Source organism: Lathyrus oleraceus, chromosome 5 (genome assembly GCF_024323335.1).
Source record: "Lathyrus oleraceus cultivar Zhongwan6 chromosome 5, CAAS_Psat_ZW6_1.0, whole genome shotgun sequence".
Taxonomy (NCBI): domain Eukaryota; kingdom Viridiplantae; phylum Streptophyta; class Magnoliopsida; order Fabales; family Fabaceae; genus Lathyrus; species Lathyrus oleraceus.
Genome location: NC_066583.1, coordinates 396,866,150 through 396,996,399, shown reverse-complemented (window position 1 = coordinate 396,996,399; position 130,250 = coordinate 396,866,150). Strand labels below are relative to the sequence as shown.

The 130,250-nt window shown below is 26.3% G+C and overlaps 23 protein-coding genes across 23 annotated transcripts; 2 read left to right on the top strand and 21 right to left on the bottom strand.

Moving 5' to 3' along the window:
- Nucleotides 1-7,686: 7,686 nt before the first annotated feature.
- On the bottom strand, nt 7,687-8,279 carry LOC127081002 (non-specific lipid-transfer protein-like). The gene is made up of 2 exons (XM_051021287.1): nt 7,924-8,279; nt 7,687-7,696 (listed from the first exon to the last, which is right to left on the bottom strand). The coding sequence occupies exons 1-2, from the start codon at nt 8,277-8,279 to the stop codon at nt 7,687-7,689; spliced, it is 366 nt and encodes a 121-aa protein (XP_050877244.1).
- Nucleotides 8,280-11,789: 3,510 nt separating this feature from the next.
- LOC127081001 (non-specific lipid-transfer protein 1-like) lies at nt 11,790-12,382 on the bottom strand. The gene is made up of 2 exons (XM_051021286.1): nt 12,027-12,382; nt 11,790-11,799 (listed from the first exon to the last, which is right to left on the bottom strand). The coding sequence occupies exons 1-2, from the start codon at nt 12,380-12,382 to the stop codon at nt 11,790-11,792; spliced, it is 366 nt and encodes a 121-aa protein (XP_050877243.1).
- Nucleotides 12,383-15,883: 3,501 nt separating this feature from the next.
- LOC127080999 (non-specific lipid-transfer protein 1-like) lies at nt 15,884-16,476 on the bottom strand. Its single transcript, XM_051021285.1, has 2 exons — nt 16,121-16,476; nt 15,884-15,893 (listed from the first exon to the last, which is right to left on the bottom strand). Exons 1-2 carry the CDS (start codon nt 16,474-16,476, stop codon nt 15,884-15,886), a joined length of 366 nt encoding a protein of 121 aa, XP_050877242.1.
- A 3,509-nt stretch (nt 16,477-19,985) lies between these two features.
- On the bottom strand, nt 19,986-20,578 carry LOC127080998 (non-specific lipid-transfer protein 1-like). The gene is made up of 2 exons (XM_051021284.1): nt 20,223-20,578; nt 19,986-19,995 (listed from the first exon to the last, which is right to left on the bottom strand). Exons 1-2 carry the CDS (start codon nt 20,576-20,578, stop codon nt 19,986-19,988), a joined length of 366 nt encoding a protein of 121 aa, XP_050877241.1.
- Nucleotides 20,579-24,092: 3,514 nt separating this feature from the next.
- LOC127080997 (non-specific lipid-transfer protein 1-like) lies at nt 24,093-24,685 on the bottom strand. The gene is made up of 2 exons (XM_051021283.1): nt 24,330-24,685; nt 24,093-24,102 (listed from the first exon to the last, which is right to left on the bottom strand). Exons 1-2 carry the CDS (start codon nt 24,683-24,685, stop codon nt 24,093-24,095), a joined length of 366 nt encoding a protein of 121 aa, XP_050877240.1.
- Nucleotides 24,686-32,267: 7,582 nt separating this feature from the next.
- Nucleotides 32,268-32,860, bottom strand: LOC127080996 (non-specific lipid-transfer protein 1-like). Its single transcript, XM_051021282.1, has 2 exons — nt 32,505-32,860; nt 32,268-32,277 (listed from the first exon to the last, which is right to left on the bottom strand). The coding sequence occupies exons 1-2, from the start codon at nt 32,858-32,860 to the stop codon at nt 32,268-32,270; spliced, it is 366 nt and encodes a 121-aa protein (XP_050877239.1).
- A 3,515-nt stretch (nt 32,861-36,375) lies between these two features.
- Nucleotides 36,376-36,968, bottom strand: LOC127080995 (non-specific lipid-transfer protein 1-like). Its single transcript, XM_051021281.1, has 2 exons — nt 36,613-36,968; nt 36,376-36,385 (listed from the first exon to the last, which is right to left on the bottom strand). The coding sequence occupies exons 1-2, from the start codon at nt 36,966-36,968 to the stop codon at nt 36,376-36,378; spliced, it is 366 nt and encodes a 121-aa protein (XP_050877238.1).
- A 3,514-nt stretch (nt 36,969-40,482) lies between these two features.
- On the bottom strand, nt 40,483-41,075 carry LOC127080994 (non-specific lipid-transfer protein 1-like). The gene is made up of 2 exons (XM_051021280.1): nt 40,720-41,075; nt 40,483-40,492 (listed from the first exon to the last, which is right to left on the bottom strand). The coding sequence occupies exons 1-2, from the start codon at nt 41,073-41,075 to the stop codon at nt 40,483-40,485; spliced, it is 366 nt and encodes a 121-aa protein (XP_050877237.1).
- A 3,515-nt stretch (nt 41,076-44,590) lies between these two features.
- On the bottom strand, nt 44,591-45,183 carry LOC127080993 (non-specific lipid-transfer protein 1-like). The gene is made up of 2 exons (XM_051021279.1): nt 44,828-45,183; nt 44,591-44,600 (listed from the first exon to the last, which is right to left on the bottom strand). Exons 1-2 carry the CDS (start codon nt 45,181-45,183, stop codon nt 44,591-44,593), a joined length of 366 nt encoding a protein of 121 aa, XP_050877236.1.
- A 3,514-nt stretch (nt 45,184-48,697) lies between these two features.
- On the bottom strand, nt 48,698-49,290 carry LOC127080992 (non-specific lipid-transfer protein 1-like). Its single transcript, XM_051021277.1, has 2 exons — nt 48,935-49,290; nt 48,698-48,707 (listed from the first exon to the last, which is right to left on the bottom strand). The coding sequence occupies exons 1-2, from the start codon at nt 49,288-49,290 to the stop codon at nt 48,698-48,700; spliced, it is 366 nt and encodes a 121-aa protein (XP_050877234.1).
- Nucleotides 49,291-58,870: 9,580 nt separating this feature from the next.
- LOC127080991 (non-specific lipid-transfer protein 1-like) lies at nt 58,871-59,463 on the bottom strand. The gene is made up of 2 exons (XM_051021276.1): nt 59,108-59,463; nt 58,871-58,880 (listed from the first exon to the last, which is right to left on the bottom strand). The coding sequence occupies exons 1-2, from the start codon at nt 59,461-59,463 to the stop codon at nt 58,871-58,873; spliced, it is 366 nt and encodes a 121-aa protein (XP_050877233.1).
- A 3,514-nt stretch (nt 59,464-62,977) lies between these two features.
- On the bottom strand, nt 62,978-63,570 carry LOC127080990 (non-specific lipid-transfer protein 1-like). Its single transcript, XM_051021275.1, has 2 exons — nt 63,215-63,570; nt 62,978-62,987 (listed from the first exon to the last, which is right to left on the bottom strand). Exons 1-2 carry the CDS (start codon nt 63,568-63,570, stop codon nt 62,978-62,980), a joined length of 366 nt encoding a protein of 121 aa, XP_050877232.1.
- A 3,526-nt stretch (nt 63,571-67,096) lies between these two features.
- On the bottom strand, nt 67,097-67,689 carry LOC127080989 (non-specific lipid-transfer protein 1-like). The gene is made up of 2 exons (XM_051021274.1): nt 67,334-67,689; nt 67,097-67,106 (listed from the first exon to the last, which is right to left on the bottom strand). Exons 1-2 carry the CDS (start codon nt 67,687-67,689, stop codon nt 67,097-67,099), a joined length of 366 nt encoding a protein of 121 aa, XP_050877231.1.
- A 3,450-nt stretch (nt 67,690-71,139) lies between these two features.
- Nucleotides 71,140-71,732, bottom strand: LOC127080988 (non-specific lipid-transfer protein 1-like). The gene is made up of 2 exons (XM_051021273.1): nt 71,377-71,732; nt 71,140-71,149 (listed from the first exon to the last, which is right to left on the bottom strand). Exons 1-2 carry the CDS (start codon nt 71,730-71,732, stop codon nt 71,140-71,142), a joined length of 366 nt encoding a protein of 121 aa, XP_050877230.1.
- Nucleotides 71,733-75,182: 3,450 nt separating this feature from the next.
- LOC127080987 (non-specific lipid-transfer protein 1-like) lies at nt 75,183-75,775 on the bottom strand. Its single transcript, XM_051021272.1, has 2 exons — nt 75,420-75,775; nt 75,183-75,192 (listed from the first exon to the last, which is right to left on the bottom strand). The coding sequence occupies exons 1-2, from the start codon at nt 75,773-75,775 to the stop codon at nt 75,183-75,185; spliced, it is 366 nt and encodes a 121-aa protein (XP_050877229.1).
- A 2,654-nt stretch (nt 75,776-78,429) lies between these two features.
- LOC127080986 (non-specific lipid-transfer protein 1-like) lies at nt 78,430-78,789 on the bottom strand. Its single transcript, XM_051021271.1, has one exon. The coding sequence runs from the start codon at nt 78,787-78,789 to the stop codon at nt 78,430-78,432; it is 360 nt and encodes a 119-aa protein (XP_050877228.1).
- Nucleotides 78,790-82,317: 3,528 nt separating this feature from the next.
- On the bottom strand, nt 82,318-82,910 carry LOC127080985 (non-specific lipid-transfer protein 1-like). The gene is made up of 2 exons (XM_051021269.1): nt 82,555-82,910; nt 82,318-82,327 (listed from the first exon to the last, which is right to left on the bottom strand). The coding sequence occupies exons 1-2, from the start codon at nt 82,908-82,910 to the stop codon at nt 82,318-82,320; spliced, it is 366 nt and encodes a 121-aa protein (XP_050877226.1).
- A 3,450-nt stretch (nt 82,911-86,360) lies between these two features.
- Nucleotides 86,361-86,953, bottom strand: LOC127080984 (non-specific lipid-transfer protein 1-like). Its single transcript, XM_051021268.1, has 2 exons — nt 86,598-86,953; nt 86,361-86,370 (listed from the first exon to the last, which is right to left on the bottom strand). Exons 1-2 carry the CDS (start codon nt 86,951-86,953, stop codon nt 86,361-86,363), a joined length of 366 nt encoding a protein of 121 aa, XP_050877225.1.
- Nucleotides 86,954-90,402: 3,449 nt separating this feature from the next.
- On the bottom strand, nt 90,403-90,944 carry LOC127080983 (non-specific lipid-transfer protein 1-like). The gene is made up of 2 exons (XM_051021267.1): nt 90,640-90,944; nt 90,403-90,412 (listed from the first exon to the last, which is right to left on the bottom strand). Exons 1-2 carry the CDS (start codon nt 90,942-90,944, stop codon nt 90,403-90,405), a joined length of 315 nt encoding a protein of 104 aa, XP_050877224.1.
- Nucleotides 90,945-106,732: 15,788 nt separating this feature from the next.
- Nucleotides 106,733-109,869, top strand: LOC127080981 (uncharacterized). The gene is made up of 2 exons (XM_051021266.1): nt 106,733-108,990; nt 109,071-109,869. Exons 1-2 carry the CDS (start codon nt 106,733-106,735, stop codon nt 109,867-109,869), a joined length of 3,057 nt encoding a protein of 1,018 aa, XP_050877223.1.
- A 1,401-nt stretch (nt 109,870-111,270) lies between these two features.
- On the top strand, nt 111,271-112,081 carry LOC127080980 (uncharacterized). The gene is made up of 2 exons (XM_051021265.1): nt 111,271-111,455; nt 111,623-112,081. Exons 1-2 carry the CDS (start codon nt 111,321-111,323, stop codon nt 112,079-112,081), a joined length of 594 nt encoding a protein of 197 aa, XP_050877222.1. The 5' UTR covers nt 111,271-111,320.
- A 719-nt stretch (nt 112,082-112,800) lies between these two features.
- Nucleotides 112,801-113,393, bottom strand: LOC127080979 (non-specific lipid-transfer protein-like). The gene is made up of 2 exons (XM_051021264.1): nt 113,038-113,393; nt 112,801-112,810 (listed from the first exon to the last, which is right to left on the bottom strand). The coding sequence occupies exons 1-2, from the start codon at nt 113,391-113,393 to the stop codon at nt 112,801-112,803; spliced, it is 366 nt and encodes a 121-aa protein (XP_050877221.1).
- Nucleotides 113,394-116,911: 3,518 nt separating this feature from the next.
- On the bottom strand, nt 116,912-117,504 carry LOC127080978 (non-specific lipid-transfer protein). Its single transcript, XM_051021263.1, has 2 exons — nt 117,149-117,504; nt 116,912-116,921 (listed from the first exon to the last, which is right to left on the bottom strand). Exons 1-2 carry the CDS (start codon nt 117,502-117,504, stop codon nt 116,912-116,914), a joined length of 366 nt encoding a protein of 121 aa, XP_050877220.1.
- Between the last annotated feature and the right edge of the window lie 12,746 nt (nt 117,505-130,250).

Sequence of the window (130,250 nt, the reverse complement as noted above, 5' to 3'; positions counted from 1 at the left end):
AATTGGAAATTTAAAGGTAAATACTTTTATTATTTCAACTTAAACCCATTCTGTTTAATATATATGAATTTATTTAATTATGTATTTTTTTTTTAAGAAATAGCTAAGAGTGAATTATTCATTCAAGAATTTGGAGCAAACAGATTCAAAGTCTTCATCCAGGTATATTCAAAATGTGAAATTTAATTGTTTTTTTAATATTTTCAGATTAGTTAAATGTTTGAGTTTGGACGGATATGTGTTGTGATTATTATGTATTGAAAACCGAATTTGTTTGGACTGGATTTTGTTTTTGTGCACATTATGTATTAAAATAGATTTGTTTAGAAATTTAATGTATTATATATTTAGAATTTGTTTAGAATTGTTATAACAAATATAACCCTAAGTATATTAAACAGAATTGTTTAGAATTTTGTTTAGAAATATAATATATAATAGTTTAAAAAAACAGAATATTTATGTATTATATATTTAATGTATTATACAAAAAAAACAGAATAATTTTATGTATTAAATTTTTATAGTTAGAAATAGATTTTATATAAAATATAATATTATACCATACTATCCTCTCTATTAATACATATTTATAAAATCATTTTTAATTATTTCTAGAGAAATTATAATTTCAAAAGAAAATCATGTAAAGCTTGGAAAATATTAAAAACTTTGATATTTACTTGTTTAGAACTATTTAATGCTTTATATATGTGCACATTATATTTTTTAGAAATATAAATTAATTTTTTTTAAACAAAAATATTAAACAGAATAATATTTATAAAAAAAAACGAAATATTTTGTTTATTAGAAAAAATAATATGAATCATGTCTAAAAATAGAAGTTTATTATTTAGATAATATGGTTAGTTTAAAAAAAAATAATAGATTAGGTTTTGAGTAAAAATGATAAGGTGTATATTATTATTAGATAACTAAATAAATAGAAGTGTATTATTAATATTATGTTTAAAATAATGTATTAAAAAACAAAACATTAATTTCTAATATTTTTATATTAAAAATATGTTTATAAAAAAAATTAGTATGAATAATATGTATGTCTAAAAATGTTTTTTTTAAATAACACATATTAGGGTATATGTTTTATAAATATATTGTTAGTAAACAATAAAGTATATAATAGTTATTATTTTTTATAATTATTAATAGTATAATATATTTTTTTAAATGTACGTAATAATTAGTTGGATGTACGATTAGAACGATTTTTAAATTGGACGATAGAGGAATATCACTTTTGAAATTAAATAGTAACGATTTTGTAAATGTGCAGTATGGAATATTTTCATTACTATCGTAGTTGGATGTACGATAGAACGTATCAGGAAGACGTGGACTTAAACCGAACTTTGAGGAGGAGTTAAAGGGTTTATCACATGGCTTTCGCTCAAGAATGTTGTCTAAGCGAAGGAGGAGTAAGATGTCCTTGTCTAAAATGTGAATGTAGACCTATAATTAGTGACCGGAGGAAGTAGAACGTCATTTGAAGAGAAGGGTTTCATTAAAAATACTGGGTTTGGACTATAATGGAGAACAGTTGCCGAGTAATGTACAAAGGACTAGACTACACATGCTTCTAGCAGTCGATCACATATGGAACAACGGGAAGAATTTAGTTTGATCAGTGACATGCTTGGCGATGCTTTTGGGTTAACGTGACCTATGATGAACCTCAAGACTTCGATCAGGGAGTTGCCGAATGAGGAAGCTCAAAAATTTTATCAATGTTGCAAGAAATGAATACGCCGTTGTTGAAGGGTCGTCAGACTCAAAATTATCGATGTGTGTGAGATTATGGGCCGCCAAGCCAATTGGAATGTTCCTGACCAGTGTTTGGAATTCTTTGCAAAATGATGTTGGACGCAACTCCTACGAAGACAACCTTCCCACAAGTTTTTATGATGCAAAGGGTTGGTGTCGAATTGGGTTTAGAGGTAAGAAAGATTGACTGTTGCACTAATGGTTGCATGTGTTTTACGATAATGAGTTTGGTACTAATGATGGATCGTTGGAGGAATGTAAGTTTTGTAAGAGTCTGAGATACAAAGTTCGCAGTAAAGCCATTAACCGTAAGCAAAAACATGTGGCAGTGAAGTCCATGTTTATCTGCCGATCATACCAAGGTTAAAAAGAATGTTGCTTCAATGCATAGTGCAAGTCAAATGACATGGCATCATACAAAAAACAAAACAAGTTCGGGCACAATGCGACATCCATCTGATGGTGCGGCATGGAAGCACTTCGATATGATACATCCTGATTTTGCAGCAGAACCTAGAAATGTCAGACTTGGACTATGCTCTGATGGTTTTACTCCATATGTCCAAGCGTCTGGAAGTGGATATTCTTGTTGGCCAGTTATTGTTACCCCTTACAACCTCCCTCCTGAGATGTGCATGACAAAACCATACATGTTTTTGACTTGCCTCATTCCAGGTCCAAAGAGTCCAAAAGCTGGAATAGATGTGTATTTACAACCTTTAATTGATGATTTGAAGAGGTTATGGATTGGAGAATGGACTTATGATATATCTTGCAAACAAAACTTTACTATGCGAGCAGCCTTGATGTGGACTATAAACGACTTTCCCGCATATGGCATGTTGTCCGGTTGGGGGACACATGGAAAATGGGATGCCGCATTGCATGGAACACTCTCATGCGTTCACGTTGGAAAAAGGGGGGAAAAGTTCGTGGTTTGACTGTCACCGCAGATTCCTACCGAAGATCATGTCTTTCGAATAAATAAGAATGACTTCAAAAAAGGCATAAGAGTAACAGACTTGCCTCCCCCTCGTTTCTCACCCGGTGAAGTATGGAACCGAGTTAGTGAACTGCCAAAATTCACAGATTATGGTAAAGCTTGCAGAATTGAAGGATATGGGGATACACATAACTGGACAAAAGAAGTATTTTTGGGATCTCCGTATTGGAAAGATAATTTGTTGCGACATAATCTTGATGTTATGCATATTGAGAAGAATTTTTTTGATAACGTGTTTAACACAGTGATGGATGTTCAAGGTAAAACAAAGGATAATGAGAAGGCTAGAAAGGACATGGAGATTTTGTGTAATCGAAAGGAGTTGGAGTTGAAGTTAAACCGAATGGGAAGTTACTAAAACCCAAGGCTAATTACAGTCTAACTTCCGAAGAAGCTAAAGCGATTTGTCGATGGTTAAACGAATTGAGAATGCCTGATGGTTATGCGTCAAATTTAGCAAGGTGTGCTGACTCTAGCACCGGAAAGTTGCATGGAATGAAAAGCCATGATTGCCATGTTTTCATGGAACGATTGCTTCCAATTGCGTTCTCTTCACTACCTAAACTGTGCTTAATCCACTCACTGAAATTAGTCAATTTTTTAGAGATATCTGTGCATCAAAATTAAGAGTGGATGACATCGTTAAGTTGGACAAAAATATTCCAGTTATTCTCTGTAAGTTGGAACAAGTGTTTCCGCCTGGTTTTTTGACTCTATGGAACATCTACCTGTGCATCTTGCATATGAAGCTTATCTTGGAGGCCCTGTTCAATATAGGTGGATGTATCCGTTTGAAAGATTCATGGGTGATCGAAGAGATCCGTGAAAAATAAAGCTAAAGTTGAAGGATCTATATGTGCACATTATTTGCATCGGGAAACATCACATTTTTGCAGTCATTATTTCAATCACTTGATGTTAACTCCAAGAATCATAAGGAATGAATTTAACATTAATGAAAAAAGTAAATTTACCTTATCAGTCTTCGGTATTCCCGGTCGTCCATCTGGTAAGAAGAATGTACATTGGCTGACTCAAAAAGAATTGCTAGCAGCACATGTTCATGTCTTGATTAACTGCGTTGAAGTTAAACCATATCTTGAGTAAGTATACCCACCTATTTAACTTTATTGTTTAAATATGTCAAACTTTTTACTCAAACTTATATTGATATTCTTTGTAGGGCATTCAATACCTCCTACTTTCAAAGCACCGGTGAACATCCGAATACTAGTGACACACATGCTTATTTTCCAGCATGGTCAAAGAGCAGTTGTCATGCGCTGTTGCACCTACTCAAGAAATAATCCATTGAGAAACTTGTCTAGAGGCCCTGTTCAAAGTGCAAATGAATGGCACACTTACTTTGTGAACGGATATAAATTTCACACTAAAACATGGACAGAAGGGAAAAAAAAACCATAAACAGTGGTGTGTTCGTGAAAGGAGTTACAGATGGTGGTGAAGACGACTTCTATGGCACAATAACACATATTACGAGTTGGTATACAATTACTTGGACTGCGAAAATAAAGTTGTCTTGTTCTATTGTGATTGGTATGATATATCTGCTAGAGGCACAAAAATAGATAAGAAATATAACACAGTTGAGATTCGTATGGATCGAAGGTACAAAGAGTATGACCCTTTTATAATGTCACATATTGTTAGGCAAGTTTATTATGTTCCTTATCCTTCAACTCAGCCACGTAAACGAGGATGGTGTGTTGTAATCAAAACAAAACCATTGGGTCATATCGAAGCCGATGATGTAGTAGTCGAAGATGTCGCTTACCAAGATGATGAAACTTCTCAAGTTAATGATGTGATTGAAGTTGAACAAATTACAAGTTTGTGTGATACAGTGGTTGAGGGCCATCAAGTTGATGCATCCACATTGTTGACAGAAAATGATGTGGATGAAGAATGTGAAGAGTTTGTATCCGAGGATAGTATCAGAACAGATGAAGACTTTGAATAGATAGTATGATGTATTGTTACTTAATGTACTGTGTAATGTTACTTAATGTAGGATGTATTACATGTGTTTATTGATTGTAGATAAAATGCCGCCCCGAACCGATAAGGGTAAGGGTCAGCAGCGCCCGAGGATAAGGGTATGTGAGGCTCCTCAGTCGGCCGTATGTCCTCCCCACAGAGTCAGGTAGAGCCCATGTCTACGACCTCTCAACATTTTATGCCACTGTAGTCATCTATGGGGTATCCTCCCCCACAGACTCAGGTAGATCCCATGACCATGGTTCACAGCCTTTTTCTCTCGCTACTATCATCCCATGGTTATCCTATGGGCCAACTTGGGACCCATCCTTTATTAGCCCATCTGGGAACCCATCATTTATTAGCCCATCTGGGAACCCATCCTTTATTAGCCCATCTGGGACTTCATCATACCATCAGACTGGGGGATCTAGTTTTCCTCATCCCTCACAGGTACCCCCACCCTTCATGCAGTCTGGGATCTTTCCAGATCCCACACAGGTACCTCTGTCGTCCCAGCATCCCACAAACACACCATCATCATCCACGCTTTCGAGGTCCCACACCCCACCTACCACACACATGCCCTCATCATCCACGCATCATGGGGGATCTCGCACCCCAACACCCACCACGTGCCACAGATATACCCGTGCCTGAGGAGCAGGAGGAGCAGGATGACCAGGAGCAGCAGGATGACCATGTTTTAGAGCAACCAACTGCAAATCCCACAGAGTATGAGATGATTGATGGCAGATATTTTATTGAGCCATGTGGAAAATCGTAAGTATCTAATTTATAAATTTTATTTAGTATACATGTTCCATGTTTCCATGTTTATAATTAACACTTATTCAAATTGTTGTTTAGTTCTCTCCGAGTAGGCCAGCTGCACAGTGTGTAAAACATGTGATTCAACAAATGTATAAAAAAGCTTGGAAGTCATTCAAAGAACTTTCCAAGGATGAGAAAAGATGAATGGTTTGATAAATTTAAGGTAAAATAAATTTTATGTTGTTATTTTAATTAGTTATTTATTGTAATATATTATCTAACACTTATCTAACAATTTTTTTGAATGTCATACAACATTGTAGGAAAAGTGTACGTGGAATGTAATGGATGAATATATGATTAGAAAAAATTATCGGGGAAGAACATCTGTCCGACTTTCTGACATGCTTAGGCGTGTCAGACTTGATTGGGAAGAACGAACATATTCGTCCCAACTGGATAGGCAAGGAAGTATTTGACGAACTTCTGCCTATGGGCTACCGATAATTTTAAAGCTAAATCTCAAAAAGCAAAGACATGAGAGCATCCGAAAGGGGGGGTTGCCTTAATGCTACAGGAAGTATAAGCATTGGAGAACATGCAAAAAGGATGGTAAAAATTATAACTACGGTTTAAAATTATATTTTGATTTATTATGTGTTTAATTAAATTTATTTATATTAATCAGACTAAGGCACAAGGAAGACCCCCCCGACTTAATGAGTTGTTTGTGAAGACCCGTACAAAAAATCGGGGGATTTGGTTGATGATCGGTCGAGAAGAACTATAGTAAGTTGTTTCTATTTTATTTTTTTTTGTTAAAATTCTATCAATTTTGTGGCGTGAATTTCACGTGGTAATAATGTTTGTGGCATGAATTTCATGTGGCAACAATATATGTGGGATTCTTTTCATGTCACAACTGTATCTATATTTTTATTTGTTGTATGTGTAGGAGGAGTATCAAAGATTGCTCACACAATTTCTAGTTGAAAATCCTCAATATACACCTGTTGGTTCTAATCCGCTTGATCCACGCGTGGATATGTATATTTGGAGCTTAGTCACTGGAGGGAAAGGACGTAATGGGTGTTTTTTGGTGTTGTCCTTTGGCTGGCAACTACAGAACCGGAGATAGAAACTTTATTTGATAGAGTTGCAAGTGGGGAAGGAACGTCCGTCCAACACAATTGACACCTGAAATGATGGGAAACGGTGAGGCAACTGGCTCTAACAGAGGCTAGACGAGAGACGGCGGAGCGTGAGGCGGCGTTAAAGGGCCGAATTAGAGGAAATGAAAAAAAGACAACACGATATGGAGGAGCAAATGAGACAATTTATGCAGTCCATGAGTAGAAATCAAAATCAAAGAACAAGTGAAGACGATGAAGATGACGACGAATTTGATGTGTATATTATTTAGTTTTAAATATTAATTTTTGTATAAATAATTACTTTGCTATTTTTATAATACATTTTCATATGTGTAATTTTAATTTAAAAATATTTCACTTAATTATTAATTATTCTATATTTTATTATTTATTAATTATTTATCTTTTATTAATAATATAATTTATAATAACAATATATTTTATCTTTTATTTAATTTTGTTTTTAAGTGTGAAGTGTAAATCACGTGGGTAATTTGCCACGTGATTTTCATGTGGCAACATACCATCCATTTCAAATGTTGTGACGTGATATTCATGTGGCAAAGTTGTGTCATGAATATCACGTGGCAAAGTTTAAGCGCAGAAGGAAGTTAATTCACAATGTTGCGACGTGATTTGCCTTTGGCAAATTAGCGAGTGTTTATCACGTCACAAAAAGTTGCCACACGCGTTCCAGCGACGGAATCAACACGTCGCTATTTTTGACTAGTGAAGTGATTTTCACCTTTGCCACGTGATAATCATGTGCAGGGGGGAGTTTTTCTTGTAGTGATAGCCAAAAAGAAGAAGAGAATAACTAAATCAAAATAATTTTTAAAAAATACATTACGAGAGTGACAACTTCAACTTAAGTAAAAAGAGAAAATACATATACTAATGGAATTAAGAATTTCTTAATACAATTATTTTATATATCTTTGCGATAAACACCGTCCCCGTGAAATAGATTTATTGAACCCTGCACAAAAAACAAATAATGGTGATAAAATTATTTAAATATTCAATCAATTAATACTATGCATAGTTGATTTCATGGAGGAGACGTATGTTTTAGGCGATAAGGACGTAAACATTTTCATTTATTTTAATTTAAAAAATAAAAATATTTACCTCAAACATTAAACTCTTATAAAAAATATGCATCTCATATTTTTATATCAAGTATTATGAAGAAATATTACTTACGTGTTGCAATCAATGCTAGGATCAAAAGGAACCGACAGAGTAATGTTACAAAGTTGTGGTAGTTGTTTTGATTTGTCAAGTTTAACTCCAAATCTCGATGCTGCGGGTTTGAGACAATTGCAAACATCCCTTCGAATCGGGGTGGTGTTGGCCTTTTGATTTAAACTATTTGCTCCATCACAACAGTTTTTAGGTGGTGTAGCACTACCAGTTCCTTGCAAAAAGGGAAGACATGGCAACAAGGACAAAAGAGCCTCGGGGCATGTAATGTCGTCAATTTGACGTGCTTCAAATTTTGATACCATCATTCCTAGAACCACCACAACCATGAAAAGAGAAACATATTTCTTCTCCATCATCATAATTTTAATATGTGTATGCTTATAATTTTATGTAGAATGTGTTAATGATTTATCTCCGCAGTATGCCTTAATTTATAGGCATGGTACTATATCATTGTATTGTAATTTGTTAGGGGCTTCTTTGTTTCTATGTTGGTTTATTAAAGTAACGATTAATTAGTAATTTATTATTTCATTTATCTTTTTATTTGTATAATAGGAATAATTATGAACTTTTATATGCAATAATCACTAAATGTACAAAATTAGTATAATTTTAAGATATTTAATTCTAACTATTAAATATTTTAATAATATATTTGATTCACAAATCTTGTCAAAGTTTTATTTTTATACTCTCCCTTGTGTTGCACATGATCGGAACTCTAATTTAAAATTATTAGATCAGTGAAAATTAATAGACAATTCTGAAAAGGTTTATAAGAATTCAAACAAGAAAAGTAACAAAATAATTTAAAGCAATTAAAACTCAATAGGATTAAAATTATAAATTATTGCATCTTTATAATTTAAAATAAGAGATAAGAAAATTTATAACAATAATAGTCAAACTATTAACCATTTTACTATTATACCAAATGTTATTTTACTTTTTGATTAATGAGTACCAAATTATAGCTCTTATCAATAAGCAAGTACATCTTTAAATATTTAATCAAAACTAAGTACTTCAAAAGTAGATTTCTATTTTTTAACAGTGAAAGAAACAAAAATGGTTATAATTAATCTTTTGATATAAACCTTAATGGAGAGTAAAATAATGATCATAATTTATTTTATTTATGGGTATTTAATTTTTATTTTTGTTGAAAAAGCTTACTGCTTTAACCTAGAGATACTCATTTAAATTTCTTCATATTGGATTTCATATGACCATTAATTTTATCTTAATTAATAAATTTTCTACCTTTTGTCGATTTTATAAGAGTATGTAAATTTATTTTCGATCTTACTCATTGAAAAAAATGTTTATATCCAAGATTCAACATATGATTTACATGACCGTGGTTTACTTTCGTTGTTTTATTCAAATTATCTAGTCGATATTTCTTTATAGTAAATTTAATCGAGCTTGCATTGTAATGTATTTTCAATTTTATTTTTTCTTAAGTCTTATTTTTGTTTTATAATAAAATTATAATATACAGTTTGTTAAAAATAATGTAAAAGGTTTGAAAACTAATCGTTTTTAAATGGAAATTAAATTATTGATTGATATTGTAACCATTTCCTATTTAAGATCTTTAACTGATTAATGATTAGTTTGTAAAGGATAGGTTTTACAAAAATATATTATATGATTCAAAAATTTATTACTTTTTGTAGGAATATTATTTGTATGAAAAATTAAGAAATTTAAAATAAATACAAAATCAATATCATGAAATGATAATAAAAATGAAAATAGAAAAATATATTAAAGTTTCAATAAATTCATCATGCAAAAATAGGTTATCTACCTTTTAAAAAAATCAATTTAACACTCATATGAAATTATTTGAATTAAAATAATGAATCACGATTTAAAAAAATAAAATATATAGATGGTTGAAACATATTTATTTAATAATTTATTTGATAATTTTTTGTATAAAAGAACAAGTTATTATCTTTTTTCAGTAAAATATTTAAAATTAGAAAATTTATTATAAATTAACATAAAAAATATATTTAAAGTAATGTAACAAACATATTTATGATTAATATTATTTTATCTTGTTTTATTTTAAGCACTGTTTAGAATTCATGTGATAATCAAGACACACATTGTTCGTATTTCATGACCAACAACCCAAATCTTTTAAATAAAATTAAAATTAAAACGCTCTAATTAGTTTCATATATGTGTATATACTACTTTTTAATACTAAGTGTTTTAAATGGTATAAGAATACATGCAATAACATTGTAGAAATATTTTTTTCATAATCTTCTCGTTAAGTCGTGTGAAACTATTGAAGTGGTTATATTTATAATATTTAACTCTTGATAACATCTACACCATTGTTGTTTAGAGGTATAAACTTAATCTCATTAAAAAAAATCATGTTGTATTATAAAATAATTTATGATTTTTTTAATCATAAACAAGGTAGTCGGGAGGGAAATCGGGTGAGAATGATATTGTGGAAAATATTTATATTTGATATATCACAAAAAAGTCAAAACAACATGACTAAAATGATGGAGGGATAAGTTAAATAAGACTCACTTAGACTTGAGATCAGTAACAAAATGTTGGTTCCTGAAATCACAAATATCAATATAGATATCTTACAAAAACAAGCCACATTACTCAATTTTTGATTAAAAACAAAAAAATGGTTATCGATGTGATTGGAGAAGTTAAGAGTGGTTCAATTTTTTTATGATGATTGTTCAAAAACAGATCTTAAAGAACTATGTAGATCTAAATCTTACCATTCATAAAACATATATAAACATAGAAAATATAATTCCCTGTTGTAGGATTTAGTGGACACCTTCTATTTAACTGTTGAAGATGATATTATTAAAAAATTCCATCAAAAGATATTCTAAGATGCAAAAATAATAATATATATATTATAAAATATATTTGAAAATGTAGTCAACTAGGATGATAAGATGTAGAGTGGAAAACTTCAAAAAACTAATTATATTTTAATTTTAAGTCAAAAACATCAAGCTAGTGATGGTGGAATCCTTCGCATAAAAGTTAATAATGAATAGTGCGTATTGGTAAATATTTGGACTACAATAATATGTCGTTGATAATACTAATTTTAAACGTAGTTCTAACCGGATGTACAAATTTATTTTGCTAGGTTTGGTTTATGTCCTACAAGATTTCTCATAAAAGATAGATATATAATAATATCCTTTATTTGAAATAAATAGATTCAATATAAAAAAAAATAGGTTTGAATTAAGGGAAAATTAACACGAAAATAATCTTATAGATGAATTCAAAGGTAATTATATTAAATTTAAATGGTTTAAACAGTTTCACAAATATAATTGATTAACAATGTAAATTATCATTGCACAAATATTATACACAAACAATATCTTTTTATTAAGTTTCTATCATTTAGTTGTTTTATCTACAAAAATATATGTTCCTAGTTTAAATTTATTTTATTAGTTTTTTATTTGGTTGAGTTTTTTTAACACGTATTTAAATGAGACTTTGTTAACAAGTTTTATGATTTAATTTCTAGAATAACTTAAAAAGCTTAAAATTGTAGTGCTAGTATATGACCTATTAGACCATAAATGTGGATGTATGAGTTTTAACAATTAACACTATTTTTTAATCTTTTCTAGTTATTAGGTGTGTTGGACAATAGCCAAAAAGAAGAAGAGAATAACTAAATCAAAATAATTTTAAAAAATACATCACGAGAGTGACAACTTCAACTTAAGTAAAAAGAGAAAATACATATACTAATGGAATTAAGAATTTCTTAATACAATTATTTTATATATCTTTGCGATAAACACCGTCCCCGTGAAATAGATTTATTGAACCCTGCACAAAAAACAAATAATGGTTATAAAATTATTTAAATATTCAATCAAATAATACTATGCATAGTTGATTTCATGGAGGAGACGTATGTTTTAGGCGATAAGGACGTAAACATTTTCATTTATTTTAATTTAAAAAATAAAAATATTTACCTCAAACATTAAACTCTTATAAAAAATATGCATCTCATATTTTTATATCAAGTATTATGAAGAAATATTACTTACGTGTTGCAATCAATGCTAGGATCAAAAGGAACCGACAGAGTAATGTTACAAAGTTGTGGTAGTTGTTTTGATTTGTCAGGTTTAACTCCAAATCTCGATGCTGCGGGTTTGAGACAATTGCAAACATCCCTTCGAATCGGGGTGGTGTTGGCCTTTTGATTTAAACTATTTGCTCCATCACAACAGTTTTTAGGTGGTGTAGCACCTCCAGTTCCTTGCAAAAAGGGAAGACATGGCAACAAGGACAAAAGAGCCTCGGGGCATGTAATGTCGTCAATTTGACGTGCTTCAAATTTTGATACCATCATTCCTAGAACCACCACAACCATGAAAAGAGAAACATATTTCTTCTCCATCATCATAATTTTAATATGTGTATGCTTATAATTTTTATGTAGAATGTGTTAATGATTTATCTCCGCAGTATGCCTTAATTTATAGGCATGGTACTATATCATTGTATTGTAATTTGTTAGGGGCTTCTTTGTTTCTATGTTGGTTTATTAAAGTAACGATTAATTAGTAATTTATTATTTCATTTATCTTTTTATTTGTATAATAGGAATAATTATGAACTTTTATATGCAATAATCACTAAATGTACAAAATTAGTATAATCTTTAAGATATTTAATTCTAACTATTAAATATTTTAATAATATATTTGATTCACAAATCTTGTCAAAGTTTATTTTTATACTCTCCCTTGTGTTGCACATGATCGGAACTCTAATTTAAAATTATTAGATCAGTGAAAATTAATAGACAATTCTGAAAAGGTTTATAAGAATTCAAACAAGAAAAGTAACAAAATAATTTAAAGCAATTAAAACTCAATAGGATTAAAATTATAAATTATTGCATCTTTATAATTTAAAATAAGAGATGAGAAAATTTATAACAATAATAGTCAAACTATTAACCATTTTACTATTATACCAAATGTTATTTTACTTTTTGATTAATGAGTACCAAATTATAGCTCTTATCAATAAGCAAGTACATCTTTAAATATTTAATCAAAACTAAGTACTTCAAAAGTAGATTTCTATTTTTTAACAGTGAAAGAAACAAAAATGGTTATAATTAATCTTTTGATATAAACCTTAATGGAGAGTAAAATAATGATCATAATTTATTTTATTTATGGGTATTTAATTTTTATTTTTGTTGAAAAAGCTTACTGCTTTAACCTAGAGATACTCATTTAAATTTCTTCATATTGGATTTCATATGACCATTAATTTTATCTTAATTAATAAAATTTTCTACCTTTTGTCGATTTTATAAGAGTATGTAAATTTATTTTCGATCTTACTCATTGAAAAAAATGTTTATATCCAAGATTCAACATATGATTTACATGACCGTGGTTTACTTTCGTTGTTTTATTCAAATTATCTAGTCGATATTTCTTTATAGTAAATTTAATCGAGCTTGCATTGTAATGTATTTTCAATTTTATTTTTCTTAAGTCTTATTTTTGTTTTATAATAAAATTATAATATACAGTTTGTTAAAAATAATGTAAAAGGTTTGAAAACTAATCGTTTTTAAATGGAAATTAAATTATTGATTGATATTGTAACCATTTCCTATTTAAGATCTTTAACTGATTAATGATTAGTTTGTAAAGGATAGGTTTTACAAAAATATATTATATGATTCAAAAATTTATTACTTTTTGTAGGAATATTATTTGTATGAAAAATTAAGAAATTTAAAATAAATACAAAATCAATATCATGAAATGATAATAAAAATGAAAATAGAAAAATATATTAAAGTTTCAATAAATTCATCATGCAAAAATAGGTTATCTACCTTTTAAAAAAATCAATTTAACACTCATATGAAATTATTTGAATTAAAATAATGAATCACGATTTAAAAAAATAAAATATATAGATGGTTGAAACATATTTATTTAATAATTTATTTGATAATTTTTTGTATAAAAGAACAAGTTATTATCTTTTTTCAGTAAAATATTTAAAATTAGAAAATTTATTATAAATTAACATAAAAAAAATATTTAAAGTAATGTAACAAACATATTTATGATTAATATTATTTTATCTTGTTTTATTTTAAGCACTGTTTAGAATTCATGTGATAATCAAGACACACTTGTTCGTATTTCATGACCAACAACCCAAATCTTTTAAATAAAATTAAAATTAAAACGCTCTAATTAGTTTCATATATGTGTATATACTACTTTTTAATACTAAGTGTTTTAAATGGTATAAGAATACATGCAATAACATTGTAGAAATATTTTTTTTCATAATCTTCTCGTTAAGTCGTGTGAAACTATTGAAGTGGTTATATTTATAATATTTAACTCTTGATAACATCTACACCATTGTTGTTTAGAGGTATAAACTTAATCTCATTAAAAAAAATCATGTTGTATTATAAAATAATTTATGATTTTTTTAATCATAAACAAGGTAGTCGGGAGGGAAATCGGGTGAGAATGATATTGTGGAAAATATTTAATATTTCAAAATAAGTCAAAACAACATGACTAAAATGAAGGGATAAGTTAAATAAGACTCACTTAGACTTGAGATCAGTAACAAAATGTTGGTTCCTGAAATCACAAATATCAATATAGATATCTTACAAAAACAAGCCACATTACTCAATTTTTGATTAAAAACAAAAAAATGGTTATCGATGTGATTGGAGAAGTTAAGAGTGGTTCAATTTTTTTATGATGATTGTTCAAAAACAGATCTTAAAGAACTATGTAGATCTAAATCTTACCATTCATAAAACATATATAAACATAGAAAATATAATTCCCTGTTGTAGGATTTAGTGGACACCTTCTATTTAACTGTTGAAGATGATATTATTAAAAAATTCCATCAAAAGATATTCTAAGATGCAAAAATAATAAATATATATTATAAAATATATTTGAAAATGTAGTCAACTAGGATGATAAGATGTAGAGTGGAAAACTTCAAAAAACTAATTATATTTTAATTTTAAGTCAAAAACATCAAGCTAGTGATGGTGGAATCCTTCGCATAAAAGTTAATAATGAATAGTGCGTATTGGTAAATATTTGGACTACAATAATATGTCGTTGATAATACTAATTTTAAACGTAGTTCTAACCGGATGTACAAATTTATTTTGCTAGGTTTGGTTTATGTCCTACAAGATTTCTCATAAAAGATAGATATATAATAATATCCTTTATTTGAAATAAATAGATTCAATATAAAAAAAAATAGGTTTGAATTAAGGGAAAATTAACACGAAAATAATCTTATAGATGAATTCAAAGGTAATTATATTAAATTTAAATGGTTTAAACAGTTTCACAAATATAATTGATTAACAATGTAAATTATCATTGCACAAATATTATACACAAACAATATCTTTTTATTAAGTTTCTATCATTTAGTTGTTTTATCTACAAAAATATATGTTCCTAGTTTAAATTTATTTTATTAGTTTTTTATTTGGTTGAGTTTTTTTAACACGTATTTAAATGAGACTTTGTTAACAAGTTTTATGATTTAATTTCTAGAATAACTTAAAAAGCTTAAAATTGTAGTGCTAGTATATGACCTATTAGACCATAAATGTGGATGTATGAGTTTTAACAATTAACACTATTTTTTAATCTTTTCTAGTTATTAGGTGTGTTGGACAATAGCCAAAAAGAAGAAGAGAATAACTAAATCAAAATAATTTTTAAAAAATACATCACGAGAGTGACAACTTCAACTTAAGTAAAAAGAGAAAATACATATACTAATGGAATTAAGAATTTCTTAATACAATTATTTTATATATCTTTGCGATAAACACCGTCCCCGTGAAATAGATTTATTGAACCCTGCACAAAAAACAAATAATGGTTATAAAATTATTTAAATATTCAATCAAATAATACTATGCATAGTTGATTTCATGGAGGAGACGTATGTTTTAGGCGATAAGGACGTAAACATTTTCATTTATTTTAATTTAAAAAATAAAAATATTTACCTCAAACATTAAACTCTTATAAAAAATATGCATCTCATATTTTTATATCAAGTATTATGAAGAAATATTACTTACGTGTTGCAATCAATGCTAGGATCAAAAGGAACCGACAGAGTAATGTTACAAAGTTGTGGTAGTTGTTTTGATTTGTCAGGTTTAACTCCAAATCTCGATGCTGCGGGTTTGAGACAATTGCAAACATCCCTTCGAATCGGGGTGGTGTTGGCCTTTTGATTTAAACTATTTGCTCCATCACAACAGTTTTTAGGTGGTGTAGCACCTCCAGTTCCTTGCAAAAAGGGAAGACATGGCAACAAGGACAAAAGAGCCTCGGGGCATGTAATGTCGTCAATTTGACGTGCTTCAAATTTTGATACCATCATTCCTAGAACCACCACAACCATGAAAAGAGAAACATATTTCTTCTCCATCATCATAATTTTAATATGTGTATGCTTATAATTTTTATGTAGAATGTGTTAATGATTTATCTCCGCAGTATGCCTTAATTTATAGGCATGGTACTATATCATTGTATTGTAATTTGTTAGGGGCTTCTTTGTTTCTATGTTGGTTTATTAAAGTAACGATTAATTAGTAATTTATTATTTCATTTATCTTTTTATTTGTATAATAGGAATAATTATGAACTTTTATATGCAATAATCACTAAATGTACAAAATTAGTATAATCTTTAAGATATTTAATTCTAACTATTAAATATTTTAATAATATATTTGATTCACAAATCTTGTCAAAGTTTTATTTTTATACTCTCCCTTGTGTTGCACATGATCGGAACTCTAATTTAAAATTATTAGATCAGTGAAAATCAATAGACAATTCTGAAAAGGTTTATAAGAATTCAAACAAGAAAAGTAACAAAATAATTTAAAGCAATTAAAACTCAATAGGATTAAAATTATAAATTATTGCATCTTTATAATTTAAAATAAGAGATGAGAAAATTTATAACAATAATAGTCAAACTATTAACCATTTTACTATTATACCAAATGTTATTTTACTTTTTGATTAATGAGTACCAAATTATAGCTCTTATCAATAAGCAAGTACATCTTTAAATATTTAATCAAAACTAAGTACTTCAAAAGTAGATTTCTATTTTTTAACAGTGAAAGAAACAAAAATGGTTATAATTAATCTTTTGATATAAACCTTAATGGAGAGTAAAATAATGATCATAATTTATTTTATTTATGGGTATTTAATTTTTATTTTTGTTGAAAAAGCTTACTGCTTTAACCTAGAGATACTCATTTAAATTTCTTCATATTGGATTTCATATGACCATTAATTTTATCTTAATTAATAAAATTTTCTACCTTTTGTCGATTTTATAAGAGTATGTAAATTTATTTTCGATCTTACTCATTGAAAAAAATGTTTATATCCAAGATTCAACATATGATTTACATGACCGTGGTTTACTTTCGTTGTTTTATTCAAATTATCTAGTCGATATTTCTTTATAGTAAATTTAATCGAGCTTGCATTGTAATGTATTTTCAATTTTATTTTTCTTAAGTCTTATTTTTGTTTTATAATAAAATTATAATATACAGTTTGTTAAAAATAATGTAAAAGGTTTGAAAACTAATCGTTTTTAAATGGAAATTAAATTATTGATTGATATTGTAACCATTTCCTATTTAAGATCTTTAACTGATTAATGATTAGTTTGTAAAGGATAGGTTTTACAAAAATATATTATATGATTCAAAAATTTATTACTTTTTGTAGGAATATTATTTGTATGAAAAATTAAGAAATTTAAAATAAATACAAAATCAATATCATGAAATGATAATAAAAATGAAAATAGAAAAATATATTAAAGTTTCAATAAATTCATCATGCAAAAATAGGTTATCTACCTTTTAAAAAAATCAATTTAACACTCATATGAAATTATTTGAATTAAAATAATGAATCACGATTTAAAAAAATAAAATATATAGATGGTTGAAACATATTTATTTAATAATTTATTTGATAATTTTTTGTATAAAAGAACAAGTTATTATCTTTTTTCAGTAAAATATTTAAAATTAGAAAATTATTATAAATTAACATAAAAAATATATTTAAAGTAATGTAACAAACATATTTATGATTAATATTATTTTATCTTGTTTTATTTTAAGCACTGTTTAGAATTCATGTGATAATCAAGACACACTTTGTTCGTATTTCATGACCAACAACCCAAATCTTTTAAATAAAATTAAAATTAAAACGCTCTAATTAGTTTCATATATGTGTATATACTACTTTTTAATACTAAGTGTTTTAAATGGTATAAGAATACATGCAATAACATTGTAGAAATATTTTTTTTCATAATCTTCTCGTTAAGTCGTGTGAAACTATTGAAGTGGTTATATTTATAATATTTAACTCTTGATAACATCTACACCATTGTTGTTTAGAGGTATAAACTTAATCTCATTAAAAAAATCATGTTGTATTATAAAATAATTTATGATTTTTTTAATCATAAACAAGGTAGTCGGGAGGGAAATCGGGTGAGAATGATATTGTGGAAAATATTTATATTTGATATATCACGAAAAAGTCAAAACAACATGACTAAAATGATGGAGGGATAAGTTAAATAAGACTCACTTAGACTTGAGATCAGTAACAAAATGTTGGTTCCTGAAATCACAAATATCAATATAGATATCTTACAAAAACAAGCCACATTACTCAATTTTTGATTAAAAACAAAAAAATGGTTATCGATGTGATTGGAGAAGTTAAGAGTGGTTCAATTTTTTTATGATGATTGTTCAAAAACAGATCTTAAAGAACTATGTAGATCTAAATCTTACCATTCATAAAACATATATAAACATAGAAAATATAATTCCCTGTTGTAGGATTTAGTGGACACCTTCTATTTAACTGTTGAAGATCATATTATTAAAAAATTCCATCAAAAGATATTCTAAGATGCAAAAAATAATATATATATTATAAAATATATTTGAAAATGTAGTCAACTAGGATGATAAGATGTAGAGTGGAAAACTTCAAAAAACTAATTATATTTTAATTTTAAGTCAAAAACATCAAGCTAGTGATGGTGGAATCCTTCGCATAAAAGTTAATAATGAATAGTGCGTATTGGTAAATATTTGGACTACAATAATATGTCGTTGATAATACTAATTTTAAACGTAGTTCTAACCGGATGTACAAATTTATTTTGCTAGGTTTGGTTTATGTCCTACAAGATTTCTCATAAAAGATAGATATATAATAATATCCTTTATTTGAAATAAATAGATTCAATATAAAAAAAATAGGTTTGAATTAAGGGAAAATTAACACGAAAATAATCTTATAGATGAATTCAAAGGTAATTATATTAAATTTAAATGGTTTAAACAGTTTCACAAATATAATTGATTAACAATGTAAATTATCATTGCACAAATATTATACACAAACAATATCTTTTTATTAAGTTTCTATCATTTAGTTGTTTTATCTACAAAAATATATGTTCCTAGTTTAAATTTATTTTATTAGTTTTTTATTTGGTTGAGTTTTTTTAACACGTATTTAAATGAGACTTTGTTAACAAGTTTTATGATTTAATTTCTAGAATAACTTAAAAAGCTTAAAATTGTAGTGCTAGTATATGACCTATTAGACCATAAATGTGGATGTATGAGTTTTAACAATTAACACTATTTTTTAATCTTTTCTAGTTATTAGGTGTGTTGGACAATAGCCAAAAAGAAGAAGAGAATAACTAAATCAAAATAATTTTTAAAAAATACATCACGAGAGTGACAACTTCAACTTAAGTAAAAAGAGAAAATACATATACTAATGGAATTAAGAATTTCTTAATACAATTATTTTATATATCTTTGCGATAAACACCGTCCCCGTGAAATAGATTTATTGAACCCTGCACAAAAAACAAATAATGGTTATAAAATTATTTAAATATTCAATCAAATAATACTATGCATAGTTGATTTCATGGAGGAGACGTATGTTTTAGGCGATAAGGACGTAAACATTTTCATTTATTTTAATTTAAAAAATAAAAATATTTACCTCAAACATTAAACTCTTATAAAAAATATGCATCTCATATTTTTATATCAAGTATTATGAAGAAATATTACTTACGTGTTGCAATCAATGCTAGGATCAAAAGGAACCGACAGAGTAATGTTACAAAGTTGTGGTAGTTGTTTTGATTTGTCAGGTTTAACTCCAAATCTCGATGCTGCGGGTTTGAGACAATTGCAAACATCCCTTCGAATCGGGGTGGTGTTGGCCTTTTGATTTAAACTATTTGCTCCATCACAACAGTTTTTAGGTGGTGTAGCACCTCCAGTTCCTTGCAAAAAGGGAAGACATGGCAACAAGGACAAAAGAGCCTCGGGGCATGTAATGTCGTCAATTTGACGTGCTTCAAATTTTGATACCATCATTCCTAGAACCACCACAACCATGAAAAGAGAAACATATTTCTTCTCCATCATCATAATTTTAATATGTGTATGCTTATAATTTTTATGTAGAATGTGTTAATGATTTATCTCCGCAGTATGCCTTAATTTATAGGCATGGTACTATATCATTGTATTGTAATTTGTTAGGGGCTTCTTTGTTTCTATGTTGGTTTATTAAAGTAACGATTAATTAGTAATTTATTATTTCATTTATCTTTTTATTTGTATAATAGGAATAATTATGAACTTTTATATGCAATAATCACTAAATGTACAAAATTAGTATAATCTTTAAGATATTTAATTCTAACTATTAAATATTTTAATAATATATTTGATTCACAAATCTTGTCAAAGTTTATTTTTATACTCTCCCTTGTGTTGCACATGATCGGAACTCTAATTTAAAATTATTAGATCAGTGAAAATCAATAGACAATTCTGAAAAGGTTTATAAGAATTCAAACAAGAAAAGTAACAAAATAATTTAAAGCAATTAAAACTCAATAGGATTAAAATTATAAATTATTGCATCTTTATAATTTAAAATAAGAGATGAGAAAATTTATAACAATAATAGTCAAACTATTAACCATTTTACTATTATACCAAATGTTATTTTACTTTTTGATTAATGAGTACCAAATTATAGCTCTTATCAATAAGCAAGTACATCTTTAAATATTTAATCAAAACTAAGTACTTCAAAAGTAGATTTCTATTTTTTAACAGTGAAAGAAACAAAAATGGTTATAATTAATCTTTTGATATAAACCTTAATGGAGAGTAAAATAATGATCATAATTTATTTTATTTATGGGTATTTAATTTTTATTTTTGTTGAAAAAGCTTACTGCTTTAACCTAGAGATACTCATTTAAATTTCTTCATATTGGATTTCATATGACCATTAATTTTATCTTAATTAATAAAATTTTCTACCTTTTGTCGATTTTATAAGAGTATGTAAATTTATTTTCGATCTTACTCATTGAAAAAAATGTTTATATCCAAGATTCAACATATGATTTACATGACCGTGGTTTACTTTCGTTGTTTTATTCAAATTATCTAGTCGATATTTCTTTATAGTAAATTTAATCGAGCTTGCATTGTAATGTATTTTCAATTTTATTTTTCTTAAGTCTTATTTTTGTTTTATAATAAAATTATAATATACAGTTTGTTAAAAATAATGTAAAAGGTTTGAAAACTAATCGTTTTTAAATGGAAATTAAATTATTGATTGATATTGTAACCATTTCCTATTTAAGATCTTTAACTGATTAATGATTAGTTTGTAAAGGATAGGTTTTACAAAAATATATTATATGATTCAAAAATTTATTACTTTTTGTAGGAATATTATTTGTATGAAAAATTAAGAAATTTAAAATAAATACAAAATCAATATCATGAAATGATAATAAAAATGAAAATAGAAAAATATATTAAAGTTTCAATAAATTCATCATGCAAAAATAGGTTATCTACCTTTTAAAAAAATCAATTTAACACTCATATGAAATTATTTGAATTAAAATAATGAATCACGATTTAAAAAAATAAAATATATAGATGGTTGAAACATATTTATTTAATAATTTATTTGATAATTTTTTGTATAAAAGAACAAGTTATTATCTTTTTTCAGTAAAATATTTAAAATTAGAAAATTTATTATAAATTAACATACAAAAAAAATATTTAAAGTAATGTAACAAACATATTTATGATTAATATTATTTTATCTTGTTTTATTTTAAGCACTGTTTAGAATTCATGTGATAATCAAGACACACATTGTTCGTATTTCATGACCAACAACCCAAATCTTTTAAATAAAATTAAAATTAAAACGCTCTAATTAGTTTCATATATGTGTATATACTACTTTTTAATACTAAGTGTTTTAAATGGTATAAGAATACATGCAATAACATTGTAGAAATATTTTTTTTCATAATCTTCTCGTTAAGTCGTGTGAAACTATTGAAGTGGTTATATTTATAATATTTAACTCTTGATAACATCTACACCATTGTTGTTTAGAGGTATAAACTTAATCTCATTAAAAAAAATCATGTTGTATTATAAAATAATTTATGATTTTTTTAATCATAAACAAGGTAGTCGGGAGGGAAATCGGGTGAGAATGATATTGTGGAAAATATTTATATTTGATATATCACAAAAAAGTCAAAACAACATGACTAAAATGATGGAGGGATAAGTTAAATAAGACTCACTTAGACTTGAGATCAGTAACAAAATGTTGGTTCCTGAAATCACAAATATCAATATAGATATCTTACAAAAACAAGCCACATTACTCAATTTTTGATTAAAAACAAAAAAATGGTTATCGATGTGATTGGAGAAGTTAAGAGTGGTTCAATTTTTTTATGATGATTGTTCAAAAACAGATCTTAAAGAACTATGTAGATCTAAATCTTACCATTCATAAAACATATATAAACATAGAAAATATAATTCCCTGTTGTAGGATTTAGTGGACACCTTCTATTTAACTGTTGAAGATAATATTATTAAAAAATTCCATCAAAAGATATTCTAAGATGCAAAAATAATAATATATATATTATAAAATATATTTGAAAATGTAGTCAACTAGGATGATAAGATGTAGAGTGGAAAACTTCAAAAAACTAATTATATTTTAATTTTAAGTCAAAAACATCAAGCTAGTGATGGTGGAATCCTTCGCATAAAAGTTAATAATGAATAGTGCGTATTGGTAAATATTTGGACTACAATAATATGTCGTTGATAATACTAATTTTAAACGTAGTTCTAACCGGATGTACAAATTTATTTTGCTAGGTTTGGTTTATGTCCTACAAGATTTCTCATAAAAGATAGATATATAATAATATCCTTTATTTGAAATAAATAGATTCAATATAAAAAAAATAGGTTTGAATTAAGGGAAAATTAACACGAAAATAATCTTATAGATGAATTCAAAGGTAATTATATTAAATTTAAATGGTTTAAACAGTTTCACAAATATAATTGATTAACAATGTAAATTATCATTGCACAAATATTATACACAAACAATATCTTTTTATTAAGTTTCTATCATTTAGTTGTTTTATCTACAAAAATATATGTTCCTAGTTTAAATTTATTTTATTAGTTTTTTATTTGGTTGAGTTTTTTTAACACGTATTTAAATGAGACTTTGTTAACAAGTTTTATGATTTAATTTCTAGAATAACTTAAAAAGCTTAAAATTGTAGTGCTAGTATATGACCTATTAGACCATAAATGTGGATGTATGAGTTTTAACAATTAACACTATTTTTTAATCTTTTCTAGTTATTAGGTGTGTTGGACAATAGCCAAAAAGAAGAAGAGAATAACTAAATCAAAATAATTTTTAAAAAATACATCACGAGAGTGACAACTTCAACTTAAGTAAAAAGAGAAAATACATATACTAATGGAATTAAGAATTTCTTAATACAATTATTTTATATATCTTTGCGATAAACACCGTCCCCGTGAAATAGATTTATTGAACCCTGCACAAAAAACAAATAATGGTTATAAAATTATTTAAATATTCAATCAAATAATACTATGCATAGTTGATTTCATGGAGGAGACGTATGTTTTAGGCGATAAGGACGTAAACATTTTCATTTATTTTAATTTAAAAAATAAAAATATTTACCTCAAACATTAAACTCTTATAAAAAATATGCATCTCATATTTTTATATCAAGTATTATGAAGAAATATTACTTACGTGTTGCAATCAATGCTAGGATCAAAAGGAACCGACAGAGTAATGTTACAAAGTTGTGGTAGTTGTTTTGATTTGTCAGGTTTAACTCCAAATCTCGATGCTGCGGGTTTGAGACAATTGCAAACATCCCTTCGAATCGGGGTGGTGTTGGCCTTTTGATTTAAACTATTTGCTCCATCACAACAGTTTTTAGGTGGTGTAGCACCTCCAGTTCCTTGCAAAAAGGGAAGACATGGCAACAAGGACAAAAGAGCCTCGGGGCATGTAATGTCGTCAATTTGACGTGCTTCAAATTTTGATACCATCATTCCTAGAACCATCACAACCATGAAAAGAGAAACATATTTCTTCTCCATCATCATAATTTTAATATGTGTATGCTTATAATTTTTATGTAGAATGTGTTAATGATTTATCTCCGCAGTATGCCTTAATTTATAGGCATGGTACTATATCATTGTATTGTAATTTGTTAGGGGCTTCTTTGTTTCTATGTTGGTTTATTAAAGTAACGATTAATTAGTAATTTATTATTTCATTTATCTTTTTATTTGTATAATAGGAATAATTATGAACTTTTATATGCAATAATCACTAAATGTACAAAATTAGTATAATCTTTAAGATATTTAATTCTAACTATTAAATATTTTAATAATATATTTGATTCACAAATCTTGTCAAAGTTTTATTTTTATACTCTCCCTTGTGTTGCACATGATCGGAACTCTAATTTAAAATTATTAGATCAGTGAAAATCAATAGACAATTCTGAAAAGGTTTATAAGAATTCAAACAAGAAAAGTAACAAAATAATTTAAAGCAATTAAAACTCAATAGGATTAAAATTATAAATTATTGCATCTTTATAATTTAAAATAAGAGATGAGAAAATTTATAACAATAATAGTCAAACTATTAACCATTTTACTATTATACCAAATGTTATTTTACTTTTTGATTAATGAGTACCAAATTATAGCTCTTATCAATAAGCAAGTACATCTTTAAATATTTAATCAAAACTAAGTACTTCAAAAGTAGATTTCTATTTTTTAACAGTGAAAGAAACAAAAATGGTTATAATTAATCTTTTGATATAAACCTTAATGGAGAGTAAAATAATGATCATAATTTATTTTATTTATGGGTATTTAATTTTTATTTTTGTTGAAAAAGCTTACTGCTTTAACCTAGAGATACTCATTTAAATTTCTTCATATTGGATTTCATATGACCATTAATTTTATCTTAATTAATAAAATTTTCTACCTTTTGTCGATTTTATAAGAGTATGTAAATTTATTTTCGATCTTACTCATTGAAAAAAATGTTTATATCCAAGATTCAACATATGATTTACATGACCGTGGTTTACTTTCGTTGTTTTATTCAAATTATCTAGTCGATATTTCTTTATAGTAAATTTAATCGAGCTTGCATTGTAATGTATTTTCAATTTTATTTTTTCTTAAGTCTTATTTTTGTTTTATAATAAAATTATAATATACAGTTTGTTAAAAATAATGTAAAAGGTTTGAAAACTAATCGTTTTTAAATGGAAATTAAATTATTGATTGATATTGTAACCATTTCCTATTTAAGATCTTTAACTGATTAATGATTAGTTTGTAAAGGATAGGTTTTACAAAAATATATTATATGATTCAAAAATTTATTACTTTTTGTAGGAATATTATTTGTATGAAAAATTAAGAAATTTAAAATAAATACAAAATCAATATCATGAAATGATAATAAAAATGAAAATAGAAAAATATATTAAAGTTTCAATAAATTCATCATGCAAAAATAGGTTATCTACCTTTTAAAAAAATCAATTTAACACTCATATGAAATTATTTGAATTAAAATAATGAATCACGATTTAAAAAAATAAAATATATAGATGGTTGAAACATATTTATTTAATAATTTATTTGATAATTTTTTGTATAAAAGAACAAGTTATTATCTTTTTTCAGTAAAATATTTAAAATTAGAAAATTCATTATAAATTAACATAAAAAATATATTTAAAGTAATGTAACAAACATATTTATGATTAATATTATTTTATCTTGTTTTATTTTAAGCACTGTTTAGAATTCATGTGATAATCAAGACACACTTTGTTCGTATTTCATGACCAACAACCCAAATCTTTTAAATAAAATTAAAATTAAAACGCTCTAATTAGTTTCATATATGTGTATATACTACTTTTTAATACTAAGTGTTTTAAATGGTATAAGAATACATGCAATAACATTGTAGAAATATTTTTTTTCATAATCTTCTCGTTAAGTCGTGTGAAACTATTGAAGTGGTTATATTTATAATATTTAACTCTTGATAACATCTACACCATTGTTGTTTAGAGGTATAAACTTAATCTCATTAAAAAAAATCATGTTGTATTATAAAATAATTTATGATTTTTTTAATCATAAACAAGGTAGTCGGGAGGGAAATCGGGTGAGAATGATATTGTGGAAAATATTTATATTTGATATATCACAAAAAAGTCAAAACAACATGACTAAAATGATGGAGGGATAAGTTAAATAAGACTCACTTAGACTTGAGATCAGTAACAAAATGTTGGTTCCTGAAATCACAAATATCAATATAGATATCTTACAAAAACAAGCCACATTACTCAATTTTTGATTAAAAACAAAAAAATGGTTATCGATGTGATTGGAGAAGTTAAGAGTGGTTCAATTTTTTTATGATGATTGTTCAAAAACAGATCTTAAAGAACTATGTAGATCTAAATCTTACCATTCATAAAACATATATAAACATAGAAAATATAATTCCCTGTTGTAGGATTTAGTGGACACCTTCTATTTAACTGTTGAAGATGATATTATTAAAAAATTCCATCAAAAGATATTCTAAGATGCAAAAATAATAATATATATATTATAAAATATATTTGAAAATGTAGTCAACTAGGATGATAAGATGTAGAGTGGAAAACTTCAAAAAACTAATTATATTTTAATTTTAAGTCAAAAACATCAAGCTAGTGATGGTGGAATCCTTCGCATAAAAGTTAATAATGAATAGTGCGTATTGGTAAATATTTGGACTACAATAATATGTCGTTGATAATACTAATTTTAAACGTAGTTCTAACCGGATGTACAAATTTATTTTGCTAGGTTTGGTTTATGTCCTACAAGATTTCTCATAAAAGATAGATATATAATAATATCCTTTATTTGAAATAAATAGATTCAATATAAAAAAAAATAGGTTTGAATTAAGGGAAAATTAACACGAAAATAATCTTATAGATGAATTCAAAGGTAATTATATTAAATTTAAATGGTTTAAACAGTTTCACAAATATAATTGATTAACAATGTAAATTATCATTGCACAAATATTATACACAAACAATATCTTTTTATTAAGTTTCTATCATTTAGTTGTTTTATCTACAAAAATATATGTTCCTAGTTTAAATTTATTTTATTAGTTTTTTATTTGGTTGAGTTTTTTTAACACGTATTTAAATGAGACTTTGTTAACAAGTTTTATGATTTAATTTCTAGAATAACTTAAAAAGCTTAAAATTGTAGTGCTAGTATATGACCTATTAGACCATAAATGTGGATGTATGAGTTTTAACAATTAACACTATTTTTTAATCTTTTCTAGTTATTAGGTGTGTTGGACAATAGCCAAAAAGAAGAAGAGAATAACTAAATCAAAATAATTTTTAAAAAATACATCACGAGAGTGACAACTTCAACTTAAGTAAAAAGAGAAAATACATATACTAATGGAATTAAGAATTTCTTAATACAATTATTTTATATATCTTTGCGATAAACACCGTCCCCGTGAAATAGATTTATTGAACCCTGCACAAAAAACAAATAATGGTTATAAAATTATTTAAATATTCAATCAAATAATACTATGCATAGTTGATTTCATGGAGGAGACGTATGTTTTAGGCGATAAGGACGTAAACATTTTCATTTATTTTAATTTAAAAAATAAAAATATTTACCTCAAACATTAAACTCTTATAAAAAATATGCATCTCATATTTTTATATCAAGTATTATGAAGAAATATTACTTACGTGTTGCAATCAATGCTAGGATCAAAAGGAACCGACAGAGTAATGTTACAAAGTTGTGGTAGTTGTTTTGATTTGTCAGGTTTAACTCCAAATCTCGATGCTGCGGGTTTGAGACAATTGCAAACATCCCTTCGAATCGGGGTGGTGTTGGCCTTTTGATTTAAACTATTTGCTCCATCACAACAGTTTTTAGGTGGTGTAGCACAAAAGAGCCTCGGGGCATGTAATGTCGTCAACTTGACGAGCTTCAAATTTTGATACCATCATTCCTAGAACCATCACAACCATGAAAAGAGAAACATATTTCTTCTCCATCATCATAATTTTAATATGTGTATGCTTATAATTTTTATGTAGAATGTGTTAATGATTTATCTCCGCAGTATGCCTTAATTTATAGGCATGGTACTATATCATTGTATTGTAATTTGTTAGGGGCTTCTTTGTTTCTATGTTGGTTTATTAAAGTAACGATTAATTAGTAATTTATTATTTCATTTATCTTTTTATTTGTATAATAGGAATAATTATGAACTTTTATATGCAATAATCACTAAATGTACAAAATTAGTATAATCTTTAAGATATTTAATTCTAACTATTAAATATTTTAATAATATATTTGATTCACAAATCTTGTCAAAGTTATATTTTTATACTCTCCCTTGTGTTGCACATGATCGGAACTCTAATTTAAAATTATTAGATCAGTGAAAATCAATAGACAATTCTGAAAAGGTTTATAAGAATTCAAACAAGAAAAGTAACAAAATAATTTAAAGCAATTAAAACTCAATAGGATTAAAATTATAAATTATTGCATCTTTATAATTTAAAATAAGAGATGAGAAAATTTATAACAATAATAGTCAAACTATTAACCATTTTACTATTATACCAAATGTTATTTTACTTTTTGATTAATGAGTACCAAATTATAGCTCTTATCAATAAGCAAGTACATCTTTAAATATTTAATCAAAACTAAGTACTTCAAAAGTAGATTTCTATTTTTTAACAGTGAAAGAAACAAAAATGGTTATAATTAATCTTTTGATATAAACCTTAATGGAGAGTAAAATAATGATCATAATTTATTTTATTTATGGGTATTTAATTTTTATTTTTGTTGAAAAAGCTTACTGCTTTAACCTAGAGATACTCATTTAAATTTCTTCATATTGGATTTCATATGACCATTAATTTTATCTTAATTAATAAAATTTTCTACCTTTTGTCGATTTTATAAGAGTATGTAAATTTATTTTCGATCTTACTCATTGAAAAAAATGTTTATATCCAAGATTCAACATATGATTTACATGACCGTGGTTTACTTTCGTTGTTTTATTCAAATTATCTAGTCGATATTTCTTTATAGTAAATTTAATCGAGCTTGCATTGTAATGTATTTTCAATTTTATTTTTTCTTAAGTCTTATTTTTGTTTTATAATAAAATTATAATATACAGTTTGTTAAAAATAATGTAAAAGGTTTGAAAACTAATCGTTTTTAAATGGAAATTAAATTATTGATTGATATTGTAACCATTTCCTATTTAAGATCTTTAACTGATTAATGATTAGTTTGTAAAGGATAGGTTTTACAAAAATATATTATATGATTCAAAAATTTATTACTTTTTGTAGGAATATTATTTGTATGAAAAATTAAGAAATTTAAAATAAATACAAAATCAATATCATGAAATGATAATAAAAATGAAAATAGAAAAATATATTAAAGTTTCAATAAATTCATCATGCAAAAATAGGTTATCTACCTTTTAAAAAAATCAATTTAACACTCATATGAAATTATTTGAATTAAAATAATGAATCACGATTTAAAAAAATAAAATATATAGATGGTTGAAACATATTTATTTAATAATTTATTTGATAATTTTTTGTATAAAAGAACAAGTTATTATCTTTTTTCAGTAAAATATTTAAAATTAGAAAATTTATTATAAATTAACATACAAAAAAATATTTAAAGTAATGTAACAAACATATTTATGATTAATATTATTTTATCTTGTTTTATTTTAAGCACCGTTTAGAATTCATGTGATAATCAAGACACACGTTGTTCGTATTTCATGACCAACAACCCAAATCTTTTAAATAAAATTAAAATTAAAACGCTCTAATTAGTTTCATATATGTGTATATACTACTTTTTAATACTAAGTGTTTTAAATGGTATAAGAATACATGCAATAACATTGTAGAAATATTTTTTTTCATAATCTTCTCGTTAAGTCGTGTGAAACTATTGAAGTGGTTATATTTATAATATTTAACTCTTGATAACATCTACACCATTGTTGTTTAGAGGTATAAACTTAATCTCATTAAAAAAAATCATGTTGTATTATAAAATAATTTATGATTTTTTTAATCATAAACAAGGTAGTCGGGAGGGAAATCGGGTGAGAATGATATTGTGGAAAATATTTATATTTGATATATCACAAAAAAGTCAAAACAACATGACTAAAATGATGTAGGGATAAGTTAAATAAGACTCACTTAGACTTGAGATCAGTAACAAAATGTTGGTTCCTGAAATCACAAATATCAATATAGATATCTTACAAAAACAAGCCACATTACTCAATTTTTGATTAAAAACAAAAAAATGGTTATCGATGTGATTGGAGAAGTTAAGAGTGGTTCAATTTTTTTATGATGATTGTTCAAAAACAGATCTTAAAGAACTATGTAGATCTAAATCTTACCATTCATAAAACATATATAAACATAGAAAATATAATTCCCTGTTGTAGGATTTAGTGGACACCTTCTATTTAACTGTTGAAGATGATATTATTAAAAAATTCCATCAAAAGATATTCTAAGATGCAAAAATAATAATATATATATTATAAAATATATTTGAAAATGTAGTCAACTAGGATGATAAGATGTAGAGTGGAAAACTTCAAAAAACTAATTATATTTTAATTTTAAGTCAAAAACATCAAGCTAGTGATGGTGGAATCCTTCGCATAAAAGTTAATAATGAATAGTGCGTATTGGTAAATATTTGGACTACAATAATATGTCGTTGATAATACTAATTTTAAACGTAGTTCTAACCGGATGTACAAATTTATTTTGCTAGGTTTGGTTTATGTCCTACAAGATTTCTCATAAAAGATAGATATATAATAATATCCTTTATTTGAAATAAATAGATTCAATATAAAAAAAATAGGTTTGAATTAAGGGAAAATTAACACGAAAATAATCTTATAGATGAATTCAAAGGTAATTATATTAAATTTAAATGGTTTAAACAGTTTCACAAATATAATTGATTAACAATGTAAATTATCATTGCACAAATATTATACACAAACAATATCTTTTTATTAAGTTTCTATCATTTAGTTGTTTTATCTACAAAAATATATGTTCCTAGTTTAAATTTATTTTATTAGTTTTTTATTTGGTTGAGTTTTTTTAACACGTATTTAAATGAGACTTTGTTAACAAGTTTTATGATTTAATTTCTAGAATAACTTAAAAAGCTTAAAATTGTAGTGCTAGTATATGACCTATTAGACCATAAATGTGGATGTATGAGTTTTAACAATTAACACTATTTTTTAATCTTTTCTAGTTATTAGGTGTGTTGGACAATAGCCAAAAAGAAGAAGAGAATAACTAAATCAAAATAATTTTTAAAAAATACATCACGAGAGTGACAACTTCAACTTAAGTAAAAAGAGAAAATACATATACTAATGGAATTAAGAATTTCTTAATACAATTATTTTATATATCTTTGCGATAAACACCGTCCCCGTGAAATAGATTTATTGAACCCTGCACAAAAAACAAATAATGGTTATAAAATTATTTAAATATTCAATCAAATAATACTATGCATAGTTGATTTCATGGAGGAGACGTATGTTTTAGGCGATAAGGACGTAAACATTTTCATTTATTTTAATTTAAAAAATAAAAATATTTACCTCAAACATTAAACTCTTATAAAAAATATGCATCTCATATTTTTATATCAAGTATTATGAAGAAATATTACTTACGTGTTGCAATCAATGCTAGGATCAAAAGGAACCGACAGAGTAATGTTACAAAGTTGTGGTAGTTGTTTTGATTTGTCAGGTTTAACTCCAAATCTCGATGCTGCGGGTTTGAGACAATTGCAAACATCCCTTCGAATCGGGGTGGTGTTGGCCTTTTGATTTAAACTATTTGCTCCATCACAACAGTTTTTAGGTGGTGTAGCACCTCCAGTTCCTTGCAAAAAGGGAAGACATGGCAACAAGGACAAAAGAGCCTCGGGGCATGTAATGTCGTCAATTTGACGTGCTTCAAATTTTGATACCATCATTCCTAGAACCATCACAACCATGAAAAGAGAAACATATTTCTTCTCCATCATCATAATTTTAATATGTGTATGCTTATAATTTTTATGTAGAATGTGTTAATGATTTATCTCCGCAGTATGCCTTAATTTATAGGCATGGTACTATATCATTGTATTGTAATTTGTTAGGGGCTTCTTTGTTTCTATGTTGGTTTATTAAAGTAACGATTAATTAGTAATTTATTATTTCATTTATCTTTTTATTTGTATAATAGGAATAATTATGAACTTTTATATGCAATAATCACTAAATGTACAAAATTAGTATAATCTTTAAGATATTTAATTCTAACTATTAAATATTTTAATAATATATTTGATTCACAAATCTTGTCAAAGTTATATTTTTATACTCTCCCTTGTGTTGCACATGATCGGAACTCTAATTTAAAATTATTAGATCAGTGAAAATCAATAGACAATTCTGAAAAGGTTTATAAGAATTCAAACAAGAAAAGTAACAAAATAATTTAAAGCAATTAAAACTCAATAGGATTAAAATTATAAATTATTGCATCTTTATAATTTAAAATAAGAGATGAGAAAATTTATAACAATAATAGTCAAACTATTAACCATTTTACTATTATACCAAATGTTATTTTACTTTTTGATTAATGAGTACCAAATTATAGCTCTTATCAATAAGCAAGTACATCTTTAAATATTTAATCAAAACTAAGTACTTCAAAAGTAGATTTCTATTTTTTAACAGTGAAAGAAACAAAAATGGTTATAATTAATCTTTTGATATAAACCTTAATGGAGAGTAAAATAATGATCATAATTTATTTTATTTATGGGTATTTAATTTTTATTTTTGTTGAAAAAGCTTACTGCTTTAACCTAGAGATACTCATTTAAATTTCTTCATATTGGATTTCATATGACCATTAATTTTATCTTAATTAATAAAATTTTCTACCTTTTGTCGATTTTATAAGAGTATGTAAATTTATTTTCGATCTTACTCATTGAAAAAAATGTTTATATCCAAGATTCAACATATGATTTACATGACCGTGGTTTACTTTCGTTGTTTTATTCAAATTATCTAGTCGATATTTCTTTATAGTAAATTTAATCGAGCTTGCATTGTAATGTATTTTCAATTTTATTTTTTCTTAAGTCTTATTTTTGTTTTATAATAAAATTATAATATACAGTTTGTTAAAAATAATGTAAAAGGTTTGAAAACTAATCGTTTTTAAATGGAAATTAAATTATTGATTGATATTGTAACCATTTCCTATTTAAGATCTTTAACTGATTAATGATTAGTTTGTAAAGGATAGGTTTTACAAAAATATATTATATGATTCAAAAATTTATTACTTTTTGTAGGAATATTATTTGTATGAAAAATTAAGAAATTTAAAATAAATACAAAATCAATATCATGAAATGATAATAAAAATGAAAATAGAAAAATATATTAAAGTTTCAATAAATTCATCATGCAAAAATAGGTTATCTACCTTTTAAAAAAATCAATTTAACACTCATATGAAATTATTTGAATTAAAATAATGAATCACGATTTAAAAAAATAAAATATATAGATGGTTGAAACATATTTATTTAATAATTTATTTGATAATTTTTTGTATAAAAGAACAAGTTATTATCTTTTTTCAGTAAAATATTTAAAATTAGAAAATTTATTATAAATTAACATACAAAAAAATATTTAAAGTAATGTAACAAACATATTTATGATTAATATTATTTTATCTTGTTTTATTTTAAGCACCGTTTAGAATTCATGTGATAATCAAGACACACGTTGTTCGTATTTCATGACCAACAACCCAAATCTTTTAAATAAAATTAAAATTAAAACGCTCTAATTAGTTTCATATATGTGTATATACTACTTTTTAATACTAAGTGTTTTAAATGGTATAAGAATACATGCAATAACATTGTAGAAATATTTTTTTTCATAATCTTCTCGTTAAGTCGTGTGAAACTATTGAAGTGGTTATATTTATAATATTTAACTCTTGATAACATCTACACCATTGTTGTTTAGAGGTATAAACTTAATCTCATTAAAAAAAATCATGTCGTATTATAAAATAATTTATGATTTTTTTAATCATAAACAAGGTAGTCGGGAGGGAAATCGGGTGAGAATGATATTGTGGAAAATATTTATATTTGATATATCACAAAAAAGTCAAAACAACATGACTAAAATGATGTAGGGATAAGTTAAATAAGACTCACTTAGACTTGAGATCAGTAACAAAATGTTGGTTCCTGAAATCACAAATATCAATATAGATATCTTACAAAAACAAGCCACATTACTCAATTTTTGATTAAAAACAAAAAAATGGTTATCGATGTGATTGGAGAAGTTAAGAGTGGTTCAATTTTTTTATGATGATTGTTCAAAAACAGATCTTAAAGAACTATGTAGATCTAAATCTTACCATTCATAAAACATATATAAACATAGAAAATATAATTCCCTGTTGTAGGATTTAGTGGACACCTTCTATTTAACTGTTGAAGATGATATTATTAAAAAATTCCATCAAAAGATATTCTAAGATGCAAAAATAATAATATATATATTATAAAATATATTTGAAAATGTAGTCAACTAGGATGATAAGATGTAGAGTGGAAAACTTCAAAAAACTAATTATATTTTAATTTTAAGTCAAAAACATCAAGCTAGTGATGGTGGAATCCTTCGCATAAAAGTTAATAATGAATAGTGCGTATTGGTAAATATTTGGACTACAATAATATGTCGTTGATAATACTAATTTTAAACGTAGTTCTAACCGGATGTACAAATTTATTTTGCTAGGTTTGGTTTATGTCCTACAAGATTTCTCATAAAAGATAGATATATAATAATATCCTTTATTTGAAATAAATAGATTCAATATAAAAAAAATAGGTTTGAATTAAGGGAAAATTAACACGAAAATAATCTTATAGATGAATTCAAAGGTAATTATATTAAATTTAAATGGTTTAAACAGTTTCACAAATATAATTGATTAACAATGTAAATTATCATTGCACAAATATTATACACAAACAATATCTTTTTATTAAGTTTCTATCATTTAGTTGTTTTATCTACAAAAATATATGTTCCTAGTTTAAATTTATTTTATTAGTTTTTTATTTGGTTGAGTTTTTTTAACACGTATTTAAATGAGACTTTGTTAACAAGTTTTATGATTTAATTTCTAGAATAACTTAAAAAGCTTAAAATTGTAGTGCTAGTATATGACCTATTAGACCATAAATGTGGATGTATGAGTTTTAACAATTAACACTATTTTTTAATCTTTTCTAGTTATTAGGTGTGTTGGACAATAGCCAAAAAGAAGAAGAGAATAACTAAATCAAAATAATTTTTAAAAAATACATCACGAGAGTGACAACTTCAACTTAAGTAAAAAGAGAAAATACATATACTAATGGAATTAAGAATTTCTTAATACAATTATTTTATATATCTTTGCGATAAACACCGTCCCCGTGAAATAGATTTATTGAACCCTGCACAAAAAACAAATAATGGTTATAAAATTATTTAAATATTCAATCAAATAATACTATGCATAGTTGATTTCATGGAGGAGACGTATGTTTTAGGCGATAAGGACGTAAACATTTTCATTTATTTTAATTTAAAAAATAAAAATATTTACCTCAAACATTAAACTCTTATAAAAAATATGCATCTCATATTTTTATATCAAGTATTATGAAGAAATATTACTTACGTGTTGCAATCAATGCTAGGATCAAAAGGAACCGACAGAGTAATGTTACAAAGTTGTGGTAGTTGTTTTGATTTGTCAGGTTTAACTCCAAATCTCGATGCTGCGGGTTTGAGACAATTGCAAACATCCCTTCGAATCGGGGTGGTGTTGGCCTTTTGATTTAAACTATTTGCTCCATCACAACAGTTTTTAGGTGGTGTAGCACCTCCAGTTCCTTGCAAAAAGGGAAGACATGGCAACAAGGACAAAAGAGCCTCGGGGCATGTAATGTCGTCAATTTGACGTGCTTCAAATTTTGATACCATCATTCCTAGAACCATCACAACCATGAAAAGAGAAACATATTTCTTCTCCATCATCATAATTTTAATATGTGTATGCTTATAATTTTTATGTAGAATGTGTTAATGATTTATCTCCGCAGTATGCCTTAATTTATAGGCATGGTACTATATCATTGTATTGTAATTTGTTAGGGGCTTCTTTGTTTCTATGTTGGTTTATTAAAGTAACGATTAATTAGTAATTTATTATTTCATTTATCTTTTTATTTGTATAATAGGAATAATTATGAACTTTTATATGCAATAATCACTAAATGTACAAAATTAGTATAATCTTTAAGATATTTAATTCTAACTATTAAATATTTTAATAATATATTTGATTCACAAATCTTGTCAAAGTTATATTTTTATACTCTCCCTTGTGTTGCACATGATCGGAACTCTAATTTAAAATTATTAGATCAGTGAAAATCAATAGACAATTCTGAAAAGGTTTATAAGAATTCAAACAAGAAAAGTAACAAAATAATTTAAAGCAATTAAAACTCAATAGGATTAAAATTATAAATTATTGCATCTTTATAATTTAAAATAAGAGATGAGAAAATTTATAACAATAATAGTCAAACTATTAACCATTTTACTATTATACCAAATGTTATTTTACTTTTTGATTAATGAGTACCAAATTATAGCTCTTATCAATAAGCAAGTACATCTTTAAATATTTAATCAAAACTAAGTACTTCAAAAGTAGATTTCTATTTTTTAACAGTGAAAGAAACAAAAATGGTTATAATTAATCTTTTGATATAAACCTTAATGGAGAGTAAAATAATGATCATAATTTATTTTATTTATGGGTATTTAATTTTTATTTTTGTTGAAAAAGCTTACTGCTTTAACCTAGAGATACTCATTTAAATTTCTTCATATTGGATTTCATATGACCATTAATTTTATCTTAATTAATAAAATTTTCTACCTTTTGTCGATTTTATAAGAGTATGTAAATTTATTTTCGATCTTACTCATTGAAAAAAATGTTTATATCCAAGATTCAACATATGATTTACATGACCGTGGTTTACTTTCGTTGTTTTATTCAAATTATCTAGTCGATATTTCTTTATAGTAAATTTAATCGAGCTTGCATTGTAATGTATTTTCAATTTTATTTTTTCTTAAGTCTTATTTTTGTTTTATAATAAAATTATAATATACAGTTTGTTAAAAATAATGTAAAAGGTTTGAAAACTAATCGTTTTTAAATGGAAATTAAATTATTGATTGATATTGTAACCATTTCCTATTTAAGATCTTTAACTGATTAATGATTAGTTTGTAAAGGATAGGTTTTACAAAAATATATTATATGATTCAAAAATTTATTACTTTTTGTAGGAATATTATTTGTATGAAAAATTAAGAAATTTAAAATAAATACAAAATCAATATCATGAAATGATAATAAAAATGAAAATAGAAAAATATATTAAAGTTTCAATAAATTCATCATGCAAAAATAGGTTATCTACCTTTTAAAAAAATCAATTTAACACTCATATGAAATTATTTGAATTAAAATAATGAATCACGATTTAAAAAAATAAAATATATAGATGGTTGAAACATATTTATTTAATAATTTATTTGATAATTTTTTGTATAAAAGAACAAGTTATTATCTTTTTTCAGTAAAATATTTAAAATTAGAAAATTTATTATAAATTAACATACAAAAAAATATTTAAAGTAATGTAACAAACATATTTATGATTAATATTATTTTATCTTGTTTTATTTTAAGCACCGTTTAGATTTCATGTGATAATCAAGACACACGTTGTTCGTATTTCATGACCAACAACCCAAATCTTTTAAATAAAATTAAAATTAAAACGCTCTAATTAGTTTCATATATGTGTATATACTACTTTTTAATACTAAGTGTTTTAAATGGTATAAGAATACATGCAATAACATTGTAGAAATATTTTTTTTCATAATCTTCTCGTTAAGTCGTGTGAAACTATTGAAGTGGTTATATTTATAATATTTAACTCTTGATAACATCTACACCATTGTTGTTTAGAGGTATAAACTTAATCTCATTAAAAAAATCATGTCGTATTATAAAATAATTTATGATTTTTTTAATCATAAACAAGGTAGTCGGGAGGGAAATCGGGTGAGAATGATATTGTGGAAAATATTTATATTTGATATATCACAAAAAAGTCAAAACAACATGACTAAAATGATGTAGGGATAAGTTAAATAAGACTCACTTAGACTTGAGATCAGTAACAAAATGTTGGTTCCTGAAATCACAAATATCAATATAGATATCTTACAAAAACAAGCCACATTACTCAATTTTTGATTAAAAACAAAAAAATGGTTATCGATGTGATTGGAGAAGTTAAGAGTGGTTCAATTTTTTTATGATGATTGTTCAAAAACAGATCTTAAAGAACTATGTAGATCTAAATCTTACCATTCATAAAACATATATAAACATAGAAAATATAATTCCCTGTTGTAGGATTTAGTGGACACCTTCTATTTAACTGTTGAAGATGATATTATTAAAAAATTCCATCAAAAGATATTCTAAGATGCAAAAATAATAATATATATATTATAAAATATATTTGAAAATGTAGTCAACTAGGATGATAAGATGTAGAGTGGAAAACTTCAAAAAACTAATTATATTTTAATTTTAAGTCAAAAACATCAAGCTAGTGATGGTGGAATCCTTCGCATAAAAGTTAATAATGAATAGTGCGTATTGGTAAATATTTGGACTACAATAATATGTCGTTGATAATACTAATTTTAAACGTAGTTCTAACCGGATGTACAAATTTATTTTGCTAGGTTTGGTTTATGTCCTACAAGATTTCTCATAAAAGATAGATATATAATAATATCCTTTATTTGAAATAAATAGATTCAATATAAAAAAAATAGGTTTGAATTAAGGGAAAATTAACACGAAAATAATCTTATAGATGAATTCAAAGGTAATTATATTAAATTTAAATGGTTTAAACAGTTTCACAAATATAATTGATTAACAATGTAAATTATCATTGCACAAATATTATACACAAACAATATCTTTTTATTAAGTTTCTATCATTTAGTTGTTTTATCTACAAAAATATATGTTCCTAGTTTAAATTTATTTTATTAGTTTTTTATTTGGTTGAGTTTTTTTAACACGTATTTAAATGAGACTTTGTTAACAAGTTTTATGATTTAATTTCTAGAATAACTTAAAAAGCTTAAAATTGTAGTGCTAGTATATGACCTATTAGACCATAAATGTGGATGTATGAGTTTTAACAATTAACACTATTTTTTAATCTTTTCTAGTTATTAGGTGTGTTGGACAATAGCCAAAAAGAAGAAGAGAATAACTAAATCAAAATAATTTTTAAAAAATACATCACGAGAGTGACAACTTCAACTTAAGTAAAAAGAGAAAATACATATACTAATGGAATTAAGAATTTCTTAATACAATTATTTTATATATCTTTGCGATAAACACCGTCCCCGTGAAATAGATTTATTGAACCCTGCACAAAAAACAAATAATGGTTATAAAATTATTTAAATATTCAATCAAATAATACTATGCATAGTTGATTTCATGGAGGAGACGTATGTTTTAGGCGATAAGGACGTAAACATTTTCATTTATTTTAATTTAAAAAATAAAAATATTTACCTCAAACATTAAACTCTTATAAAAAATATGCATCTCATATTTTTATATCAAGTATTATGAAGAAATATTACTTACGTGTTGCAATCAATGCTAGGATCAAAAGGAACCGACAGAGTAATGTTACAAAGTTGTGGTAGTTGTTTTGATTTGTCAGGTTTAACTCCAAATCTCGATGCTGCGGGTTTGAGACAATTGCAAACATCCCTTCGAATCGGGGTGGTGTTGGCCTTTTGATTTAAACTATTTGCTCCATCACAACAGTTTTTAGGTGGTGTAGCACCTCCAGTTCCTTGCAAAAAGGGAAGACATGGCAACAAGGACAAAAGAGCCTCGGGGCATGTAATGTCGTCAATTTGACGTGCTTCAAATTTTGATACCATCATTCCTAGAACCATCACAACCATGAAAAGAGAAACATATTTCTTCTCCATCATCATAATTTTAATATGTGTATGCTTATAATTTTTATGTAGAATGTGTTAATGATTTATCTCCGCAGTATGCCTTAATTTATAGGCATGGTACTATATCATTGTATTGTAATTTGTTAGGGGCTTCTTTGTTTCTATGTTGGTTTATTAAAGTAACGATTAATTAGTAATTTATTATTTCATTTATCTTTTTATTTGTATAATAGGAATAATTATGAACTTTTATATGCAATAATCACTAAATGTACAAAATTAGTATAATCTTTAAGATATTTAATTCTAACTATTAAATATTTTAATAATATATTTGATTCACAAATCTTGTCAAAGTTATATTTTTATACTCTCCCTTGTGTTGCACATGATCGGAACTCTAATTTAAAATTATTAGATCAGTGAAAATCAATAGACAATTCTGAAAAGGTTTATAAGAATTCAAACAAGAAAAGTAACAAAATAATTTAAAGCAATTAAAACTCAATAGGATTAAAATTATAAATTATTGCATCTTTATAATTTAAAATAAGAGATGAGAAAATTTATAACAATAATAGTCAAACTATTAACCATTTTACTATTATACCAAATGTTATTTTACTTTTTGATTAATGAGTACCAAATTATAGCTCTTATCAATAAGCAAGTACATCTTTAAATATTTAATCAAAACTAAGTACTTCAAAAGTAGATTTCTATTTTTTAACAGTGAAAGAAACAAAAATGGTTATAATTAATCTTTTGATATAAACCTTAATGGAGAGTAAAATAATGATCATAATTTATTTTATTTATGGGTATTTAATTTTTATTTTTGTTGAAAAAGCTTACTGCTTTAACCTAGAGATACTCATTTAAATTTCTTCATATTGGATTTCATATGACCATTAATTTTATCTTAATTAATAAAATTTTCTACCTTTTGTCGATTTTATAAGAGTATGTAAATTTATTTTCGATCTTACTCATTGAAAAAAATGTTTATATCCAAGATTCAACATATGATTTACATGACCGTGGTTTACTTTCGTTGTTTTATTCAAATTATCTAGTCGATATTTCTTTATAGTAAATTTAATCGAGCTTGCATTGTAATGTATTTTCAATTTTATTTTTCTTAAGTCTTATTTTTGTTTTATAATAAAATTATAATATACAGTTTGTTAAAAATAATGTAAAAGGTTTGAAAACTAATCGTTTTTAAATGGAAATTAAATTATTGATTGATATTGTAACCATTTCCTATTTAAGATCTTTAACTGATTAATGATTAGTTTGTAAAGGATAGGTTTTACAAAAATATATTATATGATTCAAAAATTTATTACTTTTTGTAGGAATATTATTTGTATGAAAAATTAAGAAATTTAAAATAAATACAAAATCAATATCATGAAATGATAATAAAAATGAAAATAGAAAAATATATTAAAGTTTCAATAAATTCATCATGCAAAAATAGGTTATCTACCTTTTAAAAAAATCAATTTAACACTCATATGAAATTATTTGAATTAAAATAATGAATCACGATTTAAAAAAATAAAATATATAGATGGTTGAAACATATTTATTTAATAATTTATTTGATAATTTTTTGTATAAAAGAACAAGTTATTATCTTTTTTCAGTAAAATATTTAAAATTAGAAAATTTATTATAAATTAACATACAAAAAAATATTTAAAGTAATGTAACAAACATATTTATGATTAATATTATTTTATCTTGTTTTATTTTAAGCACCGTTTAGAATTCATGTGATAATCAAGACACACGTTGTTCGTATTTCATGACCAACAACCCAAATCTTTTAAATAAAATTAAAATTAAAACGCTCTAATTAGTTTCATATATGTGTATATACTACTTTTTAATACTAAGTGTTTTAAATGGTATAAGAATACATGCAATAACATTGTAGAAATATTTTTTTTCATAATCTTCTCGTTAAGTCGTGTGAAACTATTGAAGTGGTTATATTTATAATATTTAACTCTTGATAACATCTACACCATTGTTGTTTAGAGGTATAAACTTAATCTCATTAAAAAAAATCATGTTGTATTATAAAATAATTTATGATTTTTTTAATCATAAACAAGGTAGTCGGGAGGGAAATCGGGTGAGAATGATATTGTGGAAAATATTTATATTTGATATATCACAAAAAAGTCAAAACAACATGACTAAAATGATGGAGGGATAAGTTAAATAAGACTCACTTAGACTTGAGATCAGTAACAAAATGTTGGTTCCTGAAATCACAAATATCAATATAGATATCTTACAAAAACAAGCCACATTACTCAATTTTTGATTAAAAACAAAAAAATGGTTATCGATGTGATTGGAGAAGTTAAGAGTGGTTCAATTTTTTTATGATGATTGTTCAAAAACAGATCTTAAAGAACTATGTAGATCTAAATCTTACCATTCATAAAACATATATAAACATAGAAAATATAATTCCCTGTTGTAGGATTTAGTGGACACCTTCTATTTAACTGTTGAAGATGATATTATTAAAAAATTCCATCAAAAGATATTCTAAGATGCAAAAATAATAATATATATATTATAAAATATATTTGAAAATGTAGTCAACTAGGATGATAAGATGTAGAGTGGAAAACTTCAAAAAACTAATTATATTTTAATTTTAAGTCAAAAACATCAAGCTAGTGATGGTGGAATCCTTCGCATAAAAGTTAATAATGAATAGTGCGTATTGGTAAATATTTGGACTACAATAATATGTCGTTGATAATACTAATTTTAAACGTAGTTCTAACCGGATGTACAAATTTATTTTGCTAGGTTTGGTTTATGTCCTACAAGATTTCTCATAAAAGATAGATATATAATAATATCCTTTATTTGAAATAAATAGATTCAATATAAAAAAAAATAGGTTTGAATTAAGGGAAAATTAACACGAAAATAATCTTATAGATGAATTCAAAGGTAATTATATTAAATTTAAATGGTTTAAACAGTTTCACAAATATAATTGATTAACAATGTAAATTATCATTGCACAAATATTATACACAAACAATATCTTTTTATTAAGTTTCTATCATTTAGTTGTTTTATCTACAAAAATATATGTTCCTAGTTTAAATTTATTTTATTAGTTTTTTATTTGGTTGAGTTTTTTTAACACGTATTTAAATGAGACTTTGTTAACAAGTTTTATGATTTAATTTCTAGAATAACTTAAAAAGCTTAAAATTGTAGTGCTAGTATATGACCTATTAGACCATAAATGTGGATGTATGAGTTTTAACAATTAACACTATTTTTTAATCTTTTCTAGTTATTAGGTGTGTTGGACAATAGCCAAAAAGAAGAAGAGAATAACTAAATCAAAATAATTTTTAAAAAATACATCACGAGAGTGACAACTTCAACTTAAGTAAAAAGAGAAAATACATATACTAATGGAATTAAGAATTTCTTAATACAATTATTTTATATATCTTTGCGATAAACACCGTCCCCGTGAAATAGATTTATTGAACCCTGCACAAAAAACAAATAATGGTTATAAAATTATTTAAATATTCAATCAAATAATACTATGCATAGTTGATTTCATGGAGGAGACGTATGTTTTAGGCGATAAGGACGTAAACATTTTCATTTATTTTAATTTAAAAAATAAAAATATTTACCTCAAACATTAAACTCTTATAAAAAATATGCATCTCATATTTTTATATCAAGTATTATGAAGAAATATTACTTACGTGTTGCAATCAATGCTAGGATCAAAAGGAACCGACAGAGTAATGTTACAAAGTTGTGGTAGTTGTTTTGATTTGTCAGGTTTAACTCCAAATCTCGATGCTGCGGGTTTGAGACAATTGCAAACATCCCTTCGAATCGGGGTGGTGTTGGCCTTTTGATTTAAACTATTTGCTCCATCACAACAGTTTTTAGGTGGTGTAGCACCTCCAGTTCCTTGCAAAAAGGGAAGACATGGCAACAAGGACAAAAGAGCCTCGGGGCATGTAATGTCGTCAATTTGACGTGCTTCAAATTTTGATACCATCATTCCTAGAACCATCACAACCATGAAAAGAGAAACATATTTCTTCTCCATCATCATAATTTTAATATGTGTATGCTTATAATTTTTATGTAGAATGTGTTAATGATTTATCTCCGCAGTATGCCTTAATTTATAGGCATGGTACTATATCATTGTATTGTAATTTGTTAGGGGCTTCTTTGTTTCTATGTTGGTTTATTAAAGTAACGATTAATTAGTAATTTATTATTTCATTTATCTTTTTATTTGTATAATAGGAATAATTATGAACTTTTATATGCAATAATCACTAAATGTACAAAATTAGTATAATCTTTAAGATATTTAATTCTAACTATTAAATATTTTAATAATATATTTGATTCACAAATCTTGTCAAAGTTATATTTTTATACTCTCCCTTGTGTTGCACATGATCGGAACTCTAATTTAAAATTATTAGATCAGTGAAAATCAATAGACAATTCTGAAAAGGTTTATAAGAATTCAAACAAGAAAAGTAACAAAATAATTTAAAGCAATTAAAACTCAATAGGATTAAAATTATAAATTATTGCATCTTTATAATTTAAAATAAGAGATGAGAAAATTTATAACAATAATAGTCAAACTATTAACCATTTTACTATTATACCAAATGTTATTTTACTTTTTGATTAATGAGTACCAAATTATAGCTCTTATCAATAAGCAAGTACATCTTTAAATATTTAATCAAAACTAAGTACTTCAAAAGTAGATTTCTATTTTTTAACAGTGAAAGAAACAAAAATGGTTATAATTAATCTTTTGATATAAACCTTAATGGAGAGTAAAATAATGATCATAATTTATTTTATTTATGGGTATTTAATTTTTATTTTTGTTGAAAAAGCTTACTGCTTTAACCTAGAGATACTCATTTAAATTTCTTCATATTGGATTTCATATGACCATTAATTTTATCTTAATTAATAAAATTTTCTACCTTTTGTCGATTTTATAAGAGTATGTAAATTTATTTTCGATCTTACTCATTGAAAAAAATGTTTATATCCAAGATTCAACATATGATTTACATGACCGTGGTTTACTTTCGTTGTTTTATTCAAATTATCTAGTCGATATTTCTTTATAGTAAATTTAATCGAGCTTGCATTGTAATGTATTTTCAATTTTATTTTTTCTTAAGTCTTATTTTTGTTTTATAATAAAATTATAATATACAGTTTGTTAAAAATAATGTAAAAGGTTTGAAAACTAATCGTTTTTAAATGGAAATTAAATTATTGATTGATATTGTAACCATTTCCTATTTAAGATCTTTAACTGATTAATGATTAGTTTGTAAAGGATAGGTTTTACAAAAATATATTATATGATTCAAAAATTTATTACTTTTTGTAGGAATATTATTTGTATGAAAAATTAAGAAATTTAAAATAAATACAAAATCAATATCATGAAATGATAATAAAAATGAAAATAGAAAAATATATTAAAGTTTCAATAAATTCATCATGCAAAAATAGGTTATCTACCTTTTAAAAAAATCAATTTAACACTCATATGAAATTATTTGAATTAAAATAATGAATCACGATTTAAAAAAATAAAATATATAGATGGTTGAAACATATTTATTTAATAATTTATTTGATAATTTTTTGTATAAAAGAACAAGTTATTATCTTTTTTCAGTAAAATATTTAAAATTAGAAAATTTATTATAAATTAACATACAAAAAAATATTTAAAGTAATGTAACAAACATATTTATGATTAATATTATTTTATCTTGTTTTATTTTAAGCACCGTTTAGATTCATGTGATAATCAAGACACACGTTGTTCGTATTTCATGACCAACAACCCAAATCTTTTAAATAAAATTAAAATTAAAACGCTCTAATTAGTTTCATATATGTGTATATACTACTTTTTAATACTAAGTGTTTTAAATGGTATAAGAATACATGCAATAACATTGTAGAAATATTTTTTTTCATAATCTTCTCGTTAAGTCGTGTGAAACTATTGAAGTGGTTATATTTATAATATTTAACTCTTGATAACATCTACACCATTGTTGTTTAGAGGTATAAACTTAATCTCATTAAAAAAAATCATGTTGTATTATAAAATAATTTATGATTTTTTTAATCATAAACAAGGTAGTCGGGAGGGAAATCGGGTGAGAATGATATTGTGGAAAATATTTATATTTGATATATCACAAAAAAGTCAAAACAACATGACTAAAATGATGGAGGGATAAGTTAAATAAGACTCACTTAGACTTGAGATCAGTAACAAAATGTTGGTTCCTGAAATCACAAATATCAATATAGATATCTTACAAAAACAAGCCACATTACTCAATTTTTGATTAAAAACAAAAAAATGGTTATCGATGTGATTGGAGAAGTTAAGAGTGGTTCAATTTTTTTATGATGATTGTTCAAAAACAGATCTTAAAGAACTATGTAGATCTAAATCTTACCATTCATAAAACATATATAAACATAGAAAATATAATTCCCTGTTGTAGGATTTAGTGGACACCTTCTATTTAACTGTTGAAGATGATATTATTAAAAATTCCATCAAAAGATATTCTAAGATGCAAAAATAATAATATATATATTATAAAATATATTTGAAAATGTAGTCAACTAGGATGATAAGATGTAGAGTGGAAAACTTCAAAAAACTAATTATATTTTAATTTTAAGTCAAAAACATCAAGCTAGTGATGGTGGAATCCTTCGCATAAAAGTTAATAATGAATAGTGCGTATTGGTAAATATTTGGACTACAATAATATGTCGTTGATAATACTAATTTTAAACGTAGTTCTAACCGGATGTACAAATTTATTTTGCTAGGTTTGGTTTATGTCCTACAAGATTTCTCATAAAAGATAGATATATAATAATATCCTTTATTTGAAATAAATAGATTCAATATAAAAAAAAATAGGTTTGAATTAAGGGAAAATTAACACGAAAATAATCTTATAGATGAATTCAAAGGTAATTATATTAAATTTAAATGGTTTAAACAGTTTCACAAATATAATTGATTAACAATGTAAATTATCATTGCACAAATATTATACACAAACAATATCTTTTTATTAAGTTTCTATCATTTAGTTGTTTTATCTACAAAAATATATGTTCCTAGTTTAAATTTATTTTATTAGTTTTTTATTTGGTTGAGTTTTTTTAACACGTATTTAAATGAGACTTTGTTAACAAGTTTTATGATTTAATTTCTAGAATAACTTAAAAAGCTTAAAATTGTAGTGCTAGTATATGACCTATTAGACCATAAATGTGGATGTATGAGTTTTAACAATTAACACTATTTTTTAATCTTTTCTAGTTATTAGGTGTGTTGGACAATAGCCAAAAAGAAGAAGAGAATAACTAAATCAAAATAATTTTTAAAAAATACATCACGAGAGTGACAACTTCAACTTAAGTAAAAAGAGAAAATACATATACTAATGGAATTAAGAATTTCTTAATACAATTATTTTATATATCTTTGCGATAAACACCGTCCCCGTGAAATAGATTTATTGAACCCTGCACAAAAAACAAATAATGGTTATAAAATTATTTAAATATTCAATCAAATAATACTATGCATAGTTGATTTCATGGAGGAGACGTATGTTTTAGGCGATAAGGACGTAAACATTTTCATTTATTTTAATTTAAAAAATAAAAATATTTACCTCAAACATTAAACTCTTATAAAAAATATGCATCTCATATTTTTATATCAAGTATTATGAAGAAATATTACTTACGTGTTGCAATCAATGCTAGGATCAAAAGGAACCGACAGAGTAATGTTACAAAGTTGTGGTAGTTGTTTTGATTTGTCAGGTTTAACTCCAAATCTCGATGCTGCGGGTTTGAGACAATTGCAAACATCCCTTCGAATCGGGGTGGTGTTGGCCTTTTGATTTAAAGTATTTGCTCCATCACAACAGTTTTTAGGTGGTGTAGCACCTCCAGTTCCTTGCAAAAAGGGAAGACATGGCAACAAGGACAAAAGAGCCTCGGGGCATGTAATGTCGTCAATTTGACGTGCTTCAAATTTTGATACCATCATTCCTAGAACCATCACAACCATGAAAAGAGAAACATATTTCTTCTCCATCATCATAATTTTAATATGTGTATGCTTATAATTTTTATGTAGAATGTGTTAATGATTTATCTCCGCAGTATGCCTTAATTTATAGGCATGGTACTATATCATTGTATTGTAATTTGTTAGGGGCTTCTTTGTTTCTATGTTGGTTTATTAAAGTAACGATTAATTAGTAATTTATTATTTCATTTATCTTTTTATTTGTATAATAGGAATAATTATGAACTTTTATATGCAATAATCACTAAATGTACAAAATTAGTATAATCTTTAAGATATTTAATTCTAACTATTAAATATTTTAATAATATATTTGATTCACAAATCTTGTCAAAGTTATATTTTTATACTCTCCCTTGTGTTGCACATGATCGGAACTCTAATTTAAAATTATTAGATCAGTGAAAATCAATAGACAATTCTGAAAAGGTTTATAAGAATTCAAACAAGAAAAGTAACAAAATAATTTAAAGCAATTAAAACTCAATAGGATTAAAATTATAAATTATTGCATCTTTATAATTTAAAATAAGAGATGAGAAAATTTATAACAATAATAGTCAAACTATTAACCATTTTACTATTATACCAAATGTTATTTTACTTTTTGATTAATGAGTACCAAATTATAGCTCTTATCAATAAGCAAGTACATCTTTAAATATTTAATCAAAACTAAGTACTTCAAAAGTAGATTTCTATTTTTTAACAGTGAAAGAAACAAAAATGGTTATAATTAATCTTTTGATATAAACCTTAATGGAGAGTAAAATAATGATCATAATTTATTTTATTTATGGGTATTTAATTTTTATTTTTGTTGAAAAAGCTTACTGCTTTAACCTAGAGATACTCATTTAAATTTCTTCATATTGGATTTCATATGACCATTAATTTTATCTTAATTAATAAAATTTTCTACCTTTTGTCGATTTTATAAGAGTATGTAAATTTATTTTCGATCTTACTCATTGAAAAAATGTTTATATCCAAGATTCAACATATGATTTACATGACCGTGGTTTACTTTCGTTGTTTTATTCAAATTATCTAGTCGATATTTCTTTATAGTAAATTTAATCGAGCTTGCATTGTAATGTATTTTCAATTTTATTTTTTCTTAAGTCTTATTTTTGTTTTATAATAAAATTATAATATACAGTTTGTTAAAAATAATGTAAAAGGTTTGAAAACTAATCGTTTTTAAATGGAAATTAAATTATTGATTGATATTGTAACCATTTCCTATTTAAGATCTTTAACTGATTAATGATTAGTTTGTAAAGGATAGGTTTTACAAAAATATATTATATGATTCAAAAATTTATTACTTTTTGTAGGAATATTATTTGTATGAAAAATTAAGAAATTTAAAATAAATACAAAATCAATATCATGGAATGATAATAAAATGAAAATACAAAAATATATTAAAGTTTCAATAAATTCATCATGCAAAAATAGGTTATCTACCTTTCAAAAAAATCAATTTAACACTCATATGAAATTATTTGAATTAAAATAATGAATCACGATTTAAAAAAATAAAATATATAGATGGTTGAAACATATTTATTTAATAATTTATTTGATAATTTTTTGTATAAAAGAACAAGTTATTATCTTTTTTCAGTAAAATATTTAAAATTAGAAAATTTATTATAAATTAACATACAAAAAAATATTTAAAGTAATGTAACAAACATATTTATGATTAATATTATTTTATCTTGTTTTATTTTAAGCACTGTTTAGAATTCATGTGATAATCAAGGCACACATTGTTCGTATTTCATGACCAACAACCCAAATATTTTAAATAAAATTAAAATTAAAACGCTCTAATTAGTTTCATATATGTGTATATACTACTTTTTAATACTAAGTGTTTTAAATGGTATAAGAATACATGCAATAACATTGTAGAAATATTTTTTTTCATAATCTTCTCGTTAAGTCGTGTGAAACTATTGAAGTGGTTATATTTATAATATTTAACTCTTGATAACATCTACACCATTGTTGTTTAGAGGTATAAACTTAATCTCATTAAAAAAAATCATGTTGTATTATAAAATAATTTATGATTTTTTTAATCATAAACAAGGTAGTCGGGAGGGAAATCGGGTGAGAATGATATTGTGGAAAATATTTATATTTGATATATCACAAAAAAGTCAAAACAACATGACTAAAATGATGGAGGGATAAGTTAAATAAGACTCACTTAGACTTGAGATCAGTAACAAATTTTTTGATCAGTAAAAAACACAAAAAATGGTTATCGATATGATTGGAGAAGTTAAGAGTGGTTCAATTTTTTTATGATGATTGTTCAAAAACAGATCTTAAAGAACTATGTAGATCTAAATCTTACCATTCATAAAACATATATAAACATAGAAAATATAATTCCCTGTTGTAGGATTTAGTGGACACCTTCTATTTAACTGTTGAAGATAATATTATTAAAAAATTCCATCAAAAGATATTCTAAGATGCAAAAATAATAATATATATTATTAAAATATATTTGAAAATGTAGTCAACTAGGATGATAAGATGTAGAGTGGAAAACTTCAAAAACACTACACCAAATAAGGGAAAAGAGGGCGCTTATTTTGGCCTATAACAGCGCTTTTAAGCGCCCTCTAATTTGGCGCTGGCATAGGTAAAGACAGCGCTTTGTTTTCCTGGAGAAAGCGCTGTCTAAAGTGGCCACATTGTAGTGCGCTTTAAGACAAAAGCGCCCTCTGGAGTGGTCCATAAAGGGACACCTTAGAGGGCGCTTTCTGGAGAAGCGCCCTCTAAAGTTGTCAATGTAAAGTGTTTAGAGGGCGCTTTCAGGAAAAAGCGCCCTCTAAAGTTGTCAATGTAAAGTGTTTAGAGGGCGCTTTCAGGAAAAACGCCCTCTAAAGTTGTCAATGTAAAGTGTTTAGAGGGCGCTTTCAGGAAAAAACGCCCTCTAAAGTTGTCAATGTAAAGTGTTTAGAGGGCGCTTTCAGGAAAAAGCGCCCTCTAAAGTTGTCAATGTAAAGTGTTTAGAGGGCGCTTTCTGGACAAAGCGTCCTCTAAAGTGTTAGTTATTTTAAAAAAATTTGTTTGAAAAACAGTGGATATATATTTAATTGGTAACCTGTTCGCATGCTGCAAAAGTGTAAAATTCATATTGATTTCATCCTTTAATCCAATGTTATACACCATTAATCCATTGATATATACAACATGAATCCATTTATATACAACATTAATCCTCCATATATACAACATTAATATATGATTCTTTGATCAACAATATACAACAACATATTCTCAAAGTACTACAATTAAAAGAATAAAACATAGCAACCAACACCCAGTGACCACTGTATCCAAAAGCTGTCTAGTAGTTCTAACCAATACTAAACAAAAACGCCCATCCACCCATGGTGGCAAACATGTTCTGTATATCCAAAAGTTGTCTAGTAGTTCTATCGCACATCCATACAAAATAAGGCTCAACCAAAACAACAGATGGCAGCATAAGTAGTCCCCTGCAAAAAGAACACGTCCAAATGCAAATAACACAGAACTGTCAAAAGGCGATTGAGCAACAAATAGTAAACAATGGCATAAAGTTAAATGACATAGCTAATATTACCTGAATTCCTGCATGGCTGTTAAGGTAAAAATCAAATTCCCTAGGGTGACAAATGCTGGTGTCTACCACGGTTCCTTTGACAATTTAGAACAACAAAATCAGCAAAAAATGATAAATTCAAATGATAATATATACCAGCTGCGTTGAGAAATATATTGAAAAAACCTGGCATAATATTTCCACTTCTATCGGTCTCTTTGGGGTTGACAGGAAAGAGACGGGTGTGATGTCTCTTTTGGACCACTACAAAAGTAACTTTAGGTAGATACCCATCCTCTATTGAGACACAAGCCTGATGAAAAAAATTAAAAATTAAACGCAGAGAATTTAGTGGTGTATTTTATGAACGACAAAGTAACAAGAAATCAACTTTGAGAAGTCCTAAATTCTGCCTACAATACAGTGCTGCAAAGTTGATGCAACAAAAAACATATAACAATATATGGTAAGTACCTGTATCTCCGACCATATTTTTTCTTTGCCAACCTTCAAGTCCGGACTTCTCCAATTATCACATGTAATCGGAATATGTTGTCGAACAAGGAAACCAATGTAACTTGCCAACATTGAACCCTTATCTTTTGAAGATAGAATTGATATATGTTTAGATGGACATGTTCCATTGTCGTAGAGGGATACTTTCAAATATCCAGCATCATCATCTACGCGAGTGAGGCTTGACGACAATAGAGCATCTCCATCTAAACAAATATCCAGCATCATCATTTTGCCTGTAAAAAAGAAAACAATTAAAATCAGATGACAAATGTAAAAACAATTAAAATCATAAAAGTCATTTTACCTGTAATAAAGAAAACAATTAAAATCATTTGACCTGTACCTTTTTCACTAAGTTCTCTTTCTTTTCTTGGTTGGAATATGTTCTACATGTCTCTTAACAAAACGGACGGTTGGATTGATCCAAATACCCTCATTATGATCATTTCTAATATATGAATCATTTGATATAATATTCTCATCTTGATCATTTCTGGTAAACGATTCAATCTCAACATCAATATCACCTTGATCTCCAGTGTTTTCATCAATTACTTTGTTGGAAAAAAGAACTATAGACCATTTCGTACTTTTCGGATCATTGACATAGAACACTTGTCTAGCTTGAGAGGCTAGAATAAAAGACTCATCTTTGTATCCCACCCTATTAAGATCCACTTGCAAAAATCCTGACTTATCCATTCGAATGCCGTTATTATTTTCAACCCACTTGCAACCAAATATAGGAATCTGAAACTTCTCATAATCAAACACCCAAATGCGCTCGATAACACCAAAATACGACAGATTTGCAAATTTGGGGTTTAAGTCCTTCACACTTGATATGTGCATTGCTTCAGCTACCACAGTGACACCACTATTCTGCATAGTACTTTTATCATCTTGTTCTTTGGTATAAAATGTGTATCCATTAATCGCGTATGCGCTATAAGAAAAAACATGGAAACTTGGACCATATGCTAAGCATCTCAACCTTTCTGTTATTGAAGCGGGATCTGAATAATACTTTGAATAAATATGATCCTTAAACCAAGGTATAAAACATCGATTGTGCTCTCGTACTATCCAATTTTCATTTCTATTGGGATTTAAACCTCGGAGAACATCCTTGTGAATTTCAACATACGGCTCAACCTCATTCTCATTGTGCAGAACATACAAATGCACTTGATCCCGTTCGACCCTTGATACTGCCACGATTTTATTTCCAATTAGATTTTTTCCTTCTTTCTTTTCGACAAGCTGAGACTTGGGGAGTCCGATTGACTGAACATTAGACAAATATTCAGTACAAAACTCAATCGCTTCTTCAACAATGTATCTTTCAACCATACAACCTTCTGGTCGACTTCGGTTCTTCACGTACCCTTTTAATATTTTCATATAACGTTCAACAGGGTACATCCATCTCATATAAGCTGGTCCACACAATTGTGTCTCTTTCACAAGATGAACAACTAGATGTACCATTATGTCAAAAAATGATGGAGGAAAAAACATTTCAAGCTCACACAAAGTAATAACGATTTCTTTTTGCAACATTGGTAAGATCGCAGGATTGATCACCTTACTGCAAATTGACTTGAAGAAAGAACACAACTTAGTTATAGAGCTTCTTACTTTTTCTGGAAGAATAGAACGTATACCTATTGGGAGAAAATGTTCCATTATAACATGGCAATCATGGGTCTTTAAACTCTTTAACTTGAGGTCTTTCATAGACACAAGTCTTCTAATATCTGAAGAGTACCCTTCTGGAACTTTAACTTCACTTAGAAACTTACACAATGTTTTTTTCTCCTTTCTAGATAGAGTATAAGCAGCAGGCGGTGGATATGTTCGTTTTCCTTTCTTCAAGGGTCCTAATTCAGTTCTTATTCCCATCGCTATCAAGTCCTTTCTTGCCTTAAGGCCATCCTTAGACTTTCCTTGTATATTGAGTAACGTGCCAATAACACTTTCAAATACATTTTTTTAAATATGCATAACATCAAGAAAATGTCTCACATACAAGGACTTCCAATACGGCAATTCAAAAAAAACTGACCTCTTCTTCCACCCACTTTTGACAAGTGTGTGGGCAAAAGGCTTGCCAAACTGAGTATCCAAATCTTTCACCTTTTCAAAAATTTGATCACCCGTCAATATAGGTGGAGCTCTGCCTTGTTCTGTCTCTCCATTGAACGCCTTTCTCCATCCACGGTAGTGATGATTTGAATTTAAGAATCTCCGATGACCGAGAAAGACATTCTTCTGACCAAACTCCAAGCGCTTCCAATCTGTTTTATCTTCACAAACAGGACACGCACATTGACCTTTTATGCTATACCCTGATAGATTTCCGTATGCTGGAAAATCATTAATTGTGCCAAACAACATCGCCCTCAAGTTGAAACTTTCTTTCCTATATCCATCATAAACCTCCACACCGGTCTCCCACAAAATCTTTAAGTCTTCGATTAAGGGCTTCAAGTACACGTCTATGTCATTCCCTGGTTGTTTAGGTCCAGAAATCAACATAGACAACATCATGTACTTACGCTTCATACATAGCCATGGAGGTAGGTTATAAATCATAATAATCACAGGCCATGTACTGTGTGAGATACTCTGGATACCGTGTGGGTTCATTCCATCAGTAGATAATGCCAAGCAAAGGTTTCTTGATTCTTCTCCAAATTCAGGATAATCATTATCAATTTTCAACCACTGTGGTGAATCTGCCGGATGTCGATACTTTCCATCTATAATTCTTTCATCTGCATGCCAGGTCAAGTGTCTTGAATCGGTTTCACTACGAAACATGCGTCTAAATCTCGGAATAACAGGAAAATACCACAAGACCTTTGCTGGAGACAACTTGTTCTTATATCGCGAGACACCGCATTTAGGACACTCATTTAACGATGCATACTCATTTCGAAACAAAACGCAATCGTTTGGACATGCATGTATCTTATCATAGCTCATGCCAATAGAGCACAACATCTTTTTGGTCTCATATGTTCGATTGGGAAGAACATTATCCTCAGGAAGCATATCTTTCAAAAGGGCTAATAACTCTGTGAAACTTTTATCCGACCACCCATTGCCCGCCTTTAAGTTGTACAACTTTAATACCGCAGACAATCTTGTGAATTTAGTGCAACCATCATACAAAGGTTTCTCTGCATCACTTACCAACCTCTCAAACATTTCGGGACAATCCTTAAGATCTCCTTCAAGTGCTTCTGCAATCTCTTCAACTCGATCACAATCGTATGTATCTGCGCCACTATAGTTTGAGGCATAGGTCGTACTATCCCCCGGTTCAACATTCTCGTTACTTTTCTCACCATGCAAATTCCAACATGTATAACTTCGATCAATTCCATGCCTCATTAGATGCGATGTCAACTGAACTGCGTCAACCCGTTTCCCATAACAACAACCCAAGCAAGGACATATCATTCTACTGGGGTCTTCGACGTGCGCAACGGCAAACTTAACGAATTCTGATACCCCATTCTCGTACTCTCTCGACAATCGATTGAAAGACATCCATGTATTATCCATTACTAATTAGAATAAATAAAAAACAATTTCAGAAGAGTTCAAACACATTCGGACCTAGGTTTCTAATGATACTGGTGTTGACACAAAATCAGATGTTTCATAGGTCGTATAACCCATTGCATCCGCAATCATGGTCACTAAAAACCAACCGTCAATTTCCTAGTGCATCCGCTATCATGGTCGAAACAAACGTAGAAGGAGGAAACGCGCAGTAATAAGGTAAAACAGAAATTGGGCAAAGCTAAAACAAAGCAATAACATAAAACAGTAATTGGGAAAAGCGTGTACCTTTGATTGGTAGAAGGAGGAAACGCGCATGTAGATCTAACAGAGGTGGAAGGAAAACGCCTCAGAACCCTAACGTGAAAAAGAACGCTAATAACAGATAGTGAAATAACAAAACGCGCAGTATGTTATAATTTTAATGTTTACTAAAGGGGACATTAGAGGGCGCTTGTGGAAAAAAAGCGCCCTCTAAAGGGGCCCTAAGAGGGCGCTTATGAAAGCACTCTCTAAGGCTTTCTAGAAGCGCTTTATAAGCTAGAAATGCACGTGGACTTATAACAGCGCTTTATTAAAAGCGCCCTCTAAGGGTAACCTTAGAGGGCGCTTTCTATAAAGCGCCATGTATTGTTGTCCCTCTATCTCCTCCTTATTTTTTCGTTTCACCTTAGAGGGCGCTTGTGGAAACAAAGCGCCCTCTAAAGGGGGCCTAAGAGGGCGCTTATGAAAGCTCTCTCTAAGGCTTTCCAGAAGCGCTCTATAAGCTGGAAATGCACATGGACTTATAACAGCGCTTTATTAAAAGCGCCATGTATTTTTGTCCCTCTATCTCCTCCTTATTTTTTCGCTTCACCTTAGAGGACGCTTTATTACAAAAGCGCCCTCTAAAGTGCGCTGTCTATTGCTCCTTATTTTTCGCTTCACTTTAGAGGGCGCTTTTGTAATAAAGCGCCCTCTAAGGTGCGCTGTCTATTCCAATTTTTGGCGTAGTGAAAACTAATTATATTTTAATTTTAAGTCAAAAACATCAAGCTAGTGATGGTGGAATCCTTCGCATAAAAGTTAATAATGAATAGTGCGTATTGGTAAATATTTGGACTACAATAATATGTCGTTGATAATAATAATTTTAAACGTAGTTCTAACCGGATGTACAAATTTATTTTGCTAGGTTTGGTTTATGTCCTACAAGATTTCTCATAAAAGATAGATATATAATAATATCCTTTATTTAAAATAAATTGATTCAATATAAAAAAAAATAGGTTTGAATTAAGGGAAAATTAACACGAAAATAATCTTATAGATGAATTCAAAGGTAATTATATTAAATTTAAATGGTTTAAACAGTTTCACAAATATAATTGATTAACAATGTAAATTATCATTGCACAAATATTATACACAAACAATATCTTTTTATTAAGTTTCTATCATTTAGTTCTTTTATCTACAAAAATATATGTTCGTAGTTTAAATTTATTTTATTAGTTTTTTATTTGGTTGAGTCTTTTTAACACGTATTTAAATGAGACTTTGTTAACAAGTTTTATGATTTAATTTCTAGAATAACTTAAAAAGCTTAAAATTGTAGTGCTAGTATATGACCTATTAGACCATAAATGTGGATGTATGAGTTTTAACAATTAACACTATTTTTTAATCTTTTCTAATTACTAGGTGTGTTGGACAATAGCCAAAAAGAAGAAGAGAATAACTAAATCAAAATAATTTTTAAAAAATACATTACGAGAGTGACAACTTCAACTTAAGTAAAAAGAGAAAATACATATACTAATGGAATTAAGAATTTCTTAATACAATTATTTTATATATCTTTGCGATAAACACCGTCCCCGTGAAATAGATTTATTGAACCCTGCACAAAAAACAAATAATGGTTATAAAATTATTTAAATATTCAATCAAATAATACTATGCATCGTTGATTTCATGGAGGAGACGTATGTTTTAGGCGATAAGGACGTAAACATTTTCATTTATTTTAATTTAAAAAATAAAAATATTTACCTCAAACATTAAACTCTTATAAAAAATATGCATCTCATATTTTTATATCAAGTATTATGAAGAAATATTACTTACGTGTTGCAATCAATGCTAGGATCAAAAGGAACCGACAGAGTAATGTTACAAAGTTGTGGTAGTTGTTTTGATTTGTCAGGTTTAACTCCAAATCTCGATGCTGCGGGTTTGAGACAATTGCAAACATCCCTTCGAATCGGGGTGGTGTTGGCCTTTTGATTTAAACTATTTGCTCCATCACAACAGTTTTTAGGTGGTGTAGCACCTCCAGTTCCTTGCAAAAAGGGAAGACATGGCAACAAGGACAAAAGAGCCTCGGGGCATGTAATGTCGTCAATTTGACGTGCTTCAAATTTTGATACCATCATTCCTAGAACCATCACAACCATGAAAAGAGAAACATATTTCTTCTCCATCATCATAATTTTAATATGTGTATGCTTATAATTTTTATGTAGAATGTGTTAATGATTTATCTCCGCAGTATGCCTTAATTTATAGGCATGGTACTATATCATTGTATTGTAATTTGTTAGGGGCTTCTTTGTTTCTATGTTGGTTTATTAAAGTAACGATTAATTAGTAATTTATTATTTCATTTATCTTTTTATTTGTATAATAGGAATAATTATGAACTTTTATATGCAATAATCACTAAATGTACAAAATTAGTATAATCTTTAAGATATTTAATTCTAACTATTAAATATTTTAATAATATATTTGATTCACAAATCTTGTCAAAGTTATATTTTTATACTCTCCCTTGTGTTGCACATGATCGGAACTCTAATTTAAAATTATTAGATCAGTGAAAATTAATAGACAATTCTGAAAAGGTTTATAAGAATTCAAACAAGAAAAGTAACAAAATAATTTAAAGCAATTAAAACTCAAAAGGATTAAAATTATAAATTATTGCATCTTTATAATTTAAAATAAGAGATAAGAAAATTTATAACAATAATAGTCAAACTATTAACAATTTTACTATTATACCAAATGTTATTTTACTTTTTGATTAATGAGTACCAAATTATAGCTCTTATCAATAAGCAAGTACATCTTTAAATATTTAATCAAAACTAAGTACTTCAAAAGTAGATTTCTATTTTTTAACAGTGAAAGAAACAAAAATGGTTATAATTAATCTTTTGATATAAACCTTAATGGAGAGTAAAATAATGATCATAATTTATTTTATTTATGGGTATTTAATTTTTATTTTTGTTGAAAAAGCTTACTGCTTTAACCTAGAGATACTCATTTAAATTTCTTCATATTGGATTTCATATGACCATTAATTTTATCTTAATTAATAAAATTTTCTACCTTTTGTCGATTTTATAAGAGTATGTAAATTTATTTTCGATCTTACTCATTGAAAAAAATGTTTATATCCAAGATTCAACATATGATTTACATGACCGTGGTTTACTTTCGTTGTTTTATTCAAATTATCTAGTCGATATTTCTTTATAGTAAATTTAATCGAGCTTGCATTGTAATGTATTTTCAATTTTATTTTTTCTTAAGTCTTATTTTTGTTTTATAATAAAATTATAATATACAGTTTGTTAAAATAATGTAAAAGGTTTGAAAACTAATCGTTTTTAAATGGAAATTAAATTATTGATTGATATTGTAACCATTTCCTATTTAAGATCTTTAACTGATTAATGATTAGTTTGTAAAGGATAGGTTTTACAAAAATATATTATATGATTCAAAAATTTATTACTTTTTGTAGGAATATTATTTGTATGAAAAATTAAGAAATTTAAAATAAATACAAAATCAATATCATGAAATGATAATAAAAATGAAAATAGAAAAATATATTAAAGTTTCAATAAATTCATCATGCAAAAATAGGTTATCTACCTTTCAAAAAAATCAATTTAACACTCATATGAAATTATTTGAATTAAAATAATGAATCACGATTTAAAAAAATAAAATATATAGATGGTTGAAACATATTTATTTAATAATTTATTTGATAATTTTTTGTATAAAAGAACAAGTTATTATCTTTTTTCAGTAAAATATTTAAAATTAGAAAATTCATTATAAATTAACATACAAAAAAATATTTAAAGTAATGTAACAAACATATTTACGATTAATATTATTTTATCTTGTTTTATTTTAAGCACTGTTTAGAATTCATGTGACAATCAAGACACACATTGTTCGTATTTCATGACCAACAACCCAAATCTTTTAAATAAAATTAAAATTAAAATGCTCTAATTAGTTTCATATATGTGTATATACTACTTTTTAATACTAAGTGTTTTAAATGGTATAAGAATACATGCAATAACATTGTAGAAATATTTTTTTTCATAATCTTCTCGTTAAGTCGTGTGAAACTATTGAAGTGGTTATATTTATAATATTTAACTCTTGATAACATCTACACCATTGTTGTTTAGAGGTATAAACTTAATCTCATTAAAAAAAATCATGTTGTATTATAAAATAATTTATGATTTTTTTAATCATAAACAAGGTAGTCGGGAGGGAAATCGGGTGAGAATGATATTGTGGAAAATATTTATATTTGATATATCACAAAAAAGTCAAAACAACATGACTAAAATGATGGAGGGATAAGTTAAATAAGACTCACTTAGACTTGAGATCAGTAACAAAATGTTGGTTCCTGAAATCACAAATATCAATATAGATATCTTACAAAAACAAGCCACATTACTCAATTTTTGATTAAAAACAAAAAAATGGTTATCGATGTGATTGGAGAAGTTAAGAGTGGTTCAATTTTTTTATGATGATTGTTCAAAAACAGATCTTAAAGAACTATGTAGATCTAAATCTTACCATTCATAAAACATATATAAACATAGAAAATATAATTCCCTGTTGTAGGATTTAGTGGACACCTTCTATTTAACTGTTGAAGATAATATTATTAAAAAATTCCATCAAAAGATATTCTAAGATGCAAAAATAATAATATATATATTATAAAATATATTTGAAAATGTAGTCAACTAGGATGATAAGATGTAGAGTGGAAAACTTCAAAAAACTAATTATATTTTAATTTTAAGTCAAAAACATCAAGCTAGTGATGGTGGAATCCTTCGCATAAAAGTTAATAATGAATAGTGCGTATTGGTAAATATTTGGACTACAATAATATGTCGTTGATAATACTAATTTTAAACGTAGTTCTAACCGGATGTACAAATTTATTTTGCTAGGTTTGGTTTATGTCCTACAAGATTTCTCATAAAATATAGATATATAATAATATCCTTTATTTAAAATAAATTGATTCAATATAAAAAAAAAGGTTTGAATTAAGGGAAAATAAACACGAAAATAATCTTATAGATGAATTCAAAGGTAATTGTATTAAATTTAAATGGTTTAAACAGTTTCACAAATATAATTGATTAACAATGTAAATTATCATTGCACAAATATTATACACAAACAATATCTTTTTATTAAGTTTCTATCATTTAGTTCTTTTATCTACAAAAATATATGTTCGTAGTTTAAATTTATTTTATTAGTTTTTTATTTGGTTGAGTCTTTTTAACACGTATTTAAATGAGACTTTGTTAACAAGTTTTATAATTTAATTTCTAGAATAACTTAAAAAGCTTAAAATTGTAGTGCTAGTATATGACCTATTAGACCATAAATGTGGATGTATGAGTTTTAACAATTAACACTATTTTTTAATCTTTTCTAATTATTAGGTGTGTTGGATAATAGCCAAAAAGAAGAAGAGAATAACTAAATCAAAATAATTTTTAAAAAATACATTACGAGAGTGACAACTTCAACTTAAGTAAAAAGAGAAAATACATATACTAATGGAATTAAGAATTTCTTAATACAATTATTTTTATATATCTTTGCGATAAACACCGTCCCCGTGAAATAGATTTATTGAACCCTGCACAAAAAACAAATAATGGTGATAAAATTATTTAAATATTCAATCAATTAATACTATGCATAGTTGATTTCATGGAGGAGACGTATGTTTTAGGCGATAAGGACGTAAACATTTTCATTTATTTTAATTTAAAAAATAAAAATATTTACCTCAAACATTAAACTCTTATAAAAAATATGCATCTCATATTTTTATATCAAGTATTATGAAGAAATATTACTTACGTGTTGCAATCAATGCTAGGATCAAAAGGAACCGACAGAGTAATGTTACAAAGTTGTGGTAGTTGTTTTGATTTGTCAAGTTTAACTCCAAATCTCGATGCTGCGGGTTTGAGACAATTGCAAACATCCCTTCGAATCGGGGTGGTGTTTGCCTTTTGATTTAAACTATTTGCTCCATCACAACAGTTTTTAGGTGGTGTAGCACCTCCAGTTCCTTGCAAAAAGGGAAGACATGGCAACAAGGACAAAAGAGCCTCGGGGCATGTAATGTCGTCAATTTGACGTGCTTCAAATTTTGATACCATCATTCCTAGAACCACCACAACCATGAAAAGAGAAACATATTTCTTCTCCATCATCATAATTTTAATATGTGTATGCTTATAATTTTTATGTAGAATGTGTTAATGATTTATCTCCGCAGTATGCCTTAATTTATAGGCATGGTACTATATCATTGTATTGTAATTTGTTAGGGGCTTCTTTGTTTCTATGTTGGTTTATTAAAGTAACGATTAATTAGTAATTTATTATTTCATTTATCTTTTTATTTGTATAATAGGAATAATTATGAACTTTTATATGCAATAATCACTAAATGTACAAAATTAGTATAATCTTTAAGATATTTAATTCTAACTATTAAATATTTTAATAATATATTTGATTCACAAATCTTGTCAAAGTTATATTTTTATACTCTCCCTTGTGTTGCACATGATCGGAACTCTAATTTAAAATTATTAGATCAGTGAAAATTAATAGACAATTCTGAAAAGGTTTATAAGAATTCAAACAAGAAAAGTAACAAAATAATTTAAAGCAATTAAAACTCAAAGGATTAAAATTATAAATTATTGCATCTTTATAATTTAAAATAAGAGATAAGAAAATTTATAACAATAATAGTCAAACTATTAACCATTTTACTATTATACCAAATGTTATTTTACTTTTTGATTAATGAGTACCAAATTATAGCTCTTATCAATAAGCAAGTACATCTTTAAATATTTAATCAAAACTAAGTACTTCAAAAGTAGATTTCTATTTTTTAACAGTGAAAGAAACAAAAATGGTTATAATTAATCTTTTGACCTAGAGATACTCTTAAATCTTAATGGAGAGTAAAATAATGATCATAATTTATTTTATTTATGGGTATTTAATTTTTATTTTTGTTGAAAAAGCTTACTGCTTTAACCTAGAGATACTCATTTAAATTTCTTCATATTGGATTTCATATGACCATTAATTTTATCTTAATTAATAAAATTTTCTACCTTTTGTCGATTTTATAAGAGTATGTAAATTTATTTTCGATCTTACTCATTGAAAAAAATGTTTATATCCAAGATTCAACATATGATTTACATGACCGTGGTTTACTTTCGTTGTTTTATTCAAATTATCTAGTCGATATTTCTTTATAGTAAATTTAATCGAGCTTGCATTGTAATGTATTTTCAATTTTATTTTTTCTTAAGTCTTATTTTTGTTTTATAATAAAATTATAATATACAGTTTGTTAAAAATAATGTAAAAGGTTTGAAAACTAATCGTTTTTAAATGGAAATTAAATTATTGATTGATATTGTAACCATTTCCTATTTAAGATCTTTAACTGATTAATGATTAGTTTGTAAAGGATAGGTTTTACAAAAATATATTATATGATTCAAAAATTTATTACTTTTTGTAGGAATATTATTTGTATGAAAAATTAAGAAATTTAAAATAAATACAAAATCAATATCATGAAATGATAATAAAAATGAAAATAGAAAAATATATTAAAGTTTCAATAAATTCATCATGCAAAAATAGGTTATCTACCTTTTAAAAAAATCAATTTAACACTCATATGAAATTATTTGAATTAAAATAATGAATCACGATTTAAAAAAATAAAATATATAGATGGTTGAAACATATTTATTTAATAATTTATTTGATAATTTTTTGTATAAAAGAACAAGTTATTATCTTTTTTCAGTAAAATATTTAAAATTAGAAAATTTATTATAAATTAACATACAAAAAAAATATTTAAAGTAATGTAACAAACATATTTATGATTAATATTATTTTATCTTGTTTTATTTTAAGCACCGTTTAGATTTCATGTGATAATCAAGACACACGTTGTTCGTATTTCATGACCAACAACCCAAATCTTTTAAATAAAATTAAAATTAAAACGCTCTAATTAGTTTCATATATGTGTATATACTACTTTTTAATACTAAGTGTTTTAAATGGTATAAGAATACATGCAATAACATTGTAGAAATATTTTTTTTCATAATCTTCTCGTTAAGTCGTGTGAAACTATTGAAGTGGTTATATTTATAATATTTAACTCTTGATAACATCTACACCATTGTTGTTTAGAGGTATAAACTTAATCTCATTAAAAAAAATCATGTTGTATTATAAAATAATTTATGATTTTTTTAATCATAAACAAGGTAGTCGGGAGGGAAATCGGGTGAGAATGATATTGTGGAAAATATTTATATTTGATATATCACGAAAAAGTCAAAACAACATGACTAAAATGATGGAGGGATAAGTTAAATAAGACTCACTTAGACTTGAGATCAGTAACAAAATGTTGGTTCCTGAAATCACAAATATCAATATAGATATCTTACAAAAACAAGCCACATTACTCAATTTTTGATTAAAAACAAAAAAATGGTTATCGATGTGATTGGAGAAGTTAAGAGTGGTTCAATTTTTTTATGATGATTGTTCAAAAACAGATCTTAAAGAACTATGTAGATCTAAATCTTACCATTCATAAAACATATATAAACATAGAAAATATAATTCCCTGTTGTAGGATTTAGTGGACACCTTCTATTTAACTGTTGAAGATAATATTATTAAAAATTCCATCAAAAGATATTCTAAGATGCAAAAATAATAATATATATATTATAAAATATATTTGAAAATGTAGTCAACTAGGATGATAAGATGTAGAGTGGAAAACTTCAAAAAACTAATTATATTTTAATTTTAAGTCAAAAACATCAAGCTAGTGATGGTGGAATCCTTCGCATAAAAGTTAATAATGAATAGTGCGTATTGGTAAATATTTGGACTACAATAATATGTCGTTGATAATACTAATTTTAAACGTAGTTCTAACCGGATGTACAAATTTATTTTGCTAGGTTTGGTTTATGTCCTACAAGATTTCTCATAAAATATAGATATATAATAATATCCTTTATTTGAAATAAATAGATTCAATATAAAAAAAATAGGTTTGAATTAAGGGAAAATTAACACGAAAATAATCTTATAGATGAATTCAAAGGTAATTGTATTAAATTTAAATGGTTTAAACAGTTTCACAAATATAATTGATTAACAATGTAAATTATCATTGCACAAATATTATACACAAACAATATCTTTTTATTAAGTTTCTATCATTTAGTTCTTTTATCTACAAAAATATATGTTCGTAGTTTAAATTTATTTTATTAGTTTTTTATTTGGTTGAGTCTTTTTAACACGTATTTAAATGAGACTTTGTTAACAAGTTTTATAATTTAATTTCTAGAATAACTTAAAAAGCTTAAAATTGTAGTGCTAGTATATGACCTATTAGACCATAAATGTGGATGTATGAGTTTTAACAATTAACACTATTTTTTAATCTTTTCTAGTTATTAGGTGTGTTGGACAATAGCCAAAAAGAAGAAGAGAATAACTAAATCAAAATAATTTTTAAAAAATACATTACGAGAGTGACAACTTCAACTTAAGTAAAAAGAGAAAATACATATACTAATGGAATTAAGAATTTCTTAATACAATTATTTTATATATCTTTGCGATAAACACCGTCCCCGTGAAATAGATTTATTGAACCCTGCACAAAAAACAAATAATGGTTATAAAATTATTTAAATATTCAATCAATTAATACTATGCATAGTTGATTTCATGGAGGAGACGTATGTTTTAGGCGATAAGGACGTAAACATTTTCATTTATTTTAATTTAAAAAATAAAAATATTTACCTCAAACATTAAACTCTTATAAAAAATATGCATCTCATATTTTTATATCAAGTATTATGAAGAAATATTACTTACGTGTTGCAATCAATGCTAGGATCAAAAGGAACCGACAGAGTAATGTTACAAAGTTGTGGTAGTTGTTTTGATTTGTCAGGTTTAACTCCAAATCTCGATGCTGCGGGTTTGAGACAATTGCAAACATCCCTTCGAATCGGGGTGGTGTTTGCCTTTTGATTTAAAGTATTTGCTCCATCACAACAGTTTTTAGGTGGTGTAGCACCTCCAGTTCCTTGCAAAAAGGGAAGACATGGCAACAAGGACAAAAGAGCCTCGGGGCATGTAATGTCGTCAATTTGACGTGCTTCAAATTTTGATACCATCATTCCTAGAACCATCACAACCATGAAAAGAGAAACATATTTCTTCTCCATCATCATAATTTTAATATGTGTATGCTTATAATTTTTATGTAGAATGTGTTAATGATTTATCTCCGCAGTATGCCTTAATTTATAGGCATGGTACTATATCATTGTATTGTAATTTGTTAGGGGCTTCTTTGTTTCTATGTTGGTTTATTAAAGTAACGATTAATTAGTAATTTATTATTTCATTTATCTTTTTATTTGTATAATAGGAATAATTATGAACTTTTATATGCAATAATCACTAAATGTACAAAATTAGTATAATCTTTAAGATATTTAATTCTAACTATTAAATATTTTAATAATATATTTGATTCACAAATCTTGTCAAAGTTATATTTTTATACTCTCCCTTGTGTTGCACATGATCGGAACTCTAATTTAAAATTATTAGATCAGTGAAAATCAATAGACAATTCTGAAAAGGTTTATAAGAATTCAAACAAGAAAAGTAACAAAATAATTTAAAGCAATTAAAACTCAATAGGATTAAAATTATAAATTATTGCATCTTTATAATTTAAAATAAGAGATGAGAAAATTTATAACAATAATAGTCAAACTATTAACCATTTTACTATTATACCAAATGTTATTTTACTTTTTGATTAATGAGTACCAAATTATAGCTCTTATCAATAAGCAAGTACATCTTTAAATATTTAATCAAAACTAAGTACTTCAAAAGTAGATTTCTATTTTTTAACAGTGAAAGAAACAAAAATGGTTATAATTAATCTTTTGATATAAACCTTAATGGAGAGTAAAATAATGATCATAATTTATTTTATTTATGGGTATTTAATTTTTATTTTTGTTGAAAAAGCTTACTGCTTTAACCTAGAGATACTCATTTAAATTTCTTCATATTGGATTTCATATGACCATTAATTTTATCTTAATTAATAAAATTTTCTACCTTTTGTCGATTTTATAAGAGTATGTAAATTTATTTTCGATCTTACTCATTGAAAAAAATGTTTATATCCAAGATTCAACATATGATTTACATGACCGTGGTTTACTTTCGTTGTTTTATTCAAATTATCTAGTCGATATTTCTTTATAGTAAATTTAATCGAGCTTGCATTGTAATGTATTTTCAATTTTATTTTTTCTTAAGTCTTATTTTTGTTTTATAATAAAATTATAATATACAGTTTGTTAAAAATAATGTAAAAGGTTTGAAAACTAATCGTTTTTAAATGGAAATTAAATTATTGATTGATATTGTAACCATTTCCTATTTAAGATCTTTAACTGATTAATGATTAGTTTGTAAAGGATAGGTTTTACAAAAATATATTATATGATTCAAAAATTTATTACTTTTTGTAGGAATATTATTTGTATGAAAAATTAAGAAATTTAAAATAAATACAAAATCAATATCATGGAATGATAATAAAAATGAAAATAGAAAAATATATTAAAGTTTCAATAAATTCATCATGCAAAAATAGGTTATCTACCTTTCAAAAAAATCAATTTAACACTCATATGAAATTATTTGAATTAAAATAATGAATCACGATTTAAAAAAATAAAATATATAGATGGTTGAAACATATTTATTTAATAATTTATTTGATAATTTTTTGTATAAAAGAACAAGTTATTATCTTTTTTCAGTAAAATATTTAAAATTAGAAAATTTATTATAAATTAACATACAAAAAAATATTTAAAGTAATGTAACAAACATATTTATGATTAATATTATTTTATCTTGTTTTATTTTAAGCACTGTTTAGAATTCATGTGATAATCAAGCACACATTGTTCGTATTTCATGACCAACAACCCAAATCTTTTAAATAAAATTAAAATTAAAACGCTCTAATTAGTTTCATATATGTGTATATACTACTTTTTAATACTAAGTGTTTTAAATGGTATAAGAATACATGCAATAACATTGTAGAAATATTTTTTTTCATAATCTTCTCGTTAAGTCGTGTGAAACTATTGAAGTGGTTATATTTATAATATTTAACTCTTGATAACATCTACACCATTGTTGTTTAGAGGTATAAACTTAATCTCATTAAAAAAAATCATGTTGTATTATAAAATAATTTATGATTTTTTTAATCATAAACAAGGTAGTCGGGAGGGAAATCGGGTGAGAATGATATTGTGGAAAATATTTATATTTGATATATCACAAAAAAGTCAAAACAACATGACTAAAATGATGGAGGGATAAGTTAAATAAGACTCACTTAGACTTGAGATCAGTAACAAATTTTTTGATTAAAAACAAAAAAATGGTTATCGATATGATTGGAGAAGTTAAGAGTGGTTCAATTTTTTTATGATGATTGTTCAAAAACAGATCTTAAAGAACTATGTAGATCTAAATCTTACCATTCATAAAACATATATAAACATAGAAAATATAATTCCCTGTTGTAGGATTTAGTGGACACCTTCTATTTAACTGTTGAAGATAATATTATTAAAAAATTCCATCAAAAGATATTCTAAGATGCAAAAATAATAATATATATATTATAAAATATATTTGAAAATGTAGTCAACTAGGATGATAAGATGTAGAGTGGAAAACTTCAAAAAACTAATTATATTTTAATTTTAAGTCAAAAACATCAAGCTAGTGATGGTGGAATCCTTCGCATAAAAGTTAATAATGAATAGTGCGTATTGGTAAATATTTGGACTACAATAATATGTCGTTGATAATACTAATTTTAAACGTAGTTCTAACCGGATGTACAAATTTATTTTGCTAGGTTTGGTTTATGTCCTACAAGATTTCTCATAAAATATAGATATATAATAATATCCTTTATTTGAAATAAATAGATTCAATATAAAAAAAAATAGGTTTGAATTAAGGGAAAATTAACACGAAAATAATCTTATAGATGAATTCAAAGGTAATTGTATTAAATTTAAATGGTTTAAACAGTTTCACAAATATAATTGATTAACAATGTAAATTATCATTGCACAAATATTATACACAAACAATATCTTTTTATTAAGTTTCTATCATTTAGTTCTTTTATCTACAAAAATATATGTTCGTAGTTTAAATTTATTTTATTAGTTTTTTATTTGGTTGAGTCTTTTTAACACGTATTTAAATGAGACTTTGTTAACAAGTTTTATAATTTAATTTCTAGAATAACTTAAAAAGCTTAAAATTGTAGTGCTAGTATATGACCTATTAGACCATAAATGTGGATGTATGAGTTTTAACAATTAACACTATTTTTTAATCTTTTCTAGTTATTAGGTGTGTTGGACAATAGCCAAAAAGAAGAAGAGAATAACTAAATCAAAATAATTTTAAAAAATACATTACGAGAGTGACAACTTCAACTTAAGTAAAAAGAGAAAATACATATACTAATGGAATTAAGAATTTCTTAATACAATTATTTTATATATCTTTGCGATAAACACCGTCCCCGTGAAATAGATTTATTGAACCCTGCACAAAAAACAAATAATGGTTATAAAATTATTTAAATATTCAATCAAATAATACTATGCATAGTTGATTTCATGGAGGAGACGTATGTTTTAGGCGATAAGGACGTAAACATTTTCATTTATTTTAATTTAAAAAATAAAAATATTTACCTCAAACATTAAACTCTTATAAAAAATATGCATCTCATATTTTTATATCAAGTATTATGAAGAAATATTACTTACGTGTTGCAATCAATGCTAGGATCAAAAGGAACCGACAGAGTAATGTTACAAAGTTGTGGTAGTTGTTTTGATTTGTCAGGTTTAACTCCAAATCTCGATGCTGCGGGTTTGAGACAATTGCAAACATCCCTTCGAATCGGGGTGGTGTTGGCCTTTTGATTTAAAGTATTTGCTCCATCACAACAGTTTTTAGGTGGTGTAGCACCTCCAGTTCCTTGCAAAAAGGGAAGACATGGCAACAAGGACAAAAGAGCCTCGGGGCATGTAATGTCGTCAATTTGACGTGCTTCAAATTTTGATACCATCATTCCTAGAACCATCACAACCATGAAAAGAGAAACATATTTCTTCTCCATCATCATAATTTTAATATGTGTATGCTTATAATTTTTATGTAGAATGTGTTAATGATTTATCTCCGCAGTATGCCTTAATTTATAGGCATGGTACTATATCATTGTATTGTAATTTGTTAGGGGCTTCTTTGTTTCTATGTTGGTTTATTAAAGTAACGATTAATTAGTAATTTATTATTTCATTTATCTTTTTATTTGTATAATAGGAATAATTATGAACTTTTATATGCAATAATCACTAAATGTACAAAATTAGTATAATCTTTAAGATATTTAATTCTAACTATTAAATATTTTAATAATATATTTGATTCACAAATCTTGTCAAAGTTTTATTTTTATACTCTCCCTTGTGTTGCACATGATCGGAACTCTAATTTAAAATTATTAGATCAGTGAAAATTAATAGACAATTCTGAAAAGGTTTATAAGAATTCAAACAAGAAAAGTAACAAAATAATTTAAAGCAATTAAAACTCAATAGGATTAAAATTATAAATTATTGCATCTTTATAATTTAAAATAAGAGATGAGAAAATTTATAACAATAATAGTCAAACTATTAACCATTTTACTATTATACCAAATGTTATTTTACTTTTTGATTAATGAGTACCAAATTATAGCTCTTATCAATAAGCAAGTACATCTTTAAATATTTAATCAAAACTAAGTACTTCAAAAGTAGATTTCTATTTTTTAACAGTGAAAGAAACAAAAATGGTTATAATTAATCTTTTGATATAAACCTTAATGGAGAGTAAAATAATGATCATAATTTATTTTATTTATGGGTATTTAATTTTTATTTTTGTTGAAAAAGCTTACTGCTTTAACCTAGAGATACTCATTTAAATTTCTTCATATTGGATTTCATATGACCATTAATTTTATCTTAATTAATAAAATTTTCTACCTTTTGTCGATTTTATAAGAGTATGTAAATTTATTTTCGATCTTACTCATTGAAAAAAATGTTTATATCCAAGATTCAACATATGATTTACATGACCGTGGTTTACTTTCGTTGTTTTATTCAAATTATCTAGTCGATATTTCTTTATAGTAAATTTAATCGAGCTTGCATTGTAATGTATTTTCAATTTTATTTTTTCTTAAGTCTTATTTTTGTTTTATAATAAAATTATAATATACAGTTTGTTAAAAATAATGTAAAAGGTTTGAAAACTAATCGTTTTTAAATGGAAATTAAATTATTGATTGATATTGTAACCATTTCCTATTTAAGATCTTTAACTGATTAATGATTAGTTTGTAAAGGATAGGTTTTACAAAAATATATTATATGATTCAAAAATTTATTACTTTTTGTAGGAATATTATTTGTATGAAAAATTAAGAAATTTAAAATAAATACAAAATCAATATCATGGAATGATAATAAAAATGAAAATAGAAAAATATATTAAAGTTTCAATAAATTCATCATGCAAAAATAGGTTATCTACCTTTCAAAAAAAATCAATTTAACACTCATATGAAATTATTTGAATTAAAATAATGAATCACGATTTAAAAAATAAAATATATAGATGGTTGAAACATATTTATTTAATAATTTATTTGATAATTTTTTGTATAAAAGAACAAGTTATTATCTTTTTTCAGTAAAATATTTAAAATTAGAAAATTTATTATAAATTAACATACAAAAAAATATTTAAAGTAATGTAACAAACATATTTATGATTAATATTATTTTATCTTGTTTTATTTTAAGCACTGTTTAGAATTCATGTGATAATCAAGGCACACATTGTTCGTATTTCATGACCAACAACCCAAATCTTTTAAATAAAATTAAAATTAAAACGCTCTAATTAGTTTCATATATGTGTATATACTACTTTTTAATACTAAGTGTTTTAAATGGTATAAGAATACATGCAATAACATTGTAGAAATATTTTTTTTCATAATCTTCTCGTTAAGTCGTGTGAAACTATTGAAGTGGTTATATTTATAATATTTAACTCTTGATAACATCTACACCATTGTTGTTTAGAGGTATAAACTTAATCTCATTAAAAAAAATCATGTTGTATTATAAAATAATTTATGATTTTTTTAATCATAAACAAGGTAGTCGGGAGGGAAATCGGGTGAGAATGATATTGTGGAAAATATTTATATTTGATATATCACAAAAAAGTCAAAACAACATGACTAAAATGATGGAGGGATAAGTTAAATAAGACTCACTTAGACTTGAGATCAGTAACAAATTTTTTGATTAAAAACAAAAAAATGGTTATCGATATGATTGGAGAAGTTAAGAGTGGTTCAATTTTTTTATGATGATTGTTCAAAAACAGATCTTAAAGAACTATGTAGATCTAAATCTTACCATTCATAAAACATATATAAACATAGAAAATATAATTCCCTGTTGTAGGATTTAGTGGACACCTTCTATTTAACTGTTGAAGATAATATTATTAAAAAATTCCATCAAAAGATATTCTAAGATGCAAAAATAATAATATATATATTATAAAATATATTTGAAAATGTAGTCAACTAGGATGATAAGATGTAGAGTGGAAAACTTCAAAAAACTAATTATATTTTAATTTTAAGTCAAAAACATCAAGCTAGTGATGGTGGAATCCTTCGCATAAAAGTTAATAATGAATAGTGCGTATTGGTAAATATTTGGACTACAATAATATGTCGTTGATAATACTAATTTTAAACGTAGTTCTAACCGGATGTACAAATTTATTTTGCTAGGTTTGGTTTATGTCCTACAAGATTTCTCATAAAATATAGATATATAATAATATCCTTTATTTAAAATAAATTGATTCAATATAAAAAAAAAAGGTTTGAATTAAGGGAAAATAAACACGAAAATAATCTTATAGATGAATTCAAAGGTAATTGTATTAAATTTAAATGGTTTAAACAGTTTCACAAATATAATTGATTAACAATGTAAATTATCATTGCACAAATATTATACACAAACAATATCTTTTTATTAAGTTTCTATCATTTAGTTCTTTTATCTACAAAAATATATGTTCGTAGTTTAAATTTATTTTATTAGTTTTTTATTTGGTTGAGTCTTTTTAACACGTATTTAAATGAGACTTTGTTAACAAGTTTTATATTTAATTTCTAGAATAACTTAAAAAGCTTAAAATTGTAGTGCTAGTATATGACCTATTAGACCATAAATGTGGATGTATGAGTTTTAACAATTAACACTATTTTTTAATCTTTTCTAATTATTAGGTGTGTTGGACAATAGCCAAAAAGAAGAAGAGAATAACTAAATCAAAATAAATTTTAAAAAATACATTACGAGAGTGACAACTTCAACTTAAGTAAAAAGAGAAAATACATATACTAATGGAATTAAGAATTTCTTAATACAATTATTTTATATATCTTTGCGATAAACACCGTCCCCGTGAAATAGATTTATTGAACCCTGCACAAAAAACAAATAATGGTTATAAAATTATTTAAATATTCAATCAAATAATACTATGCATAGTTGATTTCATGGAGGAGACGTATGTTTTAGGCGATAAGGACGTAAACATTTTCATTTATTTTAATTTAAAAAATAAAAATATTTACCTCAAACATTAAACTCTTATAAAAAATATGCATCTCATATTTTTATATCAAGTATTATGAAGAAATATTACTTACGTGTTGCAATCAATGCTAGGATCAAAAGGAACCGACAGAGTAATGTTACAAAGTTGTGGTAGTTGTTTTGATTTGTCAGGTTTAACTCCAAATCTCGATGCTGCGGGTTTGAGACAATTGCAAACATCCCTTCGAATCGGGGTGGTGTTGGCCTTTTGATTTAAAGTATTTGCTCCATCACAACAGTTTTTAGGTGGTGTAGCACCTCCAGTTCCTTGCAAAAAGGGAAGACATGGCAACAAGGACAAAAGAGCCTCGGGGCATGTAATGTCGTCAATTTGACGTGCTTCAAATTTTGATACCATCATTCCTAGAACCATCACAACCATGAAAAGAGAAACATATTTCTTCTCCATCATCATAATTTTAATATGTGTATGCTTATAATTTTTATGTAGAATGTGTTAATGATTTATCTCCGCAGTATGCCTTAATTTATAGGCATGGTACTATATCATTGTATTGTAATTTGTTAGGGGCTTCTTTGTTTCTATGTTGGTTTATTAAAGTAACGATTAATTAGTAATTTATTATTTCATTTATCTTTTTATTTGTATAATAGGAATAATTATGAACTTTTATATGCAATAATCACTAAATGTACAAAATTAGTATAATCTTTAAGATATTTAATTCTAACTATTAAATATTTTAATAATATATTTGATTCACAAATCTTGTCAAAGTTTTATTTTTATACTCTCCCTTGTGTTGCACATGATCGGAACTCTAATTTAAAATTATTAGATCAGTGAAAATTAATAGACAATTCTGAAAAGGTTTATAAGAATTCAAACAAGAAAAGTAACAAAATAATTTAAAGCAATTAAAACTCAATAGGATTAAAATTATAAATTATTGCATCTTTATAATTTAAAATAAGAGATGAGAAAATTTATAACAATAATAGTCAAACTATTAACCATTTTACTATTATACCAAATGTTATTTTACTTTTTGATTAATGAGTACCAAATTATAGCTCTTATCAATAAGCAAGTACATCTTTAAATATTTAATCAAAACTAAGTACTTAAAAAGTAGATTTCTTTTTTTTAACAGTGAAAGAAACAAAAATGGTTATAATTAATCTTTTGATATAAACCTTAATGGAGAGTAAAATAATGATCATAATTTATTTTATTTATGGGTATTTAATTTTTATTTTTGTTGAAAAAGCTTACTGCTTTAACCTAGAGATACTCATTTAAATTTCTTCATATTGGATTTCATATGACCATTAATTTTATCTTAATTAATAAAATTTTCTACCTTTTGTCGATTTTATAAGAGTATGTAAATTTATTTTCGATCTTACTCATTGAAAAAAATGTTTATATCCAAGATTCAACATATGATTTACATGACCGTGGTTTACTTTCGTTGTTTTATTCAAATTATCTAGTCGATATTTCTTTATAGTAAATTTAATCGAGCTTGCATTGTAATGTATTTTCAATTTTATTTTTTCTTAAGTCTTATTTTTTTTTATAATAAAATTATAATATACAGTTTGTTAAAAATAATGTAAAAGTTTGAAAACTAATCGTTTTTAAATGGAAATTAAATTATTGATTGATATTGTAACCATTTCCTATTTAAGATCTTTAACTGATTAATGATTAGTTTGTAAAGGATAGGTTTTACAAAAATATATTATATGATTCAAAAATTTATTACTTTTTGTAGGAATATTATTTGTATGAAAAATTAAGAAATTTAAAATAAATACAAAATCAATATCATGGAATGATAATAAAAATGAAAATACAAAAATATATTAAAGTTTCAATAAATTCATCATGCAAAAATAGGTTATCTACCTTTCAAAAAAATCAATTTAACACTCATATGAAATTATTTGAATTAAAATAATGAATCACGATTTAAAAAATAAAATATATAGATGGTTGAAACATATTTATTTAATAATTTATTTGATAATTTTTTGTATAAAAGAACAAGTTATTATCTTTTTTCAGTAAAATATTTAAAATTAGAAAATTTATTATAAATTAACATACAAAAAAATATTTAAAGTAATGTAACAAACATATTTATGATTAATATTATTTTATCTTGTTTTATTTTAAGCACTGTTTAGAATTCATGTGATAATCAAGGCACACATTGTTCGTATTTCATGACCAACAACCCAAATATTTTAAATAAAATTAAAATTAAAACGCTCTAATTAGTTTCATATATGTGTATATACTACTTTTTAATACTAAGTGTTTTAAATGGTATAAGAATACATGCAATAACATTGTAGAAATATTTTTTTTCATAATCTTCTCGTTAAGTCGTGTGAAACTATTGAAGTGGTTATATTTATAATATTTAACTCTTGATAACATCTACACCATTGTTGTTTAGAGGTATAAACTTAATCTCATTAAAAAAAATCATGTTGTATTATAAAATAATTTATGATTTTTTTAATCATAAACAAGGTAGTCGGGAGGGAAATCGGGTGAGAATGATATTGTGGAAAATATTTATATTTGATATATCACAAAAAGTCAAAACAACATGACTAAAATGATGGAGGGATAAGTTAAATAAGACTCACTTAGACTTGAGATCAGTAACAAATTTTTTGATTAAAAACAAAAAAATGGTTATCGATATGATTGGAGAAGTTAAGAGTGGTTCAATTTTTTTATGATGATTGTTCAAAAACAGATCTTAAAGAACTATGTAGATCTAAATCTTACCATTCATAAAACATATATAAACATAGAAAATATAATTCCCTGTTGTAGGATTTACTGGACACCTTCTATTTAACTGTTGAAGATAATATTATTAAAAAATTCCATCAAAAGATATTCTAAGATGCAAAAATAATAATATATATATTATAAAATATATTTGAAAATGTAGTCAACTAGGATGATAAGATGTAGAGTGGAAAACTTCAAAAACACTACACCAAATAAGGGAAAAGAGGGCGCTTATTTTGGCATCTCATATTTTTATATCAAGTATTATGAAGAAATATTACTTACGTGTTGCAATCAATGCTAGGATCAAAAGGAACCGACAGAGTAATGTTACAAAGTTGTGGTAGTTGTTTTGATTTGTCAAGTTTAACTCCAAATCTCGATGCTGCGGGTTTGAGACAATTGCAAACATCCCTTCGAATCGGGGTGGTGTTTGCCTTTTGATTTAAACTATTTGCTCCATCACAACAGTTTTTAGGTGGTGTAGCACCTCCAGTTCCTTGCAAAAAGGGAAGACATGGCAACAAGGACAAAAGAGCCTCGGGGCATGTAATGTCGTCAATTTGACGTGCTTCAAATTTTGATACCATCATTCCTAGAACCACCACAACCATGAAAAGAGAAACATATTTCTTCTCCATCATCATAATTTTAATATGTGTATGCTTATAATTTTTATGTAGAATGTGTTAATGATTTATCTCCGCAGTATGCCTTAATTTATAGGCATGGTACTATATCATTGTATTGTAATTTGTTAGGGGCTTCTTTGTTTCTATGTTGGTTTATTAAAGTAACGATTAATTAGTAATTTATTATTTCATTTATCTTTTTATTTGTATAATAGGAATAATTATGAACTTTTATATGCAATAATCACTAAATGTACAAAATTAGTATAATCTTTAAGATATTTAATTCTAACTATTAAATATTTTAATAATATATTTGATTCACAAATCTTGTCAAAGTTATATTTTTATACTCTCCCTTGTGTTGCACATGATCGGAACTCTAATTTAAAATTATTAGATCAGTGAAAATTAATAGACAATTCTGAAAAGGTTTATAAGAATTCAAACAAGAAAAGTAACAAAATAATTTAAAGCAATTAAAACTCAAAAGGATTAAAATTATAAATTATTGCATCTTTATAATTTAAAATAAGAGATAAGAAAATTTATAACAATAATAGTCAAACTATTAACCATTTTACTATTATACCAAATGTTATTTTACTTTTTGATTAATGAGTACCAAATTATAGCTCTTATCAATAAGCAAGTACATCTTTAAATATTTAATCAAAACTAAGTACTTCAAAAGTAGATTTCTATTTTTTAACAGTGAAAGAAACAAAAATGGTTATAATTAATCTTTTGACCTAGAGATACTCATTTAAATTTCTTAATGGAGAGTAAAATAATGATCATAATTTATTTTATTTATGGGTATTTAATTTTTATTTTTGTTGAAAAAGCTTACTGCTTTAACCTAGAGATACTCATTTAAATTTCTTCATATTGGATTTCATATGACCATTAATTTTATCTTAATTAATAAAATTTTCTACCTTTTGTCGATTTTATAAGAGTATGTAAATTTATTTTCGATCTTACTCATTGAAAAAAATGTTTATATCCAAGATTCAACATATGATTTACATGACCGTGGTTTACTTTCGTTGTTTTATTCAAATTATCTAGTCGATATTTCTTTATAGTAAATTTAATCGAGCTTGCATTGTAATGTATTTTCAATTTTATTTTTTCTTAAGTCTTATTTTTGTTTTATAATAAAATTATAATATACAGTTTGTTAAAAATAATGTAAAAGGTTTGAAAACTAATCGTTTTTAAATGGAAATTAAATTATTGATTGATATTGTAACCATTTCCTATTTAAGATCTTTAACTGATTAATGATTAGTTTGTAAAGGATAGGTTTTACAAAAATATATTATATGATTCAAAAATTTATTACTTTTTGTAGGAATATTATTTGTATGAAAAATTAAGAAATTTAAAATAAATACAAAATCAATATCATGAAATGATAATAAAAATGAAAATAGAAAAATATATTAAAGTTTCAATAAATTCATCATGCAAAAATAGGTTATCTACCTTTTAAAAAAATCAATTTAACACTCATATGAAATTATTTGAATTAAAATAATGAATCACGATTTAAAAAAATAAAATATATAGATGGTTGAAACATATTTATTTAATAATTTATTTGATAATTTTTTGTATAAAAGAACAAGTTATTATCTTTTTTCAGTAAAATATTTAAAATTAGAAAATTTATTATAAATTAACATAAAAAATATATTTAAAGTAATGTAACAAACATATTTATGATTAATATTATTTTATCTTGTTTTATTTTAAGCACTGTTTAGAATTCATGTGATAATCAAGACACACATTGTTCGTATTTCATGACCAACAACCCAAATCTTTTAAATAAAATTAAAATTAAAACGCTCTAATTAGTTTCATATATGTGTATATACTACTTTTTAATACTAAGTGTTTTAAATGGTATAAGAATACATGCAATAACATTGTAGAAATATTTTTTTTCATAATCTTCTCGTTAAGTCGTGTGAAACTATTGAAGTGGTTATATTTATAATATTTAACTCTTGATAACATCTACACCATTGTTGTTTAGAGGTATAAACTTAATCTCATTAAAAAAAATCATGTTGTATTATAAAATAATTTATGATTTTTTTAATCATAAACAAGGTAGTCGGGAGGGAAATCGGGTGAGAATGATATTGTGGAAAATATTTATATTTGATATATCACGAAAAAGTCAAAACAACATGACTAAAATGATGGAGGGATAAGTTAAATAAGACTCACTTAGACTTGAGATCAGTAACAAAATGTTGGTTCCTGAAATCACAAATATCAATATAGATATCTTACAAAAACAAGCCACATTACTCAATTTTTGATTAAAAACAAAAAAATGGTTATCGATGTGATTGGAGAAGTTAAGAGTGGTTCAATTTTTTTATGATGATTGTTCAAAAACAGATCTTAAAGAACTATGTAGATCTAAATCTTACCATTCATAAAACATATATAAACATAGAAAATATAATTCCCTGTTGTAGGATTTAGTGGACACCTTCTATTTAACTGTTGAAGATAATATTATTAAAAATTCCATCAAAAGATATTCTAAGATGCAAAAATAATAATATATATATTATAAAATATATTTGAAAATGTAGTCAACTAGGATGATAAGATGTAGAGTGGAAAACTTCAAAAAACTAATTATATTTTAATTTTAAGTCAAAAACATCAAGCTAGTGATGGTGGAATCCTTCGCATAAAAGTTAATAATGAATAGTGCGTATTGGTAAATATTTGGACTACAATAATATGTCGTTGATAATACTAATTTTAAACGTAGTTCTAACCGGATGTACAAATTTATTTTGCTAGGTTTGGTTTATGTCCTACAAGATTTCTCATAAAATATAGATATATAATAATATCCTTTATTTGAAATAAATAGATTCAATATAAAAAAAATAGGTTTGAATTAAGGGAAAATTAACACGAAAATAATCTTATAGATGAATTCAAAGGTAATTGTATTAAATTTAAATGGTTTAAACAGTTTCACAAATATAATTGATTAACAATGTAAATTATCATTGCACAAATATTATACACAAACAATATCTTTTTATTAAGTTTCTATCATTTAGTTCTTTTATCTACAAAAATATATGTTCGTAGTTTAAATTTATTTTATTAGTTTTTTATTTGGTTGAGTCTTTTTAACACGTATTTAAATGAGACTTTGTTAACAAGTTTTATAATTTAATTTCTAGAATAACTTAAAAAGCTTAAAATTGTAGTGCTAGTATATGACCTATTAGACCATAAATGTGGATGTATGAGTTTTAACAATTAACACTATTTTTTAATCTTTTCTAGTTATTAGGTGTGTTGGACAATAGCCAAAAAGAAGAAGAGAATAACTAAATCAAAATAATTTTAAAAAATACATTACGAGAGTGACAACTTCAACTTAAGTAAAAAGAGAAAATACATATACTAATGGAATTAAGAATTTCTTAATACAATTATTTTATATATCTTTGCGATAAACACCGTCCCCGTGAAATAGATTTATTGAACCCTGCACAAAAAACAAATAATGGTTATAAAATTATTTAAATATTCAATCAATTAATACTATGCATAGTTGATTTCATGGAGGAGACGTATGTTTTAGGCGATAAGGACGTAAACATTTTCATTTATTTTAATTTAAAAAATAAAAATATTTACCTCAAACATTAAACTCTTATAAAAAATATGCATCTCATATTTTTATATCAAGTATTATGAAGAAATATTACTTACGTGTTGCAATCAATGCTAGGATCAAAAGGAACCGACAGAGTAATGTTACAAAGTTGTGGTAGTTGTTTTGATTTGTCAGGTTTAACTCCAAATCTCGATGCTGCGGGTTTGAGACAATTGCAAACATCCCTTCGAATCGGGGTGGTGTTTGCCTTTTGATTTAAACTATTTGCTCCATCACAACAGTTTTTAGGTGGTGTAGCACCTCCAGTTCCTTGCAAAAAGGGAAGACATGGCAACAAGGACAAAAGAGCCTCGGGGCATGTAATGTCGTCAATTTGACGTGCTTCAAATTTTGATACCATCATTCCTAGAACCATCACAACCATGAAAAGAGAAACATATTTCTTCTCCATCATCATAATTTTAATATGTGTATGCTTATAATTTTTATGTAGAATGTGTTAATGATTTATCTCCGCAGTATGCCTTAATTTATAGGCATGGTACTATATCATTGTATTGTAATTTGTTAGGGGCTTCTTTGTTTCTATGTTGGTTTATTAAAGTAACGATTAATTAGTAATTTATTATTTCATTTATCTTTTTATTTGTATAATAGGAATAATTATGAACTTTTATATGCAATAATCACTAAATGTACAAAATTAGTATAATCTTTAAGATATTTAATTCTAACTATTAAATATTTTAATAATATATTTGATTCACAAATCTTGTCAAAGTTATATTTTTATACTCTCCCTTGTGTTGCACATGATCGGAACTCTAATTTAAAATTATTAGATCAGTGAAAATCAATAGACAATTCTGAAAAGGTTTATAAGAATTCAAACAAGAAAAGTAACAAAATAATTTAAAGCAATTAAAACTCAATAGGATTAAAATTATAAATTATTGCATCTTTATAATTTAAAATAAGAGATGAGAAAATTTATAACAATAATAGTCAAACTATTAACCATTTTACTATTATACCAAATGTTATTTTACTTTTTGATTAATGAGTACCAAATTATAGCTCTTATCAATAAGCAAGTACATCTTTAAATATTTAATCAAAACTAAGTACTTCAAAAGTAGATTTCTATTTTTTAACAGTGAAAGAAACAAAAATGGTTATAATTAATCTTTTGATATAAACCTTAATGGAGAGTAAAATAATGATCATAATTTATTTTATTTATGGGTATTTAATTTTTATTTTTGTTGAAAAAGCTTACTGCTTTAACCTAGAGATACTCATTTAAATTTCTTCATATTGGATTTCATATGACCATTAATTTTATCTTAATTAATAAAATTTTCTACCTTTTGTCGATTTTATAAGAGTATGTAAATTTATTTTCGATCTTACTCATTGAAAAAAATGTTTATATCCAAGATTCAACATATGATTTACATGACCGTGGTTTACTTTCGTTGTTTTATTCAAATTATCTAGTCGATATTTCTTTATAGTAAATTTAATCGAGCTTGCATTGTAATGTATTTTCAATTTTATTTTTTCTTAAGTCTTATTTTTGTTTTATAATAAAATTATAATATACAGTTTGTTAAAAATAATGTAAAAGGTTTGAAAACTAATCGTTTTTAAATGGAAATTAAATTATTGATTGATATTGTAACCATTTCCTATTTAAGATCTTTAACTGATTAATGATTAGTTTGTAAAGGATAGGTTTTACAAAAATATATTATATGATTCAAAAATTTATTACTTTTTATAGGAATATTATTTGTATGAAAAATTAAGAAATTTAAAATAAATACAAAATCAATATCATGGAATGATAATAAAAATGGAAATACAAAAATATATTAAAGTTTCAATAAATTCATCATGCAAAAATAGGTTATCTACCTTTCAAAAAAATCAATTTAACACTCATATGAAATTATTTGAATTAAAATAATGAATCACGATTTAAAAAAATAAAATATATAGATGGTTGAAACATATTTATTTAATAATTTATTTGATAATTTTTTGTATAAAAGAACAAGTTATTATCTTTTTTCAGTAAAATATTTAAAATTAGAAAATTTATTATAAATTAACATACAAAAAAATATTTAAAGTAATGTAACAAACATATTTATGATTAATATTATTTTATCTTGTTTTATTTTAAGCACTGTTTAGAATTCATGTGATAATCAAGGCACACATTGTTCGTATTTCATGACCAACAACCCAAATCTTTTAAATAAAATTAAAATTAAAACGCTCTAATTAGTTTCATATATGTGTATATACTACTTTTTAATACTAAGTGTTTTAAATGGTATAAGAATACATGCAATAACATTGTAGAAATATTTTTTTTCATAATCTTCTCGTTAAGTCGTGTGAAACTATTGAAGTGGTTATATTTATAATATTTAACTCTTGATAACATCTACACCATTGTTGTTTAGAGGTATAAACTTAATCTCATTAAAAAAAATCATGTTGTATTATAAAATAATTTATGATTTTTTTAATCATAAACAAGGTAGTCGGGAGGGAAATCGGGTGAGAATGATATTGTGGAAAATATTTATATTTGATATATCACAAAAAAGTCAAAACAACATGACTAAAATGATGGAGGGATAAGTTAAATAAGACTCACTTAGACTTGAGATCAGTAACAAATTTTTTGATTAAAAACAAAAAAATGGTTATCGATATGATTGGAGAAGTTAAGAGTGGTTCAATTTTTTTATGATGATTGTTCAAAAACAGATCTTAAAGAACTATGTAGATCTAAATCTTACCATTCATAAAACATATATAAACATAGAAAATATAATTCCCTGTTGTAGGATTTACTGGACACCTTCTATTTAACTGTTGAAGATAATATTATTAAAAAATTCCATCAAAAGATATTCTAAGATGCAAAAATAATAATATATATATTATAAAATATATTTGAAAATGTAGTCAACTAGGATGATAAGATGTAGAGTGGAAAACTTCAAAAAACTAATTATATTTTAATTTTAAGTCAAAAACATCAAGCTAGTGATGGTGGAATCCTTCGCATAAAAGTTAATAATGAATAGTGCGTATTGGTAAATATTTGGACTACAATAATATGTCGTTGATAATACTAATTTTAAACGTAGTTCTAACCGGATGTACAAATTTATTTTGCTAGGTTTGGTTTATGTCCTACAAGATTTCTCATAAAATATAGATATATAATAATATCCTTTATTTAAAATAAATTGATTCAATATAAAAAAAAAGGTTTGAATTAAGGGAAAATAAACACGAAAATAATCTTATAGATGAATTCAAAGGTAATTGTATTAAATTTAAATGGTTTAAACAGTTTCACAAATATAATTGATTAACAATGTAAATTATCATTGCACAAATATTATACACAAACAATATCTTTTTATTAAGTTTCTATCATTTAGTTCTTTTATCTACAAAAATATATGTTCGTAGTTTAAATTTATTTTATTAGTTTTTTATTTGGTTGAGTCTTTTTAACACGTATTTAAATGAGACTTTGTTAACAAGTTTTATAATTTAATTTCTAGAATAACTTAAAAAGCTTAAAATTGTAGTGCTAGTATATGACCTATTAGACCATAAATGTGGATGTATGAGTTTTAACAATTAACACTATTTTTTAATCTTTTCTAGTTATTAGGTGTGTTGGACAATAGCCAAAAAGAAGAAGAGAATAACTAAATCAAAATAATTTTTAAAAAATACATTACGAGAGTGACAACTTCAACTTAAGTAAAAAGAGAAAATACATATACTAATGGAATTAAGAATTTCTTAATACAATTATTTTATATATCTTTGCGATAAACACCGTCCCCGTGAAATAGATTTATTGAACCCTGCACAAAAAACAAATAATGGTTATAAAATTATTTAAATATTCAATCAATTAATACTATGCATAGTTGATTTCATGGAGGAGACGTATGTTTTAGGCGATAAGGACGTAAACATTTTCATTTATTTTAATTTAAAAAATAAAAATATTTACCTCAAACATTAAACTCTTATAAAAAATATGCATCTCATATTTTTATATCAAGTATTATGAAGAAATATTACTTACGTGTTGCAATCAATGCTAGGATCAAAAGGAACCGACAGAGTAATGTTACAAAGTTGTGGTAGTTGTTTTGATTTGTCAGGTTTAACTCCAAATCTCGATGCTGCGGGTTTGAGACAATTGCAAACATCCCTTCGAATCGGGGTGGTGTTTGCCTTTTGATTTAAAGTATTTGCTCCATCACAACAGTTTTTAGGTGGTGTAGCACCTCCAGTTCCTTGCAAAAAGGGAAGACATGGCAACAAGGACAAAAGAGCCTCGGGGCATGTAATGTCGTCAATTTGACGTGCTTCAAATTTTGATACCATCATTCCTAGAACCATCACAACCATGAAAAGAGAAACATATTTCTTCTCCATCATCATAATTTTAATATGTGTATGCTTATAATTTTTATGTAGAATGTGTTAATGATTTATCTCCGCAGTATGCCTTAATTTATAGGCATGGTACTATATCATTGTATTGTAATTTGTTAGGGGCTTCTTTGTTTCTATGTTGGTTTATTAAAGTAACGATTAATTAGTAATTTATTATTTCATTTATCTTTTTATTTGTATAATAGGAATAATTATGAACTTTTATATGCAATAATCACTAAATGTACAAAATTAGTATAATCTTTAAGATATTTAATTCTAACTATTAAATATTTTAATAATATATTTGATTCACAAATCTTGTCAAAGTTATATTTTTATACTCTCCCTTGTGTTGCACATGATCGGAACTCTAATTTAAAATTATTAGATCAGTGAAAATCAATAGACAATTCTGAAAAGGTTTATAAGAATTCAAACAAGAAAAGTAACAAAATAATTTAAAGCAATTAAAACTCAATAGGATTAAAATTATAAATTATTGCATCTTTATAATTTAAAATAAGAGATGAGAAAATTTATAACAATAATAGTCAAACTATTAACCATTTTACTATTATACCAAATGTTATTTTACTTTTTGATTAATGAGTACCAAATTATAGCTCTTATCAATAAGCAAGTACATCTTTAAATATTTAATCAAAACTAAGTACTTCAAAAGTAGATTTCTTTTTTTAACAGTGAAAGAAACAAAAATGGTTATAATTAATCTTTTGATATAAACCTTAATGGAGAGTAAAATAATGATCATAATTTATTTTATTTATGGGTATTTAATTTTTATTTTTGTTGAAAAAGCTTACTGCTTTAACCTAGAGATACTCATTTAAATTTCTTCATATTGGATTTCATATGACCATTAATTTTATCTTAATTAATAAAATTTTCTACCTTTTGTCGATTTTATAAGAGTATGTAAATTTATTTTCGATCTTACTCATTGAAAAAAATGTTTATATCCAAGATTCAACATATGATTTACATGACCGTGGTTTACTTTCGTTGTTTTATTCAAATTATCTAGTCGATATTTCTTTATAGTAAATTTAATCGAGCTTGCATTGTAATGTATTTTCAATTTTATTTTTTCTTAAGTCTTATTTTTGTTTTATAATAAAATTATAATATACAGTTTGTTAAAAATAATGTAAAAGGTTTGAAAACTAATCGTTTTTAAATGGAAATTAAATTATTGATTGATATTGTAACCATTTCCTATTTAAGATCTTTAACTGATTAATGATTAGTTTGTAAAGGATAGGTTTTACAAAAATATATTATATGATTCAAAAATTTATTACTTTTTGTAGGAATATTATTTGTATGAAAAATTAAGAAATTTAAAATAAATACAAAATCAATATCATGGAATGATAATAAAAATGGAAATAGAAAAATATATTAAAGTTTCAATAAATTCATCATGCAAAAATAGGTTATCTACCTTTCAAAAAAATCAATTTAACACTCATATGAAATTATTTGAATTAAAATAATGAATCACGATTTAAAAAAATAAAATATATAGATGGTTGAAACATATTTATTTAATAATTTATTTGATAATTTTTTGTATAAAAGAACAAGTTATTATCTTTTTTCAGTAAAATATTTAAAATTAGAAAATTTATTATAAATTAACATACAAAAAAATATTTAAAGTAATGTAACAAACATATTTATGATTAATATTATTTTATCTTGTTTTATTTTAAGCACTGTTTAGAATTCATGTGATAATCAAGGCACACATTGTTCGTATTTCATGACCAACAACCCAAATCTTTTAAATAAAATTAAAATTAAAACGCTCTAATTAGTTTCATATATGTGTATATACTACTTTTTAATACTAAGTGTTTTAAATGGTATAAGAATACATGCAATAACATTGTAGAAATATTTTTTTTCATAATCTTCTCGTTAAGTCGTGTGAAACTATTGAAGTGGTTATATTTATAATATTTAACTCTTGATAACATCTACACCATTGTTGTTTAGAGGTATAAACTTAATCTCATTAAAAAAAATCATGTTGTATTATAAAATAATTTATGATTTTTTTAATCATAAACAAGGTAGTCGGGAGGGAAATCGGGTGAGAATGATATTGTGGAAAATATTTATATTTGATATATCACAAAAAAGTCAAAACAACATGACTAAAATGATGGAGGGATAAGTTAAATAAGACTCACTTAGACTTGAGATCAGTAACAAATTTTTTGATTAAAAACAAAAAAATGGTTATCGATATGATTGGAGAAGTTAAGAGTGGTTCAATTTTTTTATGATGATTGTTCAAAAACAGATCTTAAAGAACTATGTAGATCTAAATCTTACCATTCATAAAACATATATAAACATAGAAAATATAATTCCCTGTTGTAGGATTTACTGGACACCTTCTATTTAACTGTTGAAGATAATATTATTAAAAAATTCCATCAAAAGATATTCTAAGATGCAAAAATAATAATATATATATTATAAAATATATTTGAAAATGTAGTCAACTAGGATGATAAGATGTAGAGTGGAAAACTTCAAAAAACTAATTATATTTTAATTTTAAGTCAAAAACATCAAGCTAGTGATGGTGGAATCCTTCGCATAAAAGTTAATAATGAATAGTGCGTATTGGTAAATATTTGGACTACAATAATATGTCGTTGATAATACTAATTTTAAACGTAGTTCTAACCGGATGTACAAATTTATTTTGCTAGGTTTGGTTTATGTCCTACAAGATTTCTCATAAAATATAGATATATAATAATATCCTTTATTTAAAATAAATTGATTCAATATAAAAAAAAAGGTTTGAATTAAGGGAAAATAAACACGAAAATAATCTTATAGATGAATTCAAAGGTAATTGTATTAAATTTAAATGGTTTAAACAGTTTCACAAATATAATTGATTAACAATGTAAATTATCATTGCACAAATATTATACACAAACAATATCTTTTTATTAAGTTTCTATCATTTAGTTCTTTTATCTACAAAAATATATGTTCGTAGTTTAAATTTATTTTATTAGTTTTTTATTTGGTTGAGTCTTTTTAACACGTATTTAAATGAGACTTTGTTAACAAGTTTTATAATTTAATTTCTAGAATAACTTAAAAAGCTTAAAATTGTAGTGCTAGTATATGACCTATTAGACCATAAATGTGGATGTATGAGTTTTAACAATTAACACTATTTTTTAATCTTTTCTAATTATTAGGTGTGTTGGACAATAGCCAAAAAGAAGAAGAGAATAACTAAATCAAAATAAATTTTAAAAAATACATTACGAGAGTGACAACTTCAACTTAAGTAAAAAGAGAAAATACATATACTAATGGAATTAAGAATTTCTTAATACAATTATTTTATATATCTTTGCGATAAACACCGTCCCCGTGAAATAGATTTATTGAACCCTGCACAAAAAACAAATAATGGTTATAAAATTATTTAAATATTCAATCAAATAATACTATGCATCGTTGATTTCATGGAGGAGACGTATGTTTTAGGCGATAAGGACGTAAACATTTTCATTTATTTTAATTTAAAAAATAAAAATATTTACCTCAAACATTAAACTCTTATAAAAAATATGCATCTCATATTTTTATATCAAGTATTATGAAGAAATATTACTTACGTGTTGCAATCAATGCTAGGATCAAAAGGAACCGATAGAGTAATGTTACAAAGTTGTGGTAGTTGTTTTGATTTGTCAGGTTTAACTCCAAATCTCGATGCTGCGGGTTTGAGACAATTGCAAACATCCCTTCGAATCGGGGTGGTGTTGGCCTTTTGATTTAAAGTATTTGCTCCATCACAACAGTTTTTAGGTGGTGTAGCACCTCCAGTTCCTTGCAAAAAGGGAAGACATGGCAACAAGGACAAAAGAGCCTCGGGGCATGTAATGTCGTCAATTTGACGGGCTTCAAATTTTGATACCATCATTCCTAGAACCATCACAACCATGAAAAGAGAAACATATTACTTCTCTATCATCATAATTTTAATATGTGTATGCTTATAATTTTTATGTAGAATGTGTTAATGATTTATCTCCGCAGTATGCCTTAATTTATAGGCATGGTACTATATCATTGTATTGTAATTTGTTAGGGGCTTCTTTGTTTCTATGTTGGTTTATTAAAGTAACGATTAATTAGTAATTTATTATTTCATTTATCTTTTTATTTGTATAATAGGAATAATTATGAACTTTTATATGCAATAATCACTAAATGTACAAAATTAGTATAATCTTTAAGATATTTAATTCTAACTATTAAGTATTTTAATAATATATTTGATTCACAAATCTTGTCAAAGTTTTATTTTTATACTCTCCCTTGTGTTGCACATGATCGGAACTCTAATTTAAAATTATTAGATCAGTGAAAATTAATAGACAATTCTGAAAAGGTTTATAAGAATTCAAACAAGAAAAGTAACAAAATAATTTAAAGCAATTAAAACTCAATAGGATTAAAATTATAAATTATTGCATCTTTATAATTTAAAATAAGAGATGAGAAAATTTATAACAATAATAGTCAAACTATTAACCATTTTACTATTATACCAAATGTTATTTTACTTTTTGATTAATGAGTACCAAATTATAGCTCTTATCAATAAGCAAGTACATCTTTAAATATTTAATCAAAACTAAGTACTTAAAAAGTAGATTTCTTTTTTTTAACAGTGAAAGAAACAAAAATGGTTATAATTAATCTTTTGATATAAACCTTAATGGAGAGTAAAATAATGATCATAATTTATTTTATTTATGGGTATTTAATTTTTATTTTTGTTGAAAAAGCTTACTGCTTTAACCTAGAGATACTCATTTAAATTTCTTCATATTGGATTTCATATGACCATTAATTTTATCTTAATTAATAAAATTTTCTACCTTTTGTCGATTTTATAAGAGTATGTAAATTTATTTTCGATCTTACTCATTGAAAAAAATGTTTATATCCAAGATTCAACACATGATTTACATGACCGTGGTTTACTTTCGTTGTTTTATTCAAATTATCTAGTCGATATTTCTTTATAGTAAATTTAATCGAGCTTGCATTGTAATGTATTTTCAATTTTATTTTTTCTTAAGTCTTATTTTTATTTTATAATAAAATTATAATATACAGTTTGTTAAAAATAATGTAAAAGATTTGAAAACTAATCGTTTTTAAATGGAAATTAAATTATTGATTGATATTGTAACCATTTCCTATTTAAGATCTTTAACTGATTAATGATTAGTTTGTAAAGGATAGGTTTTACAAAAATATATTATATGATTCAAAAATTTATTACTTTTTGTAGGAATATTATTTGTATGAAAAATTAAGAAATTTAAAATAAATACAAAATCAATATCATGGAATGATAATAAAAATGAAAATACAAAAATATATTAAAGTTTCAATAAATTCATCATGCAAAAATAGGTTATCTACCTTTCAAAAAAATCAATTTAACACTCATATGAAATTATTTGAATTAAAATAATGAATCACGATTTAAAAAAATAAAATATATAGATGGTTGAAACATATTTATTTAATAATTTATTTGATAATTTTTTGTATAAAAGAACAAGTTATTATCTTTTTTCAGTAAAATATTTAAAATTAGAAAATTTATTATAAATTAACATACAAAAAAATATTTAAAGTAATGTAACAAACATATTTATGATTAATATTATTTTATCTTGTTTTATTTTAAGCACTGTTTAGAATTCATGTGATAATCAAGGCACACATTGTTCGTATTTCATGACCAACAACCCAAATATTTTAAATAAAATTAAAATTAAAACGCTCTAATTAGTTTCATATATGTGTATATACTACTTTTTAATACTAAGTGTTTTAAATGGTATAAGAATACATGCAATAACATTGTAGAAATATTTTTTTTCATAATCTTCTCGTTAAGTCGTGTGAAACTATTGAAGTGGTTATATTTATAATATTTAACTCTTGATAACATCTACACCATTGTTGTTTAGAGGTATAAACTTAATCTCATTAAAAAAAATCATGTTGTATTATAAAATAATTTATGATTTTTTTAATCATAAACAAGGTAGTCGGGAGGGAAATCGGGTGAGAATGATATTGTGGAAAATATTTATATTTGATATATCACAAAAAAGTCAAAACAACATGACTAAAATGATGGAGGGATAAGTTAAATAAGACTCACTTAGACTTGAGATCAGTAACAAATTTTTTGATTAAAAACAAAAAAATGGTTATCGATATGATTGGAGAAGTTAAGAGTGGTTCAATTTTTTTATGATGATTGTTCAAAAACAGATCTTAAAGAACTATGTAGATCTAAATCTTACCATTCATAAAACATATATAAACATAGAAAATATAATTCCCTGTTGTAGGATTTACTGGACACCTTCTATTTAACTGTTGAAGATAATATTATTAAAAAATTCCATCAAAAGATATTCTAAGATGCAAAAATAATAATATATATATTATAAAATATATTTGAAAATGTAGTCAACTAGGATGATAAGATGTAGAGTGGAAAACTTCAAAAACACTACACCAAATAAGGGAAAAGAGGGCGCTTATTTTGGCCTATAACAGCGCTTTTAAGCGCCCTCTAATCTGGCGCTGGCATAGGTAAAGACAGCGATTTGTTTTCCTGGAGAAAGCGCTGTCTAAAGTGGCCACATTGTAGTGCGCTTTAAGACAAAAGCGCCCTCTGGAGTGGTCCATAAAGGGACACCTTAGAGGGCGCTTTCTGGAGAAGCGCCCTCTAAAGTTGTCAATGTAAAGTGTTTAGAGGGCGCTTTCAGGAAAAAGCGCCCTCTAAAGTTGTCAATGTAAAGTGTTTAGAGGGCGCTTTCAGGAAAAAGCGCCCTCTAAAGTTGTCAATGTAAAGTGTTTAGAGGGCGCTTTCAGGAAAAAGCGCCCTCTAAAGTTGTCAATGTAAAGTGTTTAGAGGGCGCTTTCAGGAAAAAGCGCCCTCTAAAGTTGTCAATGTAAAGTGTTTAGAGGGCGCTTTCTGGACAAAGCGTCCTCTAAAGTGTTAGTTATTTTAAAAAAATTTGTTTGAAAAACAGTGGATATATATTTAATTGGTAACCTGTTCGCATGCTGCAAAAGTGTAAAATTCATATTGATTTCATCCTTTAATCCAATGTTATACACCATTAATCCATTGATATATACAACATGAATCCATTTATATACAACATTAATCCTCCATATATACAACATTAATATATGATTCTTTGATCAACAATATACAACAACATATTCTCAAAGTACTACAATTAAAAGAATAAAACATAGCAACCAACACCCAGTGACCACTGTATCCAAAAGCTGTCTAGTAGTTCTAACCAATACTAAACAAAAACGCCCATCCACCCATGGTGGCAAACATGTTCTGTATATCCAAAAGCTGTCTAGTAGTTCTATCGCACATCCATACAAAATAAGGCTCAACCAAAACAACAGATGGCAGCATAAGTAGTCCCCTGCAAAAAGAACACGTCCAAATGCAAATAACACAGAACTGTCAAAAGGCGATTGAGCAACAAATAGTAAACAATGGCATAAAGTTAAATGACATAGCTAATATTACCTGAATTCCTGCATGGCTGTTAAGGTAAAAATCAAATTCCCTAGGGTGACAAATGCTGGTGTCTACCACGGTTCCTTTGACAATTTAGAACAACAAAATCAGCAAAAAATGATAAATTCAAATGATAATATATACCAGCTGCGTTGAGAAATATATTGAAAAAACCTGGCATAATATTTCCACTTCTATCGGTCTCTTTGGGGTTGACAGGAAAGAGACGGGTGTGATGTCTCTTTTGGACCACTACAAAAGTAACTTTAGGTAGATACCCATCCTCTATTGAGACATAAGCCTGATGAAAAAAAATTAAAAATTAAACGCAGAGAATTTAGTGGTGTATTTTATGAACGACAAAGTAACAAGAAATCAACTTTGAGAAGTCCTAAATTCTGCCTACAATACAGTGCTGCAAAGTTGATGCAACAAAAAACATATAACAATATATGGTAAGTACCTGTATCTCTGACCATATTTTTTCTTTGCCAACCTTCAAGTCCGGACTTCTCCAATTATCACATGTAATCGGAATATGTTGTCGAACAAGGAAACCAATGTAACTTGCCAACATTGAACCCTTATCTTTTGAAGATAGAATTGATATATGTTTAGATGGACATGTTCCATTGTCGTAGAGGGATACTTTCAAATATCCAGCATCATCATCTACGCGAGTGAGGCTTGACGACAATAGAGCATCTCCATCTAAACAAATATCCAGCATCATCATTTTACCTGTAAAAAAGAAAACAATTAAAATCAGATGACAAATGTAAAAACAATTAAAATCATAAAAGTCATTTTACCTGTAATAAAGAAAACAATTAAAATCATTTGACCTGTACCTTTTTCACTAAGTTCTCTTTCTTTTCTTGGTTGGAATATGTTCTACATGTCTCTTAACAACACAGACGGTTGGATTGATCCAAATACCCTCATTATGATCATTTCTAATATATGAATCATTTGATATAATATTCTCATCTTGATCATTTCTGGTAAACGATTCAATCTCAACATCAATATCACCTTGATCTCCAGTGTTTTCATCAATTACTTTGTTGGAAAAAAGAACTATAGACCATTTCGTACTTTTCGGATCATTGACATAGAACACTTGTCTAGCTTGAGAGGCTAGAATAAAAGACTCATCTTTGTATCCCACCCTATTAAGATCCACTTGCAAAAATCCTGACTTATCCATTCGAATGCCGTTATTATTTTCAACCCACTTGCAACCAAATATAGGAATCTGAAACTTCTCATAATCAAACACCCAAATGCGCTCGATAACACCAAAATACGACAGATTTGCAAATTTGGGGTTTAAGTCCTTCACACTTGATATGTGCATTGCTTCAGCTACCACAGTGACACCACTATTCTGCATAGTACTTTTATCATCTTGTTCTTTGGTATAAAATGTGTATCCATTAATCGCGTATGCGCTATAAGAAAAAACATGGAAACTTGGACCATATGCTAAGCATCTCAACCTTTCTGTTATTGAAGCGGGATCTGAATAATACTTTGAATAAATATGATCCTTAAACCAAGGTATAAAACATCGATTGTGCTCTCGTACTATCCAATTTTCATTTCTATTGGGATTTAAACCTCGGAGAACATCCTTGTGAATTTCAACATACGGCTCAACCTCATTCTCATTGTGCAGAACATACAAATGCACTTGATCCCGTTCGACCCTTGATACTGCCACGATTTTATTTCCAATTAGATTTTTTCCTTCTTTCTTTTCGACAAGCTGAGACTTGGGGAGTCCGATTGACTGAACATTAGACAAATATTCAGTACAAAACTCAATCGCTTCTTCAACAATGTATCTTTCAACCATACAACCTTCTGGTCGACTTCGGTTCTTCACGTACCCTTTTAATATTTTCATATAACGTTCAACAGGGTACATCCATCTCATATAAGCTGGTCCACACAATTGTGTCTCTTTCACAAGATGAACAACTAGATGTACCATTATGTCAAAAAATGATGGAGGAAAAAACATTTCAAGCTCACACAAAGTAATAACGATTTCTTTTTGCAACATTGGTAAGATCGCAGGATTGATCACCTTACTGCAAATTGACTTGAAGAAAGAACACAACTTAGTTATAGAGCTTCTTACTTTTTCTGGAAGAATAGAACGTATACCTATTGGGAGAAAATGTTCCATTATAACATGGCAATCATGGGTCTTTAAACTCTTTAACTTGAGGTCTTTCATAGACACAAGTCTTCTAATATCTGAAGAGTACCCTTCTGGAACTTTAACTTCACTTAGAAACTTACACAATGTTTTTTTCTCCTTTCTAGATAGAGTATAAGCAGCAGGTGGTGGATATGTTCGTTTTCCTTTCTTCAAGGGTCCTAATTCAGTTCTTATTCCCATCGCTATCAAGTCCTTTCTTGCCTTAAGGCCATCCTTAGACTTTCCTTGTATATTGAGTAACGTGCCAATAACACTTTCAAATACATTTTTTTCAATATGCATAACATCAAGAAAATGTCTCACATACAAGGACTTCCAATACGGCAATTCAAAAAAAACTGACCTCTTCTTCCACCCACTTTTGACAAGTGTGTGGGCAAAAGGCTTGCCAAACTGAGTATCCAAATCTTTCACCTTTTCAAAAATTTGATCACCCGTCAATATAGGTGGAGCTCTGCCTTGTTCTGTCTCTCCATTGAACGCCTTTCTCCATCCACGGTAGTGATGATTTGAATTTAAGAATCTCCGATGACCGAGAAAGACATTCTTCTGACCAAACTCCAAGCGCTTCCAATCTGTTTTATCTTCACAAACAGGACACGCACATTGACCTTTTATGCTATACCCTGATAGATTTCCGTATGCTGGAAAATCATTAATTGTGCCAAACAACATCGCCCTCAAGTTGAAACTTTCTTTCCTATATCCATCATAAACCTCCACACCGGTCTCCCACAAAATCTTTAAGTCTTCGATTAAGGGCTTCAAGTACACGTCTATGTCATTCCCTGGTTGTTTAGGTCCAGAAATCAACATAGACAACATCATGTACTTACGCTTCATACATAGCCATGGAGGTAGGTTATAAATCATAATAATCACAGGCCATGTACTGTGTGAGATACTCTGGATACCGTGTGGGTTCATTCCATCAGTAGATAATGCCAAGCAAAGGTTTCTTGATTCTTCTCCAAATTCAGGATAATCATTATCAATTTTCAACCACTGTGGTGAATCTGCCGGATGTCGATACTTTCCATCTATAATTCTTTCATCTGCATGCCAGGTCAAGTGTCTTGAATCGGTTTCACTACGAAACATGCGTCTAAATCTCGGAATAACAGGAAAATACCACAAGACCTTTGTTGGAGACAACTTGTTCTTATATCGCGAGACACCGCATTTAGGACACTCATTTAACGATGCATACTCATTTCGAAACAAAACGCAATCGTTTGGACATGCATGTATCTTATCATAGCTCATGCCAATAGAGCACAACATCTTTTTGGTCTCATATGTTCGATTGGGAAGAACATTATCCTCAGGAAGCATATCTTTCAAAAGGGCTAATAACTCTGTGAAACTTTTATCCGACCACCCATTGCCCGCCTTTAAGTTGTACAACTTTAATACCGCAGACAATCTTATGAATTTAGTGCAACCATTATACAAAGGTTTCTCTGCATCACTTACCAACCTCTCAAACATTTCGGGACAATCCTTAAGATCTCCTTCAAGTGCTTCTGCAATCTCTTCAACTCGATCACAATCGTATGTATCTGCGCCACTATAGTTTGAGGCATAGGTCGTACTATCCCCCGGTTCAACATTCTCGTTACTTTTCTCACCATGCAAATTCCAACATGTATAACTTCGATCAATTCCATGCCTCATTAGATGCGATGTCAACTGAACTGCGTCAACCCGTTTCCCATAACAACAACCCAAGCAAGGACATATCATTCTACTGGGGTCTTCGGCGTGCGCAACGACAAACTTAACGAATTCTGATACCCCATTCTCGTACTCTCTCGACAATCGATTGAAAGACATCCATGTATTATCCATTACTAATTAGAATAAATAAAAAACAATTTCAGAAGAGTTCAAACACATTCGGACCTAGGTTTCTAATGATACTGGTGTTGACACAAAATCAGATGTTTCATAGGTCGTATAACCCATTGCATCCGCAATCATGGTCACTAAAAACCAACCGTCAATTTCCTAGTGCATCCGCTATCATGGTCGAAACAAACGTAGAAGGAGGAAACGCGCAGTAATAAGGTAAAACAGAAATTGGGCAAAGCTAAAACAAAGCAATAACATAAAACAGTAATTGGGAAAAGCGTGTACCTTTGATTGGTAGAAGGAGGAAACGCGCATGTAGATCTAACAGAGGTGGAAGGAAAACGCCTCAGAACCCTAACGTGAAAAAGAACGCTAATAACAGATAGTGAAATAACAAAACGCGCAATATGTTATAATTTTAATGTTTACTAAAGGGGACATTAGAGGGCGCTTGTGGAAAAAAAGCGCCCTCTAAAGGGGCCCTAAGAGGGCGCTTATGAAAGCACTCTCTAAGGCTTTCTAGAAGCGCTTTATAAGCTAGAAATGCACGTGGACTTATAACAGCGCTTTATTAAAAGCGCCCTCTAAGGGTAACCTTAGAGGGCGCTTTCTATAAAGCGCCATGTATTGTTGTCCCTCTATCTCCTCCTTATTTTTTCGTTTCACCTTAGAGGGCGCTTGTGGAAACAAAGCGCCCTCTAAAGGGGGCCTAAGAGGGCGCTTATGAAAGCTCTCTCTAAGGCTTTCCAGAAGCGCTCTATAAGCTGGAAATGCACATGGACTTATAACAGCGCTTTATTAAAAGTGCCATGTATTGTTGTCCCTCTATCTCCTCCTTATTTTTTCGCTTCACCTTAGAGGACGCTTTATTACAAAAGCGCCCTCTAAAGTGCGCTGTCTATTGCTCCTTATTTTTCGCTTCACTTTAGAGGGCGCTTTTGTAATAAAGCGCCCTCTAAGGTGCGCTGTCTATTCCAATTTTTGGCGTAGTGAAAACTAATTATATTTTAATTTTAAGTCAAAAACATCAAGCTAGTGATGGTGGAATCCTTCGCATAAAAGTTAATAATGAATAGTGCGTATTGGTAAATATTTGGACTACAATAATATGTCGTTGATAATACTAATTTTAAACGTAGTTCTAACCGGATGTACAAATTTATTTTGCTAGGTTTGGTTTATGTCCTACAATATTTCTCATAAAAGATAGATATATAATAATATCCTTTATTTAAAATAAATTGATTCAATATAAAAAAAAAATAGGTTTGAATTAAGGGAAAATAAACACGAAAATAATCTTATAGATGAATTCAAAGGTAATTATATTAAATTTAAATGGTTTAAACAGTTTCACAAATATAATTGATTAACAATGTAAATTATCATTGCACAAATATTATACACAAACAATATCTTTTTATTAAGTTTCTATCATTTAGTTCTTTTATCTACAAAAATATATGTTCGTAGTTTAAATTTATTTTATTAGTTTTTTATTTGGTTGAGTCTTTTTAACACGTATTTAAATGAGACTTTGTTAACAAGTTTTATGATTTAATTTCTAGAATAACTTAAAAAGCTTAAAATTGTAGTGCTAGTATATGACCTATTAGATCATAAATGTGGATGTATGAGTTTTAACAATTAACACTATTTTTTAATCTTTTCTAGTTATTAGGTGTGTTGGACAATAGCCAAAAAGAAGAAGAGAATAACTAAATCAAAATAGTTTTTAAAAAATACATCACGAGAGTGACAACTTCAACTTAAGTAAAAAGAGAAAATACATATACTAATGGAATTAAGAATTTCTTAATACAATTATTTTATATATCTTTGCGATAAACACCGTCCCCGTGAAATAGATTTATTGAACCCTGCACAAAAAACAAATAATGGTTATAAAATTATTTAAATATTCAATCAAATAATACTATGCATAGTTGATTTCATGGAGGAGACGTATGTTTTAGGCGATAAGGACGTAAACATTTTCATTTATTTTAATTTAAAAAATAAAAATATTTACCTCAAACATTAAACTCTTATAAAAAATATGCATCTCATATTTTTATATCAAGTATTATGAAGAAATATTACTTACGTGTTGCAATCAATGTTAGGATCAAAAGGAACCGACAGAGTAATGTTACAAAGTTGTGGTAGTTGTTTTGATTTGTCAGGTTTAACTCCAAATCTCGATGCTGCGGGTTTGAGACAATTGCAAACATCCCTTCGAATCGGGGTGGTGTTGGCCTTTTGATTTAAACTAGTTGCTCCATCACAACAGTTTTTAGGTGGTGTAGCACATAAGAGCCTCGGGGCATGTAATGTCGTCAACTTGACGAGCTTCAAATTTTGATACCATCATTCCTAGAACCATCACAACCATGAAAAGAGAAACATATTTCTTCTCCATCATCATAATTTTAAGATGTGTATGCTTATAATTTTTATGTAGAATGTGTTAATGATTTATCTCCGCAGTATGCCTTAATTTATAGGCATGGTACTATATCATTGTATTGTAATTTGTTAGGGGCTTCTTTGTTTCTATGTTGGTTTATTAAAGTAACGATTAATTAGTAATTTATTATTTCATTTATCTTTTTATTTGTATAATAGGAATAATTATGAACTTTTATATGCAATAATCACTAAATGTACAAAATTAGTATAATCTTTAAGATATTTAATTCTAACTATTAAATATTTTAATAATATATTTGATTCACAAATCTTGTCAAAGTTATATTTTTATACTCTCCCTTGTGTTGCACATGATCGGAACTCTAATTTAAAATTATTAGATCAGTGAAAATTAATAGACAATTCTGAAAAGGTTTATAAGAATTCAAACAAGAAAAGTAACAAAATAATTTAAAGCAATTAAAACTCAATAGGATTAAAATTATAAATTATTGCATCTTTATAATTTAAAATAAGAGATAAGAAAATTTATAACAATAATAGTCAAACTATTAACCATTTTACTATTATACCAAATGTTATTTTACTTTTTGATTAATGAGTACCAAATTATAGCTCTTATCAATAAGCAAGTACATCTTTAAATATTTAATCAAAACTAAGTACTTCAAAAGTAGATTTCTATTTTTTAACAGTGAAAGAAACAAAAATGGTTATAATTAATCTTTTGATATAAACCTTAATGGAGAGTAAAATAATGATCATAATTTATTTTATTTATGGGTATTTAATTTTTATTTTTGTTGAAAAAGCTTACTGCTTTAACCTAGAGATACTCATTTAAATTTCTTCATATTGGATTTCATATGACCATTAATTTTATCTTAATTAATAAAATTTTCTACCTTTTGTCGATTTTATAAGAGTATGTAAATTTATTTTCGATCTTACTCATTGAAAAAAATGTTTATATCCAAGATTCAACATATGATTTACATGACCGTGGTTTACTTTCGTTGTTTTATTCAAATTATCTAGTCGATATTTCTTTATAGTAAATTTAATCGAGCTTGCATTGTAATGTATTTTCAATTTTATTTTTTCTTAAGTCTTATTTTTGTTTTATAATAAAATTATAATATACAGTTTGTTAAAAATAATGTAAAAGGTTTGAAAACTAATCGTTTTTAAATGGAAATTAAATTATTGATTGATATTGTAACCATTTCCTATTTAAGATCTTTAACTGATTAATGATTAGTTTGTAAAGGATAGGTTTTACAAAAATATATTATATGATTCAAAAATTTATTACTTTTTGTAGGAATATTATGTATGAAAAATTAAGAAATTTAAAATAAATACAAAATCAATATCATGAAATAATAATAAAAATGAAAATAGAAAAATATATTAAAGTTTCAATAAATTCATCATGCAAAAATAGGTTATCTACCTTTTAAAAAAATCAATTTAACACTCATATGAAATTATTTGAATTAAAATAATGAATCACACGATTTAAAAAAATAAAATATATAGATGGTTGAAACATATTTATTTAATAATTTATTTGATAATTTTTTGTTTAAAAGAACAAGTTATTATCTTTTTTCAGTAAAATATTTAAAATTAGAAAATTCATTATAAATTAACATACAAAAAAATATTTAAAGTAATGTAACAAACATATTTATGATTAATATTATTTTATCTTGTTTTATTTTAAGCACTGTTTAGAATTCATGTGACAATCAAGACACACATTGTTCGTATTTCATGACCAACAACCCAAATCTTTAAAATAAAATTAAAATTAAAACGCTCTAATTAGTTTCATATATGTGTATATACTACTTTTTAATACTAAGTGTTTTAAATGGTATAAGAATACATGCAATAACATTGTAGAAATATTTTTTTTCATAATCTTCTCGTTAAGTCGTGTGAAACTATTGAAGTGGTTATATTTATAATATTTAACTCTTGATAACATCTACACCATTGTTGTTTAGAGGTATAAACTTAATCTCATTAAAAAAAATCATGTTGTATTATAAAATAATTTATGATTTTTTTAATCATAAACAAGGTAGTCGGGAGGGAAATCGGGTGAGAATGATATTGTGGAAAATATTTATATTTGATATATCACAAAAAAGTCAAAACAACATGACTAAAATGATGGAGGGATAAGTTAAATAAGACTCACTTAGACTTGAGATCAGTAACAAAATGTTGGTTCCTGAAATCACAAATATCAATATAGATATCTTACAAAAACAAGCCACATTACTCAATTTTTGATTAAAAACAAAAAAATGGTTATCGATGTGATTGGAGAAGTTAAGAGTGGTTCAATTTTTTTATGATGATTGTTCAAAAACAGATCTTAAAGAACTATGTAGATCTAAATCTTACCATTCATAAAACATATATAAACATAGAAAATATAATTCCCTGTTGTAGGATTTAGTGGACACCTTCTATTTAACTGTTGAAGATAATATTATTAAAAAATTCCATCAAAAGATATTCTAAGATGCAAAAATAATAATATATATATTATAAAATATATTTGAAAATGTAGTCAACTAGGATGATAAGATGTAGAGTGGAAAACTTCAAAAAACTAATTATATTTTAATTTTAAGTCAAAAACATCAAGCTAGTGATGGTGGAATCCTTCGCATAAAAGTTAATAATGAATAGTGCGTATTGGTAAATATTTGGACTACAATAATATGTCGTTGATAATACTAATTTTAAACGTAGTTCTAACCGGATGTACAAATTTATTTTGCTAGGTTTGGTTTATGTCCTACAAGATTTCTCATAAAATATAGATATATAATAATATCCTTTATTTAAAATAAATTGATTCAATATAAAAAAAAAGGTTTGAATTAAGGGAAAATAAACACGAAAATAATCTTATAGATGAATTCAAAGGTAATTGTATTAAATTTAAATGGTTTAAACAGTTTCACAAATATAATTGATTAACAATGTAAATTATCATTGCACAAATATTATACACAAACAATATCTTTTTATTAAGTTTCTATCATTTAGTTCTTTTATCTACAAAAATATATGTTCGTAGTTTAAATTTATTTTATTAGTTTTTTATTTGGTTGAGTCTTTTTAACACGTATTTAAATGAGACTTTGTTAACAAGTTTTATAATTTAATTTCTAGAATAACTTAAAAAGCTTAAAATTGTAGTGCTAGTATATGACCTATTAGACCATAAATGTGGATGTATGAGTTTTAACAATTAACACTATTTTTTAATCTTTTCTAATTATTAGGTGTGTTGGATAATACACTACAAGAATAACTTTGTGCAGCCACGTGATTTAGTGACGTGAAATGCACGTGGCAAAAAATGCCAATTACGACGTGAATTTCACGTGGCTAAAGGTAAAATATAATAAAAAAATGGAATGACAACTTTTCAGGTTGGGGGGAAATGAAAATAATTAAAATTTGGTAGTGACATGCAGATCACGTCGCTATTTTAAATTTAAAATTCAAATAATGTTTTGTGAAATGTAATTCACGTCGCAACTAGTGACGTGCTGATCACGTGGGTACATGTGGTGTAATTTAATTTCCGAAATGACAATCACGTCGCAAATAGCGACGTGACAAGCATGTGGGTACTGGGTTCAGAGAGACGTTACAGATGACCGTTGAATGTTTTGTGGCGTGTAAATCACGTCGCAAATAGCGACGTGTTTACCACGTGGGAACCTTTCCTTTACCTTCCCTCTTCTCTCCCTCTTCCCTTCACCGTTTCATTCTTCTTCGTTTCCTCTTCAAGCTTCCACCTGCAGACCCATTTTCCCCTTCAACCCATTTCTCTCCTTCAAGCTTCAGATCCATTTTGAAATTGGAAATTTAAAGGTAAATACTTTTATTATTTCAACTTAAACCCATTTCTGTTTAATATATATGAATTTTATTTTAATTATTGTATTTTTTTTTTAAGAAATAGCTAAGAGTGAATTATTCATTCAAGAATTTGGAGCAAACAGATTCAAAGTCTTCATCCAGGTATATTCAAAATTGTGAAATTTAATTTTTTTTTTAATTATTTTCAGATTAGTTAAATGTATTGAGTTTGGACTGGATTATGTGTTGTGCTTATTATGTATTAAAACCGAATTTGTTTGGACTGGATTTTGTTTTTGTGCACATTATGTATTAAAATAGAATTTGTTTAGAAATTTAATGTATTATATATTTAGAATTTGTTTAGAATTTGTTTATAAAACATATACCCTAATGTATTATTAAAACAGAATTTGTTTAGAATTTGTTTAGAAATATAATATATAATAGTTTTAAAAAAACAGAATATTTAATGTATTATATATTTAATGTATTATACAAAAAAAACAGAATATTTTATGTATTAAATTTTTATAGTTTAGAAATAGATTTTATATAATATACTATTAATACCAATACTATCCTCTCTATTAATACCCTATTTATAAAATCATTTTTAATTATTTCTAGAGAAATTATAAATTTCAAAAGAAAATCATGTCAAGCTTGGAAATATTAAAACTTTGATATTACTTTGTTTAGAAACTATTTAATGCCTTTATATATGTGCACATTATATTTTTTAGAAATATAATATATAATTTTTTTTAAACAAAATATTAAAACAGAATAATATTTATAAAAAAAAACGAAATATTTTGTTTATTAGAAAAACTAATATGAATCATGTCTAAAAATAGAAGTTGTATTATTATTTAGATAATATGGTTAGTTTAAAAAAATATAATAGATTAGTGTTTTGAGTAAAAATTGATAAGTGTGTATATATATTATTTAGATAACTAAATAAATAGAAGTTGTATTATTAATATTATGTTTAAAATAATGTATAAAAAAACAAAACATTAATTTCATATATATTTTTATATTAAAAATATGTTTATAAAAAAAATTAGTATGAATAATATGTATGTCTAAAATGTTTTTTTTTTAAATAACACATATTAGGGTATATGTTTTATAAATATATGTTTAGTTTAAACAATAAAGTATATAATAGTTATATTATATATTTATTAATAGTATAATATATTTTTTTTAAATTGTACGTAATAATTAGTTGGATGTACGATAGAACGATTTTTAAATTGGACGATAGAGGAATATCACTTTTGAAATTAAAATAGTAACGATTTTGTAAATGTGCAGTATGGAATATTTTCATTACTATCGTAGTTGGATGTACGATAGAACGTATCCAGGAAGACGTGGACTTAAACCGAACTTTGAGGAAGGAGTTAAAGGGTTTATCACATGGGCTTTCGCTCAAGAATGTTGTCTAAGCGAAGGAGGAGTAAGATGTCCTTGTCTAAAATGTGAATGTAGACCTATAATTAGTGACCCGGAGGAAGTAGAACGTCATTTGAAGAGAAGGGGTTTCATTAAAAATTACTGGGTTTGGACATATAATGGAGAACAGTTGCCGAGTAATGTACAAAGGACTACGACTACACATGCTTCTAGCAGTCGATCACATATGGAACACCGGGAAGAATTTAGTTTGATCAGTGACATGCTTGGCGATGCTTTTGGGGTTAACGTGACCTATGATGAACCTCAAGACTTCGATCAGGAAGAGTTGCCGAATGAGGAAGCTCAAAAATTTTATCAATTGTTGCAAGAAATGAATACGCCGTTGTTTGAAGGGTCGTCAGACTCAAAATTATCGATGTGTGTGAGATTATTGGCCGCCAAGTCCAATTGGAATGTTCCTGACCAGTGTTTGGAATTCTTTGCAAAAATGATGTTGGACGCAACTCCTACGAAAGACAACCTTCCCACAAGTTTTTATGATGCAAAGAGGTTGGTGTCGAAATTGGGTTTAGAGGTAAGAAAGATTGACTGTTGCACTAATGGTTGCATGTTGTTTTACGATAATGAGTTTGGTACTAATGATGGATCGTTGGAGGAATGTAAGTTTTGTAAGAGTCTGAGATACAAAGTTCGCAGTAAAGCCATTAACCGTAAGCAAAAACATGTGGCAGTGAAGTCCATGTTTTATCTGCCGATCATACCAAGGTTAAAAAGAATGTTTGCTTCAATGCATAGTGCAAGTCAAATGACATGGCATCATACAAACCAAACAAGTTCGGGCACAATGCGACATCCATCTGATGGTGCGGCATGGAAGCACTTCGATATGATACATCCTGATTTTGCAGCAGAACCTAGAAATGTCAGACTTGGACTATGCTCTGATGGTTTTACTCCATATGTCCAAGCGTCTGGAAGTGGATATTCTTGTTGGCCAGTTATTGTTACCCCTTACAACCTCCCTCCTGAGATGTGCATGACAAAACCATACATGTTTTTGACTTGCCTCATTCCAGGTCCAAAGAGTCCAAAAGCTGGAATAGATGTGTATTTACAACCTTTAATTGATGATTTGAAGAGGTTATGGATTGGAGAATGGACTTATGATATATCTTGCAAACAAAACTTTACTATGCGAGCAGCCTTGATGTGGACTATAAACGACTTTCCCGCATATGGCATGTTGTCCGGTTGGGGGACACATGGAAAAATGGGATGCCCGCATTGCATGGAACACTCTCATGCGTTCACGTTGGAAAAAGGGGGGAAAAGTTCGTGGTTTGACTGTCACCGCAGATTCCTACCGAAAGATCATGTCTTTCGAATAAATAAGAATGACTTCAAAAAAGGCATAAGAGTAACAGACTTGCCTCCCCCTCGTTTCTCACCCGGTGAAGTATGGAACCGAGTTAGTGAACTGCCAAAATTCACAGATTATGGTAAAGCTTGCAGAATTGAAGGATATGGGGATACACATAACTGGACAAAAAGAAGTATTTTTTGGGATCTCCCGTATTGGAAAGATAATTTGTTGCGACATAATCTTGATGTTATGCATATTGAGAAGAATTTTTTTGATAACGTGTTTAACACAGTGATGGATGTTCAAGGTAAAACAAAGGATAATGAGAAGGCTAGAAAGGACATGGAGATTTTGTGTAATCGAAAGGAGTTGGAGTTGAAGGTTAAACCGAATGGGAAGTTACTAAAACCCAAGGCTAATTACAGTCTAACTTCCGAAGAAGCTAAAGCGATTTGTCGATGGTTAAACGAATTGAGAATGCCTGATGGTTATGCGTCAAATTTAGCAAGGTGTGCTGACTCTAGCACCGGAAAGTTGCATGGAATGAAAAGCCATGATTGCCATGTTTTCATGGAACGATTGCTTCCAATTGCGTTCTCTTCACTACCTAAACATGTGCTTAATCCACTCACTGAAATTAGTCAATTTTTTAGAGATATCTGTGCATCAAAATTAAGAGTGGATGACATCGTTAAGTTGGACAAAAATATTCCAGTTATTCTCTGTAAGTTGGAACAAGTGTTTCCGCCTGGTTTTTTTGACTCTATGGAACATCTACCTGTGCATCTTGCATATGAAGCTTATCTTGGAGGCCCTGTTCAATATAGGTGGATGTATCCGTTTGAAAGATTCATGGGTGATTCGAAGAGATCCGTGAAAAATAAAGCTAAAGTTGAAGGATCTATATGTGCACATTATTTGCATCGGGAAACATCACATTTTTGCAGTCATTATTTCAATCACTTGATGTTAACTCCAAGAATCATAAGGAATGAATTTAACATTAATGAAAAAAGTAAATTTACCTTATCAGTCTTCGGTATTCCCGGTCGTCCATCTGGTAAGAAGAATGTACATTGGCTGACTCAAAAAGAATTGCTAGCAGCACATGTTCATGTCTTGATTAACTGCGTTGAAGTTAAACCATATCTTGAGTAAGTATACCCACCTATTTAACTTTATTGTTTAAATATGTCAAACTTTTTACTCAAACTTATATTGATATTCTTTGTAGGGCATTCAATACCTCCTACTTTCAAAGCACCGGTGAACATCCGAATACTAGTGACACACATGCTTATTTTCCAGCATGGTTCAAAGAGCAGTTGTCATGCGCTGTTGCACCTACTCAAGAAATAATCCATTTGAGAAACTTGTCTAGAGGCCCTGTTCAAAGTGCAAATGAATGGCACACTTACTTTGTGAACGGATATAAATTTCACACTAAAACATGGACAGAAGGGAAAAAAACCATAAACAGTGGTGTGTTCGTGAAAGGAGTTACAGATGGTGGTGAAGACGACTTCTATGGCACAATAACACATATTTACGAGTTGGTATACAATTACTTGGACTGCGAAAATAAAGTTGTCTTGTTCTATTGTGATTGGTATGATATATCTGCTAGAGGCACAAAAATAGATAAGAAATATAACACAGTTGAGATTCGTATGGATCGAAGGTACAAAGAGTATGACCCTTTTATAATGTCACATATTGTTAGGCAAGTTTATTATGTTCCTTATCCTTCAACTCAGCCACGTAAACGAGGATGGTGTGTTGTAATCAAAACAAAACCATTGGGTCATATCGAAGCCGATGATGTAGTAGTCGAAGATGTCGCTTACCAAGATGATGAAACTTCTCAAGTTAATGATGTGATTGAAGTTGAACAAATTACAAGTTTGTGTGATACAGTGGTTGAGGGCCATCAAGTTGATGCATCCACATTGTTGACAGAAAATGATGTGGATGAAGAATGTGAAGAGTTTGTATCCGAGGATAGTATCAGAACAGATGAAGACTTTGAATAGATAGTATGATGTATTGTTACTTAATGTACTGTGTAATGTTACTTAATGTAGGATGTATTACATGTGTTTATTGATTGTAGATAAAATGCCGCCCCGAACCGATAAGGGTAAGGGTCAGCAGCGCCCGAGGATAAGGGTATGTGAGGCTCCTCAGTCGGCCGTATGTCCTCCCCCACAGAGTCAGGTAGAGCCCATGTCTACGACCTCTCAACATTTTATGCCACTGTAGTCATCTATGGGGTATCCTCCCCCACAGACTCAGGTAGATCCCATGACCATGGGTTCACAGCCTTTTCTCTCGCTACTATCATCCCATGGTTATCCTATGGCCCAACTTGGGAACCCATCCTTTATTAGCCCATCTGGGAACCCATCATTTATTAGCCCATCTGGGAACCCATCCTTTATTAGCCCATCTGGGACTTCATCATACCATCAGACTGGGGGATCTAGTTTTCCTCATCCCTCACAGGTACCCCCACCCTTCATGCAGTCTGGGATCTTTCCAGATCCCACACAGGTACCTCTGTCGTCCCAGCATCCCACAAACACACCATCATCATCCACGCTTTCGAGGTCCCACACCCCACCTACCACACACATGCCCTCATCATCCACGCATCATGGGGGATCTCGCACCCCACACCCACCACGTGCCACAGATATACCCGTGCCTGAGGAGCAGGAGGAGCAGGATGACCAGGAGCAGCAGGATGACCATGTTTTAGAGCAACCAACTGCAAATCCCACAGAGTATGAGATGATTGATGGCAGATATTTTATTGAGCCATGTGGAAAATCGTAAGTATCTAATTTATAAATTTTATTTAGTATACATGTTTCCATGTTTCCATGTTTATAATTAACACTTATTCAAATTGTTGTTTAGTTTCTCTCCGAGTAGGCCAGCTGCACAGTGTGTAAAACATGTGATTCAACAAATGTATAAAAAAGCTTGGAAGTCATTCAAAGAACTTTCCAAGGATGAGAAAGATGAATGGTTTGATAAATTTAAGGTAAAATAAATTTTATTGTTGTTATTTTAATTAGTTATTTTATTGTAATATATTATCTAACACTTATCTAACAATTTTTTTGAATGTCATACAACATTGTAGGAAAAGTGTACGTGGAATGTAATGGATGAATATATGATTAGAAAAAATTATCGGGGAAGAACATCTGTCCGACTTTCTGACATGCTTAGGCGTGTCAGACTTGATTGGGAAGAACGAAATATTCGTCCCAACTGGATAGGCAAGGAAGTATTTGACGAACTTCTTGCCTATTGGGCTACCGATAATTTTAAAGCTAAATCTCAAAAAGCAAAAGACATGAGAGCATCCGAAAGGGGGGTTGCCTTAATGCTACAGGAAGTATAAGCATTGGAGAACATGCAAAACGGATGGTAAAAATTATAACTACGGTTTAAAATTATATTTTGATTTATTATGTGTTTAATTAAATTTATTTATATTAATCAGACTAAGGCACAAGGAAGACCCCCCCGACTTAATGAGTTGTTTGTGAAGACCCGTACAAAAAAATCGGGGGATTTGGTTGATGATCGGTCGAGAAGAACTATAGTAAGTTGTTTCTATTTTATTTTTTTTTGTTAAAATTCTATCAATTTTGTGGCGTGAATTTCACGTGGTAATAATGTTTGTGGCATGAATTTCATGTGGCAACAATATATGTGGGATTCTTTTCATGTCACAACTGTATCTAATTATTTTATTTGTTGTATGTGTAGGAGGAGTATCAAAGATTGCTCACACAATTTCTAGTTGAAAATCCTCAATATACACCTGTTGGTTCTAATCCGCTTGATCCACGCGTGGATATGTATATTTGGAGCTTAGTCACTGGAGGGAAGGGACGTAATGGGTGTTTTTTTGGTGTTGGTCCTTTGGCTGGCAACTACAGAACCGGAGATAGAACTTTATTTGATAGAGTTGCAAGTGGGGAAGGAACGTCCCGTCCAACACAATTGACACCTGAAATGATGGAAACGGTGAGGCAACTGGCTCTAACAGAGGCTAGACGAGAGACGGCGGAGCGTGAGGCGGCGTTAAAGGCCGAATTAGAGGAAATGAAAAAAAGACAACACGATATGGAGGAGCAAATGAGACAATTTATGCAGTCCATGAGTAGAAATCAAAATCAAAGAACAAGTGAAGACGATGAAGATGACGACGAATTTGATGTGTAATATTTATTTAGTTTTAAATATTAATTTTTGTATAAATAATTACTTTGCTATTTTTATAATACATTTTCATATGTGTAATTTTAATTTAAAAATATTTCACTTAATTATTAATTATTCTATATTTTATTATTTATTAATTATTTTATCTTTTATTAATAATATAATTTAATAATAACAATATATTTTATCTTTTATTTTAATTTTGTTTTTAAGTTGTGAAGTGTAAATCACGTGGGTAATTTGCCACGTGATTTTCATGTGGCAACATACCATCCATTTTCAAATGTTGTGACGTGATATTCATGTGGCAAAGTTGTGTCATGAATATCACGTGGCAAAGTTTAAGCGCAGAAGGAAGTTAATTCACAATGTTGCGACGTGATTTGCCTTTGGCAAATTAGCGACGTGTTTATCACGTCACAAAAAGTTGCCACACGCGTTCCAGCGACGTGAATCAACACGTCGCTATTTTTGACTAGTGAAGTGATTTTCACCTTTGCCACGTGATAATCATGTGGCAGGGGGGAGTTTTTCTTGTAGTGATAGCCAAAAAGAAGAAGAGAATAACTAAATCAAAATAATTTTTAAAAAATACATTACGAGAGTGACAACTTCAACTTAAGTAAAAAGAGAAAATACATATACTAATGGAATTAAGAATTTCTTAATACAATTATTTTATATATCTTTGCGATAAACACCGTCCCCGTGAAATAGATTTATTGAACCCTGCACAAAAAACAAATAATGGTGATAAAATTATTTAAATATTCAATCAATTAATACTATGCATAGTTGATTTCATGGAGGAGACGTATGTTTTAGGCGATAAGGACGTAAACATTTTCATTTATTTTAATTTAAAAAATAAAAATATTTACCTCAAACATTAAACTCTTATAAAAAATATGCATCTCATATTTTTATATCAAGTATTATGAAGAAATATTACTTACGTGTTGCAATCAATGCTAGGATCAAAAGGAACCGACAGAGTAATGTTACAAAGTTGTGGTAGTTGTTTTGATTTGTCAAGTTTAACTCCAAATCTCGATGCTGCGGGTTTGAGACAATTGCAAACATCCCTTCGAATCGGGGTGGTGTTGGCCTTTTGATTTAAACTATTTGCTCCATCACAACAGTTTTTAGGTGGTGTAGCACTACCAGTTCCTTGCAAAAAGGGAAGACATGGCAACAAGGACAAAAGAGCCTCGGGGCATGTAATGTCGTCAATTTGACGTGCTTCAAATTTTGATACCATCATTCCTAGAACCACCACAACCATGAAAAGAGAAACATATTTCTTCTCCATCATCATAATTTTAATATGTGTATGCTTATAATTTTTATGTAGAATGTGTTAATGATTTATCTCCGCAGTATGCCTTAATTTATAGGCATGGTACTATATCATTGTATTGTAATTTGTTAGGGGCTTCTTTGTTTCTATGTTGGTTTATTAAAGTAACGATTAATTAGTAATTTATTATTTCATTTATCTTTTTATTTGTATAATAGGAATAATTATGAACTTTTATATGCAATAATCACTAAATGTACAAAATTAGTATAATTTTTAAGATATTTAATTCTAACTATTAAATATTTTAATAATATATTTGATTCACAAATCTTGTCAAAGTTTTATTTTTATACTCTCCCTTGTGTTGCACATGATCGGAACTCTAATTTAAAATTATTAGATCAGTGAAAATTAATAGACAATTCTGAAAAGGTTTATAAGAATTCAAACAAGAAAAGTAACAAAATAATTTAAAGCAATTAAAACTCAATAGGATTAAAATTATAAATTATTGCATCTTTATAATTTAAAATAAGAGATAAGAAAATTTATAACAATAATAGTCAAACTATTAACCATTTTACTATTATACCAAATGTTATTTTACTTTTTGATTAATGAGTACCAAATTATAACTCTTATCAATAAGCAAGTACATCTTTAAATATTTAATCAAAACTAAGTACTTCAAAAGTAGATTTCTATTTTTTAACAGTGAAAGAAACAAAAATGGTTATAATTAATCTTTTGATATAAACCTTAATGGAGAGTAAAATAATGATCATAATTTATTTTATTTATGGGTATTTAATTTTTATTTTTGTTGAAAAAGCTTACTGCTTTAACCTAGAGATACTCATTTAAATTTCTTCATATTGGATTTCATATGACCATTAATTTTATCTTAATTAATAAAATTTTCTATCTTTTGTCGATTTTATAAGAGTATGTAAATTTATTTTCGATCTTACTCATTGAAAAAAATGTTTATATCCAAGATTCAACATATGATTTACATGACCGTGGTTTACTTTCGTTGTTTTATTCAAATTATCTAGTCGATATTTCTTTATAGTAAATTTAATCGAGCTTGCATTGTAATGTATTTTCAATTTTATTTTTTCTTAAGTCTTATTTTTGTTTTATAATAAAATTATAATATACAGTTTGTTAAAAATAATGTAAAAGGTTTGAAAACTAATCGTTTTTAAATGGAAATTAAATTATTGATTGATATTGTAACCATTTCCTGTTTAAGATCTTTAACTGATTAATGATTAGTTTGTAAAGGATAGGTTTTACAAAAATATATTATATGATTCAAAAATTTATTACTTTTTGTAGGAATATTATTTGTATGAAAAATTAAGAAATTTAAAATAAATACAAAATCAATATCATGAAATGATAATAAAAATGAAAATAGAAAAATATATTAAAGTTTCAATAAATTCATCATGCAAAAATAGGTTATCTACCTTTTAAAAAAATCAATTTAACACTCATATGAAATTATTTGAATTAAAATAATGAATCACGATTTAAAAAAATAAAATATATAGATGGTTGAAACATATTTATTTAATAATTTATTTGATAATTTTTTGTATAAAAGAACAAGTTATTATCTTTTTTCAGTAAAATATTTAAAATTAGAAAATTTATTATAAATTAACATAAAAAATATATTTAAAGTAATGTAACAAACATATTTATGATTAATATTATTTTATCTTGTTTTATTTTAAGCACTGTTTAGAATTCATGTGATAATCAAGACACACATTGTTCGTATTTCATGACCAACAACCCAAATCTTTTAAATAAAATTAAAATTAAAACGCTCTAATTAGTTTCATATATGTGTATATACTACTTTTTAATACTAAGTGTTTTAAATGGTATAAGAATACATGCAATAACATTGTAGAAATATTTTTTTTCATAATCTTCTCGTTAAGTCGTGTGAAACTATTGAAGTGGTTATATTTATAATATTTAACTCTTGATAACATCTACACCATTGTTGTTTAGAGGTATAAACTTAATCTCATTAAAAAAAATCATGTTGTATTATAAAATAATTTATGATTTTTTTAATCATAAACAAGGTAGTCGGGAGGGAAATCGGGTGAGAATGATATTGTGAAAAATATTTATATTTGATATATCACGAAAAAGTCATAACAACATGACTAAAATGATGGAGGGATAAGTTAAATAAGACTCACTTAGACTTGAGATCAGTAACAAAATGTTGGTTCCTGAAATCACAAATATCAATATAGATATCTTACAAAAACAAGCCACATTACTCAATTTTTGATTAAAAACAAAAAAATGGTTATCGATGTGATTGGAGAAGTTAAGAGTGGTTCAATTTTTTTATGATGATTGTTCAAAAACAGATCTTAAAGAACTATGTAGATCTAAATCTTACCATTCATAAAACATATATAAACATAGAAAATATAATTCCCTGTTGTAGGATTTAGTGGACACCTTCTATTTAACGGTTGAAGATAATATTATTTAAAAATTCCATCAAAAGATATTCTAAGATGCAAAAATAATAATATATATATTATAAAATATATTTGAAAATGTAGTCAACAAGGATGATAAGATGTAGAGTGGAAAACTTCAAAAAACTAATTATATTTTAATTTTAAGTCAAAAACATCAAGCTAGTGATGGTGGAATCCTTCGCATAAAAGTTAATAATGAATAGTGCGTATTGGTAAATATTTGGACTACAATAATATGTCGTTGATAATACTAATTTTAAACGTAGTTCTAACCGGATGTACAAATTTATTTTGCTAGGTTTGGTTTATGTCCTACAAGATTTCTCATAAAATATATAGATATATAATAATATCCTTTATTTGAAATAAATAGATTCAATATAAAAAAAAAATAGGTTTGAATTAAGGGAAAATTAACACGAAAATAATCTTATAGATGAATTCAAAGGTAATTGTATTAAATTTAAATGGTTTAAACAGTTTCACAAATATAATTGATTAACAATGTAAATTATCATTGCACAAATATTATACACAAACAATATCTTTTTATTAAGTTTCTATCATTTAGTTCTTTTATCTACAAAAATATATGTTCGTAGTTTAAATTTATTTTATTAGTTTTTTATTTGGTTGAGTCTTTTTAACACGTATTTAAATGAGACTTTGTTAACAAGTTTTATAATTTAATTTCTAGAATAACTTAAAAAGCTTAAAATTGTAGTGCTAGTATATGACCTATTAGACCATAAATGTGGATGTATGAGTTTTAACAATTAACACTATTTTTTAATCTTTTCTAGTTATTAGGTGTGTTGGACAATAGCCAAAAAGAAGAAGAGAATAACTAAATCAAAATAATTTTTAAAAAATACATTACGAGAGTGACAACTTCAACTTAAGTAAAAAGAGAAAATACATATACTAATGGAATTAAGAATTTCTTAATACAATTATTTTATATATCTTTGCGATAAACACCGTCCCCGTGAAATAGATTTATTGAACCCTGCACAAAAAACAAATAATGGTTATAAAATTATTTAAATATTCAATCAATTAATACTATGCATAGTTGATTTCATGGAGGAGACGTATGTTTTAGGCTATAAGGACGTAAACATTTTCATTTATTTTAATTTAAAAAATAAAAATATTTACCTCAAACATTAAACTCTTATAAAAAATATGCATCTCATATTTTTATATCAAGTATTATGAAGAAATATTACTTACGTGTTGCAATCAATGTTAGGATCAAAAGGAACCGACAGAGTAATGTTACAAAGTTGTGGTAGTTGTTTTGATTTGTCAGGTTTAACTCCAAATCTCGATGCTGCGGGTTTGAGACAATTGCAAACATCCCTTCGAATCGGGGTGGTGTTTGCCTTTTGATTTAAAGTATTTGCTCCATCACAACAGTTTTTAGGTGGTGTAGCACCTCCAGTTCCTTGCAAAAAGGGAAGACATGGCAACAAGGACAAAAGAGCCTCGGGGCATGTAATGTCGTCAATTTGACGTGCTTCAAATTTTGATACCATCATTCCTAGAACCACCACAACCATGAAAAGAGAAACATATTTCTTCTCCATCATCATAATTTTAATATGTGTATGCTTATAATTTTTATGTAGAATGTGTTAATGATTTATCTCCGCAGTATGCCTTAATTTATAGGCATGGTACTATATCATTGTATTGTAATTTGTTAGGGGCTTCTTTGTTTCTATGTTGGTTTATTAAAGTAACGATTAATTAGTAATTTATTATTTCAATTATCTTTTTATTTGTATAATAGGAATAATTATGAACTTTTATATGCAATAATCACTAAATGTACAAAATTAGTATAATCTTTAAGATATTTAATTCTAACTATTAAATATTTTAATAATATATTTGATTCACAAATCTTGTCAAAGTTTTATTTTTATACTCTCCGTTGTGTTGCACATGATCGGAACTCTAATTTAAAATTATTAGATCAGTGAAAATTAATAGACAATTCTGAAAAGGTTTATAAGAATTCAAACAAGAAAAGTAACAAAATAATTTAAAGCAATTAAAACTCAATAGGATTAAAATTATAAATTATTGCATCTTTATAATTTAAAATAAGAGATAAGAAAATTTATAACAATAATAGTCAAACTATTAACCATTTTACTATTATACCAAATGTTATTTTACTTTTTGATTAATGAGAACCAAATTATAGCTCTTATCAATAAGCAAGTACATCTTTAAATATTTAATCAAAACTAAGTACTTCAAAAGTAGATTTCTATTTTTTAACAGTGAAAGAAACAAAAATGGTTATAATTAATCTTTTGATATAAACCTTAATGGAGAGTAAAATAATGATCATAATTTATTTTATTTATGGGTATTTAATTTTTATTTTTGTTGAAAAAGCTTACTGCTTTAACCTAGAGATACTCATTTAAATTTCTTCATATTGGATTTCATATGACCATTAATTTTATCTTAATTAATAAAATTTTCTACCTTTTGTCGATTTTATAAGAGTATGTAAATTTATTTTCGATCTTACTCATTGAAAAAAATGTTTATATCCAAGATTCAACATATGATTTACATGACCGTGGTTTACTTTCGTTGTTTTATTCAAATTATCTAGTCGATATTTCTTTATAGTAAATTTAATCGAGCTTGCATTGTAATGTATTTTCAATTTTATTTTTCCTTAAGTATTATTTTTGTTTTATAATAAAATTATAATATACAGTTTGTTAAAAATAATGTAAAAGGTTTGAAAACTAATCGTTTTTAAATGGAAATTAAATTATTGATTGATATTGTAACCATTTCCTATTTAAGATCTTTAACTGATTAATGATTAGTTTGTAAAGGATAGGTTTTACAAAAATATATTATATGAATCAAAAATTTATTACTTTTTGTAGGAATATTATTTGTATGAAAAATTAAGAAATTTAAAATAAATACAAAATCAATATCATGAAATGATAATAAAAATGAAAATAGAAAAATATATTAAAGTTTCAATAAATTCATCATGCAAAAATAGGTTATCTACCTTTTAAAAAAATCAATTTAACACTCATATGAAATTATTTGAATTAAAATAATGAATCACGATTTAAAAAATAAATATATAGATGGTTGAAACATATTTATTTAATAATTTATTTGATAATTTTTTGTATAAAAGAACAAGTTATTATCTTTTTCAGTAAAATATTTAAAATTAGAAAATTCATTATAAATTAACATAAAAAATATATTTAAAGTAATGTAACAAACATATTTATGATTAATATTATTTTATCTTGTTTTATTTTAAGCACTGTTTAGAATTCATGTGATAATCAAGACACACTTTGTTCGTATTTCATGACCAACAACCCAAATCTTTTAAATAAAATTAAAATTAAAACGCTCTAATTAGTTTCATATATGTGTATATACTACTTTTTAATACTAAGTGTTTTAAATGGTATAAGAATACATGCAATAACATTGTAGAAATATTTTTTTTCATAATCTTCTCGTTAAGTCGTGTGAAACTATTGAAGTGGTTATATTTATAATATTTAACTCTTGATAACATCTACACCATTGTTGTTTAGAGGTATAAACTTAATCTCATTAAAAAAAATCATGTTGTATTATAAAATAATTTATGATTTTTTTAATCATAAACAAGGTAGTCGGGAGGGAAATCGGGTGAGAATGATATTGTGGAAAATATTTATATTTGATATATCACGAAAAAGTCAAAACTCACTTAGACTTGAGATCAGTAACAAAATGTTGGTTCCTGAAATCACAAATATCAATATAGATATCTTACAAAAACAAGCCACATTACTCAATTTTTGATTAAAAACAAAAAAATGGTTATCGATGTGATTGGAGAAGTTAAGAGTGGTTCAATTTTTTTATGATGATTGTTCAAAAACAGATCTTAAAGAACTATGTAGATCTAAATCTTACCATTCATAAAACATATATAAACATAGAAAATATAATTCCCTGTTGTAGGATTTAGTGGACACCTTCTATTTAACTGTTGAAGATCATATTATTAAAAAATTCCATCAAAAGATATTCTAAGATGCAAAAATAATAATATATATATTATAAAATATATTTGAAAATGTAGTCAACTAGGATGATAAGATGTAGAGTGGAAAACTTCAAAAAACTAATTATATTTTAATTTTAAGTCAAAAACATCAAGCTAGAGATGGTGGAATCCTTCGCATAAAAGTTAATAATGAATAGTGCGTATTGGTAAATATTTGGACTACAATAATATGTCGTTGATAATACTAATTTTAAACGTAGTTCTAACCGGATGTACAAATTTATTTTGCTAGGTTTGGTTTATGTCCTACAAGATTTCTCATAAAAGATAGATATATAATAATATCCTTTATTTAAAATAAATTGATTCAATATAAAAAAAAAATAGGTTTGAATTAAGGGAAAATTAACACGAAAATAATCTTATAGATGAATTCAAAGGTAATTATATTAAATTTAAATGGTTTAAACAGTTTCACAAATATAATTGATTAACAATGTAAATTATCATTGCACAAATATTATACACAAACAATATCTTTTTATTAAGTTTCTATCATTTAGTTGTTTTATCTACAAAAATATATGTTCCTAGTTTAAATTTATTTTATTAGTTTTTTATTTGGTTGAGTTTTTTTAACACGTATTTAAATGAGACTTTGTTAACAAGTTTTATAATTTAATTTCTAGAATAACTTAAAAAGCTTAAAATTGTAGTGCTAGTATATGACCTATTAGACCATAAATGTGGATGTATGAGTTTTAACAATTAACACTATTTTTAATCTTTTCTAGTTATTAGGTGTGTTGGACAATAGCCAAAAAGAAGAATAGAATAACTAAATCAAAATAATTTTTAAAAAATACATCACGAGAGTGACAACTTCTACTTAAGTAAAAAGAGAAAATACATATACTAATGGAATTAAGAATTTCTTAATACAATTATTTTATATATCTTTGCGATAAACACCGTCCCCGTGAAATAGATTTATTGAACCCTGCACAAAAAACAAATAATGGTTATAAAATTATTTAAATATTCAATCAAATAATACTATGCATAGTTGATTTCATGGAGGAGACGTATGTTTTAGGCGATAAGGACGTAAACATTTTCATTTATTTTAATTTAAAAAATAAAAATATTTACCTCAAACATTAAACTCTTATAAAAAATATGCATCTCATATTTTTATATCAAGTATTATGAAGAAATATTACTTACGTGTTGCAATCAATGCTAGGATCAAAAGGAACCGACAGAGTAATGTTACAAAGTTGTGGTAGTTGTTTTGATTTGTCAGGTTTAACTCCAAATCTCGATGCTGCGGGTTTGAGACAATTGCAAACATCCCTTCAATCGGGTGGTGTTGGCCTTTTGATTTAAACTATTTGCTCCATCACAACAGTTTTTAGGTGGTGTAGCACCTCCAGTTCCTTGCAAAAGGGAAGACATGGCAACAAGGACAAAAGAGCCTCGGGGCATGTAATGTCGTCAATTTGACGTGCTTCAAATTTTGATACCATCATTCCTAGAACCACCACAACCATGAAAAGAGAAACATATTTCTTCTCCATCATCATAATTTTAATATGTGTATGCTTATAATTTTTATGTAGAATGTGTTAATGATTTATCTCCGCAGTATGCCTTAATTTATAGGCATGGTACTATATCATTGTATTGTAATTTGTTAGGGGCTTCTTTGTTTCTATGTTGGTTTATTAAAGTAACGATTAATTAGTAATTTATTATTTCATTTATCTTTTTATTTGTATAATAGGAATAATTATGAACTTTTATATGCAATAATCACTAAATGTACAAAATTAGTATAATCTTTAAGATATTTAATTCTAACTATTAAATATTTTAATAATATATTTGATTCACAAATCTTGTCAAAGTTTTATTTTTATACTCTCCCTTGTGTTGCACATGATCGGAACTCTAATTTAAAATTATTAGATCAGTGAAAATCAATAGACAATTCTGAAAAGGTTTATAAGAATTCAAACAAGAAAAGTAACAAAATAATTTAAAGCAATTAAAACTCAATAGGATTAAAATTATAAATTATTGCATCTTTATAATTTAAAATAAGAGATGAGAAAATTTATAACAATAATAGTCAAACTATTAACCATTTTACTATTATACCAAATGTTATTTTACTTTTTGATTAATGAGTACCAAATTATAGCTCTTATCAATAAGCAAGTACATCTTTAAATATTTAATCAAAACTAAGTACTTCAAAAGTAGATTTCTATTTTTTAACAGTGAAAGAAACAAAAATGGTTATAATTAATCTTTTGATATAAACCTTAATGGAGAGTAAAATAATGATCATAATTTATTTTATTTATGGGTATTTAATTTTTATTTTTGTTGAAAAAGCTTACTGCTTTAACCTAGAGATACTCATTTAAATTTCTTCATATTGGATTTCATATGACCATTAATTTTATCTTAATTAATAAAATTTTCTACCTTTTGTCGATTTTATAAGAGTATGTAAATTTATTTTCGATCTTACTCATTGAAAAAAATGTTTATATCCAAGATTCAACATATGATTTACATGACCGTGGTTTACTTTCGTTGTTTTATTCAAATTATCTAGTCGATATTTCTTTATAGTAAATTTAATCGAGCTTGCATTGTAATGTATTTTCAATTTTATTTTTCCTTAAGTATTATTTTTGTTTTATAATAAAATTATAATATACAGTTTGTTAAAAATAATGTAAAAGGTTTGAAAACTAATCGTTTTTAAATGGAAATTAAATTATTGATTGATATTGTAACCATTTCCTATTTAAGATCTTTAACTGATTAATGATTAGTTTGTAAAGGATAGGTTTTACAAAAATATATTATATGAATCAAAAATTTATTACTTTTTGTAGGAATATTATTTGTATGAAAAATTAAGAAATTTAAAATAAATACAAAATCAATATCATGAAATGATAATAAAAATGAAAATAGAAAAATATATTAAAGTTTCAATAAATTCATCATGCAAAAATAGGTTATCTACCTTTTAAAAAAATCAATTTAACACTCATATGAAATTATTTGAATTAAAATAATGAATCACGATTTAAAAAATAAAATATATAGATGGTTGAAACATATTTATTTAATAATTTATTTGATAATTTTTTGTATAAAAGAACAAGTTATTATTTTTTTCAGTAAAATATTTAAAATTAGAAAATTTATTATAAATTAACATAAAAAAAATATTTAAAGTAATGTAACAAACATATTTATGATTAATATTATTTTATCTTGTTTTATTTTAAGCACTGTTTAGAATTCATGTGATAATCAAGACACACATTGTTCGTATTTCATGACCAACAACCCAAATCTTTTAAATAAAATTAAATTAAAACGCTCTAATTAGTTTCATATATGTGTATATACTACTTTTTAATACTAAGTGTTTTAAATGGTATAAGAATACATGCAATAACATTGTAGAAATATTTTTTTTCATAATCTTCTCGTTAAGTCGTGTGAAACTATTGAAGTGGTTATATTTATAATATTTAACTCTTGATAACATCTACACCATTGTTGTTTAGAGGTATAAACTTAATCTCATTAAAAAAATCATGTTGTATTATAAATAATTTATGATTTTTTTAATCATAAACAAGGTAGTCGGGAGGGAAATCGGGTGAGAATGATATTGTGGAAAATATTTATATTTGATATATCACAAAAAAGTCAAAACAACATGACTAAAATGATGGAGGGATAAGTTAAATAAGACTCACTTAGACTTGAGATCAGTAACAAAATGTTGGTTCCTGAAATCACAAATATCAATATAGATATCTTACAAAAACAAGCCACATTACTCAATTTTTGATTAAAAACAAAAAATGGTTATCGATGTGATTGGAGAAGTTAAGAGTGGTTCAATTTTTTTATGATGATTGTTCAAAAACAGATCTTAAAGAACTATGTAGATCTAAATCTTACCATTCATAAAACATATATAAACATAGAAAATATAATTCCCTGTTGTAGGATTTAGTGGACACCTTCTATTTAACTGTTGAAGATAATATTATTAAAAAATTCCATCAAAGATATTCTAAGATGCAAAAATAATAATATATATATTATAAAATATATTTGAAAATGTAGTCAACTAGGATGATAAGATGTAGAGTGGAAAACTTCAAAAAACTAATTATATTTTAATTTTAAGTCAAAAACATCAAGCTAGTGATGGTGGAATCCTTCGCATAAAAGTTAATAATGAATAGTGCGTATTGGTAAATATTTGGACTACAATAATATGTCGTTGATAATACTAATTTTAAACGTAGTTCTAACCGGATGTACAAATTTATTTTGCTAGGTTTGGTTTATGTCCTACAAGATTTCTCATAAAAGATAGATATATAATAATATCCTTTATTTAAAATAAATTGATTCAATATAAAAAAAAATAGGTTTGAATTAAGGGAAAATTAACACGAAAATAATCTTATAGATGAATTCAAAGGTAATTATATTAAATTTAAATGGTTTAAAACAGTTTCACAAATATAATTGATTAACAATGTAAATTATCATTGCACAAATATTATACACAAACAATATCTTTTTATTAAGTTTCTATCATTTAGTTGTTTTATCTACAAAAATATATGTTCCTAGTTTAAATTTATTTTATTAGTTTTTTATTTGGTTGAGTTTTTTAACACGTATTTAAATGAGACTTTGTTAACAAGTTTTATGATTTAATTTCTAGAATAACTTAAAAAGCTTAAAATTGTAGTGCTAGTATATGACCTATTAGACCATAAATGTGGATGTATGAGTTTTAACAATTAACACTATTTTTTAATCTTTTCTAGTTATTAGGTGTGTTGGACAATAGCCAAAAAGAAGAGAGAATAACTAAATCAAAATAATTTTTAAAAAATACATCACGAGAGTGACAACTTCAACTTAAGTAAAAAGAGAAAATACATATACTATGGAATTAAGAATTTCTTAATACAATTATTTTATATATCTTTGCGATAAACACCGTCCCCGTGAAATAGATTTATTGAACCCTGCACAAAAACAAATAATGGTTATAAAATTATTTAAATATTCAATCAAATAATACTATGCATAGTTGATTTCATGGAGGAGACGTATGTTTTAGGCGATAAGGACGTAAACATTTTCATTTATTTTATTTAAAAAAAAAAATATTTACCTCAAACATTAAACTCTTATAAAAATATGCATCTCATATTTTTTATCAAGTATTATGAAGAAATATTACTTACGTGTTGCAATCAATGCTAGGATCAAAAGGAACCGACAGAGTAATGTTACAAAGTTGTGGTAGTTGTTTTGATTTGTCAGGTTTAACTCCAAATCTCGATGCTGCGGGTTTGAGACAATTGCAAACATCCCTTCGAATCGGGGTGGTGTGGCCTTTTGATTTAAACTATTTGCTCCATCACAACAGTTTTTAGGTGGTGTAGCACCTCCAGTTCCTTGCAAAAAGGAAGACATGGCAACAAGGACAAAAGAGCCTCGGGCATGTAATGTCGTCAATTTGACGGCTTCAAATTTTGATACCATCATTCCTAGAACCACACAACCATGAAAAGAGAAACATATTTCTTCTCCATCATCATAATTTTAATATGTGTATGCTTATAATTTTTATGTAGAATGTGTTAATGATTTATCTCCGCAGTATGCCTTAATTTATAGGCATGGTACTATATCATTGTATTGTAATTTGTTAGGGCTTCTTCTTTGTTCTATGTTGGTTTATTAAAGTAACGATTAATTAGTAATTTATTATTTCATTTATCTTTTTATTTGTATAATAGGAATAATTATGAACTTTTATATGCAATAATCACTAAATGTACAAAATTAGTATAATCTTTAAGATATTTAATTCTAACTATTAAATATTTTAATAATAATATTTGATTCACAAATCTTGTCAAAGTTTTATTTTTATACTCTCCCTTGTGTTGCACATGATCGGAACTCTAATTTAAAATTATTAGATCAGTGAAAATTAATAGACAATTCTGAAAAGGTTTATAAGAATTCAAACAAGAAAAGTAACAAAATAATTTAAAGCAATTAAAACTCAATAGGATTAAAATTATAATTATTGCATCTTTATAATTTAAAATAAGAGATAAGAAAATTTATAACAATAATAGTCAAACTATTAACCATTTTACTATTATACCAAATGTTATTTTACTTTTTGATTAATGAGTACCAAATTATAGCTCTTATCAATAAGCAAGTACATCTTTAAATATTTAATCAAAACTAAGTACTTCAAAAGTAGATTTCTATTTTTTTAACAGTGAAAGAAACAAAAATGGTTATAATTAATCTTTTGATATAAACCTTAATGGAGAGTAAAATAATGATCATAATTTATTTTATTTATGGGTATTTAATTTTATTTTTGTTGAAAAAGCTTACTGCTTTAACCTAGAGATACTCATTTAAATTTCTTCATATTGGATTTCATATGACCATTAATTTTATCTTAATTAATAAAATTTTCTACCTTTTGTCGATTTTATAAGAGTATGTAAATTTATTTTCGATCTTACTCATTGAAAAAAATGTTTATATCCAAGATTCAACATATGATTTACATGACCGTGGTTTACTTTCGTTGTTTTATTCAAATTATCTAGTCGATATTTCTTTATAGTAAATTTAATCGAGCTTGCATTGTAATGTATTTTCAATTTTATTTTTTCTTAAGTCTTATTTTGTTTTTATAATAAAATTATAATATACAGTTTGTTAAAAATAATGTAAAAGTTTGAAAACTAATCGTTTTTAATGGAAATTAAATTATTGATTGATATTGTAACCATTTCCTATTTAAGATCTTTAACTGATTAATGATTAGTTTGTAAGGATAGGTTTTACAAAAATATTATATGATTCAAAAATTTATTACTTTTTGTAGGAATATTATTTGTATGAAAAATTAAGAAATTTAAATAAATACAAAATCAATATCATGAAATGATAATACAAATGAAATAGAAAAATATATTAAAGTTTCAATAAATTCATCATGCAAAAATAGGTTATCTCCTTTTAAAAAAATCAATTTAACACTCATATGAAATTATTTGAATTAAAATAATGAATCACGATTTAAAAAAATAAATATATAGATGGTTGAAAACATATATTTAATAATTTATTTGATAATTTTTTTGTATAAGAACAAGTTATTATCTTTTTTCAGTAAATATTTAAAATTAGAAAATTCATTATAAATTAACATACAAAAAAATATTTAAAGTAATGTAACAAACATATTTATGATTAATATTATTTTATCTTGTTTTATTTTAAGCACTGTTTAGATTCATGTGATAATCAAGACACACATTGTTCGTATTTCATGACCAACAACCCAAATCTTTTAAATAAAATTAAATTAAAACGCTCTAATTAGTTTCATATATGTGTATATACTACTTTTAATACTAAGTGTTTTAAATGGTATAAGAATACATGCAATAACATTGTAGAAATATTTTTTTCATAATCTTCTCGTTAAGTCGTGGTGAAACTATTGAAGTGGTTATATTTATAATATTTAACTCTTGATAACATCTACACCATTGTTGTTTAGAGGTATAAACTTAATCTCATTAAAAAAATCATGTTGTATTATAAAATAATTTATGATTTTTTTTTAATCATAAACAAGGTAGTCGGGAGGGAAATCGGTGAGAATGATATTGTGGAAAATATTTATATTTGATATATCACAAAAAAGTCAAAACAACATGACTAAAATGATGGAGGGATAGTTAAATAAGACTCACTTAGACTTAGATCAGTAAAAAATGTTGGTTCCTGAAATCACAAATATCAATATGATATCTACAAAAACAAGCCACATTATCCAATTTTGATTAAAAACAAAAAAATGGTTATCGATGTGATTGGAGAAGTTAAGAGTGGTTCAATTTTTTTATGATGATTGTTCAAAACAAGATCTTAAAGAACTATGTAGATCTAAATCTTACCATTCATAAAACATATATAAACATAGAAAATATATTCCCTGTTGTAGGATTTAGTGGACACCTTCTATTTAACTGTTGAAGATAATATTATTAAAAAATTCCATCAAAAGATATTCTAAGATGCAAAAATAATAATATATATATAAAAATATATTTGAAAATGTAGTCAACTAGGATGATAAGATGTAGAGTGGAAAACTTCAAAAAACTAATTATATTTTAATTTTAAGTCAAAAACATCAAGCTAGTGATGGTGGAATCCTTCGCATAAAAGTTAATAATGAATAGTGCGTATTGGTAAATATTGGACTACAATAATATGTCGTTGATAATACTAATTTTAAACGTAGTTCTAACCGGATGTACAAATTTATTTTGCTAGGTTTGGTTTATGTCCTACAAGATTTCTCATAAAATATATATATAAATAGATCCTTTATTTAAAATAATTGATTCAATATAAAAAAAAAAGGTTTGAATTAAGGGAAAATAAACACGAAAATAATCTTATAGATGAATTCAAAGGTAATTGTATTAAATTTAAATGGTTTAAACAGTTTCACAAATATATTGATTACAATGTAAATTATCATTGCACAAATTTATACACAACAATATCTTTTTATTAAGTTTCTATCATTTAGTTCTTTTATCTACAAAAATATATGTTCGTAGTTTAAATTTATTTTATTAGTTTTTATTTTGTTGAGTCTTTTTAACACGTATTTAATGAGACTTTGTTAACAAGTTTTATAATTTAATTTCTAGAATAACTTAAAAAGCTTAAAATTGTAGTGCTAGTATATGACCTATTAGACCATAATGTGGATGTATGAGTTTTAACAATACACTATTTTTAATCTTTCTATTATTAGGTGTGTGGATAATAGCCAAAAAGAAGAAGAGAATAACTAAATCAAATAATTTTTAAAAAAACATTACGAGAGTGACAACTTCAACTTAAGTAAAAGAGAAAATACATATACTAATGGAATTAAGAATTTCTTAATACAATATTTTATATATCTTTGCGATAAACACCGTCCCCGTGAAATAGATTATTGAACCCTGCACAAAAAAAAATAATGGTGATAAAATTATTTAAATATTCAATCAATTAATACTATGCATAGTTGATTTCATGGAGGAGACGTATGTTTTAGGCGATAAGACGTAAACATTTTCTTTATTTGAATTTAAAAAAAAAAAATATTTACCTCAAACTTAAACTCTATAAAAAATATGCATCTCATATTTTTATATCAAGTATTATGAAGAAATATTACTTACAAGTTGCAATCAATGCTAGGATCAAAAGGAACCGACAGAGTAATGTTACAAAGTTGTGGTAGTTGTTTTTGATTTGTCAGGTTAACTCCAAATCTCGATGCTGCGGGTTGAGACAATTGCAAACATCCCTTCGAATCGGGGTGGTGTTTTGCCTTTTGATTTAAAGTATTTGCTCCATCACAACTTTTTAGGTGGTGTAGCACCTCCAGTTCCTTGCAAAAGGGAAGACATGGCAACAAGGACCAAAGAGCCTCGGGCAGTAATGTCGTCAATTTGACGTGCTTCAAATTTTGATACCATCATTCCTAGAACCATCACAACCATGAAAAGAGAAACATATTTCTTCTCCATCATCATAATTTTAATATGTGTATGCTTATATTTTATGTATACATGTGTTAATGATTTCTCCGCAGTAAGCCTTAATTTATAGGCATGGTACTATATCATTGTATTGTAATTTGTTAGGGGCTTCTTTGTTTCTATGTTGGTTTATTAAGTAACGATTAATTAGTAATTTATTATTTCATTTATCTTTTTATTTGTATAATAGGAATAATTATGAACTTTTATATGCAATAATCACTAAATGTACAAAATTAGTATAATCTTTAAGATATTTAATTCTAACTATTAAATATTTTAATATATATTTGATTCAAAATCTTGTCAAAGTTTTATTTTTATACTCTCCGTTGTGTTGCACATGATCGAACTCTAATTTAAAATTATTAGATCAGTGAAATTAATAGACAATTCTGAAAAGTTTATAAGAATTCAAACAAGAAAAGTAACAAAATAATTTAAAGCAATTAAAACTCAATAGGATTAAAATTATAAATTATTGCATCTTTATAATTTAAAATAAGAGATAAGAAAATTTATAACAATA

Excerpts from the sequence above, each read along its gene's own strand:
- LOC127080995 (XM_051021281.1), bottom strand. The coding sequence starts at position 36,968 with ATGGAGAAGAAATATGTTTCTCTTTTCATGGTTGTGATGGTTCTAGGA.
- LOC127080991 (XM_051021276.1), bottom strand. The coding sequence starts at position 59,463 with ATGGAGAAGAAATATGTTTCTCTTTTCATGGTTGTGATGGTTCTAGGA.
- LOC127080987 (XM_051021272.1), bottom strand. The coding sequence starts at position 75,775 with ATGGAGAAGAAATATGTTTCTCTTTTCATGGTTGTGATGGTTCTAGGA.
- LOC127080984 (XM_051021268.1), bottom strand. The coding sequence starts at position 86,953 with ATGGAGAAGAAATATGTTTCTCTTTTCATGGTTGTGATGGTTCTAGGA.
- LOC127080983 (XM_051021267.1), bottom strand. The coding sequence starts at position 90,944 with ATGGTATCAAAATTTGAAGCCCGTCAAATTGACGACATTACATGCCCC.
- LOC127080996 (XM_051021282.1), bottom strand. The coding sequence starts at position 32,860 with ATGGAGAAGAAATATGTTTCTCTTTTCATGGTTGTGATGGTTCTAGGA.
- LOC127080992 (XM_051021277.1), bottom strand. The coding sequence starts at position 49,290 with ATGGAGAAGAAATATGTTTCTCTTTTCATGGTTGTGATGGTTCTAGGA.
- LOC127081001 (XM_051021286.1), bottom strand. The coding sequence starts at position 12,382 with ATGGAGAAGAAATATGTTTCTCTTTTCATGGTTGTGGTGGTTCTAGGA.
- LOC127080994 (XM_051021280.1), bottom strand. The coding sequence starts at position 41,075 with ATGGAGAAGAAATATGTTTCTCTTTTCATGGTTGTGATGGTTCTAGGA.
- LOC127080989 (XM_051021274.1), bottom strand. The coding sequence starts at position 67,689 with ATGGAGAAGAAATATGTTTCTCTTTTCATGGTTGTGATGGTTCTAGGA.
- LOC127080986 (XM_051021271.1), bottom strand. The coding sequence starts at position 78,789 with ATGGAGAAGAAATATGTTTCTCTTTTCATGGTTGTGGTGGTTCTAGGA.
- LOC127080999 (XM_051021285.1), bottom strand. The coding sequence starts at position 16,476 with ATGGAGAAGAAATATGTTTCTCTTTTCATGGTTGTGGTGGTTCTAGGA.
- LOC127080981 (XM_051021266.1), top strand. The coding sequence starts at position 106,733 with ATGCTTGGCGATGCTTTTGGGGTTAACGTGACCTATGATGAACCTCAA. Across the intron at positions 108,991-109,070 it reads GAAGTTAAACCATATCTTGA|GGCATTCAATACCTCCTACT; the intron begins GTAAGTATACCC and ends TATTCTTTGTAG.
- LOC127080978 (XM_051021263.1), bottom strand. The coding sequence starts at position 117,504 with ATGGAGAAGAAATATGTTTCTCTTTTCATGGTTGTGGTGGTTCTAGGA.
- LOC127080980 (XM_051021265.1), top strand. The coding sequence starts at position 111,321 with ATGTGTTTAATTAAATTTATTTATATTAATCAGACTAAGGCACAAGGA. Across the intron at positions 111,456-111,622 it reads ATCGGTCGAGAAGAACTATA|GAGGAGTATCAAAGATTGCT; the intron begins GTAAGTTGTTTC and ends TTGTATGTGTAG.
- LOC127080993 (XM_051021279.1), bottom strand. The coding sequence starts at position 45,183 with ATGGAGAAGAAATATGTTTCTCTTTTCATGGTTGTGATGGTTCTAGGA.
- LOC127080979 (XM_051021264.1), bottom strand. The coding sequence starts at position 113,393 with ATGGAGAAGAAATATGTTTCTCTTTTCATGGTTGTGGTGGTTCTAGGA.
- LOC127080988 (XM_051021273.1), bottom strand. The coding sequence starts at position 71,732 with ATGGAGAAGAAATATGTTTCTCTTTTCATGGTTGTGATGGTTCTAGGA.
- LOC127080997 (XM_051021283.1), bottom strand. The coding sequence starts at position 24,685 with ATGGAGAAGAAATATGTTTCTCTTTTCATGGTTGTGATGGTTCTAGGA.
- LOC127080985 (XM_051021269.1), bottom strand. The coding sequence starts at position 82,910 with ATGGAGAAGAAATATGTTTCTCTTTTCATGGTTGTGATGGTTCTAGGA.
- LOC127080998 (XM_051021284.1), bottom strand. The coding sequence starts at position 20,578 with ATGGAGAAGAAATATGTTTCTCTTTTCATGGTTGTGGTGGTTCTAGGA.
- LOC127080990 (XM_051021275.1), bottom strand. The coding sequence starts at position 63,570 with ATGGAGAAGAAATATGTTTCTCTTTTCATGGTTGTGGTGGTTCTAGGA.
- LOC127081002 (XM_051021287.1), bottom strand. The coding sequence starts at position 8,279 with ATGGAGAAGAAATATGTTTCTCTTTTCATGGTTGTGGTGGTTCTAGGA.